This window comes from Vulpes lagopus, chromosome 19, assembly GCF_018345385.1.
Source record: "Vulpes lagopus strain Blue_001 chromosome 19, ASM1834538v1, whole genome shotgun sequence".
NCBI lineage: Eukaryota > Metazoa > Chordata > Mammalia > Carnivora > Canidae > Vulpes > Vulpes lagopus.
The window spans coordinates 4,148,918-4,260,595 of NC_054842.1; the positions used below are offsets into that span (position 1 = coordinate 4,148,918).

The following is a 111,678-nucleotide window of genomic DNA, read 5'->3' on the forward strand; positions in this document are numbered from 1 at the left end:
AAAACCATGTGTCTGTATGACTTTGGAGTAAAAAGGACATGTTCCCATTTCTCAGTGTTGCTGGAAGATTTTGTTCCCAAACCCAGTTCCAAACTCCATACATCTTCCTCTTAAAGGGTTACCCTCTCATCCTCATTTCTTCCAGAAGTACCCTCATTCTAGCATTAGGCTAGGCACAGAGGGTCAAGAGTAAATGTAAATCATAACCCTGCCTTAAAAAAATAAATCATAGCCTTGTGGGGGAAAAGAAGATCAACACTGGAAATGGTGAGTTAATTGGGAAGACTATAATTGGTTTTAAACTGCCCTAGAGGGACACCTGAGTAGCTCAGTGGTTGAGCGTCTACCTTTGGCCCAGGGTGTGATCCTGGAGTCTCAGGATGAAGTTCCACATTGGGCTCCCTGCATGGAGACTGCTTCTCTCTCTGTCTATGTCTTTGCCTCTCTCCCTCTCTCTCTGTATCTCTCATGAATAAATAAATAAATCTTAAGTAAATAAATAAATAGAATAGAATAGAATAGAATAGAATAGAATAGAATAGAATAAACTGCCCTAGACGATGCCTAAATGAAACTACCACTTCCTGAATATGAAGAATTAGAAAGAATAAGCCAACACACCCAAAACCATTGCAGGTGGGAACATGGCCCCCACTTGAATGAAAAATGCTGCAAGTCAGGCATGAAATTAAACCACAGATGGACTTGGCTTACATCCCTGAATATAACTCACTTCCACACCATCTACTATTCATTCCTCACTCTGAATGCGTACAGTATTTATGTTGAGGAGAGGGCAATATGAAAGAATATAGCAAGTCCATCCCTATCCAGATGCCAACAGCATTTTTCATAGAACTAGAACAAAATTTCAAAATTTGTATGGAGCTACAAAAGGTTCCAAATAGTGCAAGCAATCTTGCAAGAGAAAAACGGGGGTGGGGGTGGGGGTGACTGGGTGACTGAAAGGGCACTTGACGGGATGAGCACTGGGTATTATTCTGTATGTTGACAAATTGAACACCAATAAAAAATAAATTTATTTAAAAAAAGAAAGAGAAAAACGAAACTGGAAATATTACAATTCCAGATTTCAAGTTATACTACAAAGCTATAGTAATCAAAACAGTATAGTACTGGCACAAAAATAGACACATAGATCAATAGAATAGAAAGCCCAGAAATAAACAATTATATGTTCAATTAATATTTGACAAAAGAGGCAAGAATATGCAATGGGAAAAGACAGTCTCTTCAACAAATGGTGTTGGGAAAACTGGACAGCTACATATGAAAGAATGAAACTGGATCACTTTCTTACAACATCCACAAAAAGAAAGTCAATGGAACAAAGACAGGGGCACCTGGGTGGTTCAGTCAGTTAAGTGTCAGATCCTTGATTTCAGTTCAGGTCATGATCTCAGGGTTGGGAGATCAAGCCCCATGTCAGACTCTGTGCTGAGTGTGGAGACTGCTTAAGATTCTCTCTCAGGGTGCCTGGTTGGCTTAGTCAGTTGAGCAACTGCCTTTGCCTCAGGTCATGATCTCCAGATCCTGGGATCAAGCCCTGAATCAGACTTTCTGCTCAGGGGGAGTCTGCTTCTTTCTTTCTTTCTTTCTTTCTTTCTTTCTTCTTTCTTTCCTCAGGGGGAGTCTGCTTTTTTCTTTCTTTCTTTCTTTCTTTCTCCTTCTTTTTTTTTTTTTGTAATTTATTTATTTATTTTTTTAATTTTATTTATTTATGATAGGCACACAGTGAGAGAGAGAGAGAGGCAGAGACATAGGCAGAGGGAGAAGCAGGCTCCATGCACCGGGAGCCCGACGTGGGATTCGATCCCGGGTCTCCAGGATCGCGCCCTGGGCCAAAGGCAGGCGCCAAACCGCTGCGCCACCCAGGGATCCCTCTTTCTCCTTCTTTTAGTTCTCTCTCAAATATATAAAATCTTTATTTTTTTTAAAGATTTTATTTATTTATTCATAGAGACAGAGAGAGAGAGGCAGAGACACAGGCAGAGGGAGAAGCAGGCATCATACACAGAGCCCGACGTGGGACTCGATCCAGGGTCTCCAGGAGTCTCCAGGATCACGCCCTGGGCTGCAGGCGGCGCCAAACCGCTGTGCCACGGAGGCTGCCCTATAAAATCTTTAAAATAAAAATAGTACTACCATATGATCAGTAATCATATGACTAGGTATTTACTCAACGACTACAAAAACATTAATTTGAGAGGATACATGCACCTTTATGTCTATTTATGTTTATTTATTTTTTTAAAGATTTTTTATTTTTATTTTTTTTACTAGGTCTTTTTTTTTTTTTTTAAAGATTTTATTTATTTATCCACAAGAGACACACAGAGAGAGAGAGGCAGAGACACAGACAGAGGAAGAAGCAGGCTCTATGCAGGGAGCCCGATGTGGGACTCGATCCCAGGACTCCAGGATCATGCCCTGGGTGGAAGGAAGGTGCTAAACCGCTGAGCCACCCAGGCATCCCCCCCCCCTTTTTTTTTAAGATTTTATTTATTTATTCATGAGAGACACACACACACACAGAGGCAGAGACACAGGCAGAGGGAGAAGCAGGCTCCACGCAGGGAGCCTGATGAAGATTTTTATTTTTAAGTAAGCTCCATACCCAACATGGGGCTTGAACCCACAACCTAATCCACCAGCTAAGCCAGCCAGGCATTCCCACCTCTATGTTTATTACAGCATTATTTACAATAGCCAAATCATGGAATAAGCCCAAGTGTCTATTGATAGATGAGTGGATAAGATGTGTTATATATACAGGGGAATATTACTCAGCCATAAAAAAATGAATGAAATCTTGCAATTTGCAACAACTCAGATGGATCTAGAGAATATAAAGCTGAGGGAAATAAGTCAGAGAAAGACAAATACCATATGATTTCACTCATAGGTAGAATTTAAGAAACAAAACAAATAAAGGGAAGAAAAGAGACAAACCAAAAACAAACTCTTCTTTCTAGAGAAAAGATAGTTACCAGAGAGGAGAGGTGGGAGGGGATGGGTGAAATAGGTGAAGGGAATTAAGAGTTCACTTACCATGGTGAGCACTGAGTAATGTATAGAATTATACACCTGAAACCAGTTTAACACTGTGTGTTAACTATGTTGGAATTAAAAAAAGAAAAAAGATATAGAAAGTCCATAATGAGAAAATAAAGCCTATAGGGACACCTGGGTGGCTCAGGGGTTGAGGATCTGCCTTTGGCTCAGGGTGTGATCCAAGGGTTGGGGATAGAGTCACACATCGGGCTCCCTGCAAGGAGCCTGCTTCTCCCTCTGCCTGTGTCTCTGCCTCTCTCTCTCTCCCTCTCTGTGTGTGTCTCTCATGAATAAATAAATAAAATCTTAAAAAAATAATAAAAAAATATAAAGGAGTTTGAGGGGCACCTGGCTGGCTCAGTCACTAAAGCATGTGACTCTTAATCTCGGGGTTGTGAGTTCAAGCCTCACATCTGGTGTAGAGATTACTTAAAAATAAAATATTTTTTTATTTTTTTAAAAAAGAAGTTCGACTTTTTTACAATCAATGACATAGCATTTTATACATTTTAGGGGGAGCAAATGGTTGTTGTTGAGGAGTGAGGCAATGAGGAAATACTACTCTTCTGAGCTGCAGCAGGCCAAACCCAAGGCCATCCCATACCTGGACACTGTAACATCTACTTCAACCACTGGGTGCCTTGGCATCTCACCCTGAGTTGTTTTGTATTTACTTTGGTAAGTGTGATACAAAGGGAAAAACTTAAGACATTTTCCTTTCCTTATTTTGTACTCAAGATTTTGCTGATATTTGTCTGCTGATCAGTGTGTAAACACCATGAATAATTTCTATATGATTCTTAACATAAGCATGAACTTCTAATGTCATGTTAATACAACTCTTCTCTAAAGAAGTATTCTAACCACCTTCCAAGTTAAAATTTAGAAGCAATTTTTCCCCCAAAATGAAAAGCTCAGGCAGCCCAGGTGGCTCAGTGATTTAACGCCGCCTTCAGCCCAGGGCCAGATCCTGGAGACCCGGGATCGAGTCCCACATCTGGCTCCCGGTGCATGGAGCCTGCTTCTCCCCCTGCCTGTGTCTCTGCCTCTCTTTCTGTCTCTCATGAATAAATAAATAAAATCTTAAAAAAAAAAAAAAGAAAAGAAAAGTTCAAGTCCTACTACATTAAAATATTGGTAAGTTTTTGGGCCTTTTATGGAGAATTTCAGGATTTAATGAAAGCCAGTAAGAAAGTTAACAGGGAAAACAGAACTGTTCACTATCAAAAAGAACCTCATAGGTTCACAATTCCTATGGGTAAAGCCAAGACCAAATAAGAGTTTTAATTAGGAAAATACTATACTTAAAAATAATAATCTAGGGGATCCCTTGGTGACTCAGCGGTTTAGCGCCTACCTTCAGCCCAGGGCATGATCCTGGAGTCCTGGGATTGAGACCCACATCAAGCTTCTGCATGGAGCCTGCTTCTCCCTCTGCCTGTGTCTCTGCCTCTCTGTTTCTGTGTCTGTCCTGAATAAATAAATAAAATCTTTAGTAATAATAATAATAATAATAATCTAATAAAGAAATTATGGAAAGAAAAAATAGTAACTTTATAGACACCATCTTTATAGACATCAATGATCAAGGTCAGTTGATAAATCATGTTGATAACATGAGCCTCCTGTTAAGCAGTGAGAAAGCAACAACAGCAAGGACAATGAGAACAGCATATGACCTCTGAGATACTCATCCCCAAGACTTCAAAACACCAGTTTAATCGTGAGAAAACCAGACATATTCAAAGTGAGGAAATATCTAAAGATAACCCTCAAAAGTGTCAAAGTCATGAAAAACGAAGAAAAATTGATAAACACCACAGATTGGAGCTTATTTGGGAGCATGATGACTAATAATAGAATTAGTCGCAGGACAGAAAAAGTACATTAGTGGCTAAACTGATGAATCAAAAAGAGTCTCTGGTTTAATTAATGGTATGGACTTGACGGGATGAACACTGGGTGTTATTCTGTATGTTGGCAAATTGAACACCAATAAAAAATAAATTTATTATAAAAAAATAAAAATAAAATAAAAATAAGAATAAAAAACTGTAATGTATAAAAAAATAATTAATGGTATGGTACCAATGTTAATGTATTAGCTTGATATATATATGTTATAACATTAGCAGACTTTTGGTGAAGGGTATACAGGAACCTTCCATGTAATCTTTGCAAGTTTTCTGTAAATCTACAATTACTTCAAAATAAGTTTAAAAAATAGAAGAAGGAATTCTATATGTTGGCAAATTGAACACCAATAAAAAATAAATTTATTAAAAAAATAGAACACGAAAAGGAGGAGAAAAGCAAAGGGAAGCAGGAAAACACAACTGGCAGGATTGTAAAATGGTACAACTGCTATGGAAAACAGTATAGCAGGCCCTCAAAAAATTAAAAATAGAATTACTATATGATCTAGCAATACCACTCCTGGGTAAATACCCAAAGAACTCAAAGCAGGATCACGAAGATATACTTGCACATCCATGCTCCTTTCAGCATTATTCCTCATTGCCAAGAGGTAGCAATCCAAAAGTTCATCAGTGGATGAATGAAGAAAGAAAATGTGGTATACACATAGAGTAAAATACTATGCAACCATAAAAAGGAAATTCTGTCATAAGCTACAGTGGGCCTCCATACAAAAGATATTGTATGATCTCACTCATATGAAATGTCTTAAGTAGTCAAAATCATAGAACAGAAAGTGGAAAGGTGGTTGCCAAGGGCTGGGGGAGGGGAGAGGAGGAATTAGTGTCTAATGGATATAGTTTTATAAGATGAAAAAGTTCTAGAGATCAATTGTACAATAATATGAACATACTTAACATTACTGAACTGTGCATTTAAAAATCATTATGATGGGGGGTGTGGGGCGGGGGGCTCTGTCTATTAAGCATCCAACTCTTGATTTCAGCTCAGCTCATGATCTCAGGGTCTCAGGATTGAGCTCAGTGTCAGGTCCCACACTTAGCACAAAGTCAGCTTGAGGATTTTTCTCCCTCTGCCTTTGCCCCTCCCTATGCCACTCTCTTGCACACTCTCTCTCTCTCAAATAAATAAATAAATAAATATTTTTTTAAAATGGTCAAGATGGTAAGTTTAATATTATAGGGGTTTTTTGTACCACAATAAAAAATACGATATAGCAGAAATTCAACAACTGAAAAATATAAAAACTAAAAATCAAGAACTCAATAGATGAATTTAAGAGAGATTTCGTCAACTAGAAGACAGGTTTAAAAAAAATCTAAAAATCAAGTTCAGAAAGACAAAAGATGGAAATGCAGAAGCAAAGGTAAGAGATACAGATGATACATGAGAAGATCCAGCATACATTAAATAAGACTCCTTAGAGACAGAGGAAATAATGAGGCAGAAGCAATATTTAATAAAATAATGACTGGGGCACCTAGCTGGCTCAGTCAGTAGAGCATTCGACTTTTGATCTTGGGGATGTGAATTCAAGCCCCACACTGGGCATAGAGCTCAATTAAAAAAATTAAAAAGATACCGAGTGAAATTTTTCCAAAATTGTTGGACAATGACCAGAGGCAATTTCACCGCAAAGCCAATGAGGTCTAGATAGCTTCTGTCTCCTTCAGGAAGAGTCAGCCTCGCCGTGGTGGTGGTCGTGAAGCTGTGGGCAGGGGAGGCGGTTGGCCAGTATGATCACTATGTCTGATCAGCAACAAACAACCCACAGTGGGTCTCACTGAGCAAGCACACCATGTATTTAATCCCAAGAAGGATTTATGCTAAGTGCTTCCTTGCTTCCCACTCAGAGACTACCTTCTTAGTTACTGCCCCTCATCCAAGATGGGTGGGGATGCAGCCAGGAGAGGAATCCCAGAAGCAGGGGGACATGGACTACCCACTGGGCCACTGTGTGCCATGTGCAGCAGGATCAGGGCTAGTGTTCCCTCAAGGCTTGGCAATCCCTTGCTCCCCACCCCAATCACACTGAACAAGTTAGATGAGACAGACAAAAATGAGCTATGAAGCTGAAATGTTCCTAAATTATCAATAATAAAAAATAAATTTAAATCAACCATGCCAGAGGACTTTTCTTTTCCCTCTGAATAACATGAGATTTTAATATATGGTTGCCTTATGAAGAGGCAATTAAAAGAGTCTGGGGCCAAAAATATATGGCTGGAAAATGCTATAGAGATGTGTTGACAGTTACTAATAAATGTTTCCCTTTAATTTTGTGATAATTATGGTACCCATCAGCATTTTAAAGAATTTATTTATTTATTAGAGACATACACACACACACACAGAGAGAGAGAGAGAGAGAGAGAGGCAGAGACACGGGCAGAGGGAGAAGCAGGTTCCATGCGGGGAGCCCAATGTGGGACTCGATCCTGGGTCTCCAGGATCACACCCTGGGCTAAAGGTGGCACTAAACCGCTGAGCCACCAGGGCTGCCCCCCACATCAGCATTTTAGAAGTTATTAGGGACAACTGGGTGGCTCAGTAGTTGAGCACCTGCCTTCAGCTCAGGGCCTGATCTCAGGGTCCTGGGATCGAGTCCCACATCTGGCTCTCTACAGGGAGCCTGCTTCTCTCTCTGCCTGTGTCTCTGCCTCTCTGTGCCTCTCATGAATAAATAATCTTTTTACAAATCTTTTAAAAAAGGGGGCGGATCCCTGGGTGGCTCAACGGTTGAGCATCTGCCTTTGACTCGGGGCATGATCCTGGGGTTCTGGGATCGAGTGCCACATCGGGTTCCCTGCATGGAGCCTGCTTCTCCCTCTGCCTGTGTCTCTGCCTCTTCTCTGTGTTTCTCATGAATAAATTAATCAAATCTTTTAAAAAAAATCTTTTTTAAAAAAAGTTATAATTAGTTGTGATTTCTTTTCTCATTCAAAAATTCACTTTTATACCTATTTTGTATTCATAATTTTATGTTTATATTTTTATAAAAAGAGTCTTGAAAGTTGTACAGCCTTCAGTCTCCACAAGTTATAGATCTATCACTAGTAGTCACTACAAGAATAAGAAAAGGAATGTATAGTTTCAAAATAGGGCAATAAAGAGTAATTTTTAAAATCCTTAATCAAACCAAAGAAAGTATGAAAGGAAGGAACGGGAAAGGAGCACAGAACAGCTAGAATAGTAACAAAACACATAGTGTGCAAGACTGAAACTTACCAGCCACCCCACTTCTGGGAATTAGCACTGAAGATACATCTCTACCAATAAGCGATAGAAAGGCACAACGACTGTCACCAGGTTATTCTCTGCAAAATATTGCAAACCACCCAAACGCTATACACTAGGAGTGGTTGCGGGGACCATGGGAACCACATTGCAGAGTATTATACAGCTGTAAAAAAGAATAAGGATAGTCTCTATGAGCTGCCCTACCCTTCTGGTCATTTGTTCAATGAAAAAAGCAAAGTGCAAAAGAGTACAATATGCTCCCTTCGTGCAGAAAAGATGGGAATCTAAGAATATTTATGTATTTCTCATTCATGCCAAAAACCTTCAGGAAGGATAAACCACAGACTAAAGAGAGCAATTGCCTACAAGGGGGGTGGGTGGGGCAGGGTGGAAGGAATGGGAGGGTAGGAATGGAATTGTGGGCACGACGGGAAAGTAAGGCTTCTCTCCATGTACCTTTACCTTTTGTTTTTAGCAATTTTTTAAAAGGTATTTATTCATGACACACAGAGAGAGACAGAGGGAGAAGCAGGTTCCATGCAGGGAGCCTGATGCAGGATTCTATTCCAGGACCCCAGGATCACGACCTGAGCCATAGGTGGATGCTCAACCACTGAGCCACCCAGGTGTCCTTTTTAAAGCAATTTAAAAAGATTTTATTAATTGAGAGAGAGAGGGAGAGGGGGAAAAGCTGACTCCCCACTGTAGGACTCGATCCTGGGATCCCAGGATCCTCAGGCAGATGACTAACTGAGCCACCCAATTACGCATCTTAATGTATCTTTGTGTATAGCTTTGACTTTTAGAACCTGGTAATGTTTTACATAACCAAAAGTAAATAATTGCCCTTAACCCAAATGTGGGAGAAAACTCAGAACAGAAAAAATAACAAATGAATCCAACTGTATTATAGTCTGAATACCTTGGTGAGTTTGGGTTAGAAAAGAACCTAAGAAGTCTTGGAAGACTGTATTTTGTGAGACTTATTGATAAAAATAACAGTACACAAATATGGTATATTTGTTAATAAATTTGTTTTCAGAAGAAAATGGGTTAGCATTTCTGAAACTACTGGAAGTGTATTCTAGGATTGGGCAAATGAGTAAATATGTTGTGGATAACGGGTCCTGGATTTCTCTTCCTGTGAAGAAATGGAGTTGCAAATTATAAATGGGAAAAAGCTAGCATGAAGCCTTTGGGGTTGGACTAGAATCCTCACCATCATTATGAACTCATGGTGTTTAGTATATTACAGACAGATGTAGAAACAGATAGAGATGACCGACATCTCCCACCTTGCCCTTCCTCTTTTGAACCGGCTTTACCATTCTTCCATTCCTTTATTAGTGAGCTGAGCAAATCTGGGACATGGGCACGCTCTCTGTTGTGGGAGTTATTTCACTTCTTGAAATTCATACTTTGACAGGCTCATCCTGAAAGAATCTAAAAACTAAAGGTCACCATTGCCTGAACTATTATTTCTCTGGTGGACCCACTGTTGGTTGAAAACGGCTAGTCCTGATTCCAATGATTCTATTCAGGTGAAATTCTGGAGGAAGAAAAAGAGGAAAAACAAACAAAAGAAAGAGAAGAGAGAAAACAACAAGGGAACACTTCAGAGCAGTGACTGTCTGGGTTGAGGTTGTTGGAGGGATTGACAAAGTGCCCAAGGATTTGGGGCAGGATGGAGCTTTTTCTAGGTCTTGATCATGGTGCTGGTTACATGTCTGTACATTTATCAAAACTCACAGTAATGTGTACCAAAAACAGTTAACTCCATTTTATGTAAATTATATCTATATTCCCAAAATGAAAGGTGCTAGTCCCTTAAAATTGAATTCCATCTCAATAATCCACCAGGTTATATCCTTACATTGATCTACTCCAGGGTTTACCATCAAATATTAGGTAAATGGCATCGCTTGTAGCCTAGGAAACATAAAACCTCTTTTTTAAACAAGTCTAAGTCTAGCATGAGACGCATAGGGAGAAAGAGTGGTCACAGGTAAGCAAAAACCAATGTTCAACATATCTGAGGGAGAGGGGTGGTAGAGGGGTGAGGTGGGGGCACCACTTAGATCTTTTGTGGAAAGGAGATTTCTTGAATTTTATATCACTCTGTTCTTTCTAGAAATGCAAAGTTCTATCCTTGTTCCTATCTTTCAGTCTTTCAAGTGTCCTATTTTATGAACAAGTTAGAATTTTTACTGGAAGAAAAGGAAAAAGAGAAGTTGTAAGATTTTCATCTTCTTGGTCATCCTCCATTTTTTGTAACCATAAGGGTATTGGTTGCTTTTTTTCTTCATCCATTCATTCATTCATAAGAGACACAGAAAGAGGCAGAGACATAGGCAGAGAAACAGGCTCCCTGCAGGAGCTCGATGAAAGGACTCAATCCCAGGATCCTGGGATCATGCCCTGAACTAAAGACACACTCAACCACTGAGCCACCCAGGTGTCCCCAGATTGGTTGCTTTCAACTTTACAACTCCCTGTAACAAGGAATCCACCTGCAACCCACCAAGCCACTTCACCCTCCCTGAACAAAAACTAAATTGATAACAAATATCTAGCATTGAGTTTTTTTTCCCAAACGTTATGTAAAAGGTATGGTATAAAGTCATTCAGGAATTTGCTCTTTTCACTCAACATTAAGATTCTCAGATATACCCACAGCTCCCAGACATTCATTCTGACTTCCATTGAATAGATGAAATATGTTCTTCTCTTCCTCCACTAACAAGACCCTTGATGTGGCCAACGCTGGGCAACAAGGTCACTGTGTATGTCCTGCTGTTAATTCTTGAAGGTGAAATGACTGGATCTTTTTTTTTAAATATTTTATTCATTCATTCATTCATTCATTCATTCATTCATTCATTCATTCATTCATAGAGACACAGAGAGAGAGGCAGAGACCCAGGCAGAGGGAGAAGCAGGCTCCATGCAGGGAGCCCCGACGTGGGACTCGATCCCGGATCTCCAGGATCATACCCCGGGCCGATGGCAGCACTAAACCACTGCGCCTCTGCCCCCGACCACTCCCCATCCGCTTCATCAGCTACACTCTTTACACTCCCACTAGCTGTGGATGCTTCCTATTTCCCACCAACGCTTACTATAATTAGACTGTTACATTTTTATCAAGTTAATGGGCATGAAATTATCTTATTGTTGCTTTAGTTTGTATTTCTCAGACTTCTAGTGTAGGTAAGCCCTGTAAATTATGAAAGCACATCCTTTACCTGCTTTAAAAAATTAGGTTATGTTGGGGCACCTGGTTGGCTCAGTCAGAAGAGGATGCAACCCTTCAATAATATAAACACATACATAAATACATTAAAAAGGTAAAAAATAAAAATCAGGTTGTTTCCTTAACAATTTGTAGGTCTTACTTTGCTTTTTGTTGTTTTTTGCAGGTCTTTATTTTGGATATCAATTCTTTGTTAGTTGTAACTTACCCCTATAGTTTTGTTTTTATTTTTTTTAGTATTGTTCATTGGACACATTTTTTCGACATTTAAAAAAAAAAAAAGAAAAATAGGGCACCTGGGTGGTTCAGTGGTTGAGCATCTGTCTTTGGCTCAGATGTGATCCTGGGTCCTGGAATTGAGTCCTGCATAGGGCTCCTGGCTGATCAAGAGCCTGCCTCTCTCTCTCTCTCTCTGGGACTTTCATGAATAAATAAAATCTATATATAAAAAAATAAAATAAAATAAAAATAAATAAAAAAAATAAAAATAAATAAAAATTAAAAAAAAAAACTGTATGCATTTGACCATATATACATCCTGGTTGGCTGGGTGTGCTGCCTATGACAGCCTCACTCCCAGATTCTGGCCATCTTCCATTAGAATATTGTCTGTGGCTGTGGGAGGGGCCAGAGCTCTGCAATGAAACAGCTTGGCTAGGAAGTGGCAGCATATCACCACTGCTCACACCCCATTGGGAAGAACTATTGTCACAAGGAGGCCAGAAAAGGCAATCAGCACCTTTCATTTAACCTAAGTTTTCAATGTAGTCAGATGTACTGATTGTTTTTTTTACCTGTTGCCTGTACCTTCTCATATTCACATATCATAAAACTTACCTAGTTATAAAACCATCACCATTATCTAATTCCAGAATATTTCCATCATCCCCCAAGAAAACCCCAGGAGGATGCTGGTAATGTGGGAAGGCTATCTATGTAAGCAGGGGGAGGCGATCTCTATACCTTCCTCTCAAATAAAAAATGTTTTACAGGGGCATCTAGGGCAGTCGGTTGAGCTTCTCACATCCACATCGGCTTGGGTCCTGGATCAGCCCTGAGTTCAGTGGGAAGACTGCCTGTTCCTTCCCTCTGCCCCTCCTCAGCCCCCACTTGTAATCTTTCTCCCTCCCTCAAATAAAATCTTTTAAAAAAGAATGTTTTACAAGGGTACCTGGCTGGCTCAGAGGGTGGAGCACACAACTCTTGATCTCAGGGTTCTAGGTTGGAGGCCCACATTGGCAGGAGAGATTACCTACATGAAATCTTAAAAAACAAAAAAAAACGTGTCTTGAGAGCCTGGGGTGGTTCAGTTGGTTAAGTATTTGCCTTTGGCTCAGGTGGTGATCTCAGGTCCTGGGGTCTAGCCCCACATCTGGTTCCATCAGGCTCCCTGCTCCAAGGAGAGCCTGCTTCTCCCTTTGCCCCTCCCTCTCTCATGAATAAATAAAAATCTTTAAAGAAAAAAATAGGGTCTTAAAAAACAAACCCATAGCAGTCACTGCCATTCACCCACAAACTCCCAGCGCCCAGCAACTAGTGATGTGCTTTGTCTATTGGCCTACTTTGGTTATGTCATGTAGATGAAATCATGCCTGGTTGGCTACTCTCACATCTTCCTGGTTCATCCACGCAATATCAGTACTTCATCTCTTTGTATGGCTGAGTAATATTCCACCGGGAGGATATACATTTTGTTTATGCAGTCATCAGGTCCCATTTGGCTTGCTTCCACTTTTTGGCTCTTATGTTACCATAAACATTCACATACTGGTTTCTGTGTGGACAAGTCTTTGATTCTCTCAAATATACACCTAGGAGTGGCATTGCCGAGTCCTGCTCAACACTTTGAGACAATCTGCCAGATGGGTCCCAAAGTATTTTTACCACCTTACAATCTCATCGGTAGCGTATGTGGGTTCCGATGTGATAGCTGGCTGTTCACGTTCCGGAAGGGCTGGCCTAATGGCCAGCTGCACAGGAAGGCAGTTACCCTCAAGAGGTTTGGGTCTTTCCAAGCTCGCCTCATTCACTGGAAGAGACTGAAGGCACTAGGTAGGGCGCATGCCTAAAGATGAGGTCTTGATTTGTTCCAGAGCTTTCCTGCTCTGCCACTTCCCTCAGAAATAGGTCCTTCCTCATCTTTTTAGCAGGTCTTTCCTGGGTCTTTCAGAGGATTAAGATTCTTTCCCTTTTTGTTAAAAAAAAGTGCAACCATCCAGCTTTTTACATTTGAGAGTGTCTCCCACAGTGTTCAGTTAAAGGTAAGGGGGAAGGATATGAGGGACCTGGAAATGGAAAACAACAGGTACTGGGCTCACTCCCAGCTTGAGTCTTCAGGAAACTGTTGCTCACAATGTGTCACGATTTCAAAACTGAAGGTATCAATGTGGCAAACAAAACAAAAAACACTTTAAATGCTCACTGCCAACACAGGATCTAGTGAAGGAAAGCACATTAGGTTCCCTATACTGGGTGCTGCTGCTGGTTGGCACTTAAACAAGCTGGTTTCTGTACTGGAGGGTACTACTTACCCCCGTTAGAACCCCTGTGAAGGCTCATCACGGCAGGAAAGGGACATGGGACAGGAGGAAAGCTATGGAAGCCGGTGCACTGCTCACCTCTGTCCAAAGATCCAACTGATGCTGTTTGAGACACAGACACAGGGTGAGGAAGGTTGGGGGGACACTTGGCTCCAATGAAAAATGATAAATGATGTCTTCCAGTAAGAAATGCTAGTAGCAACCACTTTTTTAGAAACCTTGCATGGACCCAATAGGCACATCCACTGGAATACAACCTCTGGACCATCCTCCTCACAGACTGCCTTTCCCCGGAGCACAATACACACAAACCTCTTTTATTCTAGATTAAAAAGGATCACACAGACACAGATTTCCATGGAAAAACCCTCTTGTTTATTTGATTAAACAAAAATAAAATAAGCTGCATAGGAACAATTTTAAAGTCCAAAGAGACACCAACTTTGTTTTAAGGCTGCAGTAGCTGATACAGCATCTCCTTGCTACCTTCTCCAGCCTTCTCTGTGGACCACAGTGATACATTCAGAAGCCTTGTTAGCTAACACACGAGTTTTCAAACACTTTCCCATTGGTTCTTCACCTGCTCATTGCCTGTCATGCCTGCACAGCCTGCAGGATAACATATAAGATTTAAAAGTAAAAATTCAGAGGGTGGAAAAACCCACTTTCAAACAAAAACCCACTTTAAAGATGTGGGGGAAAGTCTTTGCTTCCCCATTCTTCACTAACTGATGGGGTCTGCACCACCACTGCAATGCCCATTTTTAAAAAGTGTCAAAAGGCAGTCAGCACCCCCAGATGAGCTTGCAGGAGCTTCTGTGGCCTGGACAGTTACTCTGGTGGTGCATATTCCTTACTCCTTACATCAGGTCTGCCTTGGACCAATTAAAAAAAAATTTTTTTTAAAGGCTTAACTTAGTCATTCTAACATCTGGCAACATGCCCATGTTAATCTCTCCAATTCTGCATTTACCTTTCCCACAAAACAAAAACAAGTCGTGTTCTACACTTAAAAAAATTATTTTGCTGACTGGGCATGACAGCTAATGGACAGTATTAAGCAAGATTCATTTAAAAAAAAAAAAAAAACTACCCTCCCACCCACCCAATTATAACTAACATGCTACTTAAAAATAACATCCCTTACCCACAACCCACCCTCTCACCTGCATTGATTTTAGGGGAAAAGAATGGGGGTAAAAAAGGAAAGAAACCTTACCACCCTAAAAACAAGAACACCCCAGAAATGTGAAAAATCTTCCTCTGAAGAAAAACTACACAGACTGCTAGAAACATAAAGAACTATTCCAGAGCTGGTTAAAGAAAGTAAACACTTTGCTACACACGTTAACATTCAGTCAGTGTGCTCCAAGACAGAGCCTTAAGAAAAATACTACCTGAGCTTGTAAGTTAATACAATCATTAAAAGGAGGTCTAAGACCATGTGGATACACAAAACTTTTAGAACCATTACTGGTTAAATGATGGATGGAAAACATCCCACCAGGCTGGCTTGTTAACCCGTAAGATCAGTTTTAAAAAATAGACATCACTGAGGTACTGCTTCACCATGACATTTTAAACCCAATCTGCAATCATTACAGTGGTCTTAGGACCCCTCTCGTCCAACCAAAACAAAAAAGAACCAGGGGAATAAGAGAGGCAATACAGTATATCATGGTAATGTGCTTCAACTTCATCAAGTATTTAATTAAGAAAAACAAAAAAAAAGTAAAGAACAACCCGTCAACATGTTACCTTTGGTAGAAAAAAAAAACACACAAAACAAAAGAGCAACACACACTTCACCAGTCACTGCTCAGTAAGGTAGTGACTGTTGCAATGTCATGGTGATGAACATCCTGCTGGGTCCGGGAAAAGGTACAGATACAATCAAAGTCTAAAGGATTCTTATTCCCTTCAAATATTTGATGTTTCCAAAAACTAGACACTCAGAATTGCTCTGAAAAGGGTAAATTTGCAGGCATTCAAAATACAGATAAAATATTTTTCTCTTGAAGAGGAAAAAGAGACCTAAAGGTCTTTCTTTGCAGGTAAAGTCCTCAAATAGGTCAGATGAACCAGTAGTTTTATAATACTGAACAACAAGGTAAAGGTGTGCATAATTCCTAGTGGGGTGGAAAGGTCAGTTTGGTTAAGGAATCCTTGGGATTTAGGACTACATTTGCCTGAGTACAGGAATATTTGGTTTCAAAGTATCTTTTTCAAGGTCAATCAAATGTTTCTCCTGAGAGAACAGTTCTGCATTTATAAAAAGCATTTTCTTCTAGAGGTAGCTTCCCACTCCCCCACCCATGCCACACCCTGTGGATTAATACTATGCTTTTCAGAGACCCATTAGATGCTAACATGAGGTAGATGACTTTCGCCAAAAGTGAGGTAGAAACTAAACAAAAGTAAGTGGTGTGGTGTGGAATGCTATGTGTGTCCTGTGCCCCTGGCCTGCAGGAAGCCAGAGAGCTAAAGCCCCAGGAAGTCCTGGCTCTAGGGTGTCATCACATGCGACGAAGTACAGGAGAGTTTGACTTTTATACAGCCCCAGACTGTTGGGATAATCAATGAGTGACGTTTTTAAATAAATACCCTAAATACTTTTTGGCACCACTGGATTTTTGTTTTTAAACAGAAAAACAAGCCTATAACTTTGGCATATCTTCCGCTATCTACCAGAACACAGCAATTGTAGAATCTTCCAAAAGAGGAAGCCAACACATATACAAACAGTATTCTGCTCCTTCAAGCCTAAAAAGACTTCCCTCCTCAATTATTAAGCTTTGGCTTAACTAGAATAAAACACACTGAGCCAATCTCAAGACATTCTCTTAAAGCTCCATCACAAAGTGCCTTAAATCTGGCAACTTTTTTGGCCCAACACACAATTTAGATTCTGTTTATGGTACCCCTGTAGGTGTTTCCCCCAAATAAGTTAGACTTAAAAGGGCATCTATCAATCAAAGAGTTAGTGCACTTGGGTATTGCCTGGGCCACTGGGCTCCAGCCAACTCAACTCATGTGCCACCTGCCAGCCAACATAAAGCACAGGTTTCTGAGACAGCATTACTTCTTGGGACCAAATTTGCAGAGTAGTGATTTACCAAACAAACAAACAAACAAAAAAACTAGCACTTTTGAAACGTTAACTCAGTCAACCAAAAGTGGTTTTTATCTGCGTGTTATTCAGATCTCCTTTAGTCATCTCATACCCAAACTTACAAATCCAAACCCAATTGGCATCTCCAAACATAAACTGACCTCATACACCCAACGCCACCCTGCCACCTGACCAGACCAGACATGCATGGGGACTTTGTCTGAATACCTCATTTACTTGACAAAAAGTTTATACTCCCCCCTTGCAGCACCTACAAACTTGTCTTTTCACCGTGTTCAAGACTCCCCTCCTCGACCCAATTCCTACCTACCCTAGCATCACCTCCTAACAGGCAGGAGATATCCAGTTGAAAACCCCACTCACACCAGACTTCCAAATGTTGGCTTTCCCCATCTTTCTTTGATTTGGAGCATTCCACATGGTACAATAAACACACTCCAAAGTGCTTCGGACCAATCCATGTGGGTCAGGAGTCAACCATGGGCAGCCAGAGGTACCTAATGTTTTAAAAACAAAAGCTTCTCAAGAGTGTGACCATGTTTGTCAAATGGCAGTTTGGGTGCTGAAAGGGGAGGAGACGTACCAGCACTGAGGGGAAAGAGGCAGCTTCCTACACCTACACACTCCTATCGGGGGAGGACCTTCCAGCTTAGAGCCCGCAAACTTGTCTATTAAGACCTGATCATTTCAGTCACATGTGGAATCTCTGGCTTTACAACCAAATCCACAGACAAATGTTACCTACACAATTTTACATTACCGCTATTCACCAGGAAAATTTCTCACTCAGGTCCCACGATGCCCCCACATAGGGGGACACTGGGAAGGCGGGAGAATCAAAGGTAGTGACTATCAGAAGTAAGTCATCTCAGGTTGCTGAGAACATTTTTGAGAATTTCCAAGTTTCACATCAATAAAATTTTGTAGTATTTAAAACCAGTTGTCTTTGGTGTTTCCAGGGTGGTTTGCTGGGGGATGGGGTGGGGGGTGGGGGAGTGGGGCAAAGAGGAGGGTCAGCACCAAGTCATTTCCAAAATAAAAAGTGGTTAATTACACAAACTGTTCACCAAAGAACTTAGAACCTAGAGGCAAATACAAGGCAACTGAATAAGAGTGGGGGAAGGATTCAATCTTAAATGCTTCAATACAAGAAAGAGTGGTTCTACAAAACAAGATTTCCTGCCTCCTTCTCGCCCTGGAACACAGCAGGTGGAGGCAGCAACTTCACTACTTTCCAATTTTTTGATCGTTAATTGCATGCGGTTCTCCATTACGAAATGAGTTTTTCCCATTTTGGTCATTCAGAAATAAAGCAAAGGGGAAGACACAGGGTACCTCCCATCCTTCAAGGGCTGGACGGGAGAACAAATCTGATTGACTTACTACACGGCCCCCATCATCTCCTTTTCTTCTGGGATGACAAAAACAAATTCCTCCGTGTGTTACTTTATTCTGTTCACTTAAGACTAAACATCTCTATTGCAAGGGGTATTTCTCTTAAATACAGAAACAGAAACTGATGTGTCCTGTCTTTGTTTCAACAAGAGGTTTCCCTAGAAGCCGTGATCATTGAGCACCTCTCTCCGGAGGAGTGCTACTCTGGAATCTGGTTCTTACTCAGTTATCTGGGGGAGTCAGGGACCTATATAGCTTATCACAATCAAAGGTATCAGCTATACCTACTTTCTGCCTGTAAGACAGATAATGCCCAGAAGCACAAGGCTTTGTACCCAAGTCCAGCTCACTACAAACCAACCCTGTAAAGTGACAGATGCCAGCCCAGTTCTGCAGCGAGAGCCTGGCTTTAATTTTCATTCTTTGGTACCGAGACAGAGGTATACATCCTACATTTGGGGTTGGGGCAATTTGGTTTACAAATCTTTTACATTCAAAGGCATTTGGGGGGAAAAAGCTCACATTAACCATGAGGTCCTACTGCTTGGCTCGGAGCAGAGTAGCAGACTACTCTGTAAAAGTGACCCGAGCGGAGAGTGTGCAGGGATGGGCTGTTCTTATTATCACTTTCAAAAATTCTATTTTCCCTGAACTTCCAAAGCAGGAAAAAAATTGTGCTTTTAAAGTAAAAGTTCATTTCTTTGCCTACTCTTCTGAGAAAAAGAAATACCTAGCATTAACAGAATAACATTCAAGCTGGGGTCGGGGACTGACCTCTGCCCTCCTGCAGATTTTGAGGGTAGCCAGTGTCTTTCTCATGCTCTCTGCAGATTACCTCGGCACATGCGTGCCCGCCCTCACTCAAGTCCACAGGCCAGGCAAGTCTGACACCCTCTTTTTGAGAATGAGGTTGGTTTTATTCTTCCTTCCACTGAACTTTATAACCAATGACAAACTAAGAATACTTAACTTTTGAGAATACTTTTAATCAAAAATCCTAAGCTACATCTATTTTTTAGAAACCAAAGTGTGAAAAGAAAAGTCCCTTTTGGGTGGTGGTGTATAATCTTCAGCTTTACTATTTTGGTGTAAGATGGCTCAGTACACGCGCGCGCGCGCGCACACACACACACACACACACACACCATCCTTAAAAGAAGCAAAGATTACATACCCTAAAACATCAATAGTCTGCTTTTCTTGGCTAGCAAGCCACAGCCACATCCACATCTTCTAAGAATAAGAAAAGATGCTGAACAGGATGATAAACACACTGAGGTATTAAAGGAGAACACAAAAAAGTTCTCTGTGGCAGCATTAAAAAGGGGGGGGGGGGGAAGATTTCCTAAAAAGATCAAGATAACAACACAATCTAATCCAATAAACAGTATTCTCCAGAACACAAATACTCTATCATTCAGCATTTTAAATCTTATTTTTCCACATTTTATAGTTTTTCTTTTTTTTCTTTTTTTACTTAGTAGTTCTTTCATGTTTCCTTGGCTCAATCTACAGAACAAAACCCATGCCACACATCCAGTGCCCCCCCCCCCCCAGCCAAAGACGCCAGGCTTGTGCATATCACGCCCCACAAAGGGTCTGAGGGGACCGTGAACTCCAGAGTGCGGGTGGGGAGGAGGGCAGAGGGCCTGCTGGAGAAGGAAATGTAAAGATTTATGAGGTAGATAGAAATTATCACATCACAGGCTCAGTCCCTGCAGAAAAGATAAGTACATTCATCTGTAAAAAAATAAAGATGAGGTAGGACTCAAGCAATGTTGTACTCTTCTTGTTCTCTTTAAACAAAAGAAAAAAAGAAATTTCCCTGAGACTGTTTCTTCTTTGAAATTCAAAAGGGGGGGGGAGGGGGGGAGGAAGGGAGAGAGGGTGGGGGAGAGAGAGAGAGAGATGCATGCACACACGCACGCCCCAAACACAGAAGCCTAGAGAACGTGATTAGAAAATGAGGATCCGATTGTTGCCAAAGTCCACCACCACGATCATGCCATCGGGGGTGACAGCGATGCCAGAGGGCCGGTCCATCTGCCCAAAGCCACTGCCCTGGGTGCCAAACTTGCACAGGAAGCTGCCATTTGACTCGAACATCTGCACCCGGTGGTTCCTGGAATCGGCCACAATGATGCGCCCCTCCTGGTCCACGGCCACACCCTGTGGGCGCAGGAACTGCCCGTTGCCAGTGCCCTCAGAGCCCAGGAAGCGCGCAGACTGGCAATCAGGGTGGATGACCAGGAGCCGGTGGTTGTTGAAGTCGGTGACCACCAAGTGGCCCTCATGGTTGAAGGCCACACCCCGGGGGGAGTCAAAGTGCTTCCAGAGTGCTCCCTCGAAGCCATACTTATTCAGGAAGACACCGTCAGGCCCAAAAAGCTGGATCCGGTGGTTACGGGTGTCAGAGACCAGGATCTTGCCCTCAGAGTTCACCGCCACATCCCAAGGGTAGTTGAACTGCCCATTTTTGGTTCCTTTCTCACCAAACTTGAGCAGGAACTGGCCCTCGAACGTGAAGACTTGGATGCGATGATTGTCCTTGTCGGCCACCACGATCCTGCGGGAGGTGTCGCAGGCCACGCCGGCTGGCCGGTCGAATTGCCCAGGCCGGGAGCCCAGGGTGCCGAATTTGTGGTGGAAGGTGCCACATGGCTTGAACACTTGGATGCGGTTGTTGCTGCGGTCGGCCACTACAATATAGCCTTCCTTGTCCACACTCACGCCCCAGGGCCGGCAGAGCTTGCCGTCACTGTCGCCCTCGCTGCCAAAACTTAGGCCCGGGAGCCCGATGCCCACATAACTGCGACCCGACTTGACCACCACCTTGAAGGGGCTGTTCTCGATGTGCTGGTTGCACATGGTGACCGACACCAGGTGCTCACCCTCCAACTGCGGCCGGTAGCTGACCACGTAAGTCCCATTCTGCTGATCGCTCACCTCGGCACCAAACAGGTTGCCATCAGGGCCCAGGACCACTGCTGACATCAGGTCACCTCCTGAGAGACGAGGCTCCCCATCGTGGTCATAGCCAATAACAGTGAAGGAGGCCACCTTCCCCTGGAGGGCTCGCTTGAGGCCATCACCTGTGGCCTTGGTTAGCGGTGCAAAGGCCCCGCTGCTGACGAAGCCAAAGGACTTGATGGCTAGGTACAGTGCCTGGTCGGGGGGCGTGAACATGACGCGGTCATCCTCTTGGGGCTGCAGGAAGCTACGCACGGTCTTCAGCTCCTGCACCTGGGCCAGCATGCGGTCCCGGGCCAGCAGGACATCCAGCGCCCGCCCTTCCTCCAGGACCTGCTGGACAGCGCTGATGGTGCTCTCAAGCTTGTTTAGGCTTTGCCGTAGCTTTTCCACCTGCAGGTAGAGGGACTTGGCTTTCACCTGGCGGATCTTCTCTACCTGTAGGGAGAGAAGACAGAGGCTTTGAAGCCAGCAAAACAAAACAAAACAAAACAAAAAACGCCACTACACCATCTATCATGGATCACAGGAAGTTGCCCTTAGACCCATGCTGAAAAGGTGGAGGCTAGGGCTCCAGAAACAACTATTCCGTGCTCTTCAAAATGGCAAAAATCCAAGGGCAATGGGAGCCTGAGGAACTACACCTAATACAAGAGGTGACTGCTAAAAGAACCAGTATTTGCAGAGCAGGACCGTGGACTGGGGGGACACTGATGGACAGTGCTGGTGCACAGTGACCAGGCACAGAGGGATCAGACACCAGCATGGAATCAAGATTGGATTTCCTGCTTTTGAGGAACTGTGATGATGGAAGAGAATACCCTTGCTGAGAGCAAATAAACACAGAAGTGTTGAGGGCTAAAGAGGCATCCGGTCTCCAACACGTCACCTTACTCTCCCCAGAATCACATCACATACAAGAGTAGACACAGAGAGAAGGATGAAAAGGGGGCAAAATGCAAATAATCAGCAAATCTGAGTGAAGGATCTATGTACCCCTTTTACCATTCCTTTCACTTAGAAACAAAATAGAAAAGCTAAGAATGAGCACCTCCTCAGCACCTGCTGTTTAGAGCACCTGCTCTTGTGCCAGGCACTGAAGGCACAAAATGACCAGTACAGAATATGGTCCTTGCCCTCACCAGCAGGACTTGCCCATGGACGAGAGCACAGGCCAGTCTTGCGTCCCGCCCAAGGGCTGAATTCTCAGCACGACTACAGAGCCTGCCATCTCTTCCTATTCTCCTTTGCTCCACCACCCCTACCTTGAGCCCCCACCAAGACAGAGACAAAGAAGAGACAGAGAGAGAGATGTGGGGAGGGGGGAGAGAGAAAAGACAGTGCGTGGAGAGAGCGAAGGGATTTGTTGAGATCCTAATTCAAGGTTACAACCTGTACCTCTCCACCCTGCCACACATCCCATCTTCATCTTCTCTGTCCTTCTGTCTTCACAGGGAGCCTAAGCCTCAGTCCCCAAATATGGATATAGTAAGTCTTTGGAAACCATTGGCTTGTATAATTTCCAGAGGGGCTCTCAATATCTAAATTGCTGTAATATATAAACATAAATTGTGACCTGCTAAGATAATTCCTGTTTCTGAGGTTCTCAAACCACACTGCTCTTAGAAATGTGGGATTTTGTCTGACCAATGAAACAGAGCCACTTCTCCATTCTTAAGTATTAAAACTGTACAAGTCCTTCAATTCTAAGTGAGTTCTCCTGTGAAGAGGATAAATGAGTCACCCAGCTGATTTGTGTCATTTTGTAGAGAGAACCAGGACTTCTGAGAGTTCTACTAGTCAGAATGCTACAGAAAGTCTATTTCAGAATAAGGCCCCACTGTTGGGGAGGCCTGGGTTTCAGTTAGACTTTTCCCCTGGGAAGGGGGGTGATGATGTGAGTTTTGACCCACCCATGCTTTTCTGTCCACTCTAGAAGCAGGACCCATGTGGGGACAGATCAAAGAGAAGCTTTGTCCTTTGGTTTTGCATTGGGCCAAACCTCTGGGCTTTGGTTTGGATTCCTCAGCCAGGTGGTTGCAGCGAGTCCCACTAGGGAGCCAACTCCACTAGAAACCTGTAAGCCACAAGCATGAAGAAGTCCATCTAGATACACAAAATGGGTCACCTGGCACTCAAGTGTCTTCAAGTAATGGGGAATGCAAGAAAATAAGATGTGTAACAAGGAGGTGGCAGGGCAGAAACAGGCAGGAAAGCTTTGCTGCGGGGGCAGAAAAGTCAGTAAAACAGAGTGGGACTCCCATAGGTTTTGAGCTAAGGTACCATAATAAAAATTAAAGACAAATGGGACTCAGGTGTTCAGAAGGAGTAAGCTTATTTTAGAGGATATCTGAGAATGAGTTTTTGGAAATGAAGTAAAAACAAAAGTATATTACACAAAGAGACCAACTCTTCTAAATTTGCTTCTCCAAGACTAAAAACTTGCTTTCCAAGCCTTCTGAAAGAGAAGTGCCTTTGGGAGAGGACAGGAGTCGGCCTCACAGGAGGGAGGGTACCTAAGGTGAGATCTGCAGGAACTCCTATGCACAAAGGCCTTTTCATCAGCAAATCCAGAAGAGCAAGTTTGTGGCAGAGTGCACCGGAGAGCTCTCAGGTTGCATGAAGTGGGCCTCTTTCAGTTATAAGTAACATTCGTGGGTGGCATGAGCCTGGCAGACCACGGGGGCATGTGAATGTCTGGAAGTCATGCCATGCCATGTCCACAAAGGTGCCTGCCTAAAATAAGTGCTGAATTAAATCCTAAGACTTTCTACGCAAGGATTCTTCTCTTCTTGTCAAAAGGCAACTGAGCATATTTCTTGAGGTCAGCAGAGGCAGAAAGCAATTATTTATGAGCTAACTAAATGGAAAAATGCAATGAAAAACCCAACATAGCCTTCCCGAAACTGAGATCCCACCTCTACCTTCACATAGTTTAGAGGATTAAAACGAGCATTCACACACTTAAGTGCACCCTTTAAGTCAGCTATGTATAAAGTCTTATGCATTAAGAGAATGTAATTATATAGCTGAATTCACTTGATACACTGGTCCCTTCATAGGCACATGCTCCCCTCCCCTCTTTCTGAGGAGGGGGGGATGGGAAGATCAGAGAAGAAAATGTTGGGACAAGGACTTGGGTGGGGAAAGCCCACCTACCAGCTGATTTTTACATGTACAGCAAACCAGCGCACTAGGCACTCTTTCCTGCCACACCAGAAGAAAGGGTGCTCACTTGCTGCCCTCTCAAGTGGGAAGCTGTTTTTCAAGGGATCAGAAAGTGCAAAATAAGGCAGGACACCCAAAATAAGGATACTTCCTAGCAGCCTGCTTTCATACCAACTGTCTCAATCATGCTCTCATGTTTCCTTCAGTGTGTGCAACATAAAATCTGAGGTTTCTTCCAGTCCTGGGTACCTGACTACTTCTGAGAAGGGTTCTTGTGGCTGTAGTGCTCAGGTGGCATCCACAATGTTATAGGGATCCCTGCACCTGCTGCCAACCAGCTTTACATGTAAAATCTCCAAGTGTTCTAAAGTTAGACATTAGAATCCAGCTAATTAGTATTAGCTGCAGTTCACTGAAAAAGTGCTGGCTAGACCAAGAGGCCCAGGTGGGGGTGGGCAAGCTCCTGTTACCTTCCATAGCAGCTCACACTCCCGCTCCTCCAGGGCTTTCTTGTGCCTTGCAGTCACAGCTTTGACCTCCGACTGTACCACCTTTGCCTTCATCTCCACCTGCTCCGCCACAGTCTGGGCCTGCTCGATGCTCAGCTGAAAATCAAGAACAAGCTCATGCCATTAGAAGGACTTCCACTCCTCATGCAAAACATTTAAGTCTACTTGTTTCAAATCCAAAAAACTAACACCCTGAGCCCCTAGACCACTTGATCCACTTCCTTGGAAAGAAAGCGGGCACATAGGGAGAGAATGGCATCTGTTGGACATGTAACTGAAGGAGTTGCTGGCAAGTGCTGTGTTTCTTTGTATGGGAAATGGCACCTACACAGTGAATGTCAGGACTATTAAGAGCTGCTCTGACACAGTGAAACCAGTGTAGTTGGGATCAATGTGAAATGTACCACTCCCAGCACACGAGCCACTTCCCACAGACTTTTCTGGCCTTACTTGTGGCCTGGGAAACCCCTGCAGGCTGGCACAGCGCTCATGTCAAGGTGCAGAACAGCTGCAGGCCAGCAGTTAGCCACCATGTTCCTGTCAAGTCATTACCAACTCAGCTCTTTCCAGCCAGCACCTGCCCCAAGCAACACTGGGGATACTGTCTGAGCCGCCAAAGAAACCACACGTGCCCTGTGGTCAGCTTGCCAGACTCTCTACGCACCACCACACACCCTACCCTTTACCACCAGCCCTAGGTAAATCAGCCAGTTTAATCGGAAGTATTCTTGTTCATAAAAAATTAATCAAGACAGAAGGCCCAGTGTTGTCATTAATATTAGATGATGTGTCTTGAAAAGCCACAAGGATTTCTTTGATATACTGAGGTATTAAATCAGGGATTCCAAACTGCTGGTGGTCCAACAGGTCTTAGGGTATATGCTCCAAACCAGGAGGTGCCTAGAGAAGCACAAAGGGTTTGAAACCTGGTTTGAGATCAAGAATCGCTCACGGGTGACCACCACCAAGTGTGCCCTGGACTAAGGTTTTCCAGCATGTGGAGCACATCTACAACTGAGGCTGTCCAGTCCTCCTAGGAATCAGGCTTCAAACCCTACCTCCACATCCTTTTATCTGCAAGACCTCAGTCAAGTGCCAGGACTTCTGCAATCTTGGCCAATGGGAGAAGATAGGATAATAGATGGAAGACCTAACCTAGCTCCTGTCATACAGGTACAGTCATGTACCTAGGCCTACTCACACTTCCTGACCCATTTTGCTTGTGATAAAATACATAGAACTAAAATGTACAGTTACTGACATTTAGCACATTCCACCCAGCTCCCAAAAACTTCCATCACTGAAAGGAAGCTTCCATACCCATTAGGCAGGCCTTCTCCATCTCCCCTCCCTCTCCTCCATTGCAATCATAATGGTTTCTATTCTGGGTATTTCACAGAAATGGAATCAGACAATACACTGGCAGCCTTATTTGTATATGAATATGGCTATGACTCGTTTAGCCACTTACAACTGGGAGGCTCCTCACCCCCTTAATTCTCTCAGTGTAGAGGACACGCCAATGGTACAAAAGTCACATCCACATCGCAGGTTCCCCCTCATCACCCATGGTTGCCATAGCTAAGTGCTTATGATATTCTCTGCCCCATCCCTGTGAATACAGGTGTTGCATGGACTGATCTGGAAGGCTCATAGACTATCCGTGGGCTGGAATGCCTTCTCTTCCAAATTCACCTGAAATGCTAATCCCAGCTTAGATGCCACTTCCTGAAACTGGCAATGAAGGACACCTTCCCATGTTTCTGTTCACCTTTACTACCCAACCCCAAGTGTCATTACACATCCAACTATTGGGGGAGTGGGGGGCACAGGGTTAGGTATATATAGTTCATGATACTTAGCCACTGCTGTAGCAGAAATAATCTCTATATATTTTACACTTGCTCACTTCTACAGCCATAAACATTTATCAAAGCAGTTGTTAACTATATTGTTTTAAACACGGTCTCCCCCAAATTCAGGCTGACTAGTCAAGAGCAGGTCATACCAGATAGTGCAAGTCCTAAATCCAATGACTAAAAATCACGTAAGGTCACATGGAGACAGGCATGTGAAGGGAAGATGGAGGCAGAAATTAGGACTGATGTAGCTAACAAGCCAAGGAAAACCAAGGATTGCTGGAAAAGGCACAGAAAGATTCTTCCCTACAGCCTTCAGAGAGCACAGCCCTGCTGACAGCTTGCTTTGGACTTTTAATACACTAAATTATATGAGAATAAATTCCTATTAAGTCACCAGATTATAGTAATTTATCAGCCCTAGGAAACAGTAGCCAACAAACTGAAGCAGATGGAAATACCAAATTACCCAAAGATAATAATAATAAAAAAAAAAATCTGATCAATCAGTGGATGAATCTAAGCACCTATCCTAATAGACTTGGCAGATTTCAAATGTCTCAGGCAGTCAGGATTGATTTAGAAAACAGGAAAAATCTCATTAGACATATACACAGAGAGGATTTAACGTAGAAAAATGTGGTTGAACAGGAAGTGGAAAACTGCCAGGGCAAAGGGCACTCGCAAGATGAAAGACGGACAGTGCCTGCCATGAACAGCAACCACCCTTGGGCCAGGAGGACACAGAGAAGAGAGGAGGGGTTACAAGTAGAGACTAGGGGTCCATGCCCAGCTCATTCTGGAAGCGGCTGAAGCTGCAAACTGGAACTAATCTCTGCTGCTGGGGTGAAAAAAAAATGCTGCTGCTAAGAACAGGAAGCCAAACGAAGAAGGAAGTCCCCTTTCCCAACTTCCGGATATGTGGTTTGAAGTGCTGCAGCCCAGCACCACGTGTGAAAGGGTCGGTTATAATGGAGAGCATAGAAGAAGTGACCCACACATGCTGTCTTCAGATGTGCTGGTAGTAATTAGCACTAGCTGATGTCCAAGTCAATACATGACCAAGGCAACCAAGACTTCGTCCACGTATTTCTTAGATTACTCAATGGAAAACACAGGCGGCAAATGCTTTCTATTTATATTGATGCTATATTATATATCGAATGAACTGCTTCTCTGTAAATACCAGAAGAAATCAAAGCAACAGGCCTACATTCCTGCAGGGCAAGAACAGGCAGGAGGGTACAGTGACCACCCCCTTGTGTAGCAAGAGGGTCTACACAGCGAATGTCTGTCTATTTACCTCTCTCCCTCCAGTCTCCTCGCCAGGCCTGCTCCCTCGTGTTTCCTGCCAGGTCCCTAGCAGGTCGTTGGGTCTGGAATTCCTGTTCTGCGACAAGAAGGGTTTCTTGCATTTTTTAATCAGGTAGAAGGGGTACAAAGCCCTTACTGTGATTTGAGGGATCCCCAAGTGTGCAGGGTTAGGATCATTCCTCAAGTTAGGAGTCATAAGAGCCCTATGTGTGGAGACAAAAAAATAAAGCTTTCTTTTCATACGCAGTCAGGTACTGCATTCCAAGATGTATAGACTGGGACCTGCTTAACTAGTTCCCATTATCTAAACAGGGCATTTGAGGGAACCCAGAGGTAGGTGGGGTGGGAAAACAACAGCAGCTTAAAAATGCCGGGTAAATCTCAAAACAGAAACACAATTTGAAATAGAGAGAAAATTTAAAAACTACCCACCCAATAAGCATGGGGCTTGAGAAAAAAAATAGAAGTCATCTTTTAGATGCTAATGCTGTGTGCCAGCTGAGCACTGAGTGCTGGCCACTGAGTACAGAGGAAGCAGAGGCCACCTGGGTTTCACAGGGAAGAGTATAGAAAGTGATGAATGATGTCTGCTTGTGAAAACTGCGGTGGCCAGATGACTGGTGTTGAATACCAGTACGGATAGGGACACACAGGTTGGCTTAGTCCGTTAAGCATCTGACTTCAGCTCAGGTCATTTTCTTTGGGTCCCGGCATGGAGCCATGCATTCAGCTACCCACTCAGTGGGCAGTCTGCTTATCCCTCTCCCTCTGCACCTACTCCTGCTCATGCTCTCTTAAATAAATAAAATCTTTAGAAAAAGAAAAGAAAATGTCCTGATAGAAGATGACAGAATGCAAATGTCACTCAAAATCTCACAGACCACAAAACCACGTATGCAAACTACTGTAGTTCACACTAAAATATAATTTTATCACACTTAATACCCTGAAACTATGATTTATCTTAAAAGTGTCAATGGGCTTTTCCCTCTGCTAAGTGTATATAAAATAAATGTACATATTGCAATCAATGGTGTCTTATGTGTGATAAAGAAATACAGTAATTGGGACGCCTGGGTGCTCAGCGGTTGAGCATCTGCTTTTGGCTCAGGACGTGATCCCGGAGTTCTGGGATCAAGTCCTGCATTGGACTCCCTGCATGGCACCTGCTTCTCCCTCTGCTTAGGTCTCTGCCTCGCTCTGTGGGTCTCTCATGAATAAATGAAATCTAAAAAAGAAATATAGTAAATGAAAAATCAAGGCACTCTTCGCATGGGCAGCAACTATATTGTTGGTCCTAATTATGGGTATCTCCCCCACCCCAGATCAGTGCACCTTAGGAAATCCTCTAATTACGTTAAGTGGCCAAAATGTTGTACTTCCAAGAAGACTCAAAGTGAAAGTAACAAGATGTTTTCAAAAGCAATAAAAATGAGTAGTCATGCTGAAAACATTTATGAGGTACACTACATCTTTCAGGCTTCCTTTGTTGTAGGTAGCTCTAGACCCTCACCAGGATCAATTCTTTTTACAGGAGTAAACAGAAGTAATTGGGAGAATTTACATTTGGGTGCTTTTTTTCTGGAACTGAGTCTTTCAAGCTAAATATACACAATAGTGAGTCTTGTAGTCATAACTTAGGAACTGTAGTTCATAGTAAACTGTACATTGGAAAGTTATAATTTAATAATGAATAAATGTCCCTGGTTGAAGAAAGGGACTGGAGGTCCCGAAAGTATTTTCTAAACAAAAGCTAGTTAAAGGAAATGAAAACATACAAATCCCAAGTTGTACTGAGTTCAGATATATTGTAAAAGGTCACTGATACTCAAGGAAGGTGGTGTAAAGTTTCTAAGAACTTATATCTGCCTGCAGATTTGGTCTGGCGAGTGTCCTTTAATTTTGGGATTATGTCCACGCATTTTCATCTGGTCCAAAGGAAGCTCCAATCTGTGCTACCCAAGCACGGTGCCCAAGGAGAAATGAAGGATGCCAGGCCAATCAAGAGCCCTTCCCTGAAATTTTACAAATGGAGGTTCCAACCTCTCCCTCCACCCCAAAAGAGGAAAGGAGAGGAAAAAGGAAAATCCTTCCCTGAGGAAGGCTTGCTTGAACAATGCAAGACTGAAGAGATATCCATGTATGCCCATCATGTTCAATAGCAAGAATGAGGTCACCATGGAGAGAGGCAGAGTTAAGTGACAGAGTACTGGCATCAGGGTCTGAGTCCCTGGACACCTGAAGCCTGATCCATCTATATTCTCCTACCCAGTCACCTGAGACTATTCATCTCCTTTCATTCAACCACCAAGCATCCTAATTAAGAGAGCATGGGGGAAACGTTAATTAGGTCATGGCATATTAAAGTTCTTCAACCATTTTTCTTCACCTTTGCATACATTTATGTGTGAATGTACAAGAAGGGAGGGTAAGTGGGAACTGCGACCCCAAATGAGAGGTAACCATCAGTTTTGGATTCAAACCGCAATTCCTCTACTCATTGTTAGTGTGACTTCTGGAGGGTTACCTAACCTCTTTTAAGCAAAGTTTTGCAAAATGGAAAGAATGACACCCAAACCCCAGGCATTATTTACAGAAAATGCCTGTTGCAATGTGCTCAGTAGACAGGGACTTTTATTTTTTTTATTTTATTTTTTTTATTTTTTTTAAATTTTTATTTATTTATGATAGTCAGAGAGAGAGAGAGAGAGAGAGAGAAGCAGAGACATAGGCAGAGGGAGAAGCAGGCTCCATGCACCGGGAGCCCGACGTGGGATTCGATCCTGGGTCTCCAGGATCGCGCCCTGGGCCAAAGGCAGGCGTTAAACCGCTGCGTCACCCAGGGATCCCTAGACAGGGACTTTTAATTCTTGCTGATGAAAAGAGAAGGCCTATGGTTAAGTTAATGAGATCTGGGATCTCAGGCACAGCAACTAAATTTTGTGCTTCCATTTCCCTATCTGTAAAAGTAATTTCTAATAAAAACAATGTCTTCTTGATCTACTTCCTGGGCTGGTTTACATTAATTCATATAAAATAGGCATTCTCCGCATTCCTCATGGCAAGGAGTTCCTGCAGGTTATGTGGTCAACAAGTGATCACACAAAAAAAGTCTGGGAACCAAAGTAGTGCAGAAAGTCTAAAAAGTAACTTACATTTTCATTTACAAAACTTTAAAAAATTATACTTAGTCATCAACTCAGCACTCCTAATTTTTAAAAAAAATATATTATTTATTTTTTCATGAGCGACAGTGAGAGAGAGAGAGAGAGAGAGAGAGAGAGAGAGAGAGGCAGAGACACAGGCAGAGGGAGAAGCAGGCTTCATGCAGGGAGCCCGACACAGGACTCAATCCTGGGTCTCCAGGATCCCACCCTGGGCTGAAGGCAGCGCTAAATGGCTGAGCCACCAGGGCTGCCCAGCACTCCTAACTTTTTGCTAAATGGTACAGTATCACTCTTGTTTAACATGAAGAGTTTTTTTTAACCAGGTAAACAACTTATGTTCAATAAGGGACTCGTCACCCTTATCATTACTATTTACTTTATACTAATATCAGATGAAAAGTAACAGAAAGGTCTATCTTATTTAAGGCTATAATGAACATGGATAAAAACTCCCCTGCAAATGGCTAAAATAAATACCACAGGAAAACAACGCTGGTTAAGATGTGGAGAAAAGAAGGGGAACCCTCTTAAACTGTTGGTGGGAATGCAAGCTGGTGTAGTCACTCTGGAAAACTGTATGAAGGTTCCTCAAAAAGTTAAAAATAGGGGGGCTTGGGTGGCTCCGTGGTCTGCCTTTGGGTCAGGGTGTGATCCTAGGATCAGGATCAAGTCCCACTCAGGCTCCTTGCATGGAGCCTGCTTCTCCCTCTGCCTAGGTCTCTGCCTCTCTTTCTGGGTCTCTCATGAATAAATAAATAAAATCTTTAAAAAAAACTTTTTAAAAAGTTAAAAATAGAACTGACCTATGATCCAATAATCCAATACTAGGAATTTACCTAAAAGACAGAAAAATACAGAGGGTACACATGAACCCTGAGGTATATAGCTGCATTATCAACAATAGCCAAATATGGAAAGAGCCCAAATGTCCACCAACTAATGAATGGATAAAAGGGGTGTGTGTGTGTGTGTGTGTGTGTGTGTGTAATGGAATATCACTCAGCTATCAAAAATAATGAAATCTGGCCACATTCAACAATACAGATGGAGCTAGAGTATATCATGTTAAGTGAAATAAGTCAAAGAAAGACAAATATTGTATGACTTCCACTTAAATGTGGAATTTAACAAAACAGATGAACATAAAGGGGAAAAGGCAAATCAAAAAATACTTTTTTCAATACAGATTTTTAAGATTTATTTACTTACTATTTGTTTGACACAAGAGACAGAGCATAAGCATGGGAGCAGCACAGGGAGAAGGAGAATCAGACACCCCGCTGATCAGGGAGACTGATGCAGGGCTGCACCCCAGGACCCTGAGATCATGACCTGAGCCAAAGGCAGATACCTAACCAACTTAGCCATCCAGGCACCGAAGAAACAGACTCACAGAGAACAAACTGAGGGTTGCTGAAGGGAGGTGGCTAAGAGGATGGGCTAGATGGGTGATTAAGGAGAGCACTTGTGGTGAGCACTGGGTGTTGTACGTTAAGTGATGAATCACTGAATCCTAAACCTGAAAATAGTACTATACTGTATGTTAAACTGGAACTTAAAAACTTGGAAGGAAAAACAAACAAAACTCCCCCTTGCAACTGATGTGGAAGACTGGATTTGGGCCAATGGATATAAGTGTTGTGCAAGCCATCTGGGAATACTCAATAAAAGGTGGGAGAATGCCTGTTTCCTTTCAATGGTCCAGAATATAGATGTGCTATCTTGTGTTCCATCAGCCATTTGTGGCTAAGGGATGAATGTTAACACCTCGGTATGTGGGGGAAAGCTGAAGGACTCTCCAATGACTATCACTGTCTCCAAAGTTTTTTAAACTAGAGAGATTAAAACTATGGGTACTAAAGGTATCACATTTGGGAGCAGAGTGAAGGCCGTTACTCATGGCTAAATTCATTTCCTACTTGATTAAAATGGAACAAAATCCTAAACTATGACAGATGAACCACTGCTTGGGGACACAGAAATGGTAAATAAAGGATTATCCTAAGAATTTAAGAAAACGTTTGGAGGTAGTAGACATGTTCCTAACCTTGGCTATGGTGAGGTTTTCATGGATGGAAATATATGTTGAGTGTATGCTGGTATGCTTTAAATACATGCAATTCATTGTCTTACTATTTTTCTTCAAGAAATCTTAAAAAAAAATTGCCCCAGTCTCACCGTAATCAGTAAACACTAGTGTTTATATTTTGGCCTATTTCTATTTCCTCTCATAATCTTTTTATGCATTGTTTAACTGTTTTTTGTGATTTTTCCTGAGCTAACTTCAGGGTTTGCTAATTTTGGTTAACACTGTTTTGTAATGTGATCACAAACATTTTATAAATTTAAGGGGCTAAAAAACCCCCAATTCCTGTTCTTGACCATCCATGCCTTGGCCTTGCAGATTCCTACAAGAGGCCCTTCCATATGTGAAGTTCCGGATATTTTTCAAAACAGGTTAGTCCACCCACAAAGATTAAGCGTGGTGTACATACTTACCGAAAATAGAACTCTCTAGTGTCTTTTTAATTGGTTTACTGCTCAGTTTGCATTAAGTGGTTGGACTGTCCCTTTGGAAGGTGTTTGCATCTCTTTCATTCCTTTATCTGCTTGTGCTTTCCTTCCTAAAAGTAGTGCTTACCTATTATGACCTTCTCAGAACAACTATTTCTCTACCCCATTTCTAGTTTTTACTCTTTTTTTCCCCTTAAAGCTGGTCCCATGCTGGGCTCCAATCCAGGACACTCACAAAGATTGATAAGGAGCCAGGCGCTGTGGCTCAGGTTGGGATTCATGGGTCCCTGCAGGGAGCCTGCTTCTTCCTCTGCCTACCACATATGTATGACATACATACATTATACATACATACATACATACATACATACGTCATACATACATACATACATAAAAATCTTACCCAAAAAAGAGGCGCTTAACCAACTGCCTTTGGCTCAGGTCATGATCCTGGAGTCCCAGGATGGAGCCCCATGTGGGGCTCCTTTGTCAGTGGGGAGTCTGTTTCTCCCTCACCCTCTCCTCCTCCCACTTGTACTTACTCTCTCAAATAAATAAAATCTTTTAAAAAAATTGTAATAATATGCACAAGTTCTTGGGGCTCCTGGTGGCTCAGTGGCTGAGTCTCTGCCTTCAGTCCAGCATCCTGGAGTCCCAGGATGGGGTCCCCCATCAAGCTCTCCCCAGGGAGCCTCCTTTTCTCTCAGCCTATCTCTCACGAATAAATAAATAAAATCTTTAAAAAGAAGAATAAGAACAGCAAAAACAACATCATCATCATGAGAATCTTGATCGCGGGGTCATGAATTCAACCACATATTGGGTATAAAGGTTACTTAAGGTTACTTAAAAATTTGGGGGAAAAATGCACAGGTTTCTTGTATTCCATATAACCTTAGAATGCTTTTGCATCTCTGGGTATTTAACATATATATCCACTTTCAGTTTGGGTTTCTCTTTTGTTTAAATACTGGCCCCCTCCTTTCCATGCAATATTTCTTTAACCTAGTTTGGTTTTTATTCTGGTATTTGCTACAATTTAAATCTATTATATATATGCCTTTATCACCTCTTATTTAGTGTGATGCCTTCTTAAGTTATTAGCAGAAGTAAAGCCTATTTCCAGGATATATACTCTGTTTCTTGGATCTGCCAATTTGCCAATACAAACAAGCAGCACCTAAAAGCTCCCGAATGATATGTTGATTCAGTATTACTATTTTTTAATTATTATTCAGTATTACTATTAAGAGTAAATGAACAGGTTGAGGACAGTTTCTTAGACCAGTGACTTCCGACTCAAACTTGCGATTTAAATGTTCCTTGAAAAGGAAATCAGAATCTCTTTTTACCCTGTGATCAGAATCATTCTTTATTTTGGTTAAATGGATTCAGTGACTTAAAGGGTGGAGGAGAGCTGTGTGGCACCAATTATATGTATTTTTTAAAATAACTTATCACTCCCCCAAAATTTTATTGTAATTGCCTGTGTTCCTCCTTCCTTCCCCAGTTTGCAGAAACCAGTCTTCTGATATATTCTTTAATATAAAAGCTATAAATGGCAGCATAAAAATTATATGGTTGGGCCCTTTACCTCATTAACATTTTAATCAACTGCAAGGAAAAACAAAAAATCAAGGGCCTGAAGCACCATGCACCCAAAGCTGTCTGTTCCTGGCGTTTCAAGGTCACTTCTTTACCCTGTGGGGAACCTCTCAAAATCTCAGAATTTGTCATCCTTGGGTGACCAAAGGAGAAAACACCTGTGGATTCACATACAAGTCTTATTATCTCTTTGTATCAATAAACAAAAGCGTGCCCTGTACTAGATGGTGGCTGTCTTTTCCAGTGTCTTCTAGATGGCTTTTAGAGGAGTCCCTGAGACATAACTCTACACAACCTTTCAGAACTGTACAACCTTTCAGAACTGTATTATCCCTTAATAAAGCAAAGGCTCAGTTAAATATTCACTTAACACATGCAAACTCCTCTCCATTGTCAATGAGTTTCAAAGACACACAACTGAGTATCCTGACCCCTAGAAGGAATCCATTTGCAAAACACTAGCTCACAATAAAAAGTGGGTCATACCCACTCTGACTTTGGAGACAGAACTTGTTTCTAAGGCTCACATGGGAACAAACTGGTTCTTCAGGCAAGGATTTCTGAGCAAAACTAACTTGTTCTCAATCTTTACTTCAACTTCTCTGTCCCCACAAAGGCATGTGCTGGCATCAGAGAGTGAAAGCAGAGGGAAAGAAGGCTGTGTTTTTTCTATCAACATCAAGAGGACTTCCTTCTTTTTTTTTTTTTTTTTTTTTTTAAGAGGACTTCCTTCTTAACAGGTACTAAGGCCTCATTAGAGGACCCCCAGATAATCTTAGGAATGGTCAGTGCGTTGAGAAACTGATAAGAACACCCAGACAGAAATGGGTAGCCAATCATGCCTCAATCTTCAGATCATTGGGCGAGTGTAGGTTCTGAAGAATTATAACCAAGAGCTACCAAAAGAAGAATTATAACCAAGAAGCTACCAAAAGAAGTAGTAGAAGATTGTAAATGAACCAAAAGAGTACCCTTCCCTGCCTCCCACACACTCTTAATTACACAAGGACTTCTAGAAGTTAATTCATAACTGATGCAATTGATGTTCAGCAGATGTAGCTGGATGTGGCCATACAAACTGAGCCTTCCACCTCAGCCCAGGTATCCCACCTGCCACTTGGCTCCTCTACCCAAAATGCCCCATCAGGCACAGTAGTACCAACTGACATTTGAGTTTCATCCCAAGGTTCTTTTCACTACTCATACGGCAGACCCTCAGCTAACACTGACTGTGTTTGCTGTAGAAAGATAAGCCCTGCAGACAAATTTTCTGCACGTCTACTTTCGTTCCTCTCCACAGAAAATTGAAATTTCTACTTCCTTGAGATGTCATCATTTTAACCACAGATCTCTCCTTAAGCCTCTAGCAATTCTCTCAAACACGTTTTAGAGACCCCTGAGTGTTCTCAATCTCCAAGAACAGAAAGGGGTTAATAACATTATACCACAACCTGGGTGGCAGAACTCAGACACAGCAGGTCTTTAAGCTCACCCAGGTGATACTGACAGCAGCCAGAGTCCAGGAGACACCAGCAGGGAAAGGCAATTAATCGACTGAGTCCTAATGGTAGTGGGAAGCCACAGACCATTTCATCCACAGGGACAAGTTCACCAAAATAGAACAGAAATAAAATAGAACCATGCACTAGCGGGGATGCTGGCAAGCAATGATTTAAGAGCAACCAAGAGCCACTCCGAAGGCATACAAAAGAAAGCAGACAACTCTGGCATAAGAATATGCCAGAATTAGTCACTGCAGAAACAGATTTTCAAACCTCTAATTATATGACTTAAATATCTGATGGTCTGACTCTTCAGAAAGACTACTTCACTATCATGCATAGGAATGTGATAGTTGCTGAGAAACTTGCTAACACCCAAAACCATTCATCTGCCCCTTCAACAGAACACAGGATCCATTTTTCACCATTTCAAAAAAAAAAAAAAAAAAAAACAAACTTATTTTTTTAAACAATTCACATATTCAAATACTCTTCAGAATGTCAGTAGCAGTTTCCCATTCAATTTTTCCTTTAACGATTAGCAATGTTTCCTGGCTTTCAAGCTTTATCCTAGGAGAAAAGAACACATCCCATGATTTTTTTTCTTTTTCTAAAACCCTGTCACCTGGACCAGACAAGAAGATTGTAAATGAATTTAGTCATGCCATCACTTAACTGTAAAAGAACTCTGCTATGTCCCAAAGTTACACCTAACCCAAAAGGGATGGGGACTCAACAGAAACACAAGGTCTCAGTTACCAGGAGGTGGCTTTATTACTTAGAAAGAATTTGAGATAAACTTCTGTTGCTCACTGATTGCTCACCTATAAATAAATAAATCTGAGCAGCAGAGATCTCTCTTGAAAGCATTAAGTAGCCAGTCTTCCTGCAGTCCCGGCTGAGGTATGCTGATGCCCACCTCTCTTGGGGAGAGGTCTGGAGGAGAAGCAGGCTGATGACGTGGTGGGGGCCCAGCCTCAGTGTCCACAACAAGCCCTGACTGGCTAGTCACCTTCAGCCACACCCCTCTCATCTTCGCAAACCCTCCACCTGCCCCCAAGGGATTATTGCTGGGTGGATGTCACATGAGCTCATTGGTTCATTGTTCCATGGCCCCCACACACTGGAACCTGCCCAGTAATCTACACATGCCATCTGAAAGGGAGTGGGAAAGGTTTTATGTGCAAGAAAGAACAAGGAAAGCAGATGAAAGGCAGAGAAACACTGACCTGGATTGCCTGGCGGCCCTGCTGTGCGTCAGCCAGCAACTGGATGGTAAGTGCTCGCGAGTCCTGCAGCGCCTCCTGGAGGTAGATGAAGCTGTGGCCCCCATGCCGGCCCATTGTGCACTCACGACAGATGGGCACTGAACAAGTGTCACAGTACAGGTGCAGCACCTGCGGACCAGAGGAGACAGGCATTATTAATCAGAGATTTGGGACGGGGCGGGGGGGGGGGGGGGGCAGCCATGGGGGTGCTCTGTGGATTCCAGAGCCTCAGCCAACTCCTTCCAATTTAACAAACACACCCCTACAGAAATAGGGAGCACTTCAATGTGAGCACAGCATGCCCTCCTTCCCAACCCCTCTGCCCCAAAATCAAAGAAAAAAATAACCAATTCCTCTATCCACTCCAGTTTCGTTCAGACCTATAACTGAGACACTCCAAAGGCAAAGAGGAAACAAAACAATTCTCCTGGCATAAGAGATTTTCCCTATATATCCCATTAATTACCTAGAAAAGTTTTAAGATTTTATTTCCCTGGTCTGAGATTGGTGGCCCAAATGAAAGAATACACCAGAAAAATCTGTCTTGCCACCTGTGTCTGGTTCTGTGAAAGGAGGTTAGGAGCCAGTATTAATCACCCTCACACCACAGCTTGCAGCCACCCTCCAATCAAGGAGATTAGTATAAAGTGCAAACCATGGTTCTCCCAGGCACTCAAGCAAGCTACAGGCTTAAGCTTCTGGAAAGAAGGCAAAAAGCTAGTGGTAAGGTCAGCCAGCTTCTTGTCTTTCTTCTTCCTGCCAAGTCGTTCCAAGGAGTTGACCCTGAGAGGCAGCCCATGCTGACAGACCGCTTTATGTGATGTTCTGTATTTCCTGGGGCCCAGCATGCTGGGAGGCAGAAGGGTTGGCACAACCTCCACCTGCTGATAAATGAGAAGCTCTCAAGAGTGAAAGCTCCTTGGCACAGAAACTGTGCCAGTCTGGTTGCATCCCTCCAGAGCAGAGCACTTAGCACCACTCTCTGTAAATGTTTGCTGGACTGCTTTCAAGAACAGGGCTTAAATTTGCTGCTGGTATACCTGGGTGTGAGCAAAAGCCAATCAACATGCAACAGGCAGAGAAGCGGTGTCCAAGGGGCAGTTTTCCTATACAGAATATGCTTAATCCCCAGAGGAAGACAAGAGGTCATATCGTCTTAGGGCCACACAGCAAGCAAGGGCAGAAGTGGGGGGCCAACATAAGCCTTGTGGAGAGCTGGTTCCAAGACATGCCTGACACCAGCTCTTCACCAGAGCACTAAGCACCTTAACTCAGTAAGGTGGAATAAGTCCTGTATGGGAGACTTGAGGCAAGGTGATTCCATGTAGCACAGTAGAGGAGCTCACCCTGGCCCAGGAGCAGACAGTGTTACAGGACACAGAGATGGGGAAGGAGGGCTCCAATGTTTCCATCAGGAAGACCCACACAGAAAGGGCCTTGGGTAGAAGTGAGAATGTTGCATCTCTTCTCTTCAGGTTATTTTAAAGATTTATTTGAGAGCATATGCTAGCTCAAATAAATGAGTGGGGAGAGAATCTCAAGCAGATTCCCCATTGAGCAGAGCTGCAACGAGGTGAGATCACAACATGAGCCCAAACCAAGAGATAGATGAGACAGACGTCCAACAAGCTGAGTCACCCAGGTGCTCCCCATTTACATTATCTTATTAACTAACCAACACATTGGCAGAGAGTGTGTCCACTAGAAAATAAACTCAGGGACACCTGGGTGGCTCAGGGGTTGGGTGCCTGCCTTTGGCCCAGGATCGAGTCCCACATCGGGGTCCTTGCAGGGAGCCTGCTTCTCTCTCTGCCTCTCTCTCTCTCTCTGGGTCTGTCATGAATAAATAAATAAAATCTGAAAAAGAAAAGAAAGAAAAGAAAGAAAAGAAAGAAAAGAAAGAAAAGAAAGAAAAGAAGGAAGGAAGGAAGGAAGGAAGGAAGGAAGGAAGGAAGAAAGAAAGAAAGAGAAAGAAAAAGAAAGAAAAGAAGGAAGGAAGGAAGGAAGGAAGGAAGGAAGGAAGGAAGGAAGGAAGGAAAGAAAGGAAGAAAGGAAGAAAAGAAAAGAAAAGAAAAGAAAAGAAAAGAAAAGAAAAGGAAAAAGAAAAGAAAAAAGAAAAGAAACTCAGAGCTCAGTCAGGGAAGCAGGCCTACTCCACTCAGGGTTCAGGGCATTCAAAGTGATGCTGCATGGGTTAGTCTAATTCTCTGGAACTTTTGGATTCACAAATAGGGGGAAGATTTAGGATATGATGTTCCTATTTCTAAGAAATGGTTCTGATATGGAAAAGTTTTATGGACCCTGTTTTATAGGAGGGAAATGGGGCCAGGTTTGTGACTGGACTCGGACCCTTTGTCCAATGCAGTGCTTCCCCAGCAACCTTGGGAGACTGAAATTTGGGGATGGTAATTTGCCTTCAAGACCAAGTGTTTGAGGGAGGGAGAGGATCTTAGGCAAGCCCCACACTCAGCCCAGATCCGGCCTGCTGCTGGGCTAGATCCCATGACCCTGAGATCATGACCTGAGCTGAAATCAAGAGTCGTATGCTTAACCAACTGAGCCACCCATGGGCCCCATGACCAATAGCATTTTATTTTATTTTTATTTATTTATTTTTTTACCAATAGCATTTTAAAATAGGTTCACCTTTTAGAGATGATCTAATCTTTCTAATCTGATAAAGCTAAAATTCTCAAGCTAACTTTCGATGCTAAACTGGAAAAGCTTAGGAGAAATTCTTAGTCTCTTTTTATAATGTGGTGCTAAAGCAACCCCTGCTCCCGTTTCAACAACTCAACCTCATGCTTCCATCTGTGCAAGCATAACCACTCTCACTTATACAGTGAGTGGGAAGAACCTGAGGCTGTTAGCCCCAGCTTGGCACCATCTGGCCATGAAGCCATCTATCCAATCACCTGACTGAGTTTGTCTCATATATGAAACACAGGGGTTCTGGCTAGGTGCCTCAGGAGACCACTTCCATCCATAAAATCCCAGGAACCCTATTCTCAGGAACCCAACACCTGAAACCCAAAGGCTTTAAAATAATTCTAGGCTAAGCAAGGAAGCCAGGCACCAATTGTGTAACTACAAGGGACAAAGGTAATTTTTCCAGGTTTTAGGTTTTTATAATACAGAGCCTGGATGATGTTGTATATAGGAGATACCTTGCAAATAGTTAAGTTTTAAAGCATTCTGCAGAGGAAGTACCCAGAAAAGAAATCCTGGTCATAAGAGGTAGCAACAGGGTACCCACAGCCCCTGGCACTGGGCCCCTCTCAATACCTATCCCTGAGAGCCCAGATATCTCCCCTGTGGGCAGCGGGGTCCTCTGGATGCAATCATGCCTGGCATCACTTCACAGAGGATTGATGCAGCTCTAAGTGCCTAGAACACTTACAACATTATCACACTGTAATTTTGGAGATGCCAGTACTCTGCAGTTTCAGGAGGACAACAGGGTCATCACAGAGGTGCTAGGGGACACCCACATAGTTGATAATAAAAAGCTATGGGTGAGTAAAACAGCATAGTCCCAGTAGTGCTTATAATGAATAAATGATGAACTTTTTAAATAAAAAGGCCCTAAAACTGAAAATATGGCCAATTTTTATACACCGTCTAGCTAAAGTTGGCATAAACCTTTGGGAAGATTTCAAGTTCTACTTAGAAACTCCACATCATCTACGTGCAATTTCTAAGGTCAAAAACCCACAATTTTAGACCTTGTGACAACTCAGATAATAGGTAAGGGTGCACATGGGTGCAATTCTCTCTGAAATAGCTGGAAGATTATTTGTTTATTTATTAAAGATTATTTATTCATGAGACACACACAGGCTTCCCGTGCGGGGACTCGATCCCAGAACTCCGGGATCACATCCTGAGCCAAAGGCAGATGCTCATACACTGAGCCACCCAGGCATCCTGGAAGATTATTTTATTTTTTTTTATTTTGATTTATTTATGATAGTCACACACACGGGGGGGGGGGGGGGGGGGGGGGCGGGGCGGGGGGGCGGGGCAGAAACACAGGCAGAGGGAGAAGCAGGCTCCATGCACCGGGAGCCCAATGTGGGATTCGATCCCGGGGCTCCAGGATCGCGCCCTGGGCCAAAGGCAGGGGCTAAACCGCTGCACCACCCAGGGATCCCTGGAAGATTATTTTAAATGAAAAAACTGGAACCCATGTCCTCCAAAGGGCTAGAAATGTGGCAGAGGCCATGAACTGCGGCTCCGGAAAGCGGGGGAAGGAGTGGTCCTCTGGCGGCAGGAATTCCAGGGCCTGGAGCTGCCTGTTTGGGGCTTCCCAGGCAGATGCACAACACTCCCCCCTCCATCCCCCCTCCTCCTTTGCTTGGCGACAATCTGGCTGCCCCAGCTGAAAGGAGCAGGCTGACCTCTGACCTTCCAAGTGACCACCCTCTTCCCTGCCCCCAGCTTTCAGAAAGCCCCACCCACTGCCTTCCTCTCCCATAATTTCTAAAATACCAGGCAGAGACAAAGACCTAGGAATGTGGGCCCAGCAGGAGAGGAAGGAGGGAGGTTAAAGAAAAAATAAATAAATAAAAATACCAAGCAGGCAGGTTTACCTTAGCCAGAGTCTAAATAAAGTGCTTTATTAATGAACAAGACTGTGTATGTGTTTCTGGAATCTACTTTTTATACTACCTGAGATAAAACAAAGAAAACACACACCCACCCAGGGGACTCCTATTAGAGCACCGTGCATCTGAAAGAATGAGCTTCCAGTTTAAAATACAACTACCCACATCACTAAGGAATGTAAACTGAAAGGATGGAGGGGCTACTCCTCATCGAAATGCCCCAACAAACCGAGAAATGTATCAACTGCTGTACACTTACACTGGAGATTTCTTTCACATCCCTTAAAACGACTGGGGACATATGGCCTCTCACAAACTCAGGCCTGAACAAAAGGAGGTCACCACCCACGCAAGGGGGTTCTAAGCCTCCCACTACAGAAATGAATTGGAGGATGGCTGGTGACAACCAAAAGCCTTGCCTGCATATGCCACCCTGCACGCTCTCTATTTAAAAAAGAAAAAAAAAAATTAAACCAACTTCAAGGAGTGGAGTCGAGCCAGTCTGAAACTAAGCCTACTAAATAACCTCAAAACCAGCTTTTACAAGATTTAGGGAAAATATACAGAATGCCAATGCTCCAAAACCAAGTTCAAATCTGGAGTCCCCCCTGCATCTCTGGCCACATGCTGATACAGAGCTGTGACCTGGGGGCCATGTAGAAGAGGGGAACGAAAGAATCTGTACCAGCTGCACGCACAATCACTACCACCACCTCAAATCGCAGAATCATAGCTGAGGATGAGTTAATGTGGCCGCAGGGGGGGGGGGGGGGCGTACTGAAGCATTAAAAAAAAATGTTTTAGGAGGGTGCCTGGCTGGCTCAATTGGTAGGGCATGCAACTCTTGATGTCCAGATTAGGAGTTCTAGCCCCACATTGGTGTAGAGATGACATAAAAATAAAATCTTTAAAAAAAAAATACTAGGGAACATATATGCATTTTTAGTGCAAAACGATGTAAGTACAAATAGTTGTTTTTACAAATAGTTTTTAAAATCTCCCAATTTCTCACTTGATTGTTTCTACTTTTTTATGTAACCATCTAAAAATGTTACATTATATGCATATGTAAATTTTTTAAAAGATTTTCTTTATTCATGAGAGACAGAGAGAGAGAGAGGCAGAGACACAGGCAGAGAGAGAAGCAGGCTCCATGCAGGGGGCCCAATGTGGGACTCGATCCCAGGACTCCAGGATCATACCCTGGGCTGAACGCAGGTGATAAACCATTGAACCACCCAGGCTGCCTATATGTAAATTTTTTAAAAGACAAATAGGAATATATTTTGTCAGCCTTTTTCACTTAACTGTATTTACTTGGAGAATGTTCTGGGTCAAACTGCCTGTTTTATAAATGGCTGCATGGTATGTTGCCTGTGGATATACCACAACTTGCTTAATTCGTACCTGCTAAGACTTTTATAGCCATTTCCTGATTTAAAAAAAAAAAAAAAAAGAAATCACAAGCAATGCTATGTTGCATTACCCTTGCTCTTTATACACCTCTATTCCAATTTGGCAATATATACGATTGCTACATCACTTGATGTATGAGAAGAAAAATATACTTGCGAGGATGAATAACAAATATTTTCTAACTTACTAACTTTAAATCTCATCAACCTCCACACAGGTGAAAAAAGAAGGTTGTCAAGGCCCAGTTTCTGTTCCTGACAGGATCAAACATACACAAAAAGCCAGCAGGGGGACACCAAATGAGATGGTCAATGTTGGGATTGGGAGTTAAGGTCCATTTCTGCTTGGCTAGAAGGCTTTAGTGGACACTGAGACTAAGAAGAACCAGCTCAGAGGAGCAGCAATAAAGCAAGCCTTGTGTTTTGTATCCTGAGTGGTTGATAAGGAGATGGTTCCCAAACACAAAGGCATGGGGACAGTGGGGCTGCTAGTTGGGGGTGTCTTTGGAGGTGGACAGCAGAAAGGGTCTCAGGCAACGTACGTGGAAAGAGGTGTTAAGAATAAAAACAGGGCAGCCCGGGTGGCTCAGCGCTTTGGCGCCGCCTTCAGCCCAGGGCGTGATCCTGGAGACCAGGGATAGAGTTCCACATAGGGCTCCCTGCATGGAGCCTGCTTCTCCCTCTGCTTGTGTCTCTGCCTCTCTCTCTCCTGTGTATTCTCATGAATAAATAAATAAAATCTTAAAAAAAAAAAAAAGAATAAAAACAACACTTATCAGTCCCAGAGGATATTGTTCGAACACCATGTGAAGCAAACATTGGGGATCCATATGCAAACCCACAATGCCCTTTCTGCAATTCCCAAATCAACAGGCTCTGGAAACCCAGTGTTTATATAAGCTATTTGGCAGCAAAACCCAAACAGACATGAAAATGATTTATGACTTTTACCTATAGCATTTAGTGTGAGAGTTCATGCACTTCACACGAGAAACGCTAATATTCATTACTTTGTGGCATTGTTACTTAATATATGTACACAATATTAACTGTCTAAAATCAGAAATCTTACATGTCGAGGAACATCTGAATGCAAGGACTTAGCGTATTGTCTATCTGGATTTGGACTGCCTATCTGGCCAGTAGCTGAGCAAGATTCATTCCCAAGCTCAACTAAGAAAGAGTCAGAACTACCTGGTGGTGGAGTGGAGTGTCCAAGAACAGCCCAAACTGAGGTCACAGGAACCTACTCAGCTCCAGACCAAAATTTTAGGCTTGGCATGGGCAAGGCAAATTTTAAAAAGAAGGGTTGAAAACAGAGAGAGAAATGTCATTAAACTCTAACAGCTTCAGATTGGGGTTTAGTGCCAACAGAGACATTACTTTGAAGATCCTGAAAAGCCATGTGCTTTTCACTTGAGGTTTCTGTGCTACCCTCCAAAAGCCATATATTGATGTTCTGTCCCCAACCCGCCTTTTAAAGCGGACCTTATCTTCAAGGTGGGGCTAGAACTCACAACCCTGAGGTCAAAAGTTGCATGCTCCTCTGAGCCCAGCCAGGTGCCCCTCCCTTCCCTATTTTTTTTGAGGAGAAAACTTCACACTTCCAATGGACACTGAACCCTCTTTCCAACACCAGCAGACTACCACCAAACAGGGCCCAGCTCACAAGGTTACCCAACCCTTTAATAGATCCTTCCCAACCCCCTCCCATCACCTGCTTTCCTGCTGGTGAGAACCAAGTTCCAAAGCCCCAGAGCCAGGTATACAGGTCCCCATTTTCTATCCTAGCAACACTGCAACATTATTCCCTGGTCTCAGGGCCCTCACATACACCATCCCTTCTCCCTAGAAGGACACTCCCTGAGCACACAGCTTTTGATACTGATATATACAAAACCAGAACCATTACCTTTTTAAAGCTAAAAACCAGGGACACTTAGGAGGCTCAGTGGTTGAGCGTCTGCCTTTGGCTCTGGGCGAGGTCCCAGGATCCAGGATTGGGATGGAGTCCCTCGCAGGGAGCCTGCTTCTTCCTCTGCCTATGTCTCTGCCTCTGTGTGTTTCTCATCAATAATAAATAAAATCTTTAAAATTAAAATAAAGGTAAAAACCGAATAAAAAGAAAATTAGATGAGTAATTCTGCTTTCAAACTGAGTGCTTGAATTTGGCTGGGCTTATGTGCAGATGTATTTTTTTTTAAAAATGTTTTATTTATTTATTCATGAGAGAGGCAGAGACCTAGAAAGAGGGAGCAACAGTCTCCATACAAGGAACCCAATGCGGGGCTCGATCCCGGGACTCCAGGGACTCCAGGATCATGCCCGGAGTCGAAGGCAGATACTTAACCTGCTTAACCGCTAAGCCACCCAGGCATTCCACCTGCAGATTAAAACAAACAAACAAAACAACACCTCAATTTATGGTCCCCAGAAATGTTAGATTAAAAAGTATGAAAGGGACTTTTTGAGCTCATCCTGGAAGAAAACCCCTCCTCTATGAAGGGTTCTCAACGATGGAAACCCCAGAGAACAATGACACCCTGGGCAGCAAAGCACACAACGCCTTCCAGTTTGGTCAGTCACAGACAAAATACATTCACAAATTCTTATGACGGCCACCTCTTATTTGAAGCTGAGGGTACAGCAGTAAATGTGACAAGAAAGGGCCTGTCAGGGGCAGCCCCAGTGGCTCGGTGGTTTGGCGCCGCCTGCGTGTCGGGCTCCCTGCGTGTCGGGCTCCCTGCGTGGAGCCTGCTTCTCTGCCTCTCTCTCTATCTCTCTCTGACTCCCATGAATAAATAAATAAAATCGTTAAAAGGGGGGAGGGGCCCTGTCAGAGGCAAAAAATGATGATACAGGCCACATTTTGGACCCTACTCAGAGAGCTGTGGTTTTGACAGGGCTGGGCAAACCCTCCAGGTGAGCTCTCAGGGCAGAGCTGAGGTGGGAAGGAGGCACAGGGATTTGGAGGAGGAAAACCAGCCTTCATAAGGTCCATACCTCCCACACTGAGCTACAGTCCGCAGTTCTCAGAGCCTTTGAAGTCACAAAAAGACACATTTAGTTTTTTCCCCTCTCTTTTTAGAAAAGATTTAAATAATCTCTACCACCAATGTGGGGCTCAAACACAATCTCGAGATCAAGAGTCGCATGCTCCATTGACTGAGCCAGCCAGGTGTCCCTAATTTTATTTATTTATTTTTTAGAGATTTTATTTATTTATTCATGAGAGACTGAGAAGGTAGAGACACAGGCAGAGGGAGAAGCAGGCTCCCTGTGGGGAGCCCAACATGGGACTCCATCCCAGGACCCCGGGATCACACCCTGGGCCTAAGGCAGACGCTCTACTACTGAGCCACCCACGTGTCTCCACACCTCTAATTTTTTAAAGGTATTAATCATGATGTCACAAAACACTATGTGTGAGACAATATACATAGCAACTCTGGGGGTGAGCAACTAAGCCTCTTTCAAACGGTTTCTGTTACCTGAAACATCCTCCCTATACTAACAGCTCTCTATCCCTCCTATTCCAGTCAGGCTTTGCAGCAGGTGGTGCAGGTGGCAGCGAGGGCATGACAGTCCCGCCCTTGGTAGGCCTGCTTCCATCCTGCTTCCTCCTGCCTCTCACAGCTGCTGATAAACTCATTATCCAGCGTCTGCCCCTAGGGAACCCAACCTGTGAGAGCTCCCTTGATTACTGGACTATTTATTCATTAGTCTCCTGGTCAGACTCTGGTTTTCAGGCTGGAGCCTTGTTATCTTTGCCCAACCTATGCAGCCTAAGGCACATTCCCTGTTGACCATAGCCACACCAAGACCAGCAGAGTTTACAGCGCATGGCCTGGAGTTCCTCTCATACTCCCTGAAGGCTTTAACAAAGGCCCACAGTCAAGGAGTATATTCTTGTCACTTGCAAGTGACCCACTTGTGCTTGGGGCTCCTTCAACAGATCAAGTTATATTACATGACACCAAGGGACATTTTAGAACATGCCAGAACTGTGGGGTGCCTGGGTGGCTCAGCTAGTGAAGCATCTGCCTTTGGTTCGATCATGATCCTGAAGTCTTGGAATCGAGCCAGGCATCAGGCTCCCCCGCTCATTGAAGAATCAGCTTCTCCTTCCTCTCCCTCTGCCCCTCCAGGCCCCACTAGTGCTCTCTATCCAAGTATGAAGGGGGGTGGGGGTGGGGAGAAGAACATGCCAAGAACATGCCAGAATTGTGTTTTTATTTTTTTAGAGGAGGGGAGGGGTAGAGGGAGAAGGAGAGTATCTTAAGCAAGCTCCATGCCCACAGAGACCTAACAAACCCTAAGATCATGACCTGAGCTGAAATCAAGAGTTGGGCGCTGAGCCACCCAGGTGCCCCGAGACTTGTGTTTTGGACTACTGCCTACCAAACAGTTTTTAATAAACTTGTTGACTTAAATAAAACTGGGGTTATTTAAAAATTCTCCCACTTCAAAGGCAGAAACAAAACTTCCATATCAGAGAAACAGACTATGGTAATATCTGCACAATTTTTCAGACTCATTTATTTGAAAGGATTATAATTGCTGGAAAAAGCCAAAATAAAAAAATATACTACTTAAGGAGTACACTTGCTGTGATGAGCACCAAGTCATGTATGGAAGTGTTGAATCACTGCATTGTACACTTGAAAATAAACACTTTATGTTAACTAACTGGAATTAAAATAAAAACTTAAAATATAAAAAAACATTTTTTTAAAGGGACAAACTAGGTATTAAGAAAGTATGATACAGAGAATTTCAGTTTTTATTAAGTTATAAAATGCGAATATTTCTAAGACTAATAAAAACTATTGTTTAAAAAATTAAAATAGGGATCCCTGGGTGGCGCAGTGGTTTGGCGCCTGCCTTTGGCCCAGGGCGCGATCCTGGAGACCCGGGATCGAATCCCACGTCAGGCTCCCGGTGCATGGAGCCTGCTTCTCCCTCTGCCTGTGTCTCTGCCTCTCTCTCTCTCACTGTGTGCCTATCATAAATAAATAAAAATTAAAAAAAAAAAAAAATTAAAATATACTGCATGATTTCACTTACAACGAAGGCAAAACTAAGGTGAGAATACCAGAAGAGAAGCGGACAAAAGGGGTGTTACAGAAGTATATAATTGTCAAAATTCAAAATGTACAATTATGTTTATTTTATGTAAATTATGCCTCAAAAAAAAAGTGAGGGGAGAAACCCTCCCACCAATGACCTAGTGTGGCCATGATGTGGGGGGATTTGGAGCCCTGACTCAGTGGTGAGGCACTCATCCTAGCTATGGACCTGACAAATACTCATGGAGCTCATGAATGAGTTGCTCTGCCAGCCCCACATAATTTACTTTAATAGGTTACTACCATTCTTTCCACAATGTTCCCATTAGTTATTATTTTTCCTTTGCCCTCTACTATAAATATTATCTTAAGTTCTATCTCACAAGAAGCAAGTGTTCCAACCTAACTCCCGGTGAGGTTTTGAAAAAATTAGAACTCTGAGCCCGATTTACAGCGCCACAGGCCATCGGCACTCATACAAAGCCGTATGAAATCATCAGTGTCCCAGCTGCCGCCCCGGCATGCATCTGACCTCTGATGTACTAATGAGTGGCCCAGGCAGCTTCCAGCAGCAAATAAAAGAGATTTGTTCCAACACTGAGATCATTGCCCACGTAAATTACAGATTTTTAAACCAGACATGAAAAGATAGATTTTGACATAGATGCACAGCTTTCCTGTTGCCTCCAAGGTCACAAAAGGCAGAGCTTTAATCTGTTGTGTTCTGGACCAGAGTAGGTGGTGCTGCGGGCTGACTTAATAAAATGGCCAGACTCAGTAGGTGGCCATGTAACTCAGTCCTCACCTCTTAAACAGCGGGTAACATTGTGCACCTGAAACCTTTTCACTCCCTAAACTAGCAAAAGGGGTTTCAATTGCCTCTGTGGCTCAGATCACAGACAGGTGAATTTTAAGCAAGAAAGCGCACTCATCACCTGGAGAAGAGTGTCCCAGTGAGGGACAGTCAAAACAAAGACTCAGGTAATAACAAAAAGGGTTTTTAAATATTACTAGCCATATTTTCTCCTCCCAACAAAACAAAATGAACACTTTCTTTTCCCATTCCGGCAAGTATTATATTCCTGAGTAGCTGGACTCCTACATTTATTACTCCGACCTGGGTTAAAAAGGTCCAACTCTAGCTTTCCTAATGGCCCAAGGTTCGAGGTCACATCCATTGACAATTTTAAGGGCAGTTTCCTAATAAGCAATGCCTCCAAATCCAGAAGTCAACCAAGTATTTATATTTTTTTAAAGATTTTATTTTTGGGGACTCCTGGATGGCTCCGGGGTGAGCGTCTGCCTTTGGCTCAGGGCATGATCCTGGAGTCCCGGGATCAAGTCCCACATCGGCTTCCTGCGTGGAGCCTGCTTCTCCAACTCTGCCTGTGTCTCTGCCTCTCTCTTTCTGCGTATCTCTCAGAGACACAGGCAAAGGGAGAAGCAGGCTCCACGGTTGAGTCCCTCAACCAAGTATTTAATTGCTGTAGAAATTGTAATCTGGACTTGTTTGCAGCCAGGTATTGGGTGGCCCAGTCTCTTGGTTTTGGCTCAAGTCATGCTCTCCAAAATGTAGGATCAAGCCCTGTGTTCCAGGCTCTGCCTTCCACGGGGCATCTGCTTAAGGTTCTCCCCCTCCCTCTTCCCCTCCCCCCCCCCCCAAAATGGGTAAATAAAATCTTAAGAAATAAAAAAAACAAACTGGGAAAGAGACCAATCAAGAAAGCAGTGGATAGCCTATAAGTTCTCTGACTTTCAGTAAGTGCCCACTCCCCAACAGGAGGCTGTGGTGCACATGCCTGCCAAGCACAGGCTCCTTGCCAGCACCCTTCTTCACATGGTCCCCATCAAAACAGGAATTCAGGAACGCCTGGGTGGCTCAACAGTTGAGCGTCTGTCTTCCACTTAAGGCGTGATCCTGGGCTCCCTGCATGGACCCTGCTTCTCCCTCTGCCTGTGTCTCTGCCTCCCTCTCTGTGTCTCTCATGGATCAATAAATAAATCTTAAAAAAAGAAGAAAAAAAAAAAGACAGGCATTCAATATGAAAAACAGCCAGACAGTATTCATGGCACCTCCTCCTTCCCCCACCAGCACACCACAGGAACCTTTCTCAACAGCTTCCTCTGAGTAAAAGCAGGAGAGCAAAAGGGGGCTTAAGACAGTTATCTAGTGCCACAGCAGAGGGGGAGGGCACATGAGAAGACCTGAGTTGTGTCAGGAATGGATTTCATTCATTCATTCATTCGAGAGAGGGGTGGGGGAGAGAGAAGCAGGCTCCATGCAGAGAGCCTGACGTGGGACTCAATCCCGGGTCTCCAGAATCAGGCCCTGGGCTGACGATGGCGCTAAACCGATGAGCCACCTGGGCTGCCCTGGATTTACTTTTTAAACCCTTTACATGGGACGCCTGGGTGGCTCAGTGGTTGAGCATCTGCCTTTGGCTCAGGTCATGATCCTAGGGTCCTGGAGGACTTCTGCCTTGGGCTCCTAGCAGGAAGCCTGCTTCTCCCTCTGCCTGTGTCTGCCTCTGTCTCGAATGAATGAATTGATAGTCTTTTAAAAAAACTTTTACATGTTAGCAGCTTGTGAGGCAATTAATTTAAGTCACCCATTCCTTCCTTTCCAACAATAGGAAAACAGGTCCCACAGACAAATGCCACAGGGGCACTGGCTAGCCAGGAGACCAACTGTAAAGAGCCTCCCCTCCAGCCACCCAGGCTGGTAGCCACCAGAACAGCAGCCAGGGGCAGTTTCTGCCATCCTTGAAGTTCCCGGAGCAGGTTTCCCCTTGGAGATCTCCTATCAGTGACCTCCCGAGTCTGGCAGGGCACAGGTAGGGCAGGGACAGGAAAGCTAGTTAAACAAGACAAGCAGACATTTCAGACTGAGACATTAACATTTCAAGGCCTTTAAAAGAAGGGTGTGGAGAACAGAAAAGAAGCTCTTGAAAGGGTGAGACAAAGAGCCTAGGCAAACCAGCAGGAACTGGTCCAAAGGGAAGAAGAAAGTTGGATTCCTGTTTTAAGTGAGGAGGCACAGTGTAGACTGCCGGGGTGTGCTGGAACCACAAGGGACAAATAGGGATAAGCCTACCAGTGCAAGGGAGTGAGCCAGCTGCCAAACCAGGGCCAGAAACGGAAGCCCTCGTCCCTCGGAACTCACCCCTCTTTCCCACAAGTGTGCACGGGATTTGAAACAGCTGTGCTCTGGGGGTGCCTGGGTGGCTCAAGGGGTGAAGTATCTGCCTTTGGCTCAAGTCCTGAACCCCGGGCCCAGGGATGGAGCCCTTGCTTATCGGGGAATCTGCTTCTCTTCTCCCTCTGCTCCTCCCTGTTCCTGCTCTCTCTCAAATAAATAAAATCTTAAAAAAGTAAATAAAACAGGGATGCCTGGGTGGCTCAGAGGTTGAACATCTGACTTCTGGGAGTCCCACATCGGGCTTCCTGTGGGGAGCCCTGGTTCTCCCTCTGCCTATGTCTCTGCCTCTCTGTCTCTCATGAATAAGTAAAATCTTAAAAAACAAACAGGGGGTATCAGTTATGTCATCTAAAGCTTCAGGAGGAAAATAAGGGCAAAGAATAGCCCTTCAATTGGTCTCTACTTGGTCCTGAAATTCCTAACTTCATCAAACCTTATGCTGTTGGGTTGGGGGGGGCGGGGGCGGTTGCAAGTCCCTCCTATTCTGGCTAGCACCTATGTACCAGGAAAATGTGAGCTAGGAGGCAGGATAACTCTAAATACAGGTCACCCTTGAAAAACATGGAGTTTAAGGGCGCCGACCTCCCGCAGTTGAAATTCCACCTACCACTTATGGCTCCTCAAAAGCTTAACTACCAACAGAGCCTACTCTTCACCAGCAGCCTTACAGATCATACAGTTGATGAACGCATATTTTATGTTTATATGTATCGTATTATACTATGTTTTTACAACAAAGATGAAAAAAAACAAAGATGGAGAGAAAATGTTGGAAAATCTAGTACTGTACAATATTTATTGGGAGGAAAAACGTATCAAATGGACCCATGCAGTTCAGATCTGTGTTGTTCAAGGGCCAACTGTAACTGGCTGCAACGGATCCTCAAATTCATGTTTTGAAGTTCTGGCCCATGTGGGTTTTTCCTTCAGCCACATGAATCCCACTGCACTAAAACTACCTTCTCCATAAGAAACTGACCTGGGCCTCCTGGTCTCCCAACACTTCCTTCCCTGGGTGTTGGGCTTCCTCTGTTTTATTCAGAGAGGGCTCTTCTACTTGGCCTGCACTCAGGCTGGAGTCTCCTGAATCAGTCTCTGAGGCCACAATACCCTTATATCAAGTGTGCTGTTTAAGTTTTATTTTTGTTTTTAAATTCATGAGAGACAGAGAGAGAGAGGCAGAGATATCCTTGGGGACGTGGAAGGAGAGCTGGGCACATACACGGGGGCCATTTCATATGGAGGAGTCAAAAACCTAGGTTCAAATGTCCACATGGCCCTGCCTCCTGCAGTTCTGTAGGTTAGGCTGGCTCACTGAGCTCTCTATTCCTACCCATAAAATGGGCATTGTACATCTTATCTCATAGTTGGTAGTTTCCAAGTCATGAGAAAAGGTGCAGGAAGCAAACACAGACCAGCAGTCCTACACAGGACAGGGACGGCAGCCTGCCCCTGTGGGGGCCAGGCAGTACATAACAGGGCAGCTTACTTGGAACTCCGGGAGTACATCTGTAAGGCAGGACTGGGAATGCTGTACAGCCACGCAAATTGCCTTTGGGTCAGGGCTGTTGTTTTTGTTGGCCCACTGAAAAGAATGTGAGAGATTCCAGTCTCTTGGAATTGGATATTGCAATAAGCGTATTGGGCAACAACAGACCTGTGGAGGTCTCCAATTTTGTGTGGGGCCGTGGGGCTTGCCTCCGGGGCCAGACTCTGCCCTCCACACGTGACCAATCACACTAGCCTCTTTCTACCCCCACCCGCATTCCACATTTACCATGAATTCCCAGGATGCACACAGTACTCAGCACTGCACCCTTGTCCTCAAAGGGGTTTCAGTCCACTAGGAAGAACACGTGCATAAAGAGGTCAGCTATTACATTACTTAGGGGAGAAAACCAGGAAACACTGGGCCCAGCATAGAATCCCAGCAGACTTCCTGAAAGAAGGGAAGTCTGAGACTTCAGCCTAAAAGTGTAACAGAAATGGGTGGGAGGAAGTTCCAGACAAAGAACACTGTTAAGGGAAAAGCAAGATACCTCCTCACTCTACCTTTCAAAGTGGAGATGGAACCGCAGGCACTGCTCAGGATGAGACGGTTAGAAAGGGCCAGTGTGGGAATCCCTGGGTGGCTCAGCAGTTTGGCGCCTGCCTTTGGCCCAGGGCATGATCCTGGAGTCCCGGGATCGAATCCCATGTCAGGCTCCCTGCATGGAGCCTGCTTCTCCCTCTGCCTGTGTCTCTGCCTCTTTCTCTCTCTGTCTCATGAATAAATAAATAAAATCTTTTAAAAAATAAAAAAATAAATAAATAATGGCCAGTGTCCCCAACCTCTGGCTGTGCATCCTTAGCACTGTGTGCTGCCAATACCACAGGTTAATACCAAGACACCTGCTCAGCAGTAAGCCCCAGCTAGGCCAGCCCAGGCTGCTCAGCATCCCCCACTTCCCTCCCCTGGTAGATCTGAGGTCCCTCTGAGGCCACTGCCCCTCTCAGGCAGGGCCTGTCCGCTGTGTCCCCCAAACCACCTTCCCTGAGCAGCAACCTTTATCCTGGCACAAGGCCCTGTGCAGAATCCCTGTCCCCAGACATTCCTGCACAGGCCACCACTTTTCAGACTGCCGGGAGGCTTGGGACTGGGCCCTTCCCTGCTCCGAGAGCAGGAGAGAGAGCAAGAGAGAGCGAGAGCAGGAGAGCAAGAGAGAGCGAGAGCACTTTCCATCAAGTCAGACAAACCCCCCAGGGCCGCTCAGCAAAGCTGCACGGCACTCCCAGAGGCCACTGCACTCCCGGAGGCCACTCTGCATATGAGGTTTGGCAGGGCCATCCGGGATCCTTGGCGTTCCTTTAACACAGCTGTATTATACTTGCTGTTCTCTCTGCCTGAGAGCTCTGGCCTCACCCCACCTCTGCGGCTACCCCATACCTGTACCTTTGCTGCTGCTCTTCACACCAACATATGGAGCCTGGTTCCTCTATGCTTGTGTCCAGTCTGAACCTGCCTTGCCCAGTGAGATGTGAAAGTCAGACTATGAAACAGCAGAGGGACAGCCAATGCTTTCAAGTGCCCAAAACAGTCTCAGAACCAGTGGCCACACTGTGAGGAGCCCAGGCCACATAAAGGGGTTAGAACCCAGGCCAGATGAGGGAGCCACCTTGGAGATCCTACCTCCAATAACAAGTAGGATGAAAGACTTGCTCCACCAAGAACCTACAGATTCATGACAAACAATTGATAAAAGAATTTAGTTTATCTATTGAAGATAAAACAGCATTTTAAGGAGTTAAGACCTGAGAGCTACAGATTTTCTTCAGTTAATGCCTTCCTTCCTCCTTGAGTAAGCCCTACCAAGATGGAATAGGATATTCTAGTTTCCTTCCTCAAACTGTCAAAATTGAATCCAGGGTTGCATTCCAAAGCCATGGTCAGGCAGCAGCCACAAAGGGAAAGCCAGAGGGAAATTACGGTTCCCCAAACCCCAAGAGCTAGTTATAACCTCTCAGGGCCTCAACACAGTTAGTATAAGTGTCCAGAAGCATCTTTCCAGGTCTTTCCTATGTCTATAAACCAGGTGGTCCTCCAGAAGTAACTATCCAGGAGAATGTGGTAGAAAACAAACTCATTAAAAAGGAAGGGGGAAAATGCAAATCCCCAGTAAGCTTCCAAAGGGGTCAACCTTAAGGAATCTTTCAACGGGTTTCCCTAAGCCACCATCTCGCCACACACTTTTGACAAAAAAAAACTCCAGGGGCACCTGGGTGGCTCAGTCTGTTAAACATCTGCCTTCAGCTCAGGTCATACGATCTCCAAATCCTAGGATGATGGAGCTCTGCATTAGGCTCCCTGCTCAACAGAGTCAGCTTCTCCTTCTCCCTCTGCCCCGCCCTGTGTTCTCTCGCTCACTCACTCTCTCTCAAATAAATACAAATTTTAAAAGCTTAAAAAAAAAAAAAAAACAGAACTCTAGATCTGGGACGCCTGGGTGGCTCAGCAGTGGAGCATAAGCCTTTGGCTCAGTGTGATCCGAGGATCTCGGATCAAGTCCACATCGGGCTCCCTGCATGGAGCCTACTTCTCCCTATGCCTATGTCTCTGCCTCTCTGTGTCTCTCAGGAATAAAATCTTATTAAAAACAACAACAACACAGAACTCTAGATCTGACCTGCTGTGGCCCAGAACTCTATATAATCTTATTTCTCACCACTGACCCAATGTGATCTCAGGAAAAGCTATAACCTCCTTTTCTTCTCAGGAAAAAAAGAGGGCATCCTTTCTCCAGTAAACAAGAACCTTCACAAGCTTTAGGACAGATCTATGAAAAAAAAGGAAAAAAAAAAAAAAAAAAGGACAGATCTATGTTCAAGCCACCCAGGTAAGAACGAGGAGTTTCCTTGAAAATACAGATGATTTATGACACCATATTTGTGATGAGAAGTAAACCAAATGTCCATTAATATGACTGGATAAATAATTAGAGTGATAATGTAAGGGGGGAAAAAAGGAACGACTGGGTGGCTCAGAGGTTGGGCGTCTGCCTTCACCTAGGGCATGATCCTGGAATTGAGTCCCACATCGGGCTCCCTGCATGAAGCCTGCTTCTCCTGCCTGTGTCTGCCTCTCCCTCTCTCATGAAATAAACAAGTAAGAATCTTTTTTAAAATGTTAAAAAACAAAGATTACTGGGCAACCATGAAAAAGAACGAGATGCTCTGCACCCATGGAATTATCTCCAAAATACATCACTATGCAAAAAAATAAGCAAGGAGTTATATACATAGTATTCTATTCTATCTGTGTAAAGGAAGAAAAATAGGTACAAGTATTCCTTGCTAATTAAACCTATAGAAGTGTACCTGAATGTGCCTGGATGTCAGAGACTACTACTGTGCTTTTTTTGTCCTATGCCAAACTGGGGTGTGTTTATGTAGTTATTTAGGACTTAATGAGATCGCAAATTTCCTTCACATCCTTAAAATATCTTAAGATAAATTAGACATTTGATTACAATTCATATTAAGTAACAACACCCAATAAAAAAGAACAGAATACAAGTATTTACAATATGAACTTAGTTGTTGGGAAATGAAAGAATACGTTTTTCTTTCTTTCTTTTTTCTTGTTTTATTTATTTATTTTTTTAAGATTTATTTATTCAGAGAGAGCGAGAGAGGCAGAGACACAGGCAGAGGGAGAAGCAGGCTCCATGCAGGAAGCCCAACGCGGGACTCGATCCAGGATCTCCAGGATCACACCCCGGGCCGCAGGCGGCGCTAAACCGCCACTGGGGCTGCCCCCTTTTTCTTTTTCTTGAAAGAGAACACGCATTTGTGAGTGGCTGTGGGGGAGGGTAGAGGGAGAGGGAGAAGCTCAAGCAGATCCCAAGCTGAGTATAGGGCCCAACACGGGGCTCTGTCTCACAATCCATCTCACAACCGTGAGATAAAGTGTTGGACACTTAACTGACTGAGCCACTCAGGCAATCCAGAAATGTCCATACTTTCTTTTAAGCCATATTAGCAAGAATGACATATATCAAAATGGTAATAGTTATCTCTGGGTTAAGATGATCAGCAATTCTCGGGACACCTGCCTGAGTGGCTCACTGGTTGAGTGTCCGCCTTTGGCTAAGGGTGTTGATCCTGAGTCCCACATCGGGCTCCTTGTGTGGAGCCTGCTTCTCCCTCTGCCTATGTCTCTGCCTGTGTCTCTCATGAATAAATAAATAAAATCTTAAAAAAAAAAAAAAAAGATGATCAACAATTCTATTTCTAGGTTTCCCCACAGGGCAAACAGGAAGCTTAAATGAAGCATAGGGCTCTCTCCCCTGAGGTTCTTTTACTCAAGCTTTGTCAGACCCAGAAAAAGTTGAATAATAACAAATGCTTTAAGGTCACTTATCCTGATCACAACATTATGGGGTAGCTATTATTATCTTTTTACAGATGAAGAGATGGAAGCATAGATAGTTACTTGCTCGAGAATACAAGCAGAGAGTGGTAGATAGAGCCTGACTCCAGAGTTAACACAGAAACCACCAGGCTTTAACAGTAACAACACTCTCTACCCTACTGTTTTGAAAAACTCACCTCTGTAAACTTCCATCTACCATGCTAGGATCTCATAAAGCCTGTGGCATTTTTATCCATGTACCAGATAACGGACTCCCAAACTTAATGTACCTTGATGGCTCCCCTATTGCCTAGGAGTCAGGAATAAATTCCTCAAGAGTTTAACATGCCAGATTTTATTTTAGGGGGGGAGGAGGAGCAGAGGGAGAGGGAGAATCTTAAACAGGCTCCATGCTGTGGTGCTACATCTCATAAGCCCCTGAGATCCTTACCTGAGCTGAAATCAAGAGTTGGACACTTAACCGACTGAGCCACCCAGGTGCCCCAACATGCCAAGACTTCACAACAGTAACTGCCAAGGCATCTTAAAATGAACCTAGTTGATGAAACCTCTAGCCAAACGTATGCTTAGGGACCCCACCCTCCTCTGAACTCTTGGGGAGCCCTCTTCTTCAGTGCATTTATTCCAACCACTCATCTTGCCCCTAATACCTCAAATTTCTATACAACTCCATCAGGCATAACTCAGAAGTGGACACTTGGTGAAGCTGGAAAAGCCTATTTATCCTACCCCACCCCACTCTGGTCAGAGGGAAGAACATAGCTCTCCATGTCCTTCCCAAGGATGTGACCCCCGGGGGCTCCAGTTTAGGCCACAACACTGTCCCTGTCCCTAATTTCACTCATCGCCCCACAATCCAAAGGCTACCACTACCCCCAGGGGACCTGTGATCAATTTAGTCCTAGAGTCAGGGCCAATTGTAAAACAGCTGGACCAAGGTGGCAGCTGGTCCAATACAGAGCCTTTGTTGTTATAGGTTCCCTCGGGCATATTCCAGCAGGAAGGTTCCAGGCACTCTCTCTCCTGCTCAACAGTCTCTTGAAAGTGAGAAGTGGACAGAACATTCCTCACTCACTCCCCCAAAAGAAATTAGCTGTTCTATTATGCCTGCATGGTAAAATGAGCTTTTCTTTTATTTTGCAACTTTGATATACTCTTCTCTTTTACACACACACATTTTGCTACCCTGAAATCCTTAAATTCCAAAAAGTAAATTTTTTTATAGCTGGCACACAAGGAGTCTTACTTTAAACCCATCCCTTCCAAAGCTGCCAGCTCTATTATCATTACTAGTCAGAAGGTGTGGATAACACTAGGAGACTTCAAACACTTTACATTTTTAGCTGAGTGTATTAAGTTGAGGAAGAAGGCATTCGGTCAATTCTGCATATGCTTGTCATTGACTCAGCTCCTTTGCTAATTACATCAGCTCTATTACTAACTGTATTCATCTCTATTATCAATTGTATTCCATTCCAACTAGGAGTGGGGGTGGGGGTGGGGAGGGAACCGACTGACACCCATCTCAAAAAGAACTTCTCTCTTTGCCCCCAAGAAACCCTGTCAAACAAGGTTTTAAAATGTACTGACCTGAAATAGTGACATTTCCAATCACATTTTGAGAAAGGGAACTTTTTTTTAAAGGTCTGTTTCACAAAAGTTCCACTTAAAAAAAAAAAAACGTAAGGTGGGGACAATAGCTTTGAAAAATAATTTGAGGGGGGCAGCCCCGGTGGCGCAGCGGTTTAGGGCTGCCTGCAGCCCAGGGCGTGATCCTGGAGACTGGGGATCGAGTCCCACTTCGGGCTCTCTACATGGAGTCTGCTTCTCATTCTGCCTGTGTCTCTGCCTCTCTCTCTCTGTCTCTATGAATAAATAAATATATAATCTTTAAATAAATAAATAAATAAATAAATATATATATATAATTTGAGGGGCGCCTGGGTGGTTCAGTGGTTGAGGGTCTGCCTTCGGCTCAGGGCATGATCCTGGAGTCCCACATCAGGCTCCATGCATGGAGCCTGCTTCTCCCTCTGCCTATGTCTGTTTCTCTCTGTGTGTCTCTTGTGAATAAATAAATAAAATCTTTTTAAAAATAAAATAATAAAAATATTTTTATTTTTATTTATTTATTTTTTTTTAAAAGATTTTATTTATTTATTCATGATAGTCACACACAGAGAGAGAGAGAGGCAGAGACAGGCAGAGGGAGAAGCAGGCTCCATGCACCAGGAGCCCGATGTGGGATTCGATCCCGGGTCTCCAGGATCGCGCCCCGGGCCAAAGGCAGGCGCCAAACCGCTGCACCACCCAGGGATCCCTAAAAATATTTTTAATAAAAAAATAAAAATAATTTGAAAGAGATAGTGTTTTTTATTTACGCCATTTCCCCCTCACACCTCAGGTTTTTCTGAGGTGAACAGGGTTGTTGGTGGGGGTGGAGAAAGAACTTGAGATTTCGGGATTTGATCAATGCAACATGTTAGGGGCAGAGCACAAGGTCAAAAGGAAATGATTAATCCCACAAGAGAAACAGGCGGATGGATGGGGCAGGGAATGGTTTCCCTAGAAAATCCTGACTAATAAACAGGTTAAAAGATACTCTGGTTAGCAAAGTTTTCTCTGAACTTGTTTGCAGTTATTTCATCCTAAAACACATCTTTATGAATCCCAAAGAATATTAATCTACACAAGCTAGTTTTCCTTAGTAGTTCTATTTACTTGCTGGCTACACTTCTTTATTGCCAAGAAAGGCCCAGAATTGGGGGGGGGGGGGGGATGACCCCAGGCATCTGGAAGAGTACTACATTCTATGACAATTTCCATTACTACAGAGAACCATGCTGATCATTAATGGAGAAGGGGATATTTTAGGCCTACTTAAAACAAGTTACCAGTCAAGACATACAATATCCCTTTGAAATGCTATGACATCAACACTCTGAAAGTACATAAATAGGTCAAACACAAGAGGAGGGGGAAGGGAAATGCCTTACAAAAATCCTTTGGGAGACAGTTTTCCTCTTAGCTTTTCTCCCTCCCAAAACCTGCTTGCTTTCAGAAATGCATGCAAAAATTTGCATTAATTAATGATGCAAATTTCCCTCTTTAATCCCTACTTTCTCATATACAAACCCCAGATTTGCCACACAGCTGGCATTTTAAACAAGCTCAGGGATCGCTGGGTGGCGCAGCGGTTTAGCGCCTGCCTTTGGCCCAGGGTGCGATCCTGGAGACCCAGGATCGAATCCCACATCGGGCTCCTGGTGCATGGAGCCTGCTTCTCCCTCTGCCTAATGTCTCTGCCCCTCTCTCTCTCTCTCTCTCTCTCTCTCTCTCTCTCTCTCTCTGACTATCATAAATAAATAAAATTTTTAAAAAAATAAAAAAATAAAAAATAAAATAAACAAGCTCAGAACTCCCTCAACACCATTCTGCCCCAGTGTACCTCTTCCTCCAAAGCAGCACGAATACAGAAGACTGGAAGGCTTCACCACCACTGGCTCAATCTGAAACCATCCAGGCTGGGTATGGTTTTGTTCTGCTTTTTAAAATTCATGATAACAGAAGGACTATCCTGCTTTTGAAAGGCACCAGAGACATTCCCCCACCAAAAGTGCTTTGAGTCACAAAATCGTTTTTTTTAAAAAATATTTTATTTATTTATTCATGAGAGACACAAAGAGAGAGGCAGAGACACAGGCAGAGGGAGAAGCAGGCTCCATGCAGGGAGCCCGATGCGGGACTCGATCCTGGGTCTCCAGGATCACACCCCGGGCTGCAGGCGGCACTACACTGCTGAGCTACCCTGGCTGCCCGGAGTCACAAAATCTTAACTATATGGGAGCAACCCTCAATTTGAGTGGAAAACTGTCAGTGTACACATTTTTCTGGGAAGGAAGTATACATGTTAGAGATTTTAAAAAGGTACAGAATCTGCAACCCATGCACTCAACTCTGCCAATTCCACTAGACAACAAAATGGAAGGGAAGGAGACCTGTTTACCCAAGTGAAACAGGCACAAGTTAATGTAGGAATAAGGATTAGAACTCGGGGGAAAGAAAGAAAAAGGCAAAGGCAAAGGCAAAGGCAGGAAAGGAAAGGAAAGGAAAAGAAAAGAAAGGAAAAGAAAAGAAAAGAAAAGAAAAGAAAAGAACTAGAACTCGGGCCCCCAGTTCTTTTCAGGCTCCTGCCTCTAACCATGCTGTTAACAAATTAGTGGTGGGAGGGGATCACAATACCAAGTTTATAATCTAAGGAAGGTAAAAGGACTCAGCTCTGCCTTTCCTATAAAAGCATGTTTAATCACCAAGATTTCATGGTAGCTCCACAAGATGTGGTTCCTTCTGACCATATCCATCCAAACAGGTCTACTTTCTAATATACAGCTTTTAAATTTAAGTTGTACAGGATCCCTGGGTGGCTCAGCGGTTGAGCACCTGCCCTAGGCCCAGGGCGTGATCCTGGAGTCCCAGGATGGAGTCCCGCATCGGGCTCCCTGAATGGAGCCTGCTTCTCCCACTCCCTGTGTCTCTGCCTCTCTCTCTTGTGTCTCTCATGAATAAATAAAATCTTTTAAATGAATGAATGAATGAATGAATGAATGAATGAATGAATGAGGAAGGTTGTACAGAGACGCCTGATGCCTGGGTGGCTCAGCAGTTAAGGGTCTGCCTTCGGCTCAGGGTGTGATCCTGTTGTGCACTTCGGGCTCCCTGGGCTCCCTGCATGGAGCCTGCTTCTCCCTCTGCCTAGGTCTCTGCCTCTCTGTAGGTGTCTCTCATGAAATAAACAAACAAATTTAAGTTTGCACATATCATGCTTACCACCCTCTCTGCCCCAGCTCTTTGTTTAAGGCCCCTCTTGACTGCCCAGGGCCAGGATCACTAAGAGATCAATTCCTAAAACAAGGAGAATCCTTGAAATTTTTAAAAAGCATCTTAACCCTTTCTCAAACCCAGACACTGTAGTTGCAGGGAGCTCTCTGATGGAGGCAGGGATGTGCACCCCATGTTAAGTGGGCTCTGGCACTTCTAGTGGGGCTTGGTGTAACTAGAAGGGGCAGGAGCGCCAACCTGGCTCTGGGTTTTATTGCAACTTTTTTTTTTTTTTTTAAAGTCTATTTCTTTTTTTTTTTTAATTTTATTTATTTATGATAGGCACACAGTGAGAGAGAGAGAAGCAGAGACACAGGCAGAGGGAGAAGCAGGCTCCACACACCGGGAGCCCGACGTGGGAGCCCGACGTGGGATTCGATCCCGGGTCTCCAGGATCGCGCCCCGGGCCAAAGGCAGGCGCCAAACCGCTGCGCCACCCAGGGATCCCTTTTATTGCAACTTTGAGTCCCAGGGGCTGCTCCACCAGGCACCTTGGTTTGGCCCCAGGCCCAGGTTTCATGCAACCTACCATGACCAGTGGCTAAGGGGCACAAAGGAAACGGACATCACTACTTAAGGACTGCCTGGCAAGGGAAAAGGGACCTCAGGCTCCTACGCACGGATTAAGGGAAGTGTATTCTGGAGCCTCATTTCCCAAAAGAAGCGATGAAATAAGCATATTATTTAGAAATATGAAATGGGGGATCCCTGGGTGGCACAGCGATTTGGCGCCTGCCTTTGGCCCAGGGCGCGATCCTGGAGACCCGGGATCTTATCCCACATTGGGCTCCCGGTGCATGGAGCCTGCTTCTCCCTCTGCCTATGTCTCTGCCTCTCTCTCTCTCTCTCTCTCTCTCTCTGTGTGACTATCATAAATAAATAATAAAAAAATTAAAAAAAAAAAAAAGAAATATGAAATGGTGAACGGGAATGCAAAGAATCAGCAAAAACCATCTCCTTGTTTCTTTGGAGAGACACCCTCCCAGGACTCAAGTGCCTATCCCTCCAGAGAAGATGAGTGGGGGATCCCTGGGTGGCGCAGCAGTTTAGCGCCTGTCTTTGGCCCAGGGCGCGATCCTGGAGACCCGGGATCGAATCCCACATTGGGCTCCCGGTGCATGGAGCCTGCTTCTCCCACTGCCTGTGTCTCTGCCTCTCTCTCTCTCTCTGTGTGACTATCATAAATAAATAAAAATTAAAAAAAAAAAAAGAAGAAGAAGATGAGTGGTATCAGGGACAGAAGTGAGCAACAGACCAGCTGACTTCGGGAGAAATGATAAAGTTTATGGGCCTGACCTTGTAGAACTCCCTTGGCAGGATTCCTCCCATCCTGTAGAATCAAGAGGGCAGAGGACCACACCCTACCCCAAGGTGTACAACTGTCAAAACGCAAGCATTTCAGATCTGTGCATATAGGAATGAACCTATCCCTATTTAACACATAGGGAAATCAATGCAGAAATCCACTACCTTGCACGAGGTCACAAAGTAGAGTAAGTGGCACTTTGCTCTTTGCCACTCTTAAAAAAAAAAATTACACCCAAACACATTACTTCCACAGTATGTCCTATCACAACTACAAAGAAAAGGACAGAGCCCTGTACAGAGAGCAACCTGAGCTAAGGCTCTCAGAAGCCAGTGTGGGAGGGGGCAGACCCTAAGCAAATCTGTTTGGTTGTCAGCACATTCATTTGTCACATGAGGAAGGGGCCGCATTTCACTGACTGCAATGCTGATTCTCCATGTACACTTGCCAAATGGATGGATACAATAGGTCAGGCACCCGGCTGAACGCTTCCCTGTATCATCACATTTCAAAAGCACAACCTAATGAGCCATAGTCCTGTCTCCACTTCACAGATGGTGGAATGTGAAGTTTTGCCCAGGTCATATAGCTGGTAGGCAAGATGTCTCAGAAACCTCTTAAAGACCCCAAGGTGCTTTATTCCCTCAAAGGGCTGGGCGAGTTCACATGATTAATCCACAATTCATACAATTGGCTTAAAACCTCATATTTTTTATGAGGTTACCTGGTACCCACTGCTGTAAGGAAATATCTGTAACCTGTGAGTAACTCTAAGCAAACCCCTACCAACCTGCTAGAGTGTGCCAAAGACATCAGTGCTGATTTATGAAAGAGCTAAGTGCTTTATGGGGGAGACATAAAAAGAGGCAGGAGGGAAAGCTGCCACCCTGGTGTGGCAGCAGGAGACTCCCAGCCAAATGAAAGATGTGGGGAGACCTGAGAACCAGCTGAGAGTGAACAGCTGCTTTCAGCTTCCATCCTCTTTGCCCCAGGGATTCCTACATCTTTGCAAGCCTTTTGTTTTGTGGGTCTAGTTCCCAGTCTCCAGTGTTTCCACCACCATGGGCACTGGAGAGCAGCCCTGGATGAGTCTCAGAGACAAAGCCACAAGTCCAACATCTCAGCTTAATCTTAAAATTACTGTATTCCCCACCCCCCCACACACAGCACAGCAGCGGTGGTTTTTATACGGTCTTCAAATGAAAACAGGGACGCTAGGGAAAGATGTGTCCCATTTGAACATACCTCCCTACACTTGTCAGAGGCTGCTGCAGGGGAGGGGAGAGAGATTAGTTCAAGATGGCCTTTGCCACTGTAAAGCATTTGTACAAAACAAGTAGACCAAGGGAGCTTATCTACTGACTCAGTCTTTCAAGGAAACACGGAGATAAGAAATAAAAATACTGGGCTATAGCACAATAGTAACATAAATTTTCTGAGAGAATAAAACAGTGTAGCTCTAAGAAAATATTATTTCTTAAGCCAAAATGAAAGTTAGAACTGCGACATAGAGATGAAGGCCTGGGCTCCTTTGGGGAGTGCTAGAATCATTACCAACTCAGGAGAGGGGGCCACCATTCCTAAACTCTCCTAAGATCCTTCTGCAACCTTCTAGCAGCGCCCTGGGCTCTGAGTCCTACAGACAGGTACCTGGAAAGCCTCCAGGTAGCTCCCAAAAGGCTCTTTTTACATGAAGGAGATGCCAAATGGCAGCAGGACCAGGAGCTGAAGACCTGACAAGAGACACAGCTTCACACTGTCCGCTGTGTGGACACCCGGAATTTGGTGCCAGGATCCAGTTGCCAAGCAGCTAACCTAGTTCCAGATGCTTTTGTGTTTGGCAACAGTTCCACACGCAAAGTAAGTTATTGTCTTCCTTAACCCAGTTAAACTGGATTTTCTTTCTAATGCCATTAAGACTGGAGAACTCTGGAGAAATAGGGATTTCTTAGAAACATAATGTTCTTCCTGGCCCCTCTTGAAAAAGAGGCTAAAGGGGTGATGTTATGGCTTGAAGATGAATAAACACCAAATAATGTAAGTTAAAGCATAATCAAGGATCACTTTAAATCAGGCCATCTGATGATAAACACCTGTTACAACTCAGGTGCAATCACTGAGACAGGAAAAAGGAAATATAGATAATTTATGATTGACAACTGGGGAATTAATATGCCAATACAAAAAAATCAAAACTGCACTCAAAGACTGCAGTGACCTCAAATCCCCTTGCCGGGGGCATCATTTAAATCTATTTCTTCAAGGGGCCATCTACATTAGAACCCTGAGGCTTTAAAAATGCAAACCTAAGCCCCACCCCAGTTTTAAAGCATCTCTACGAGGGAGAGAGCCCCAGGGTTAAGCAACTGTTAAATAGGGAAAGGCGGATTTAAACTAAAAATTGAGCCTGGATGACAAAAAAAGCAAAAACACTCGCGTGCACTCATGGTGGGCAGTCGACTAAAAATGCTTTTTGCATAAAATACTTCAAGAAAATACTTCTACTCTAATAGTTTAGGATACTTTTGTTTTTCTTTATTTCACTTCCAGGCACCTCAAGTCCTTAGAAGAAAAAGTCCATTATCTGGAATTATTTGCATAACATAACATCTAGGAGGATTCAAGAAGACCCTCCACAGAGGAAGGCTGAGCTGAGTTTCCGGGGCTGGAGGGCCCAGGTTAACCCTTGCCTATGCCCTAGATGCTTCTTAGTGGATTTCTGGGCTGGCTCTACACCTTCCTAGAATGTAGCAAGATGGGAGAAGATTCAGGGATGTTCCAATGGCCCTTGAGCAAAGAGCCCTTCTCAGAAGGCTCCTTGTCCTTGGCTGGACTGGAACAGAAAACTCAGCAGGTAACGGGATAAGCAGGCAGGCGGGAAGCTTCCCGGGGAAGATTAAACACAGTTAATTAAAACCCTGCAGAACGGGAGGCAGGGGATTAGTGGGGGGGGGGGGGGGGGGGGGGACCTGCTAGCAGGAGAGGTGATGCCTGCTCAGAGGTTTCCTTCCCAGACCTTTTTTGCAGCTAATCAAGATTAAATGTGCTGTGCACCCCAGGATCCATTCCATTTTGACAGATATCCCAGCCACTCTGTAAGCCTGTCCGAAGAGATGGGCAACCCCACATATGTTTGCTGTTATTCCTCAAAAATTAAGTTTACTAACAATTTAAAAATAAAAATTAATCTTACTGCTATCCTAAAACTGGTGAATGAAACACAGAAAACAGGGTGTGATTATCAGCACATCTCTCCCTATGCCCCGACCCTGCTGCAGGCCAGATGTGGGGGACTGCAAGCAGCAGCAAGAGTGTGGCCAAGAGAGGGATGCCCTGCCCCTCCAAGACCCTCCTGCCATACAAGTTCAGTACAACCTAGCTCCAACACCTAGGGAACACTTGCTCACTCACAATGCCTCCAGCTCAAGCCACCACCACGGTAATCCTACAAAACCTCCCACCCCACCTTCCAATTACAGAAGACCAAGGGCATCACCATCAAAAAGCATTTATTAACCACCTAAATGCCTAGGGTCTGGGTAAAGATTCATAGGGGCCTGGCCCCTGCCCTGGGAGAGGGTCATTTATGACCATTAAGGCCAGAGTAAGGCAGGCTCCCAGAGGCCCATAAAACTCCCAGGGAAGGAAGTGGGGATTAACCACTTCCTCCCGCCCCTCAAGAAGGGGTTTCAAGCTCTACCAAATTGCAGAGGGTTCCTGGGAGGGGGTGGGGAGACCTGGGTCAGAAGATCCTACATCCAACCAGAGCCTCTGCTCTGCTCAGAGACATGACTAACCCTGGGGTTTCTCAAATTGCTTTCCTACAGATGAGGGCTTTGTCACCCTGCTGCCCTAGCAGCTCTCTGAGGCACATTCTAGCAAGCCTCTCCACCACTCTTCAGCTTGGGTCTGAACTCTGTCCAGGGAGGGACAGAACATACATGAGGATTATGCACTTGTTTGACAAGTACTATACTGGTACAATGGCTTAATTCTTTTACATATTCATCAGCCAGATTTATGGCAAAACTGTTCCTATCCTAGGGGCTTTACAATCCTCTCATCTTTCATTCAATTTTTATTGAAATGTATTTCAGCAACTTTCACCAAATCTAAGAAAAGCAGCTTACAAAACCAGTAACATGCAGAAACAAGCTTGAGTCAAGAAAGGAGAAGCATGTCACTGAGACTTCCTGGATTGAGACCATGAGTTTGGCTCAGAGCTTCCTGGCAGTCAAAGCAAAATGAGCAACACTATACAATTATGTCATTGTCAAACCATCAGTTTGAGAAAGGACCAATAGTTTTCATGGCAGCAAATCCCAAAGAAACAGTAGTGGAACCTACAAGTTTTCCCCTTCTAGGCAACCCTAAATAGAGAGCTTTGAGCCCACAGTATAAGCTGCTCGGACCTTCCCTTCTTCCTGAGCTGTGGAAATCCCTGCTGGCACGTTACAGGGATGAACGTTACAGGGATGAACGTTCTAGTGCTGGAGCAAAGCAGATAGATACAGGTGCCCAGAACTAAGTGGGATGCCTCCACAGTGCATGGAGCAAATTCCCAAAAACCTGTACCGTAAAAATTATCTTCTAAAATACCCAGGGTGGGCAGCCCAGGTGGATCAGCGGCTTAGTGCCGCCTTCAGCCCAAGGTGTGATCCTGAAGACCCGGGATCGAGTCCCATGTCAGCCAGCTTCTTGCTCTGCCAATGTCTCTGCCTCTCCCTCTGTCTCTCATGAATAAACAAAAATCTTTTTTAAAAATAAATAATCAAATAAAAAACCCAGGAACTATTCTCCCTATACTACTGCCCAAACCCTGAAGACAAGACAGTAGTGGGAGGGGGATCTCACTGTGAAGCTCAAAACCACGTTGGGGGGTGGGGGAGCGCAGTACTAAGACCTCAGTGTTTGGCAGCAGAAAGGAAGACCCTCCCTCCAGGGCTGACATTTGGTTTCCAAGGTGAGACTTTGCATCCATCTTCCCTGCCCATTCTTGGCCAGGGCCTACAAACAGGGGTGGGAAAAATCTGTTCAAGGAAGGTATTGTGTATCCCCTGTGACAAACTGCTGTCACCTATGGGGAACCTTGCAACAAAGATTTTTAGGATCCAAATGCAGAATGGAAGGGATCCCTGTGGGGAGCAATCTTTCAGGCTGGAAATTTCAGCCCTCCCTGGTACCTTTAAAAGGAGGGTCAGAAGTAGAACTGCCATATAAAATACAGCACTATCCACTTAAATTAATTTCAGACAAACAATACCTAGTATAAGTATGTCCCAAATACTGCATGGAAAGAAGACTAAAAGAATTATTTACTATTTATGAACTGGGCATCCTGGAGCACTGAGGCAGAGCTAAGGACAGCAATCCTGGTAAGGGGCTTCTTAGTGAGTCCTCAGGGACCCAGTTAAGTGAGGTAAACCTGGAATTTTAAGAAAACTCTTCATTGGCTTAGCATGGGGTCTTCTGTGTTTTGTTTTTTTAATGGACGAGGGGTCTTTAGTTTGTGGTTAGGACCAAAACAGGCTCATTTAATCCATCAGTAGTGACCAAGCCAGGAGATGCACCCTCATCTTCACCCCCATGTGAGCCCTGAGAACTCCTCAGGAGCAGAGACACAAGGCTTCAATGGTGCTCGCCACTCAAGCCTAGGCGATCAACATTCCAGGAGGCAGCTATTCCCGCCCTTCAGGAGGAACAAAGAACCCGGGGAGGAATTCCTGCTGCCCAAGCATGGGGGGTGGGGTGGTAGCCAAACAAACCTGGGCAGAAAAAAAAAGCGCCCCCCAGCAAAGGGCTCTAGAAAGCTCATTCCTTCTGTGTCTGTCAGAGAAATGAGAAAGTCCAAGGGAAGAGTCTAGTGCATGTATTAAAAGTGGACCCTATAAACATAGAATGTGATTTGGGGGCTGAGTCTCTAAGCACGATGTTAGAGTAAAGGTCAAGAGAGAAAAATCTCTAAAGGAAACAGGCCAAAACCTCTGAATGTAATTATTAACTTTATCTTCAGGGTCTTCTTTGTATTCATGCTATGAACTGGCTTTTACAGTAACCAATGCAAACATTTTACTGTCCTTCAAAACATAGAAAGTGGGTTTTGTTGGCTTGTTTTTTAAACTACAGCTCCTGCATGCATCCCCAGAGATGAGGATTCCAAGCAGATTCCAGTCAGGCAGGACCTTTGGAAGTAGAAAGTAGGTGGGGAATAGGAACTGAGGAAAGCTACCTTTCCTCCCTCCAAAAGCTGGGGCACCCACTTGTGTAGACAGCACAATGGACAGGATCTTCAGATAGCCAGATAGCTTCAAAGGCAGGGGACACTTTCGAAGGAGTTTTGGGACTGACTTACAGATTTTTTGCTCTGAGGACAGAGGTGGTTCCAAGAGTAAGGGTGACTGTATTCCCATGAAAGTCCCCTTTCACCATCCCCAATCAATTTTAAATGGGGCCCTACAGCTCCCTGGAGCCTGTCTGAATGAACTCCGTAAACATTGGCTGAACGTTTGCTTTGCAGATAAAGTTCTAATCACCAATGGATTCCTTAGCAAAGTGCTTCCATGTTTTTCAAATGCCCAGAGCTAGCTCCTCAAAAGGTTCCCAGCTCTTTCTTCCTGAAACACAGGTGGTCCTCCCGCCCCTCTACCTGGGCACCACCCACCGGAAACCCCCTCAAAAAAACCCCAACAGGTCAGGGATGGGGGTGGGGTAATATGCTTTCACGCCTTGCAACCAGGCCCCACAGTATCCAAACCCAGCTCCAGATCACGACTACCTACACTTCAACAGACCAGGTTCTCCCTGGAGGCTAGAGACCACACAAAGTGTTATGAGCTAGATAGGAGGAAAAGTAGAGAAACTATGAATCTCAATAGTGTCCTGCTGTTAGAGACCCCTTCCCCACAAACAACACTCAAATCTATCCAGTTTAGAAAATTTCTAATCTGAAAATTGAATCATTCTGCACAAAGGAAATTGTCTAAAACCTACTGCAAAGTTCTCAGGTTTTGGGGTCCCGTGTCATCCAGTTAAAGGCAGTTCTAAATGATATATAACAATTGGTCCATGAACTGCCCTCACCCCTTAAGTGAAATTTCCCTTATAAATTCTCCAGGAAGCTTAAAACCAATGTTTTTTTCTCAAAGAAGAGTCTTTGGGAATGGAAGTCACCAACCTGTCACCTCCAACTGACCTGGCAGGCCTGGAAAAGCCATGAACTTTCTCCTAAGTGTTCACTACCAAGGACCTAGACTCCAAGTATAACGCTTAGCTCCCCTATAACCACTCCCTCTGGAAAAACACAGGAAGCTGCCACTCTGCCATTAAGCCTTCACTGCAAACCCTTTGTGAGCCCCTGAATTTAAAGGGGGGGGGGCATAAATACGTTTAAAGTTTAATACCTAACCAAATATAATTTAGTACTTTTTATACATACATTGTTCACCATGGTGCCAAAAAATCCCTGGTAATTCTATTTCCCATTATACTGATGTAAGGGTCCCCAGAAGGCAACCTCTGTTCTGGTCCTTTGTGTCCTTAAACACCCGGAGAGAGCCAGGCACCAGGCAGATGGATGGAATTCACTTCCACGTTTTCCAAGCAATCCTTGAGGAATCTGCCTCCCAGCAGGCATCTGCTCATTGGAAAACAATGTGCCCTGGCCATTTGCATTGTGGCCCTGGAACGGCAAAGGTTTAAAAGAGAAAAAGAGACAGTAGGGGCTTTCGGAGGCTAAAAAGACTCAGAGGTAAAGATTTTAGGGCATTTTACTGCTATTTTGCATCTGCAATAAACCAAGGCATCAGATATTGCAACTTTCCATCATTAGAGATTCACTCACATTTAAAGTCCTATGGCTTACTCCAGTTTCCATAAATCATCAAGACCCATGACCAAAGTAGCAGGCCAAATTCTCCAGAGATTAGCACTAAAAGCTACTGCAGCACCGGAACTTTCTGGGATGGCAGAAATGTTCTGTCTTGATTGTGGTGGTGGTATATAAATTTGTCAGAACTCATCAAGATGTGTGCTTAAAATGCGTGCATTTGAACGTGCCTAAAACTATATATCTCGGTAAAGATGAGTAAATGACCTGTGTATTTTGTCATACATGGATATGCCAGATGTATGATCAGATGCAAAAAAAAAAAAAGCAGAATGCAGAACTGCAACTACAGGATACAGATAAATGACACTTCGAAACAGTTTTATCATAAAGATAATGTTATATAGGCCTAAGAAATGTGACCAATGATTCAATCCAAACTATCAGTAGTTACATTGGGGAGTGGAATTAACAAGTTTTATTTTTTTTAGCCACTTAAGAGGGGCAACAGAGCATATCGAAAAAAATTTTAAGACATCACTGGCAAATTGCCCAAAAATCATGAACACTCAACCAATATACACTACAAGCCAGTTGGCATTCACAAGGTAAGCCTTAATATGCCTACTCTTCACCCCCAGCCAACAGCTACATTCAGAAAGGTTTCCCACAAATGTGAAGTTCAGAAAAAAAAATGGGAAATTAGACTATTTGCTAACTGGCTTTTAGGCTCATATATGTAAATCCCATCTCATATGATACACCAAGAATATATTCTAAAACAGGATTAGAGACATGAAATGTAGACTTACTATTGCCAACCACATAAAAATGTAGAATGTCTACCAGTCTAAAGTAAATCAAGGAAACATGGACTGGAAGAAATCCTCTGCAGATAGCTAGTACTGTTATTTATCCAAAATGCCAACAAATTGATTTTTTTAAAACCCAGGAGAGAGAGGCCCAGGAACCGAGGCAATTGGGGGAGGAAACACAAATGGCCAATAAACATATGAAAAGACTCGCCTCACAGTATCCCGGAAATGCAAAGTAAAACAACAGGACGAGCCATGAGCCATTTCTCTCCCATTAGATTGATGGCAACGAGGACTGGTAGGGCGGGAAGGAAATGTGACTGGTGGGAGGCAGGCTCTCAGGAGCAAATTAACATTTCAAATGCACCCCTCAGGTCCTAGCAATTCCAGGGCTGGGGGTGGACAGGATCTTCTTTCCAAAAGTACCAAGGACACAGGACAAGCATGGTGAAGGCAATGGACAAATGTAGAGAAAATCCAAATTAGAGGACAGCTAAATAAATCCCACATTATTAACACCAAGTTCAGAGCACTAATGACCAGCAAGTCAGTACAAGAAAACGTCTACATGTTTTTACGACTACATTTCTATAGGCTAATGTGTGTGTCAATGGATGTTAAAAGGATTTAGAAGAAAACGCACAGAAACTGAGATGACACTTAAAAAAGAAGTAGCACTGGGCATACGCTTTTTAAAAATTTTACAGATAGGGCACCTGGGTGGCTCAGTGGGTTAAACGTCTGCCTTCGGCTCAGGTCATGATTTCAGGATCTTGGCATGGAGCCCTGTATCGGGTTCCCTGATCAGTGGAAGCCTGCTCTCCCTCTTTTTCTGCCCCCTCAGCTCTTGTGCTCACTTCTTTCTCTCTCTCTTTCTCTCTAATTTTTTGCAGATAATCACAACTTAGATATATTCCTGCATTACTTGATTAGAATAACTGATCCAAATCACCTCCTGACAATAGAATACAAGGTAGCCCTGAGGAAAAGCTCAATTCTCCATGCATCCAGCAAGTACAAGCTGAGTATGGTAAAGGAGGAAGGAATGAAAGGTCAAATACAGTCACAGGCATATACATATTCAGAAAAATTACAACCCCAAATGACAAGTGCTGTGAAATTTAAAAATTTCAATGTTGTTAAAAGAATACAATTTAAGGGGGGATCACTGGGTGGCTCAGCAGCTTAGCACCTGCCTTCAGGACCCCCGGCATGGAGCCTGCTTCTCCCTCTGCCTGTGCCTCTGCCTCTCATGAATAGATGAAATCTTTAAAAAAAAAAAAAAAAAAAAAAATGATTTAAGGGAAGCCTGGGTGGCTCAGGGGTTGAGCAGGGCGTGATCTTGGGTCCATCTCGGATCCCTGGATGGAGTCCTGCATTGGGTTTCCTGCGAGGAGCCTGCTTCTCCTTCTGTGTCTCTGCCTCTATGTCTCTTAAATAAATAAATAAAATCTTTTTTAAAAAAATATAATTTAAGATTTATTTACTTATCTGAGAGAGAGAACAGGAGAGAAGGCGCTCATTGCACAGGCATGAGCTAGGAAGGAATCCTCAAGCAAGATTCCCCACTGAGCACAGAGTAACTTGGGTGGATCACATGACCCTGGGGATCATGACCCAAGTCAAAAACTGAGTGGGTTGCTTAACCTAGGAGCCCTCCAAAAATACAAATTTTTAGAAAGATTATTACCTCCCCACCCACTCCCCCACCCATCAAGTATTTGCCAATGTTCCATAATTTTTATTACATATTCATTCATTTCGGTTCCTCTTTTTTTTTTTCACTGCGCACAAACCTGTCGGTCTCCAGCACCAAGAGCTTATGAGGGCCCTCATACAGGGACAGCCCTTACAAGAGCTGCCAGCAAGTCAAGGAAACTAAAATGAGAAGGGATTGGCAGACCTGACAGGGACCTCCCAAGGTAGACTTTTGTAGACTTTTGTTCTCTTATCTGCTGAACCTAAAATGTTTTATCTTGAACATTCTGGGGTTACCCCATGCAATACCCCTTCTCCATCAAGATACACGAGATAACTGTTAGAAGCCAACAATGGGGACCTGAGAGCCTAACACCCAATCTCTTTCCCTAAACCTTGGGTGTCTAGTCTACCCTCTCCTCATCTTCATAATTTGATCTTGCACACAGTTTCTTAATTTTATTCCCACTTATTTGTTGCTTTTCATGCCTTTGAGTGGAGAAGAGGAGAACTGGTTTTGTATCCTGACAAACACATACACACAAATACCTGAAAGTAAATTATATGGGGCTAGAACAAAATAGGCACTGATGAACTGGGCAGGCTGTTGCTAAATTATTGTGCTTGGTTCTGCAGTAGACCTTTTACGATCAAAGGGACGAAAAATCAAAATATGAATGCTAAAAAAAAAAAAAAACACCAAATATAAACACCAATCTTCCTCGAGAGGGAATTTTATTTTATTTTTTTTAAGATTTTATTTATTTATTCTTGAGAGACACAGAGAGAGGCAGAGATGCAAGCAGAGGGAGAAGCAGGCTCCATGCAGGGAGCCCGATGTGGGACTCAATCCCGGGTCTCCAGGATCACACCCCAGGCCAAAGGTAGCGCTAAACCGCTGGGCCACCGGGGCTGCCCCCCCCCTTTTTTTTTGAGAGGGAAATTTATTTTCAAAACTTCAAATCTGAAGTGTAACTTTCAGTCTGACATGCACAAATATTTGTAGTGCCTTTCTTTGCGTAGATTTGTTAGTAATATTTGTATAAATAATTAACAGTATTAAAACACACAATTTAGTAAGCAAATAACCAAGAGTAAAGCAAAGATGCTGCAGATGAAGATATCTTAGTTTCTTATAAAAGGCACATCTATGTATTGCACCCTACACTTAAAGTGAATTACAAAATTAATAGCAATTGTGGAAAGTCCCAAATGTCTAGAATTAACCACTATCTCTTGCTAGTAGACATTTTGTAGCAGAGATTTTGCTGCTCCTTCAGAATTGGTTTCCAAGTTATTAAGAAGAATAAATCCTAACAGGGACTCCTGGGTGGCTCAGTGGTTGAGCAGCATCTGTCTTCACAGCTCAGGTCGTGATCCCCTTTCCCTCTGCCTCTCATTCTCTCATGAATAAAAAAATAATAAATCCTAACACAAAAACTTTCTCCCCTATTAACATTCAACCTACAACTGAAGTTTGAATCTAAAAGGGTAGATTCTTAAACCTTACTTCATCCATGAAGGATTGACCTTCATCCATACTATGTGGGGATTCTATCCAAGATTCCCTCAAACCTCCAGACTGGAGTTGGCCCATAGCTGACTGGAGCTAGGATTATTACTTTTATTTGTTCCTATGTGGCTTTTCTTTAAGTCCAATTACATTGGTAAAACAAATCTTCCTTTTAGAATATTTCTCTAAATCCCTAAAAGCTCTGATAAAGCTAACAAAAAAAAAAGAAAGAAAAAACAAGGGGAAATGGTGACGGGGAGTGGAAGGTCCGGGCTTCCAGTTACAGAATGAAGAAGTCATGTGAAAGGCACAACACAGGGAATATAGTCAATGGTACTGTAATCGTGCTGTATGATAACAAGTGGGATCTACATTTTCAGGTAGCATAACATATAGTTGTCCAATCACTCTGCTGTACACCTGAAACCAATGCAACACTGTGTGTCAACTGTACTTCAAGCGATGGGGGAATTCTGAAGGATTATTTTTTTTTTTTAACTTTTATTTATTTATGATAGTCACAGAGAGAGAGAGAGAGAGAGAGGCAGAGACACAGGCAGAGGGAGAAGCAGGCTCCATGCACCGGGAGCCCGATGTGGGATTCGATCCTGGGTCTCCAGGATCGCACCCTGGGCCAAAGGCAGGCGCCAAACCATGACTTCTTTCACATGATTCAGGATCCCCTGAAGGATTATTTAAAAAGAGCAGCACTGGCAGGTAGTTAGGCAGTGATTCCACTGGCCCCAAATAAATTCCTTCACTTTACACTTCCAAATTTCTTCACTTATATTTATGTACAGGCACACTCAATTTATTATCAGAAAATACTTCATTTGATTCTCAAAAGTCAGCCCAGGCAGTCTAGCATAAATGTCACCATCCCCCCCCCCAAAATGTCACCATCCCTATAGAGTTATGGGGACACTGAGGCTTAAAGGCACACAAGGTCACCCACAACACACCTGAAGAATGAGAAGGGGCGCTAGACGCTCCAAGACAAGACTGGACCAAATGGACCACCACATTCAAGGCAGCACTGCACATATTCCAGGCAGGAAAGATTCACGATCGATCACAGGAAATACAAGAGCCCTTCAGTTGGCAACTATATACAGTGTGGTACCTCATACGGTGGAAAACTATGCACCAAGTGGAAAACTCTGCCGCAATAAAAAGGGAGGAACTGTGGACACAGGTAGCAGTGTGGATGGCTTGGCTGCAGTATGCCATGTGAAAAAACCTGACTTTAAAGTCTTCAACTCTGTGTCATTCTGTTCTCTGACATTCTAGAATAGACAAACCCACAGGCCTGGGGAACAGATCCATGTTGCCTGAGGTGGAGGCACGGGACATTTTGGAAGTGATGGAAGCGTTTTAACTGTGGCAGTTTGCACACCCTGTATAATCTCACCAAGATGGGCAAAACCATACACCTGAAGAATGTGAATCTTACAGTATGTAAATTATACTCAATAAACAAATACCAAAAAAAAAACAACAACAACAACAAAAAAAAAACCCATAAAATAAGAAAGCACCAGAGTCAGGCCTTCTTCCAATCAAAGGTTCTGCAGCATGAACTGCAGACAAAGCATGGGTTTGGGGTGGTGGTTCTGGACATCTTCAAGGCTAAGGAGATGGAGGAAAAGCAGAGAAGGGGGGGGGGGTCCTTCCTGCAGCTTCTACTGAGCCTCCCTCCTCCTCCTCACTCAAGATTAGGGCCATAAACGACCAGACAGTCTAGTTCACACCAGAGAGCCAGGAGGCAGCCATCCACAGAAGTCCCCTCTGTGTACCAGCAGCAGCTCCACTTAGGAGTCAGAACCAAATCAAGGCCATTGGGGAAGGCAGGGAATCCCAACCCCTAAACGGCTCTGTAAACTCCATGAGGGAAAGGACTGGAGGCTATTCTGCTGTTTCTCCAGGGCCTACATATATATATACACACACACACACATTTTTTTTTTTAACCAAGTCACGTCTCATAGAATTTTTCTTCATTCATCTCATTTTTCCTTAAACTGTGTGATTACATCAAGTACAAGGGACATGGGGGACACCTGGGTGGCTCGGCGGTTAAGTGTCTGCCTTCAGCTCAGGGCAAGATCCTGGAGTCCCAGGATCAAATCCCATATCCGGCTCCCTGCGTGGAGCCTGCTTCTCCCTCTGCCTAGGTCTCTGCCCCCCTCTCTCTTTCTCTCTCTCATGAATAAATAAAATCTTAAAAAAAAAAAAAAAGTACAAGGGACATGAAAAGATTCGGGAACAGACAGAGCAGTCTCTCCTGGTTAGCAAAGAACTGGTGAGAGCTGGATGCAGGGTGGGGAGGCTTGTCGGGTAGTGCAACCCGCTGGCAGGAGTCAGCTGTGAGCCAGGTGCAGGGGACATTCACTGCACTGATAGGGATGGCACAGCTAACTTTGGCCAGAACACATTCTGGCTATTAGTCTAAGGTCCTCCCCACGTTTCATGAGAAGTTTCATATGGAATCAGGTCAGGTGGTGCCTGCTAGAAGCAATGGCCCAAATGGGACGCCATCTTTCCAACTATATGCTTGCAGAGCCATTGTTGTCTCAGCCTCCAACCCAAACTCCTTGTGTCCCTTCATGACTTTGGGAGGGGGGTGGAGAGTGATAGGAACTGAGCAAACCACATCTCTGCTTGGCCTGATGAGTCCCTGGTTAGACTCTGACAATAGGAAAACAGAGGGAATAAAGATGTGCTCAATCTTGTGAGCTTCTGGGTAACAGCATTCAGGCTTCTGTACCCAGCAACACTGGAGCACTCCAGTGACAGCACCTCATTCAGTCTGCAGTTTTCTAACACTGGAGGAACCAACTTCACCATCCCAAAGAGAAATCCTTCCATAGGAAACTACTGCTAAAACTTTCTTTACCACATCCATATTTCTGCTCCACACTTGTCCATATATTCCTGTGGCTACATTTTCGGTACAAGTCTATAGATGATCCTAAGAAAGATCTCCCTCTGACCTTGATCCCAGAGAGGCAGAGGGCCCTGACCCAAATTTGTGGATGTGGCCTAAACACACCCTAATAAGGACTGCCAGCTTAGTCACAATTCTCATTTCAAAAACATCTGTGCTGAAGTAGTGCTCAGAACCATATTCAGCAGCAAAATCTGTGTCTATTTTTTAAAAGGTTTTATTTTAGGGGTGCCTGGTTGGCTCAGAGAAGCATGCCACTTCTTGATCTCGGGGTCATGAGTTTGTATATAGATTTCTTAACAGCATTTTCATAATTATCCCAATTAGTCAAAAAGAGTATGAAAGTAGTTCCCCAAACCCACTGACATTTCAAGAAAAACTTTTAAAACTGCAAGTGGTTAAGGCTAGAAGGAAATGGCTGGCCAAGCTTTCCAGAAGTAACAACTAATGGATACAGTTGCTGACACAGGTTTAGGAAGGCACAGGAGCTCCTGTTATTCCCACCCACTCCTCACCAGCTCAGGGTCCAGGGCTCATTCAAGGGCCCTCAAAATTCCCCAAGGTGTCAGGGCCACAAAAAAATGCCCTCAGTCTTCACAACTGACCTTGACCCACTTCATTCTCTTTTGTGTACACTGCTCTGTTTCATTCAAATTCCATTAATGTTGGCAGAATGTGCTATTCTGCAGAAGTTTGTCTGCATAAATCACAATCAAGAATTATCCCCCTTTTCATGACCAAGCCCAATATTTATAACACTTCATCTACTAATGCATTACTGAGAGCAGTAACTTTATCGCTAAAGGTTACCAGTTCCTTAGGGCATCTGTGTGGAAAAAGTTTATTTTTGAACAAATTACAACTGGCTACGAATTTTTGTGCCTTTTGGCCATTAAACTGGGATTATCACACAGATTCATTTTAAAAAGAACTCACTTGGTGGGATCTGATGTTCAGGTAAGGAGCTAAGATTGGGAGAAACTCCACATTAAGGAGGACAAAACAAAATATTGGCCCAAAGTCTTCAGATTAAATATGGATCTCCCCAAATGTCAGGTGGGTTACAATAGGAAGTGAAACTCAGAAACTGAGGTCTTCCAGCATTTCACTGCACCCTACCTTCAAAGCCAATGGTAAGCAAACTACCTAAAGCAGGAGGGAAGCTGGAGATGGCAGATGGCATCAGAAGGAAAGAACTACACTGGAACAAGGCTTAAGTCCAACAGTTTCTGATATAAGTAGCCAGCATTCAACCCCCATCCCTCTCCAATTTTTCTGCAGTTCTTGTCAGTCAATATACTCAATCTGGTTTCAGTCAATGTGGTTTGTGGGTATAGACAAAACCTCAAAGGGAGAGGAATAATTTAGTACTGAACAAGCACGAGGTCACATCAACTGAAGAGGAAAGATGGATCAGGCTTCCTCTTCCAAGTCACAATGCTTGAAAGGTCAAGAGAAGGGAAAAGAGTGGGCTGCAATGGGTGGCCATCTTGCTCCCTTTAGGCAACTGTAATTCTTTACCAATGTCTTTCTCTTGCTCTCTTCCAAAATAAGAGGTGGCAAAAAAAAAAAAAAAAAAAAAAAAAAAAAAAAAAAGCCTTACTGGGCCAAGCCTCTAACTCTTTGTTAGTATTGGGGGGGGAGGGAACACTACTTTGAAATCGCCTGCATGGTAGGATACTTCTCAACCTTTTGCTTAAGTGTCACGAAGAATGACACCAAAATGGTCCTTTATTCACTAAGAATGAATGCATCTAAAATAAACCCTGCCCTGTGTGAGGAACTGAGGTGGAGAAATGGCAAGACTAAGCAAACCATGTGACTTTTTAAGTTAGCACCAGAGAAAATAAAATTGGGGAAGGGAGGGCTACATTTTAAAGGCATAGAATTGAGAAGTTAAAACTTCTCTTTAATCAGGAAAAATTACAAACCCTTTTGTCTCCTGGCCAACTAACAACCAACAAAAGCATTTTAACGATTTCACCTCCTCATTTACAGCTTCCCCCAAAAGCTAAACTTCCTTTCTATATATGTACAATGTTTACAATGTTTGTAAAACGACAACATAAAAAACTAAACAGCTATGCTCAAAATTTTACATACGAGAAATTGTTTCTATTTTAAGCAGCACTTTAGGAAACCATACATTTTAATGTTGGTTTTAGTGTCCCGCAATCTGAAAGGACTCTAAAATAGTATCTATAAGTAGCTAACATGGGAGGAAAAATTGGAGTGTAAAAAAGGAAAATTTACTCCTATTTTCAAATCTTTCCACATTTTAAGATTTTATTTATTTATTCATGAGAGACACAGAGAGCGAGCGAGAGAGGCAGAGACAAGGGATCCCTTCAGATTTCTTTATTCCATGTCTTAAGTATTTAACTTGAAAATATCTGAATCATAAAGAATGTATAGTAGTACCAATGGAAGAACTTGTTTTCTTCATAAAACATCTTCACTGTTTCCAAAATATGTGTTTCTGATCATTGGAAATAAAAATTCTGCAGACCAAACACAAGTCTATGCAACCCTAAAACCAGTGTAGTTTAGGTTCTAGGAAGAAGAAATCAAAGGTTCCTCAGACTCCTGATATCACAACAGCCTCGCGAAACTAGCCATGGCCCACTTCCCTGGGATCCACATTGGTAAAGTCCATCCCTATGCACTTTAATGGCAAGCTAAGGCACACTCCAGTGCAAATTTTAAGAGTGCACAGATTACACTCAAGGCTAAGGAATTAAGGTATTTAAAAAAAAAAAAAAAAAGGACCATTTCTCTTCCATACATCTTCATCAAGCATTTTTTTTAAATTAATTCAAGAGACTTCAACTTGCTAAACTGGATTCAAAGCATCAAGCTCCAAATATTTCCAAGTTATGTGTGGAAAGTTTGATTATCTGGCAAATAGAGGAGATGTAGGTGTTAAGACATAGACGCCAAATCTTGTAGAGCAGGTCAAAGAAATACTAGAACACAATTTCTATTTATTTTCCCCCTCTTGTTCTTACAAAATGTCTTTTGATATACAGCTTATAATTAATCTACATAGCACGTACATGGTTTAAACACACACACACTGGAGGTGCTTGCCTGAAAAAAATTAAGACTCTAGGACTGTAAAATATATTGGTACTAGTACTGGTAATATCCCCATTCACCATTACTTAATAAGACACAAGACAAGAATTCCTTCCACAACCAATTTTAAGGCCGCAAATGGTCTTTCTCAAAGTGGTCTGAGTGGTTTCCTGAGGAAAGACAGTAGTCCAAGCCAAGGATGGTCAATCTCCAGGGATCATACTGGGTTAGAATTCTAGGACATTATATTTGTAGGAAGTCTTTTTTTTTAAAGCCCAACGCAAGGACTAAATATAAATTATCTCACCACCTGCACTTCATTTTCCTTCCTGGAGACCCAGGAAAGTACGCTCCTGCTGGCCCTGCCTAACTGGGTACAGTCTTGCCATGGTCAGTGGCTGAGCTACAATGTTGCCCTTGGCTCAAGAGGGCAACTGTGTCACCCCCACCGCCCCACATTGCTTTGACAGGACCTTTCCTGGGGACAGAACACGCTCACATCTCACTCTGCCTCCCACCACTTACCGAGCCACGAGCCCGATGCCCAGCCCTCTGGCACACAACACACACCCTGGCCGCCCCCACCCCGAGGTCTGAGCCTCCAGCGTCCCTCCAGGGCTGCATCCAACACGTCAGAGAATACAATGAAGAGCAACCCTCAGGCAGCTGGAGCAGCCCGCTCAAGTCGCACTGAACTCAACTCAGCCCAAAACTGCGTGCACAGCCTTTCCGCGAGTGCCCTTTCTCAGGTGCCCGCGTGGAGAGGAGCGGCCACCGTCCCGCGCGTGCCCACCACCCCCCGGGCCCCCGCCGGTCCTGACCGCTGCGCCGTCGTCCCCCCACCTCCCGCCACCCCGGCCCAGGAACCCTGCTTCCAGGCCTGGCTGCGCCTGGGGCCTGCGGCCTTGCAGGCCTTCCAACTGACCCTTGTAGGCACAAAACGAACGGAAAACCCAACCTACGTCTTTCTAAATGAGCCACGAATCTCTTATCGTTTTCTGGGAAAACACAATTCCCTTGAGGTTTTGCAGGTACATTTTAAATCAAGTTCTCAAAACACCTCCTTGCCAATCCAGGGGGATGCTTAAGAAAAGCGGTGGGGAAAGAGATCCTGCCGGCTGCCTCAGCATCCCTGGGTGTCCCAACTACTGGAGGCACCCTCCCCAAAATTAAATGGGGAGAGAAAGCCAGGGTTCCAGCCTCCTTCCAAGGTCAGGAGGCATCACTGTAAGGCAGGGAGGACCCTGAATTATTTAATGGCGCCTGTTGACACAGAAGGCAACTCAGTAAAGAAACACCTTTTGAAAAACGAGGTAGACTCTGCACACAGAAAACTGGGTTTAGAGATTCCATCCATCACAATCAAACAGAAGACAGTCACCTTCCAAAATGCCTTCATACTCCCTTCCCAGTCAGAGGCATGGTTTTTTATAAGAACAGTATTCCAAAGCAGTTGCTGATCACTTCCTTAAAAAGGAAGGGAGAATTTGTGGGTGGGACCCCCTATATGAACATCATGCTTTCTCTCCTGATATTTTGGTCCTTTATTCACAGCATTGGTTTCTCAACTTTAAACTAAAAATTTCTAGCATTCTAAATGCAGAGATAATGAAAGGGCTAAAAATCAATTTCCACGTTTTCTTCTTTAAATAGAAGAGGGGAAGCAGAATTCCGCTCAAACAAAAAATTTCATTTTCTAAAGAATATTTAGTTTGACAACAATGTTACATCTTAACATCTTTGCCAAAATTCAATCTAGTATTGCACAACTTACAAAGTGAATCTTCAGGGCATCCAGGAACCTCCAGGGAGAGGCAAGCCTCACTTCTCACTTTACACTCGCCTACACCGTTTGAATAGTTTTATAATTTTAAAAGTGTATAAATCTTTTACAAGTCTGGCAACGCTGAGCATCTTTTATTTTCACCCAAATAAAATGAATGTGGATCTCTAACGGGGAGTAATTTAAATAAAACCTGATACTTAAACTCAACTGCTGGGAGGGAGAATTCAATCAACGGCCCCTCCCAGGAGGGAAACTGTGGCGGATTCAAGACGCTCTTTCCCTCTCCCTTCATTACCCGCCCCCCCCCCCCACCCACCCACACACATTTATTTGACCCTAAATCTTCAAGTGATTTGACTCCGTCTTTTCATTCCTGGGCTTCAAGATCGGCATTTAGCTCATCCATTTTTCTAAAAGTGATGAAAGAACTTACTACAAACATTCACCCACGAATGTGGAAACTTCTAAGATGAATCTACTCAAAGCTTAAAAACGAAGGAAAAGAATGCCCCCAGGCCTAATACCTATAAAGGAAACTTACAAATGCGGCACCCACAACAAGCAGATTAGAATTTCAAGTTTTTTCCAATAGGAGACGCCGGCTTAAGGCCATCAGGCAATAGCTCCGCCCTCCTGCCCAAATAACAGGTTAGGAGCGAGGAAGGCTGCGCCGTGCAAGCCCCCGCCGCGCTCGGCACCCGCACGCCCGCTCCAAGTCGCGGGCAGCAACTTCCACTAGGACTTTTGAGCCCTTTGCCGTCTGCTCTCCCGCCAAGGCGAGACCACGGCGATTACACACATCTCCCGGGTCCACAGGTAGATGGCTTAACTACCGACCCTCCCAGCGGACCTAGCGCCTCAACATTTTCGGTCCCTTCCTGGAATGCGCTCAGGTTAAGTGGAAGTTTTCTCCCATGATGTAAAGAATAAGGAAGGAAGTGCTTATTCGACAGCCGAAAGGGCGAACTCAAACCCAAAGGCTGCAGCGCACCCCGGGTTGGAGCCGCTGCAGATGGGTCTGGTTCTTCTCCACTGGCAACCGAGCCCCGGGCAAAGCGGGGTGGGGGTGGGGACACCTCCCCGGCCAGGGAAACCAGTTTCCGCGGGGCTAGGGGTCGGGGCGGGCGGGAGCGGCCCAAGGGACTCCCAGCTCGGCGAGGTCAATGGGCACGGTCTCCCCCAAGCGCGCACGTGGAAACCGGGTCTCCAGACACACGCAGGCCACACCCGCACAGCCACGTCTGCCCGAGCTCATGCCCTCCCTAAACGGCCACAATCTGCAAACCTGCAAACGAAAATGAGAACATGTGCTACGGGAGAGCCCGCAGTGCACTACTCCGGGAGGCCTGCGCGCCCGTGCCGGCGACCACGTCTGCAGAGACACACGCTCTACTCCATCCCGCGTCTCAACGGATTGCGCGTTTCGTCAAACAGAAACGTTAAAAAAAAAAAGAAAGGAAAAGAAAAGAATCAAAATCCACAAAGAGGGGGTGTTCTCAAACCGAGAACCATCGAGGTAGGGGCGCGGGAAGCCCTCGCGCGCGGAGACCAGCTGTACACACACCCGCCGCAGCCCTGCAGGAGCTGGCTCGTCCCGGCTCCCCCTGCGGGAGACAAGGGCTGCCACCGGGTGCCCTCCGCGGCACAGGGGACTCCCCGTCCTGGGACTCCCCCGCGGTCTCTCGCAGCGGGCACCCCGAAGCCAGCCTTCTGACCCCCCAGCGGCAGAACAAGCGACCGGGGGCGCCCCACGTGCACGCCCCGCCCCGCCCCGGCCCCGGCGCCGGCGCCGCGGTCCCCCGCCGGCAGGACGCGCGCCCGCGGCGGCCGACACCCCGCTCCGCCCCCGGAGGCCGCCCGCGCGCTCACCTCGTCGTCGTGGTGCTGGCAGAAGCCGAGGCGCTCGGGGAACACCGACAGGATGGAGAAGGGCGCGCCGGGGAAGGGCGGCCCCAGCCCGAGCTGCGGCGCGGCGGCGGCCGCGGGCCCCGGCGGGCCGCGCTCGATGTAGTGGTCCTTGGTGAGGCGCACGCGCTGGTGCGCGCGGACGCAGTTGTCGCACAGGTGCTCCTGGCAGTCGAGGCAGCGCGACGAGGCGGCGTTGCCCTCGTCGCAGGAGCTGCAGCCGTGAGGCCGGCGCAGCAGCAGCGCGGACGGCGAGGCCGCGGGGCCGCCGGGCGCCGAGCGCGAGGGCGCGGGCGGGAGCGGCGGCGGCGCGGGCGGGAGCGGCGGCGGGGCGGCGGCGGGCGCGCGCGGGTGCGCGTGGTGCGCGTGGTGCCGGTGGTTGCTGTGGCCGCCCGCGCCCGCCGCGGCCCCGGCGCGCCCGTTCTTGGGCGGCGGCTCGTCGGCCGTGGCCACCACGGCGTCCAGCAGGTTGCTGAGCAGGAAGGCGGACGAGGGCAGCGCGTCCATGCCCGCCGCCTCGGCCAGCACGACCTTCTGGTCGCACACCGGGCAGCGCAGCTTGAGGGGCTCCCCGGGCGCGCCGCCGGCCGCCGGCAGCCGGTGCGCCTCGAGGCACGGGCGGCAGAAGGCGTGCAGGCACGGCAGGACGTGCAGGCGGCGCGCCGCGGCCCCCGGGCCCCCGCCGCCGCCGCCCGACGACGTGGACGTCTGCGAGGACGACGAGGACGCGGACGAGCCGGAGGAGAGCGGCGCCGGCGAGCCGCACATCTCCTTGCACAGCAGGCAGACCTGGAAGTCGGTCTCGGGGAACGAAGCCATTTGCAGGCCGGCCGCGAGGAGGGAGGAGACCAGAGAGGAAGAGGAGGAGGAGGGCGGCCGGCGGCCGAGGCGGGTGGGGGGGCCGCCGACTCACTCGCACGCACGCATCGGCCGGGCCGGCGGGCCGGGAGCCGGCGCGGGAGCCGCTCGGCCGCTGCCCGGCGCGGCGGGCATCAAATGCCACTGCGGGGGCGCCCCGACTCCTCCCGGGACGCGGAGGCCGCCGCCTCGGGAGGCCGCAGCGCCGGAACGAGTCCCGACACGCGCGGCGCGAGCGGGGGCAGGGAGGTCAGCGGGCTCCCGGGGCGCGGGGCGCGGGGCGCGGCCCTCCCGGCAGGTCAGGCCCCGAAGCGCAGTCCGCTGTGCAGCCGCGGTCCCGGCGGCCGCCGCGGAATTTGGTCCCGCGAGTGTTGGCCGCGGCGCTGTCCTCCCAGCACTTAGTTGGGCTCTTCCCGGGGGAGGAGAGCGCCCCGAACTAGCGAAGGCGGCAGCGGCGCGACGCCGAGCCCGTGTGCCCCCGCGCGACGCCGGCCGCCCCTCCGCATGACGCGGCGGCCAGGGGCTCCCGGGTGGCCCGGCGCGCGGCGCTCGGGGCCGGCGCGCGGCCGGGCGCGGCCTCCCCGGCAGGGCGGTGGGCCCCGCCGCGGCCGCACGGCGCAGTACGCACGCGCCCCCCGCGCCTCGAGGCTCCCGCGCCCGCCGACACCCAGCACGCACGCGCGCCCCACGCGGCCCGGCCCTCGTGCCCCGCCGCGCCCGGCCTCGGCGCCCCCGGCTCAGCCGCGCTGCAGCGCCGGGCCGCGGGTCCCCGCGGGCCGTCCTGAATTATTCATCGGCAGGAGGATATTGGATGCGGCCGCCGCCCGCTCCGCGCGAGCCGTCGTGCAATGCTATCCGCGCCCGCGCCCGCGCCCCTCCTCCTCCTCACGGCCGTCCTCCTGGAACCGCGGCAGCCGAGGGGGATCACATTTCCTTTGTCATCGGGCCACTTCGCCCTCGCCTCGGTCCCCCTCCGATCCCGAGCCGCGAGGACGGAGCCTCCTCCGGGGCGCGCTGGGATCAGTGGAGCCGGCCCCGGCCCAGCCCGGGGAGCCCGGGGGCCGCGTGGCCAGCGCCGCCGGCCCGCGTCATCTTCCTCTGAACGAGTCGCCGAGCGAGACCCGGGTGGCCCCGGCCGCGCCTGCCGGCTGCGCTCGGGCGCTGCGCTCCGGCCTCGCGGGGCTGCGACCCCCTCCCCGGCCCGGGCCGAGTGCGTGCGCGCGCGCGCGGGCCCCTCTTTCTCTGCTTTGCCGCCTCTTCCTCCTCCTGCTCCCCTCTCTGGACGCCGGTTATTGGGACTGATTGGAATTCGGAATCCTTTTAATCTCCAAAGGAGCAAACTCACTTCCGCCCGAGTGCTGGGAGGGGGCTGGGGGAGGGGACGCAGGGGAGGGGGTTCCAGGCAAACAGGAAACATTAGCCCTCTCGGCACGGCTCGCTTTTGTGTGCTCCCTCCCTCCTCCCTCCTCCCTCCTCCCTCCTCCCTCCTCCCTCCCCCCCTCCCCCCTCCTCCCTCCTCCCGGCCGCTGGGGAGGAGAACGCCCCCGGGCTCCGGTGCGACGACCTTTGAAACCTCCCGGAGCGAGGAGCGGAGGGCTACTCTTCGTTTATTTAAAAAAGAAAAGATTGCGTTCTGAACCCTAGTTCCACGGAGGCCGATAACCACTGCCGGTGAGGTCTGGGTTCTCCCCCACACACACACACTTTTTTTTTTTCCTTTTTATGTTTTCTTAAGGGCTCTGCAATAGCAACACCAAAACACACACTTGAGTGCAATTGGAAGCGTGGAATTTAACGAATCTGAATTCAGATCTGCGGAGGAGCCAGTTTCCTTTTGAATGTAATGGGGGTTGGGGGGCAGAGGGCAGCTGTTCAGGGAGGCTACCCGGTGATGGCCCCGCGGCCATCTGCGTGGTGTCTCAGGCTGCCTGAGCAGTTTTGAGAGAGGAACTTGCTTGGCCCTAGAAGGGCGGACTTCGAGGAGCAGAAGGGTCACATCCCAGGATTTAGAGGGTATCTGGTCTGAAGGCCAGGGGGTGGAACAGTTGTCCCCACTGTCTAGCTGTTAGTGACATCTTGGGTTCTACTTGTATGGGCAGCTAACTGGATGAATCTCAAAAACACGATAAGAGAAAAAAGCCAAACACAAAAGAGTTCATACTGTGTGGTTCCATTTACAGGAAATTCTAGAATAGTCCAAAACCAAGATGTGAGAATCCAAAAGGCATCCCTGGAGGTAAGGGACTTGGACTGGGAAGGGGGATGACAGAAGCTTCTGGCATAATGAAACCAGTATATCATTGGTGTGTACATTTGTCAAAACTTGTAAGCCTGCCATTCAAGATCTGTGCAAAATTTCACTGTGTGTAAATTGTACTTCAATAAACAAACAAACAAAAAAACTCGGTATCCAGCTTAAATAACCAAAGAGAGAACAGAAGAAAAAAAAAAAGGCAACCATATAAACATTCCCAGCTCCTCTGAATTTGGGTTCATCAGGATTCAGGGTGTTTCCCAGGGAAGATCAACATGGAAAGCTCTCAAACCCACCCAGCTGGACAAATGTGCTCAAGTCCTCAGGCTGCAGAAACACCTCCCTAAAGGGACAAATCCATCCTGAGGCCCTGAGATAGGTATTGTCCTGAGATGGGAAGAGCTTCCAGCTGGAGGAAGAGCCTGGCAGGCCCAACATGGAAGGCCAGGTCCTCAGCTGCTCTTAGAAGCTCTCCCCTCAGCACCTGGAGTAAATCTAAGCTCACGGAGCATTCACTGAACTCTGCAAGGAGTGTAAAAATTATCACATAAAACCAAAACATATGTTCATTGTATCTCGATAAAACTAGAAAAACACAAAACAAAGCTCTTCTTTGCCAATGAAAGAGAAGTAAACATACTTTAAGATTATGTTGGAGCTTCTCTTGCTAGCATCTACTGCCAGTATGAGTTTATTCCATAATTTGAGAGCTGCATGTAAACATGTACATGCTTCCACATGAATCTAAACACCTATAGAATTTTCTACCATACTGGCGTTGCTCCAGAAGTGTTATATTTCTAGAGTTTGTTTCTTTTCCTTTCTTTGGTTGTTTTTAATTCTTTTTTTTTTTTTTTTAACAAAAACAAGAGGAAAACAGATGGGGGAAGAGAATTGCCAGAAGGAAGATGGCCCCAGAGGGTCACAGAAGGGATAGGCGGCCAGCCCTGCTGACACCCAGTTGGTCGGCCCCACCCTCCATGTCTAAAAAGATTTAAAAAAAAAAAAAAAAAAGGCCAAGGGGGGAGGAAAAAAAACCTCTACAGTCCTCCTGGTCTTAAGACTCTAAGAGAGAGTTTGCAAGTGGATGACCAAGATGAAAAGCCAACTGAAGGGCAGCTCGGGTGGCTCAGCAGTTTAGTGCTGCCTTCAGCACAGGTTGTGATCCTGGAGACTGGGGATCGAGACCCACGTCGGGCTCCCTGCATGGGGCCTGCTTCTCTCTCTACCTGTGTCTCTGCCTCTCTTTCTCTCTCTCTCTCTCTCTCTCTCTCTCTGTGTGTGTCTCATGAAAAAATAAATAAAATCTTAAAAAAAAAAAAAAAAGAAAGAGGGCAGCCCTGGTGGCGCAGCGGTTTAGCGCCGCCTGCAGCCTGGGGTGTGATCCTGGAGACCCAGGATCGAGTCCCACATCGGGCTCCCTGCATGGAGCCTGCTTCTCCCTCTGCCTATGTCTCTGCCTCTCTCTCTGTGTCTCTATGAATAAATAAATAAAATCTTTAAAAAAAAAAAAGAAAGAAAGAAAGAAAGAAAGAAAGAAAGAAAGAAAGAAAGAAAGAAAGAAAAGCCAGCTGAAACATCCTACATCCTAGAGGAGCAGAAAGGTGTAACTCCAGGAACAGGAATCAAACTTGACAGCGGTGTGTGGGTTAGTTTCCTGGGGACAACTGCTCAGAATAAACCAATATAGTAAGAGAAGGGAGGAAAAAAAGGTTTTGATTTTTTTTTAAAGATTTTTATTTATTTATTCATGAGAGACACAGAGAGAGAGGGAGAGACACAGGCAGAGGGAGAAGCAGGCTCCATGCAGGGAGTCCAACGTGGGACTCCATCCTGGGTCTCCAGGATCACACCCTGGGCTGAAGGCAGGTGCTAAACCGCTGAGCCACCTGGGCTGCCCAGGAGGGTTTTTTAAATATGGTAAATAGATAAAGAACAAATTAGGATTGGACTAAGGCTACAGCTTATTCATGAGAGGAATAAGAGCCACCTATCCAGATGAAAGGTCCAAGACAAGTCCCCTGCTATAAACTAGTATTAAATTTTTCATTGCCACTAGCTAATAAATACCCTTCCTTAGCAAAGGAGGAGCAAGCAACCTTTCAGTTTTCCCTCCACTAGTTAATATTACACAGGGGGTACATATACATTTCTGGATCCTGAAAATCATTTGTATTTTTTTTAAGATTTTTTATTTGTTCATGAGACACACAGAGAGGCAGAGACATAGGCAGAGGGAGAAGTAGGCTCCTTGCAGGAAGCCCAATGTGCGACTTTATCCTAAGACTCTGGGATCAGGCCCTGAGCGGAAGGCAGAAGCCCAGCCGCTGAGCCACACAGGCGTCCCTCCTATTTTGTTTTCAAAGATGACATTGGATTGCTGCTCTCTCAGACCTGGGGTGGGGGGTAGGGAGTGGGGTGGCTAGACTACATTACCATCACCTGCTTTTTTTTTTTTTTTAAGATTTTATTTATTTATTCATGAGAGAGAGAGAGAGAGGCAGAGACACAGGCAGAGGGAGAAGCAGGCTCCTCGGAGGGAGCCGGATGTGGGACTTGATCCTGGGACTCCGGGATCATGCCCTGAGCCAGAGGCAGACTCTTAACCACTGAGCCATCCAAGCATCCCTATCATCTGCTTTTTTCATCTGGTCCTTTAATTAATATTTGATGTATCCGCTTGTTGTGATGTCAAAATTGCACTTTTCACCAGCATCCTGAGGGTGCATTTACATAATTTTAAGTACACAAATCAGCAGAGTATTCTCTTTAAACATTAAACAAATATTACACAATTACTATTTTGAGCCATATAGGTAGAGAGGTACCAGCTTAACAGACACTGTTGCATCATTGCCTGCATCCTGCCAGTTGCAAGGGTGCAGTGGAATTCTACATACCTAGCCAACCTTGACTCTACCCTGACTCTGGCCTTGAAATCATTTGACATAAGTGTGTCAGCTGCTTTCATCAACCCAGAGTTCAGAATAGCAGCACATCAGGACCATATAACATAAGCTCTAGTCACCTAGAAATTTAGACTACAGTAGAGATATCTGAATTGTACATGTGAAAGGTAAAAAATCCATAAGCAGATGTGGTAGTTAAAAGTAGTGCAGAGCTCAGCTAGGCTTATATCCCAGCTCCACCACTCTTTACTGTGTGACCTTGAACTAGTTAGACTCCCTGCACCTCAGATTTCTCATGCTTTTAACGGAGCAAGCACCTAGCTCACCAGGGATAAATGAGCTACTAAAAGTACTGTGCTGGGATCCCTGGGTGGTGCAGTGGTTTGGCGCCTGCCTTTGGCCCAGGGCGCGATCCTGGAGACCCGGGATCGAATCCCACATCGGGCTCCCGGTGCATGGAGCCTGCTTCTCCCTCTGCCTGTGTCTGCCAATCTCTCTCTCTCACTGTGTGCCTATCATAAATAAATAAAAATTTAAAAAAAATAAAAAATAAAAGTACTGTGCTTAGTATAGCACCAATCACATGTAAATACTCAAGCACACATTTAAATATTAGCTTTTTATCATCATTATTCTGCATTGTCCCTACCACTTAAATGTATCATGGCCTCATCACTGCCTTCCACTGGCCCTCTGCCTCTTGTACAACCAATTGAGTTTTCCTTCCCTCCCTAACAGAGTTGCCATCTCCTGTCACTCTTCTTCAAGCCCCCAGTGTGGCTGCCTGTGGCCCACTATGTTGAAGCTAAGCTCCCAGCCTAGATTTTCTAAAATGAAATATCTACCTTTCATAAGGGGGCAAATAACAGTAAAGGTGGTTTTTAAGACAAACATAGCAGAAAATCAAAATATGTATAAATCAATACGTACTGTATATCTGAGCAGCTTCTTATTCCAGATGCTCTCTGATTTTGTAGCTAAAAATCTCCATGCCATTTAAATTTTCCTTTTTCGGCCTAACCCAGGCCCTCACTCACCTGCTCCAGATTTCAAGAGCTCCCTCTTACCTAAATTTGACTCAAACTTGGGACACCTGGGTGGCTCAGTGGTTGAGTATCTGCCTTTGGCCCAGGGCCTGATCCTGGAGCCCTGGGATTGAGTCCCACATCAGGCTCCCTGCATGGAGTCTGCTTCTCCCTCTGCCTCTTTCTCTGTGTCTCTCATGAGTAAATAAATAAAATATTTTTTTTTCTCCCCCTCCCCTAAAATCTTAAAAAAAAAAAAAAATTTAACTCAAACTGCTTAACCTGAGGGCCAAGATCTCCATGCCCGATATCAAATCTCCCTTTCTGCCACTCTTCAACACAAGCCCTGCCCACCACCTGTCTACCTACACCCAAACTCAACTGCTTCAGACCCATTGTCTTTTGCCTGGCCCTGGCTATTCTGACTCCATGTCTCCCGGATTCCTTGCCTGTGCTATTTCGGTTGCTATCTCTGTCTCTCTCAAATAAATAAATAAAATCTTTAACAAGGGGATCCCTGGGTGGCGCAGTGGTTTGGCGCCTGCCTTTGGCCCAGGGCGCGATCCTGGAGACCCGGGATCGAATCCCACATCGGGCTCCCAGTGCATGGAGCCTGCTTCTCCCTCTGCCTCTCTCTCTCTCTCTCTCTCTCTCTCTCTCTCTCTCTCTCTGTGACTATCATAAATAAATAAATAAAAAATTTAAAAAAAATCTTTAACAAATAAAATAATTTCAAAATGCAAAGTAAACAAATATAAAAGTAAAACTAAGTAAGCTTAAGAGATAAAAGCTAAAAAAAGAGAGAAGGAAAAAGGGGTGGTATATAGGGAAATAAACAAATGCTTATGTCTGGGGGCAGCCTGGGTGGCTCAGTGGTTTAAGGGCCTCCCTTTGGCCCAGGGCGTGATCCTGGAGACCCGGGATCAGGTCCCCTGTCAGGCTCCCTGCATGGAGCCTGCTTCTCCCTCTGCCTGTGTCTCTCTCTATGTGTCTATCATGAGTAAATAAATAAAATCTTAAAAAAAAAATGCTTATGTCTGATGACAACATTTATTGGTTTCCTCCTACCTGATAACACCCTCAGGAGGTGCCAACAGTCTGCTCAGGAATTAGGAATCCCCTTAAGAGAGGCCTATGACCAGGCTGGGGAGACCTAAGGCACTGGCTTGTAGCCACTGAAAACCCATGGTCACCCATGCATCCAGCACCCATCATCCAATGAAGAGTCACTGAGGGCCACAGGTGTCCAGACCAGAGCTTGCAACTTAGCCCCCACCTCCAAGGAGCTGGCTGTTTATATGGGAGACAAACACATGAAACTACTACAGTGTGGTTTGGCAGAAACCTACAGCAGCAGGAATGTGGGAGTTTGTGTCTAGATCTGGGGAGGGAACCTGCCAGAAAGGAGAGAGAGAGATTGAGAGGGAGAGGTAGAGACACAGGCAGAGGGAGAAGCAGGATCCATGCAGGGAGCCTGATGCAGGACTCGATCCCAGAACCCCGAGATCACAGCCTGAGCCGAAGGCAGACACTCAACCACTGAGCTACCCAGGTGTCCCTCAAAATTTTTTTTTGTATTTTTTAAGATTTTATTTATTTATTCATGAGAGACACACAGAGAGAGGCAGAGACACAGAGAGAAAAGCAGGCTCCATGCAGGGAGCCTGATGTGGGACTCAATCCGGGGACTCCAGGATCATGCCCTGAACCAAAGGCAGACGCCCAACCACTGAGCCACCCGGGCATCCCTCAAAGTTGGTTTTGAAGGCTGTGTAAAAGTTTTCCAGTAGAAGAGAGTAAGCAGTCATAGAGGGGACAGTCTAACAAGCACAGATGTCGGAGACAGTGCACAACTCCCCAGCAATGTTTCAGCAAGTGCATGCAGAGCAAAGGCAACGGGCTGGGAGGCTGGACAGCTGAGTCACTGTCGAAAGGCCTAGAGGAGGTCAGGGTTTCTGAGTTGGGATTTTAAGAGGAGATTGCCACGGTTGTGTGAAAACTATTACACACAGACAGAGGGAGTGGCTGGTACAAAAGCACAGAGGTCAAGAACGAGCAAATCCCAAGGTGAGGGCTGGTAAACACCTGGAGCCCATGAGTCTGCACAGGTGGGGTTGTGCAAAGTGTTTGCTTCTCACCTGGGCCTGAGTGCTTTCACGTAAGTCCTTAGCCTGTCGCCCCACAGCTGAGGGCAACCAGGAAAACAACATGACTTCACAGATTTATAACAGAGGCAATTTAGGGGAAAGATTCTGTTGGACAGGTAATGGAACCCAGCGGTCAGTGAGAGCAGGAAGCTGCTGCCATTTTTGCCAGAGGGTCAGAGCTCAGGGGTCACCTGCTGGAAGCTGAAACCACAACAGGCCTGAAGCTGGAGCCACGGAAGAGACGCAGCCACAGCTGCAGATAGGAGCAGCTACCCAGGACGGAGAGAGGAGGGCAGAGATACCCTGCTTTCCCTTCCTCCCGCTTTCCAATCCGCCAGCAGCCTCTTCTTAGCCAAACTGGGCCAGAGACCGACTGACTCAGGAACCTGGAGGGTGCAGATGCCAGGATCAGCATGTGCACGGTGGGACACAGAGCCAGGCAGGCAAGAGCAGGAGCAGGTCTGAGGGTCCGGGGTCCACAAGCAGCCTTGTCAGTATCTCTCCAGGAATTGTTTTGTTCTTCCTATAAATTGCACCTATAAATTGATTTCCTATACTTCCTATAAATTGATTTCCTATACTTTCCTATACTTCCTAAAAATTGATTTATATTCCTATAAATCCTTTTGGTACCAGTACCAGCGTAAATCTAATCATCCCCCAGGACCAGTATCCAGCAGCTCAGGCCAAACACTTTACAGTCACCCCCACCTCTACTTCCTCACTTTTGTCTTTCTCTCATCCAATCCATTATGAAATCCACCCCCTTGATCCCTGGGTGGCTCAGTGGTTTAGTGCCTGCCTTCAGCCCAGGGCGTGATCCTGGAAACCTGGGATGGAGTTCCACATCGGACTCCTTGCATAAAAGCCTGCTTCTCCCTCTGCCTGTGTCTCTGCCTCTCTCTCTCTCTCTCTTTCTCTCTCTCTCTCTGTCTCTCATGAATAAATTAATAAAATCTAAAAAAAAAAAAAAGTAATCCACCCCCTTCACTCTCTGTTCCCTGAGCCAGTTTCAACTTAAACGGCGCTAATCATGAGAAGACAATACACTCCACATTCACTCATGTGCACACTCTCCTCTTTCAAGGTCCATTCCTTTTTTTTTTTTTTAAGATTTTATTTATTCATGAGAGACATATATATAGAGAAGCAGAGACACAGGCAGAGGGAGAAGCAGGCTCCATGCAGGGAGTCCGATGTGGAACTCCATCCCAGGTTTCCAGGATCACACCCTGGGCTGAAGGTGGGCACTAAACCACTGAGCCACCCAGGGATCCCCCAGGGTCCATTCCTAACGTCTGGCACATACTAGGTGCTCAGTAAATAGCAGTAGTAGGAACTCATTAAGTCAGTTCACCTGTTGCTACATTCCCTCACTGTATTAACTTGGATAAGTCACTCCTCTGGTCAGTTGGGAGGTAGGCTGCAGGTTGACCATTCCTGCACAGCCTCCCCCACATGTCTGTTAGTAGGCTGGCCATCACAGGGCTAAAGGGGATATCTGGACATGTTTCTTGTCCTCCAATGACAGGTTGGCCTAGGTGGTCACAGGGGTTCAATAGCAGCAAGAGGGTTCAGTTTCCAAAGCTTAGATACTTACAGTTTTCCTCTTACGTCATATTTGCTACCCCTATTAATCAAAACAAATCAGATGACCAGTTTTTGTGAGAGGGCACTAGGAAAGACATGAATGCAGAGAAGCATGAACAACTTGAGGACCATGATTCCTACAATCCCCTCCAACAGGCAAACATGGTCAATTTCACAGCAGAGTTAACAGCTAAAGTGCAGTGAGTGGGAGGCGGCAGGGTATAGAAATTACTTCTGACCCAGGATTATGGAAAAGCAGTGTACTTTGAGTCAGCCTTTACAGGGTAGGTGGATGGAGGTGGAGGAGGTAGAGGGTAAGGACATTGCAGATGATACAGCATCAAAGTGCTTGCAGAGAAAAAGTATAATTAGTAATAATAATAATAGTATATATCACCATTTCTGGGCTTTTCTATGTACCAGGCCCTGAGCTAAAAAAATTTAAAGCGTTATCTTCTTTTTAAAAAAAAAAAAGCATTATCCAGGATCCCTGGGTGGCTCAGCGGTTTGGCATCTGCCTTCAGCCTAGGGCATGATCATGGAGTCCTGGGATGGAGTTCCACGTTGGGCTCCCTACATGGAGCCTGCCTCTCTCTCTCTCTCTCTCTCTCTCTCACTCTCTATGCGTGTGTGTCTCTCATGAATAAATAAATAAAATCTTTTAAAAAAATTAAAAAGCAATATCTCATTTAATCCTTATAATCATCCAGAAAGCTAGGATCTATCTTTACCCCAATTTTATAGAAAAGGAAAACAAGGCCTAGAGAAAGATTTTTTTTTAGATCACCAAAAGTACAATCCATGAAAGAAGAAATTGATAAATTGAATAAATTGGACTTCATAAAATTTCTTTATTTATTTTAAGATTTTATTTATTTATTCATGAGAGACAGAGAGAGAGAGACAGAGGGAGAGGGAGGGAGGGAGAAAGGCAGAGGGAGAAAGAAGCAGGCTCCCTTTGGGGAGCCTGATGTGGGACTGGATCCCAAGACCCCAGGATCACAATCCCAGCCAAAGGCAGGCACTCCACCACTGAGCCACCGAGGCTCCCCTGGACTTCATAAAATTTAAAATCAACACAAAAGAGAATGAAAACAGAACAGATTGGAGAAAAATCTTTGCAAAGCATGTATCTGATAAAGGATTTATTTCCAAAATATATATAAAGCACTTTCAAATAAAGGGAAAACAATTATAAAACAACTTTCCCCCAAAAAAGGCCAAAGCTTTAAACAGACACTTCATGATTTGCAAATGAACATATAAAAAGAAACATATGAAAGAAACATTAGATGTTAGAGAAATGCAAATTAAAACTACAATGAGGGGCACCTGGGTGGTTTAGTCCATTAACAGACTCTTGATTTCCTCTCTGGTCATGATCTAGGGGTGGTGGGATCAAGTCCCTCATTTGGCTCCACACTCAGTATACAGTCTGCTTGAGGGACACCTGGGTGGCTCAGTGGTTGAGCATCTGCCTTTGGCTCAGGACAGAATCCAGGAATTGAGTCCCACATCTGGCTCCCCTGCATGGAGCCTGCTTCTCCTTCTGCCTATGTCTCTCTGTCTCTTTCTCTCTGTGTCTCTCATGAATAAATAAATAAAATATTTAAAACAAAATGAATAAACAAAATCTTAAAAACACAATGAGGGCAGCCCAGGTGGCTCAGTGGTTTAGCGCCACCTTCGGCCCAGGGCGTAATCCTGGAGTCCCAGGATCAAGTCCCACATCAGGCTCCCTGCATGGAGCCTGTTTCTCCCTCTGCCTGTGTCTCTGCCTCTCTCTCTCTGTGTTTCTCATGAATAAATAAATAAATTGAATTAAATTTTAAAAACCACACACACACACAAAAATAAAAATAAATTAAAAAAAAAACCCACACAATGAGAAATGACATGCGTCTATTACAACAGCTAAAATTGAATAAAAACACAAAACTGAGCATACAAAGCTTTGATGAGGACGTGGACAAAACGGAACTCTCATACCTCCCTGGTAGAAATGTAGAATGGTACATGTTTAAGCCATTTTGTAGTTCCTTGAAAAGTTAACAGCCATTCCACTCACAGGTATTTTTCCAAGAGGAAAGATACACTCACCCAAACAATGACTTGTATATGAATGGTCATAGCACCCTATGTGTAATAGCCAAAACTTGAAAATAACCCATTGACCATTAGCAGCTGAATAAATCAACAAATTATAGTATATCCACATGATAGAATTTTACTCGCCGATAAAAAGAAATGCATTACTGATTCATACAACTTGAATTAATCTCAGTCATGCTGAATGAAGGAAGTCAGACCCCCACCCCTGCCAAAGTACAAATTGTATAGAAGAATATACATTATGTGGTCCTACCTATGTAAAACTCCAGAAAATGCAAATTGACCTTTAGTGAAAGGCACAACAGTGGTTGCCTCGGGGAGAGAGGTTCAATGGAGGGATTATTAAGGGGCTCAAGAAAACTTCTAGGGGTGAGATATACTCATCCTCATGGTGTGGTTATGGTTTTGCAGAAATACCCACATATCAACACTGGTCAAATTGTGTACTTTAAGTGTGAACAGTTGATTCATTGTATATTAGTTATACCTCAACAAAGCTGTTTTATTTTTAAAGATTTTATTCATTTATTCATGAGAGACTCAGAGAGAGAGAGGCAGAGACATAGGCAGAGGGAGAAGGAGTCTCCATGCAGGGAGCCCGATGTGGGACTCGATTCCGGGTCTCCAGGATCACACGTTGGGCTGAAGGTGGCACTAAACCGCTGAGCCACCCAGGCTGCCCTTTACCCTTTATTTCTAATCACATCCTTGTGCATTTCCTAAAAATACAAACATTATCTTATAGAACCAAAGTACAGTTACCGAAACCAGGAAATTTTGCATTTATCGACTCCTATTACCTGATCCATCAGCTGTATTAACATTTTATCAGTTGTCCTAATAATGTCCTTTCTGGACACATATGTGTTCCCCTTCCCAGGCCCTGTCGGGGCACATGCTGCCTTCTGTGCCCCACCTGTCCCTGTTAAGCTGGGATGGACCCTCCACCCTCATTGTCTCTCAGGGCCCTGACACTGCAGAAGGTTACAGGCCCATTGTTTTGTTTCCTCATAGGGTTCAAATGCCCCTGAAGATCTCACCTCTCACCATGTTGTTACCAAGCTCTTCTTGTCCAGACCCAGGGGAGGGGCTCCTTTCAGAGCCTTGTAAAACCTTAAATAAACGACATGAACAAATTCCACTTTGACCACTATCTTGTTAAAATTCCTTAAAAAAGTTAACTCGTTGGGCCCAAAGCACCTTAACAAAAGCCAGGCTGTACTTCTCCTACTATTCACTATTCCTCAAAGGGTTTTATGTGCTGTTTAATGATTTTTCACAAATAGTTTTCCTTGCCTTTAAAGTTGTATTAATTGAATTTTAATTCAGTAGGATCACCCTCTAAAAAAAGAAACACTGGTTATGCAGGTTGAGTTAAGGCCACTAGACTAATTGAGACCTTCTCCAAGCAGAGTAGGATTTTTTTTTTTAAAGATTTTATTTATTTATTCATGAGACACAGAGAGAGGCAGAGACACAGGCAGAGGGTCCTCAAGGGGACCCCAATGTGGGACTCGATCCCAGGACCCGGGATCATGCCCTGAGCCAAAGGCAGATGGTCAGCTGCTGAGCCACCTAGGAGTCCCGAAGCAGAGTAGGATATTTTTTATTTAAAGATTTTATTTATTTAGTCATAGACACAGAGAGAGAGAGGCAGAGACACAGGCAGAGGGAGAAGCAGGCTCCATGCAGGGAGCTCGACGTGGGACTCTATCCTGGGTCTCCAGGATCACATCCCAGGCTGCAGGCAGCACCAAACCGCTGCGCCACCAGGGCTGCCCCAGAGTAGGATTTTGAAGGGTGGAAAATCCAGCCACGCGGCACCCTGAACACACCTCTCCTTTGGACCATAAAGAAAACATCCCCTGTTCCTTCTCAGAAAGGAAACCTGCCATTGCAACCTTCTTGGGCTGCATCTACTCATCCTGTTAGTGGGTAGACCTAAACTACTCCTGTGGTTGTCCACTTGTCCTGACCATTTCAGGAAGCCACTGTTATTTAAAACAAACAAACAAAGCATTTTTGTTTTGATTAAAATAAATCCTTGAACAGATAAAACATAGTTGGAATTCCCCAAACACAAAAGACTATACCTAGAAAAGTTTAGACTTTCTCTCCCGAATCCCAGCCTCAACTTCACTATTCTCAGCTGTTTCTGCTGGCTCAGGCAACAGAATCTTTAAATAGAATCTTTAAAGAAAAAAAAAGAAAAGAAAAGAAAAGAAAAAAGTAAAATCTTCACTTTTTATTTATACATTTTTTTAAGATTTATTTATTTAAAAAATGTATTTATTGAAAAGAAAAAGAAAGAAAAAAAATGTATTTATTTATTCATGAGAGACACAGAGAGAGGCAGAGACACAGGAGGAGGGAGGAGCAGGCTCCATGGAGGGAGCCGGATGCGGGACTCGACCCTGGGACTCTGGGATCAGGCCCTGAGCCAAAGACAGGTGCCAAACCACTGAGCCACCCAGGGATTCCCCTATTCATACATTTATTCACCCAGAGAGGCAGAGACACAGACACAGGGAGAAGCAAGGAGCCGGATGCCGGACTTGATCCTGGGACTCCCGGGATCATGCCCTGAACTGAAGGTAGATGCGCCCAACTGCTGAGCCACCCAGGTGTCCCATAGATAAAATCTTTAAAAATATATATAAGCTTTGTAACAGGCTTGTGAGTTTCATATTATTACAATCCCATTGTACAAATAAGGAAACTGTAGCAAGAGAGGAGGAGTTGCCCAAGGTCACACAGGAAGGAGCGCACCTGGGACCAGGACCCAGGTCACTGGGCTCTGGAGTCTGTTTCCTACCTTCTTCCCAGCCAGCTCCAGGAAGAGAGTATAACAGGGGGATGCTTCGCAAACAGATGAGAAAGAAAGCAAAGTAGGACAGGCCCCCAGAAGGAACCGGTCTCTTGCCCGGTTTGAGTGACTAGAGTCTCACTGGGAGTCATGCCTGGGCAGTGTCTTCACTGGGCCCTTTGCCAAGCCCGCTCTCCCCGGGGACCCCTTTCCCACGGGCACAGCAGGAATCCTGTCCCAGCAGGCTCCTTGGTCCTACTATTGACTGTGGCAACAGGAGTCATGGGGTCCAAGGACTGGAAGGAGGCTCCTCTCTTTACGTCCCCTCCCATCCCTGCTCTCCCGCAGACTCATAAAGCTCTGATGTGGGACCTGGGTGGCTCAGCAGGTTAGTCTTCTGCCTTCAGCTCAGCTCATGATCCCAGGGTCCTGGGATCCAGCCCCACCTGGGGCTTCCCACTCAGCAGGGGTGTCTGACTCTCCCTCTCCCTCTGCTCCTCCCCTGGGCTTGTGAGCTCTCTCTCCAATAAATAAAAAGTTTTTTTAAAAAGCCGTAATGTGAGCTAGAGGTCCCCAAAGATTTGTCGCCACTTGTAGACGGGGTAATCCCAACTCAAGACTGCTGTCCACCAGCATTTGGCCAGATGAGGCTGAAGTATGGGCAGCCAAGGCTGGTGGCTTCTCGTCGCGTGGCCCTGGAACCCCCTGATCCCAGCGGGGTTCCTCCCAACAGCCCTGTGGATTGCCCGGGGCCGCCTCTCCTGTCACCCACACTGTTCCCTTGCCAGCGTTCAGGACTAATGAAAACCACCGTAATTAAATGGCAATTGAAGATGGAGTTTCTGGACCTGGAAAACGTGCTGTTTTAAGACAGGTAAAATTTTTTTTTTAAGATTTTATTTATTTATTCATGAAAGACAAAGAGAGAGAGAGTGAAAGAGAGGCAGAGAGAGAAGCAGGCTCCATGCAGGGAGCCCGACGCGGGACTCGATCCCGGGACTCCAGGATCATGCCCTGGGCTGAAGGCAGGCGCTAAACCGCTGAGCCGCCCAGGGATCCCCCTAGCAAGAGCAGAGAGCTTTGTAAGAAACCAGGGTCCTGGCTTCTGAACAGAGAGGTACTTTCGCCTGGGGGACGGGGCATCAGGAATTGAAACAGGAAGTACATCTTCAACTCATAAAAATGCATGCCTGACCATCAAGAAATAATCAGATAGATCAAGGTAGAAGAAACTTCTCCAAGAACGCTGGCCTGAAACCCTCAAACCTATAAATGTCCTGAGTGACCAAAAAGACTTGGGAGATGTTCTGAGTTCAAGAGGACCTAAGACAAGCAAATGCAGTGCATGATCGTGAAGTGGATTCAGGACCAAGGGGGAAAATGATAGAGGGCATTGTGGGGGCAACTGAGACATTTTAAATATGGATTGTATGTGGGTTTTTTAAGATTTTACTTATTTATTGGACACAGAGGGAGACCCCAAGCAAAGGGAACAGCAGACAGAGGGAGAGGAAGAAGGCGGCTCCCCGCCAAACAGGGAGACCATTGTGAGGCTTGATCCCAGGACCCCAAGATCATGACCAGAGTGGAAATCAAGAATCAGATGCTTAGCCCACTGAGCCACCCAGGCGCCCCAAATATGGATTGTGTGTTACTAAATAAAATTATTGTATCAATGTTAAACCTCCTGGGAGCTATAATTGTGTTTTGTTACATAGAGAATGGCCCTGTTCTTAGAGATAGAGGCTGAAGCATTCAGTGGTGAAGTATCATTGTGTCTCCAAAGTTCACTAGACAGTTCAGTAAATAACTGGAGGGGTGTGTGTGTGTGTGTGTGTGTGTGTGTGTGTGTTGAGAGTGGAAGCATGCTAGAGCAAATGCTAGCAAAGTGTTAATTGGTGGATCCAGGACATAAAGGCGTTCATTAAACCACTTATTTGGGGCACCTGGGTAGCTCAGTTGGTTGGGCATCTCTCTTTGACAAAGGTCATGATCCAGCCTCAGGTCAGGCTCCACAGGGAGTCTGCTTCTTCCTCTCCAGGATCACGCCCTGAGCCAAAGGCAGACGTTCAACCACTGAGTCACCCAGGTGTCCCTAATCTTTCTGAAAATAAAAGAGTGAAAATTTAGAAATAAAGGTGAAAATTTAGAAATGCAATTCATAGAGCCTTCTAGAGAACCAATAGCAAATAAACAGTGACTTAGTTTCCTCTTTTCCAAAAGAATATAGGTCTTTGAGGGGACTCACAAGCACTAAGGCCCTCTCTGGAACTTGGAGAATTACAGTGTCTGAGAACTGAGACTTCCCTGACAAAGGACCCCTCTACCTCATTGTATAAACCACCCTCCCTCTAGTACCTGACACTCTCTGCAGTGTGACAAGAGACCTTCTTAACTGGTTTTATTATTTTTATAATAATAATATTTATTATTATTAACTGGTTTTATCTGGAATGTGCCCCTTATGGTTAGGTCACCTGCAGCAGTTTCCCGTCCCTCCCCATCTCCCCACCTGAAATGAGACTTTCTCCAGAGGACTTTGTGTTTGAATTCTCTGGTCCTTGTCTACAATCTATTTGGCTTGGAGCCCTTGAGGCTAGGGCTATGTGCTCTGAACTTGACTTCTGCCCAGTGTACTTGCCAGTGTGCCTTGCCCAGAGCAGGTGCCTTGGAGTTTAGAAATCTGATTGAGAACCCACAATGAGGGCAGCCCTGGTGGCGCAGCGGTTTAGCGCCGCCTGCGGCCTGGGCCTGATCCTGGAGACCCGGATGGAGTCCCACGTTGGGCTCCCTGCATGGGCTCTCTGCCTGTGTCTCTGCCTCTCTCTCTCTCTCTCTGTCTCTCATGAATGAATAAATAAAATCTTAAAAAAAAAAAAAGAGAGAACCCACAGTGAGTGTTTTACTCTGTGCCAAGGGAGAAATATTTATTAATGACTTTCAGCCAATGAACACATTTTCCAGGCCCAATTATGGTATCAAACCTTGCCTCTGACTTTTAGATGTTTCAGATTTGGTTGTGAAGATGGGAAAAACACCCTGAGTATTAAGACAAGGTAGTATTTGTTTTTACTATTTTTCAAAACTCAGATGCAGGAGACTACATAAGTCTGAAAAAGAGGGTGAAAAAGTAATTTTTCCTTTCCTTTTCCTTCACCCACAAATAAAGTAAAAGAAATGAAAAAAAAAAAAAAAGATTAAATTAAATGCCATAAAATATATAAAATGAAGGAGTGCCTGGGTGGCTCAGCAGTTGAGCATCTGCCTTAGGCTCAGGGCATGATGCCCCAGTCCTGAGACTGAGTCCAGCATGGGGCTCCCCTTGGGAGCCTGCTTCTCCCTCTGTGTCTCTGCCTCTGTGTCTCTCATGAATAAATAAATAAAATCTTTTAAAAAATGTATAAAATGAAATTAAAATTAAATTGAATGATGGACTAAAGAGAAAACAAATGAAATTAATTAATGAAATAAAATTAGTAAAATGAAATGAAGGTGAGTGCGATAAGAAAAAATAACGAAATGGATGGGCCCCTCGGGTGGCTCAGCGGTTTAGCGCCGCCCACAGCCCAGGGCGCAATCCGGGAGACCCGGGTTCGGGTCCCACGTCGGGCTCCCCGCATGGAGCCTGCTTCTCCCTCTGCCTGTGTGTGTCTCTCTCTCTCTCTGTGTGTCTCATGAATAAATTCTTTTAAAAAAAGTAACGAAATGGAATCAACGAAATAAAAGTGGTAAAATAAATAAAAAGTAAAATAAAACTAAATGAAAAACCAAATAAATAGAAGTAAAAAGGAAATCAATCAGATCAACGCCGCAGTCCTCGCAGGAACCCGTGGGCAAGGCCCTGCTCTGCCACCGCATCCCCAGGCTGCCGGGGCCGCAGCGACCGCTCGGCTCCGGGGCGCGCGGGGCCCGGGGCGCGCAGGGCGGGGGCACGGCCGCGGGGCGACAGCACCGTCCTCGGGTCGCCGGCCGCGCTGGCCTCGCCGCCAGCAGGGGGCGCCTCTGCGCCCCGTGGGCCCCCCCGCCCCCGCCCCCGCCCCCGCCCCCGCCCCCGCCCCCGCCGCCAGGGGTCTCTGGGCTGCGCAGCTCCGAGGATGCCGCGCGGCGGGAGGCCCTGCCCTGGGTCCTGCCTCGACGCCGCGGCTGTGATAGGCTCGTCCCTCGCCCTCGTCTTTCTCGGTTGAATACGCTGTTTACATGAAATACCTGACAGTGGTACATAAAATGGAAATTGGAGTGAAAAAGAAAAACAAACCTGCCTGGTGCCAAGGAGAAGGATATCGGTTCGGCGAGTTCCGCAGCAGGGACGCCCGGGGCCAGCGGCCGGGGCCTGCCGTGGGCTCGGGCGTGGCCGCGGGGTCCGGGTTCGAGTCCCGCCGGCTCCCCTTGCCGCCCGCCCAGCCCGCTCCCCGCTCCCCGCTCCGCCTGTCTCCGCCTCCCTCCGTGTCTCTCGGGAGTGGATGAATGGAATCTTAAGAAAAAACACACCGTCCAGGAAAGCGGAAGCGTCGTCTAACTTCTCCGCAAAGTCACTGCCCTGCCAGAGCAGCCTGTTTTGTTATTCACGAGACACAGAGAGGGGCAGAGACCCAGGCAGAGGGGGAGCAGGCTCCCTGCGGGGGCCCGACGCGGGCCTCGGTCCCGGGGCTGCAGGGTCGCGCCCGGGCCCAGGGCGGGCGCCAAACCGCTGGGCCATCCCGGCGTCCCAAATAAATAAAATCCTTAAAAAAAAAAAAAAAAGTTCTGGGACAGCTACCTGTGGGCCGACCGCGATCAGGTGAGGGCGCGGCCTCTGCAGGCGGCCGCTCCGCAGCTCCCAGGCCCGGGCCGCGCCGCGGGGGGAGGGGAGGGCGGGGAGGGGGAGGGGTGGGGTGGGGGTGGGGCAGGGACGGGCCCGGCCGCTCACATGCAAATGCCGCGGGGCCGGTGCGGCCCGGCGCCTCCGCGCCTCCGGGAGGCCGGGGCTGGAACAAAGCCCGAGCATTTCTATCGGTGAAAAGCCCGCATTCCTGGGCGGGGAGGCCGCGGGGGCGCCGGGCCCTCCCCATTCACACCCCGGACCACACAGGGAGCCTCTCGCGCCAAATGCTAGAAGGTTCGCTGCAGCTTTTCTTTTGGCCGGAGCGATGCATACGAAATGTAGATATTTCCCTAAACGCCGGCTTTGACATTTAATGCGATCCTAAGTAGTCTGAAATGTGGACGGGATTAGGCGGGGGCTTGGGGCCTACGGGGACACTTGGCCAAATCCTCCTAAATCCTCCAGGACGATTGTTTGTCACCGCACGGATCCCCTTTGCCCCAAATGAGGGGGCTAATGAACTCCGCTGCCCCTCCCGTGGCACCCCCACCCCTTCCCTAGAGCCGGTCTTCCTGCCTTGCTCTTCTCAGGGAGGAGGGAAGCCAAATGTGGCAACTGCTTGCTGGTTCTGCTTACTTGAGGCTGGGCCAGCTGAGTCTGGCCGGGCACCCACCCGTCCTGGGCCGCTACTTAAATCTCACCTGGTGAGGCTCAGAGGGACAAGGATGCAGACACCCTGCGAACCTTGGGTTATGTGAATAGGCCGCCTCCACCTTGAAAGAAGTGGGTCCTGGGACGCTGCCAGGCCTAGAAAGAAAAATCACCAAAAATTCTGTCCAGTGGCTTCTGTTCATCTGGAACAGTCCACACACTGTATCATGTACAGCCCTGTCTTCAAAGTACTCGCAGTCCTGGAGAGGGAAGAAAATATGTGACCAAGAACAACAGAGTGTGCCTGAAGGCTGGCTGGGCCACCATGGGGCTCAACACAAAGGCTCAGTAGCCCAGAACATATCCTTGGTAAGCATGGCTGGCATGAATGAAGACTTGGGGCTTAAGAGAAATGAGTCTCTTTGGGGGTTATGGCTGCAGACAGGCAGTGGGATGGCAAGGATGTTGACATGTCCAAACTGGAAAGGAGAAATTTCTGGGGAGTGGGAAGCAGTGATTCTTTTGGGGCAATGGCAGAGAATCCAGTTTGGCTGACAGCTGGGGTGGGAGGAAGAGGGGAGCAGGGAGCGTGAAGGGCCCTTGCAGGCGTTCCTGAAGGAATCAGGGGCAAGACCCAGCCCTGCCCTGTAGGCAATCACTGGCTGGGCTGAGGAGGGCCCTGAGGCAGGGAGGCCCATGAGCTCTCACCACCAGAGGCTAAGGGCCTGGGCAAGTTAGGTGAGGACGGATGAGAGCATGGGAGGCCAGTATTTACCGAACAACTACTACTACGCCCCGATACTGGTAGTAAAGACAAGACAACAGGCTCCAAATAGAGTCCCTTATGCTAAGCATCTCCCCACCAAACTGAGCCTCAACCAATTTACGCTTTTTGGGTCTCCCAAGAAATGGAATCTTAAACTAGTTAGTCAGGAATCACCTGACCAGCACTAGTTGAGTAATCTGCCTAATAGATCCCTTCTGTGCAATAACTTTTTTTTCCCCATCATAACTTCCTTGCTCCCATTCCATTCTGCCATCTTTTTTTTTTTTCTTCCATCTTTCATTTCATAAAACATGTCAGGACTCCTGTTAGACTGAATGATGCCAGATTCTAATCATTTTTGCTCAAATAAACTCTTCAAAAATTTTATTTATTTATTAAGGATTTTATTTATTTATTCATGAGAGACAGACAGAGAGAGAGAGAGAGAGGCAGAGACACAGGCAGAGGGAGAAGCAGGCTCCATGCAGGGAGCCCGATGTGGGACTCGATCCCAGGACCCCAAGATCATGCCCTGAGCCAAAGGCAGATGCTTAACTGCTGAGCCACCCAGGCGTCCCATCTTCAAAAATTTTAATGCCTGTTTATCTTTTAACATTGGACATACCCAGAGTGAAGAAGATCATTTATCTAAGGAGCCCCCCTACTCCTACCACCTACCTGCAAAGCTACTTCAATAACATAATGTGAAATGTTTCCTTAATAAAGCAGGAAACAGTTTTTTTTTTTTTTTAAGATTTTATTTATTTATTCATGACAGACACAGAGAGAGAGAAAGAGAGAGGCAGAGACACAGGCAGAGGGAGAAGCAGGCTCCATGCTGGGAGCCCGATGTGGGACTCGATCCTGGGACTCCAGGATCATGCCCTGGACCAAAGGCAGGCGCTAAACTGCTGGGCCACCCGGGCTGCCCAGGAAACAGTTTCCGCTCTGATATCCTTCGTATCACAGAGTAAAAATCATGGAGCTCCCATTTGGAATTCATGGCACTTCTAGCAATAGCAAGGGCCAGGCCCTCACAGCTAGTTCCAACTCAATGAGAAGGTACTGTTACATCCTCATTTTACAGATGAAAGTGCTGAGGCACAAAGCCCCAAAACGACCTGTTCCCCATCAAACTTAGCCCTGTGAAAGAACCATGATGTCAGAGTCTGGCTTTGGGTCCATGAGGTCATCATTCACTTTTCCCCAGAAGGTTTCCAAGAAGGGGCATAGAGCAGAGACTGAGAGTGGTAATACTCAGATGAAGGAAAGGTGCAGGATGCTGGGCTGAGCCGGTGGTAGACAACAGGAAGGGCAAAGGAACTCACTGACACTGTGAGTTCATCACCAGGAGCACTATGCAGTCATCACCTCGTTTTAATCTCACACTTGGGGCACCCTCATTTTCTGAACTGATTAAAAACCTCAAGAGATGGGATACCTGCTGGCTCAGTGGTTGAGCATCTGTGTTTGGCTCAGGTCATGATCCCCGAGTCCTGAGATTGAGTCCTGCATCAGGCTTTCCACAGGGGGCCTGCTTCTCCCTTTGCCTATGTCTCTGCCTGTGTCTCTCATGAAAAAATAAAATCTTAAAACAACAACAACAACAACTGAAGAGATTAACTCATTGGCTGGGTCATTTGGGTTGAGTAAAGGGCATAGCTCCAGCTAACAATCAGACAATGGAGTGTGAGTGGAGGAGAGATCAGGGTAGGTTATGAAAGGGTGGAAGGATTACAAGCTGTGGAGGGTGTGGAGTCCGTGCATAGGCAGGTGGAAGTGGGCCAGGGTGCCAGTCAAGGACTTGGTAGGGTGGAGCTCTGCAGGAGGCCAGGGGCATAATGCTCCAGCTCTTCTGAGGGTGAGTGCCTTAGTTTGGGGGCCATTTGCAATCACATTTTTTTTTTTTTAAGATTTTTATTTATTTATTCATGAGAGACAGAGAGAGAGAGGCAGAGACACAGGCAGAGGGAGAAGCAGGCTTCTTCCATGCAGGGATCACACCCCGACCTGAAGGCGGCGCTAAACCACTAAGCCACCTGGGCTGCCCTGCAATCACATTCTCATTGGGTCTGTGAATTTTGCCCCTTTTTGAAGCTGAATGCATAGCGGGGATTAAACAGAAGCTAATGAGGCACTTCTCAAAATTTACCACCTTGGGGGGCCTGGCTGGCTCGCTGCATAGAACATGCAACTCTTGATCTCAGGCTCAGGAGTTCAAACCCCATGATGGGTGTAGAGATTTCTTAAAAATATTTAAAAAAACAAAACAAAACACATACACCCCTAGCAAATAAGATTTAAGGTTTATGCCTACAACACCCACACCTGTTTACAGAAAACCATAGAATAAATTAAATCTTAAAGAAAAAAAAAGAAATTGGAGACACCTAGGAAAAACTTCAGGCAAGTGGGATTTTATTTTTATTTATTTATTTATTTATTTATTTATTTATTTATTTATTTATTATTTTTATAAAGATTTTATTCATTTGTTCATGAGAGACACACAGAGAGAGAGAGGCAGAGATACAGGCAGAGGGAGAAGCAGGCTCCATGCAGGGAGCCCAAAGCGGGACTCGATCCTGGGTCTCCAGGATCACGCCCTGGGCCGCAGGCGGCATTAAACCGCTGAGTCACCTGGGCTGCCCACCAGCGGGATTTTAAATCTTTTAGTACATTAGGATTACCTCACTTTTTTTTTTTTTTTAAAGAATTTATTTATTCATGAGACAGAGAGAGAGGCAGAGACGCAGGCAGAGGAAGAAGCAGGCTCCATGCAGGGAGCCCAATGCGGGACTCGATCCCAGGTCTCCAGGATCACGCCCTGAGCTGAAGTTGGCGCTAAACCGCTGAGCCACTGGGGCTGCCCAAGGATTACCTCACTTAATAAACGTGGCATTAACAAATTGGGGCAGGAGTGAGTGGGAAGGCAGCTTCCTAGCTGATGCCTGTCAGAACAGTCATGGGAATGAAGAGTATACATTGCATACGCTGGGGTCTGCGGAGGGCAGGCTGTGAGAGGCAGAGCTTAGCTGATGGAACTTTCATTTGACAACAAAGCATCAGAAAGAGTTCATAGGCTGGGAAAACACTTACCTGGCCTCCCCTCTAGATGTGCAGGGCTACCTTAGCAACTTTAGCCAACACTGTTGGTGACTTCTTTTACAGGCTTCTGTGCAGCTAAGGATGGCTACCTGACAAAGGAGATGTGAAGCTGGGAATTTCTGGGAAAACTTTGTTCCTGATCATTTCCAAGGAGGATGGGCTGCTTTTACCTCTTCTTGCCTTCAATGCACATGTAATGCTGGAACATCCTGTGACCAGGGACAAAAGCCCAAATGCTATGGACAGTGG

The 111,678-nt window shown here is 45.5% G+C and overlaps 1 protein-coding gene and 1 long non-coding RNA gene across 2 annotated transcripts; both read right to left on the bottom strand.

Annotated features, from left to right (window-relative positions):
• Window positions 1–15,222: 15,222 nt before the first annotated feature.
• Window positions 15,223–87,338, bottom strand: TRIM71 (tripartite motif containing 71). The gene is made up of 4 exons (XM_041733671.1): window positions 86,367–87,338; window positions 38,412–38,579; window positions 25,183–25,317; window positions 15,223–21,982 (listed from the first exon to the last, which is right to left on the bottom strand). The coding sequence occupies exons 1-4, from the start codon at window positions 87,219–87,221 to the stop codon at window positions 20,531–20,533; spliced, it is 2,610 nt and encodes an 869-aa protein (XP_041589605.1). The 5' UTR covers window positions 87,222–87,338; the 3' UTR covers window positions 15,223–20,530.
• Window positions 87,339–99,901: 12,563 nt separating this feature from the next.
• On the bottom strand, window positions 99,902–106,923 carry LOC121478576. Its single transcript, XR_005984520.1, has 3 exons — window positions 106,860–106,923; window positions 100,338–100,410; window positions 99,902–100,016 (listed from the first exon to the last, which is right to left on the bottom strand). It is a non-coding gene; the product is annotated as an uncharacterized LOC121478576 (long non-coding RNA).
• Between the last annotated feature and the right edge of the window lie 4,755 nt (window positions 106,924–111,678).

Excerpts from the sequence above, each read along its gene's own strand:
- TRIM71 (XM_041733671.1), bottom strand. The coding sequence starts at position 87,221 with ATGGCTTCGTTCCCCGAGACCGACTTCCAGGTCTGCCTGCTGTGCAAG. Across the intron at positions 38,580-86,366 it reads GCCAGCACCACGACGACGAG|GTGCTGCACCTGTACTGTGA; the intron begins GTGAGCGCGCGG and ends TCTGGTCCGCAG. Across the intron at positions 25,318-38,411 it reads AGGGCCGCCAGGCAATCCAG|CTGAGCATCGAGCAGGCCCA; the intron begins GTCAGTGTTTCT and ends CTTGATTTTCAG.